General features: G+C 48.6%; 6 protein-coding genes across 13 annotated transcripts; 2 read left to right on the plus strand and 4 right to left on the minus strand.

Annotated features, from left to right (window-relative positions):
- Positions 1-27950: 27950 nt before the first annotated feature.
- Positions 27951-62510, minus strand: brf1a (BRF1 general transcription factor IIIB subunit a). The gene is made up of 19 exons (XM_084438234.1): positions 62469-62510; positions 61189-61402; positions 60720-60800; positions 58421-58594; positions 57255-57286; positions 55996-56068; positions 51524-51673; positions 49984-50077; positions 49764-49890; positions 49613-49652; positions 49395-49487; positions 47980-48255; positions 42240-42301; positions 42022-42103; positions 41851-41906; positions 41154-41410; positions 30651-30702; positions 29074-29227; positions 27951-28946 (listed from the first exon to the last, which is right to left on the minus strand). The coding sequence occupies exons 2-19, from the start codon at positions 61370-61372 to the stop codon at positions 28915-28917; spliced, it is 2019 nt and encodes a 672-aa protein (XP_084294360.1). The 5' UTR covers positions 61373-61402; positions 62469-62510; the 3' UTR covers positions 27951-28914.
- LOC311309080 (BTB/POZ domain-containing protein 6-B-like) lies at positions 52454-55746 on the plus strand. 2 transcript variants are annotated; one of them, XM_084438236.1, is made up of 5 exons: positions 52454-52824; positions 53037-53334; positions 53593-53683; positions 53784-53902; positions 54354-55746. In XM_084438236.1, exons 1-5 carry the CDS (start codon positions 52800-52802, stop codon positions 55384-55386), a joined length of 1566 nt encoding a protein of 521 aa, XP_084294362.1. In that variant the 5' UTR covers positions 52454-52799; the 3' UTR covers positions 55387-55746. The 2 variants fall into 2 exon arrangements, with proteins under 2 accessions (XP_084294362.1, XP_084294361.1); XM_084438235.1 differs by having other exon boundaries at positions 52454-53334.
- Positions 62511-62919: 409 nt separating the features above from the next.
- On the minus strand, positions 62920-70179 carry zfyve21 (zinc finger, FYVE domain containing 21). Of its 2 annotated transcripts, XM_084438241.1 has the most exons (8): positions 70013-70179; positions 68328-68378; positions 68013-68181; positions 65640-65715; positions 65329-65420; positions 64874-64927; positions 64151-64281; positions 62920-64026 (listed from the first exon to the last, which is right to left on the minus strand). In XM_084438241.1, the coding sequence occupies exons 1-8, from the start codon at positions 70136-70138 to the stop codon at positions 63991-63993; spliced, it is 735 nt and encodes a 244-aa protein (XP_084294367.1). In that variant the 5' UTR covers positions 70139-70179; the 3' UTR covers positions 62920-63990. The 2 variants fall into 2 exon arrangements, with proteins under 2 accessions (XP_084294367.1, XP_084294368.1); XM_084438242.1 differs by lacking the exon at positions 64874-64927.
- Positions 70180-74176: 3997 nt separating this feature from the next.
- On the minus strand, positions 74177-94508 carry klc1a (kinesin light chain 1a). Of its 3 annotated transcripts, none has more exons than XM_084438168.1 (16): positions 94126-94508; positions 89983-90250; positions 89664-89894; positions 89167-89245; positions 86689-86917; positions 85755-85842; positions 85177-85278; positions 83534-83707; positions 83321-83420; positions 82950-83002; positions 82519-82586; positions 82265-82373; positions 80774-80911; positions 76607-76737; positions 75224-75290; positions 74177-74514 (listed from the first exon to the last, which is right to left on the minus strand). In XM_084438168.1, exons 2-16 carry the CDS (start codon positions 90247-90249, stop codon positions 74449-74451), a joined length of 1902 nt encoding a protein of 633 aa, XP_084294294.1. In that variant the 5' UTR covers position 90250; positions 94126-94508; the 3' UTR covers positions 74177-74448. The 3 variants fall into 3 exon arrangements, with proteins under 3 accessions (XP_084294294.1, XP_084294295.1, XP_084294293.1); XM_084438169.1 differs by having other exon boundaries at positions 80801-80935; XM_084438167.1 differs by having other exon boundaries at positions 80774-80935.
- Positions 94509-94959: 451 nt separating this feature from the next.
- Positions 94960-96974, minus strand: coa8 (cytochrome c oxidase assembly factor 8). The gene is made up of 5 exons (XM_084437762.1): positions 96810-96974; positions 96192-96389; positions 95919-95982; positions 95705-95795; positions 94960-95448 (listed from the first exon to the last, which is right to left on the minus strand). Exons 1-5 carry the CDS (start codon positions 96951-96953, stop codon positions 95322-95324), a joined length of 624 nt encoding a protein of 207 aa, XP_084293888.1. The 5' UTR covers positions 96954-96974; the 3' UTR covers positions 94960-95321.
- Positions 96975-97478: 504 nt separating this feature from the next.
- bag5 (BCL2 associated athanogene 5) lies at positions 97479-108677 on the plus strand. Of its 4 annotated transcripts, none has more exons than XM_084438238.1 (3): positions 97479-97572; positions 103783-104685; positions 105347-108677. In XM_084438238.1, exons 1-3 carry the CDS (start codon positions 97550-97552, stop codon positions 105885-105887), a joined length of 1467 nt encoding a protein of 488 aa, XP_084294364.1. In that variant the 5' UTR covers positions 97479-97549; the 3' UTR covers positions 105888-108677. The 4 variants fall into 4 exon arrangements, with proteins under 4 accessions (XP_084294364.1, XP_084294363.1, XP_084294366.1 ...); XM_084438237.1 differs by lacking the exon at positions 97479-97572 and adding an exon at positions 98371-98505; XM_084438240.1 differs by lacking the exon at positions 97479-97572 and adding an exon at positions 99799-99896.
- Positions 108678-117608: the final 8931 nt, after the last annotated feature.

Consider the following 117608-nt stretch of genomic DNA (forward strand, 5'->3'; position numbering starts at 1 on the left):
CACATTAATCACCCAGGGAACACTGACAGGCTCCCAATGATCAATTCATCCAGAAAAACTGTCCTGGTGGTTCCTTCCCCCACTCCCCAGGGCTGTCGTTCTGTATTGGCTACGTACAGTAACTCACACAAGCTTCCTTGTGTGAGGAAATGCTTGAATTCATTCCACTGTTCTACACAGGATCCTGGACATACAAGGCTGTCAGAAAGCACAAGCGAAGGCAGCTCTGGTGACATTTCTGTGTGTTGTCTTACTACCTATGTTAAAACAGCTTATGGACAGGTGGGGGAAGATATCCACACTGCTCCCCCGCTCATAAAAAACACACATTGGATGCCAGACCTTCAATCAATCAATCAATCCAAGACCTTGAGGTCTCATGTGGTACAGAACTGTATGTGATTTATCATAGGAGCACACACACACGCGCACAAACACACGTGGAGTCCGTTGGATTTTGGCATACAATAGGGGCCTGTTGAGACTCTGTTTTTCTACATGGGAGAGTTGATTGAATTATGGTGAAATGGGGCCCTGCATAGACAGCCACGGAGGGCGCCAGTAAACAAAAGAATTCCATGTGCCATTCCACTGATGGCGATGTGGTCATACCGATGGAGGGGGGTGGGGGGGGTGTACCCTAGAGGCATCTGGGTGCTGGGTGTGGACAAAAGGGCAGACTGTCCGCCCACTGGGGGTGGAATGGGGGGTTCATTGGGACCCCGGGCACGCTTGTTACCACTGGAGCCTCGGAGGGGCCAGCAGCAGCAGAGGGGGGGGGGGGGGGGTTTGGATGGAGGGTAGATGAGGGATGGAGGATAGGAGGGGGAGGATAGGAGGGGGGGGGGGGGGGGGTAGTTAACGGCGCTGTTGGATATGGGGGGATCATCCTTTCAGAGTCTGTGTAAAAACACACACCCTCGACAAAACACTCTAAAATGCATTATGCACATTGTAAAACACCCCAGCAAATATAGGTAGACGCACAGAAACACCGTCTAACAGGGACGGGGGGAGGGGGGTGAGACGCAACAGCTGTCTTCTTTGAGAGAGAGGAGACACAATGGGAGAGCTCCACAGGGGAGGATCCAGCACCTGCCTCTCCCTGACTTCCCCCCGCCCCCCCCCCCCCCCCCCCCCCCCCCCTCATTCAGCAACCACAGGATGAGCTGCAGTGAGGAAAGGATGGGGATTAAGTGCGGAGCGGGGGTAAAGGGCGAGGGGGGGCGAGGGCGTGCCGTCACAGCACCGGCTGGAGACGTCTATTCACTCATTCCAATCCCATCTGCATTTGTATGGCGTTCTGGCTTTCCGCTGACTAATTTCGGGGCCGTGCCTCTTTGAAGGCAGATGTATGTAAACAATGTCTTTTGTCGTCTTGAGAAGGATTAAAAGATGATGGATTCTGGTTCATTAACCCGCCCCCCCCCCCCCCCCCCCCCCCAGAACTTTAACAAAGACGACCCCGTCGACTCCGATCCCCGACTGCATCACGGCCACAAGCGTGCGGTTTCTCTGCGTACAACACTGGCAGAGAAACCCCGCACCCCCTCCACAACCACCACCCCCCCCCCAACCCCAAACGCTAACTGCTATTCTGTCCTCTCACCTCGGCCGATCTCCATCTCAACAAGGTGAGCCCATCTGCCTCCCACATCACACTCCAACACTCACAGCTGGAGACCATGCGCCCCCCCCCACCCCACCCCCGCAGCCTGTGTGCATATTTATGGGAAACACATGTATACGTGGGCATTTCTGATGGACTATTTATGAGTGTGTGTGTGTGTGTGTGTGTGTGTGTGTGTGTGTGCACATACAGTACCGAGGCTAGACAGGGGCACGCAGGTGAGATATCTGCCTGTCATGAAGATTACGGCCCCGGCAGCCGACAGCCGGCCGCGCGTTCATGGGAGCTGACAGCGGAGTATAAACAGGAGGTTCACAGACACGATCCCTTCCAGAGAGGAGCCTCGGATACAGGATGCGACAGGACAGCGGCTCCGTCTCTGCCTCCTAACAGAACGGCGGGTGAAACTGAACAGATTCCATCGAGAGTTCGGCTGGCGTAAAAAAAAAAGAAAAAAAAAGAGCAGCCCGACTCCATGATGATCCCCCGTCAAATTCTAAAAGAGAACGTAGAAAAAGCTTTCCTTGCTTTATGGGGTGGCAGGGTTTTGTGCGTGTGTCAGAGGGGTTAGCTGGGGTTACGGGTGCCCGAGTGTGTGTTTGTGGGGGGTGTGTGTGGGGGTCGTGAGGTTGGAAGGGGGGGGGGGGGGCTGGGTGGTCCAGTGTGTGTGTGTGGGAGGGGGGGGCCTCAGCCCAGATTGCTCCTTCAAAGGCAAGAACCTCCTCCTCCAGACATCTGCAGCCTGGTCCCTGCTTCTGTCATCTGGGGTGTGTGTGTGTGTGTGTGCTGTGTGTGCAGAGCGTGTCAACGGAGGCAAAGAGGGGAGGGTTCTGGTCTTGCATTTATGGCCCATTGTGCGAGCAAAAAAGAGTGCTCTACCCCCTCCCCCCCCCCCCCCCCCCCCCACACACACACAGGCTATAACAGGTCCCCTGGATATGCCTAATGTGATTCAGTCAGATGCTGCTGACGGAGGACCCAAGTCCCTCAGTGTCAACTTAGACCCCCCCCCCCCACACACACACACACACACTCCAACCCCCCTCCTCACCGAGCACGCTCAGAAGACTGACTGGACAGACTCGGGCTGTCGGGTGATTTGGCCCAGAGGCGTCTGCCACACCACACCCCGCGGAGACGCACAGGCCTGATGGCCTCACACCGGGCCTGCTGTGTCAAGCCCCTACGGAGCCCTGAACGGCCTGGTGTCCTTTCTCTTTCCTCCCACGCGGGTCGACCGCGCAGACCGCCTTCCGGGCGGGGAGTCTTTTCTGAGCCGCTGGAGCCGGAGCAGGGGTGATGAGAGAGGTGCGGCGGTTTTTGTCTGCTGTGTGGGTCAACACAATTCTGCCCCATTGGAATATTAAATACGCTCTGATAAGGAAGAAAGTGGGACAGGACAGGAAACTAAACAGCTCTAAAGCCTCCGTTCTCTCCCTCACTCTATCCTCCCCCATAGATTTTTGGAGGCGGGTCAATATTGCCCCCATACATCCTCTGGCCCAATCCGTAATGATGTTATTCAGCGCTCTGTGTCAGAGAACAGCCAATATGGTGGTAGGATGGATGGTGGACAGAAGTTGGTCAGGCGTGATTATGACTCAGCAGAATCCCTCCTGAAACGCAGAGCCACAGCCGCGAGCTTTCGCGCCGCACGCTAACTTTTAACGGCTCCTGCTGATTTTGATGCTCAGCACGTAGCGAAGCCCCCCCCCGCCGGCTACTAATGTACTCCACGTCTAGAAAAGAATGGCTGCGCCATGACATTTGCACATACATACACTACCGCCTCAAACTCACCCAGACGCGCACACACACACACACACACACTTTCAAATATACCACAAAAAAAATTCTGTGCTTATGCGTGCGTGTGTGTGTTTGCTTTTACTGGTGTGAGAGTGAGCATATATCGTGTTTGTGCTTACGTTCGGCCAAGCGTGCCGGAATGCGGAGGAAAGTGTGTGTGTGTGTGGACACAATGGTTGGAAGTGTCTTTGGGGCCCAGCTGAGCGTGGTGTCTAATAATGCCCGTGTGTGGAGGGGGGCGGGGCCACGATAGAGGAGGGAGACATTTTGGGGACTGGGGGGGGGGGGGGGGGGCTTTGAATAGCTTAAATTGCTTTAACTTGGCCAGGGTGGGAGGGGCTGATTGACTTACAGAGGTATGAAAGGGGCCGATCAGGGGTGTGTGTGTGTGTGTGTGGTGGGGGCGGTGGGGCTCGGTAGGAGCATCTGTCGAGGCACGGGCCAGATGGAGGGTGTGTGAGGGGCAGTGTGGAGGCACGAGCTCCATTCTCTCTCTCTCTCTCTCTCTCTATCCACCCTCCTGGGTCCCCAACTGAGAGGGCCGTCCAGCGCCCTGACAGATGTGTCACCACAACACCAGGGCCCCCGTGGGGACAACAAAGCAGGAGAGAGAGACACCATTCAGAGGAAGCGACTGACCCGAGCACGGTCGCGCCTCTGACCATCCCCCCAAACACACGAGCCGGACCTTCACACACTTGGAGGGGCGACACGCATCGACTCCCACGCGCATACACGCACCGGTCCCACACACATACTGTACAAACCCACGCAGACACACACACTTATGACACACACACACAGACACACACACAAACCACATACAGCCACAGTGTGTGCTCGCATAGCAATGTCCTTCATCACGGCTGGTAGATAGCGGCTGTTCTCCTGCTGTAGGTCTCTCGCTACGTACAGTATGATTACTCTCGTTGCTCATCTGTCTCTGTGACTCACCCTGTAAAGTGCATGTGTGTGTGTGCATGTGAGAGAGAGAGAGAAAGAGAGAGAGGGAGAGAGTGCATGTGTGTGTGTGTGTGTGTGTGTGTGTGTGTGTGTGAAAGAGAGAGAGAGAGAGAGAGAGCATACAAATGTGTGCGAGTGAGATAGAGAGAGAGTGCATGTGTGTTTGTGTGCATGTGTGTGTGTGGGAGCGCATACGTGCGTGTGTGTGTATGTATGTGTGCGTGTGTATGTGTGCATGCGCGTGTGCGTGCGTGTGTGTGTGCGTGTGTAGGTCTCATATTGTGTGCAGTGTAACCCTTATTTACCATAAACAGGGGAGACAGATGCTCTCATCTCTGTGTTGTGGGCTGCTCTGGTTTACCCTCCAGGACCAGGCGCACGCAGGGGAACAGCACAGCTAGAGTTACACAACAGCACTCTCCCCCACCCAACTGTGTGGTGTGTGTGTGTGTGTGTGTGTGCGTGCGTGCATGTGTGAGAGAGAGAGGGTGCATGCAAATAAGTGTGTGTGTATGTGTAAGAGAGAAAGAGAGAGAGAGGGTGAGAGAGTGCATGCAAATAAATGTGTGGGTGTGTGTGGGTGTGTGTATGTGTGTTGGCTCTCGAGGGCATTTAGAGTATCGTTGCAGCCTTTAGAGCTGCTGCTTTAGTCCCAGTCAAAGCGTGTCATTTTGAGCCATCTTTAAGCTCTGCACACTGCTATGTGTACAGTATAATAATAGAGCTAGTAATTACCATGTAGAGGAGGAGGGACAGCAGGGCTGGTACATACAGAGAGAACTGAGACAGACAAAGTTAGAGGAGCAACACTACTGAAGGAAGGGAATACTAAATAGGGTAAAGGGCAGCCTCTCTCTCTTTGTCTCTCTCTCTGCCTCTCTCTCTGCGTCTCTGTCTGTCTCTCCTGGAGTGCCAGCTGCCGACGGTGTCATGTCTGGAGTTAGAGATTAGGCGACTGGTACTCACCCAAGGTGGCGTGTTCTGGCCCCAGCGGGGGAACACCTTCCTGTCTGGACGCGCGTGAGTCAGAGGCTGGAACAGGGAGAGGCGGAGCCTCTGGGAGAGTCCTCGTCAGAGACGCATCATCAGCGCAAACCAAGAAAACAATCAGCAGGAAGAATCTGCTCCCTTCTACCCTCCACTAGGCCATCTGGAGTTCTCAGTGAATGCAGACACACAAACCCACTCATGCTCATACATACACATACACACACACTCACATACACACTCAGTCACATACGCACACTCTCTCTCACACACACACACGCACACACCATACTCTGAACCCCAGTCATGGTGAGTCATACCAGGGCAGGAAGGGGGAGGTCACATGGCCTGAATATATACACACTGACCAGGGCTTTGTATCGGTTGCTCTCCTCTATCAAATCTATCTACTTTATCAGTCAGTGGGGATTTTAATGTTTCACATCCTCCTCCACAACCAGCACATCCCGCCCCATCAGTCATCTCCTGTGATACAGTAGGTCCATACTGTAGATGCCCTTAAGCACGTCTCCTCTCTCATTACACTGTAAGCATCCTGGGTGTAATCTAATCAGTGAGATCGATAACAAAGTTCATAAACCCTGTTTGACCTCTGAACCCACAAGGATCGGTTATGATCAATCTGCCATGGTCAGCTGACCTCCAGTCGGACTGACTTCTTTGACTAATTGCTATAATACATTAGGGGAGTGATTTTTCTATCGTTCCCTAACCACGTTCTGTACACTGCGTGGCTTTGTATCCCCATTCGGAGCCCACAGAAATCTAATTTCCTGTAGCTTTCCTTAATTCACTAACATGCCCATCATTTCCCATGGCAGTGAGGGGAATACCGCTGCTCCATGTAAACAATGTCTTCAGATAGTGTGCAGACAAGGGTCGTCCTGGACAGTGCCTGGCCTAATACCTGGGGGTCCTGTGCGGTCCCAATGGGATTTCAATGACTCTTTATTATTATTATTATTATTATTATTAAGTACAAGATATGGGTACTACAGTATGTGCAATGAAACTCCTGAGCTGTGAGCAGTCATATACTGTATTATATACCATCTGCCAGTGGTACATAAATGCACCATATGTCCACAATGTGTCGTCATGTACCTGGGCTGTATGTAAAGTGCTGTATATACTGTATGTCATCTGTTCATATATAGTGTATTAATATACATGTCTATTGTGTCTATATTACATACACTATATGGACAAAAGTATTGGGGCACCTACATATTACACCTGCAGGAGCCTTTATGACATCCCCTTCTAAATTCATATGTAGGCATTAATATGGAGTTGGTCCTCCCTTTGCAGCTATAACAGCTTCCACTCTTCTGGGAAGGCTTTCTACAAGATTTTGGTGTGTGTCTGTGGGAATTTTTTCCCATTCATCCAGAAGAGCATTTGTGAGGTCAGACACTGATGTTGGATGAGAGGGCCTAGCTCTCGGACAAGCACTGGGCATATACACTATATGGCCAAAAGTATTGGGACACCTACACATTACACCTACAAGAGCTTTTATGACATCACATTCTAAATTCATAGCCATTAATATGAACGGAGATTGCAAACTAGGCTCTTTCGTCCAACATCAGTGTCTGACCTCACAAATGCTCTTCTGGATGAATGGGCAAAAATTCCCAGACACACTCCAGAAGCTTGTAGAGTTGTTATAGAGTGGAAGCTGTTATAGCTGCAAAGGGGGGACCAACTCCATATTAATGCCTATGAATTTAGAATGGGAAATAATAAAAGCTCCTGTAGGTGTAATGTGTAGGTGTCTCAATACTTTTGTCCATATAGTGTACATGCCCATTGTGTACAGTTATGGGAATTGTCCAAAGTACCATAACGTCGATACTGTGTGAGTGTAAAGTAAGTAGCCTTGAGAATCATTGGTTCTCGAGCCTAGTGGCCCATAGGGCAGGATCCTATCTCCTGATTCCTTAGCTTGAGGCCATTTGATGTACAAGTACATCCCTTGGACATGACGCTAGTACTGTATGTCACAGAGACTTACTCCCAATCCAACCCTTGATGCTGAGTGCCAAGCAGGGAGGCACTGGGTACAATTTTTTATAATCTTTGGTATGACTCGGCTGGGGATCAAACCCCCGACCTCCCAATCTCAGGGCAGACAGTCTAAAGGCCACTGAGCTGTACTACTGTATATGTCTGAGTGTACTACTATGTCTGTGTATACAGTATGTACAGTACATATATTACCTGTTGAAATGTTTGATATGCTTTTTTATTATTATTTCTCACTTCAACTCAATGTACTGTATACTGTAACTACACATTGAAGGATAACTTGCACCTAAGAATTTCCCCCACTCCACACTCATGCACAGTGATGTGACAATAAAGTGACTTGACTTGGCTTGAAATGCTTTCTTGAGACCTTCTCTTCAAGTAGACAAATTGTATTAGTGTCACTGGCTCCAGTACAATCATGTGGACTGGGCCGCTATAGACCTCCTATATGATATAGAGTCTTCTTTGTGGTACCCCAGACTGTCAGAAGGTTATTTCTGGATGTACCAGGGAGGGGTATGGAGTTTAACCTCACCACCACCCCTCAGCCCATCCAAGCCTACGCCCCCCCCCCCTTCCCACCAACCTACCCTGTACAGGTCTGGGGCTGTAACGCTGAGCAGATGGCCGGAGGTGCTGGCTGGCCAGGCTTCAGTTCAGGGGGTTCGTGTGGGTGGGGTAACAGAGCCCTAGCTTCACTTATAGAGCCACGTGTGTGTGTGGGTGTGTGTGTGCACGCTTTATGAGGCATGGCCTAGTCATTATAAGGAAGGTTTCCATTGCCTGTGCTCGGGGTTCAGTCCAGAGGAGCGCTTTCATCATGGTAGAGACGCAGCCCCACCCTCCCTCTGGGGCTCACGGTACACGCCGTGGCCTGCTCCCCCCCACCCTCCCAACGCTCAACCCCCAGACCAAATTACAGACGACGGTTTTCAGTGTTTTTATAAGGTGAACGATTGGTTTTCATCAATGGATTACATATGTCACTGTGCTGACAGCACATGTCTTTAGAAGCTATTGGACTTCAAACCACATCTTAGCCCTTACAATAGCAATAGTAGCCAGGGGGCAAATATTTCCCTCATCAACTTTGTTCATGATTCCCACCAGCCCGTCTCTTTGTCTGCCGGGCAGAGTTAACATAAGCTCCGTGACTATGAATCTTTTTGAAGTTCGTCTTTTGGAAAGTCAAAAAAAAAAAAGTATGAAAAGTTTTCACGAGACAATCCTCTCCCTCGGTTGAACCGGTTCTTTCGAGGTATGATGTCATGGTGAGGACAGAACGGGCTCGTCCACGTTGTCCCATGTCCCCCCCGCTCTGCCTGCCCTGACCCACAGAATAGGGGCACCCGCCCCCCGCACCCCTCCTCCTCGCCCCCCACCTCCGTCCCTGGCGTGTGCGCGGCCGAGGTGCATGTCCGAGGGCGGTGTGGGGCAGCACCGGAGATATATCGATGAAGGAGAGGCACCGTCTCTTTGGGCGCTGTTGTCAGTCGGCGTCCGCATCGGCACGCTGCCCTCGCACCCCCAGCAGCTCTGCCTTTCACTGTGACCTCAGACGGGAGAATGAATAAACACTTTACCGAACAGATTCGGCATCCGTCCTCCTTACCCTCTTGAAAGGCTAATCAACCAGAGCACTAACCGGGCATGATGAAGACAGAGGAGAACCCCGCCATGTCCGGCGGCGGGCGAGCGGACACTTATGGATGATGGATTACTCGGCGGTGTGACACCGGTGTTGAATATTCATGCGCCTTCTGAAGCGGGACTCCTCCAGCCACATCAGACGCATGCTGAAGGTCAGAGGAATGCTGACTCATGTTTAAAACGACTCTCTCCTCTCCCTCCCTGTCTCTCTCTCTCTCCCGGCTCCCCCGGCAAGCGCATGACGGATCCCGTCTGTGCCGCCAAGTCCGAACGATGACCAATAGCGGCGTATATCCCTCCGATCGACTCCGCAGCGGCAAGCTGTGATTGGTGGGTACAGAGCACAAAGACTCGCCTGTCAAATATTTGACAGGCAGACGCATCTGACATTCAAAGAAAAAGAGTATTTGAGAAGCTGGGTGGGGGGTCCCATTCATAAGGTAGGTTCCGCTTGGATGAGTTGTCTTTCGATCCACAGGAAACGGCCTGGGGAGATGAATCTGAATAAAACTCAGAGGCAGACGTGCTCTACTTTCAGGGCCAGGGACACCATAGCAAAGATAATAAGTTTTGTTAATTTGATCAAGTTTTTGTCGGGTTAACCGAAGTCTGTGTGTGTTTGATAGTGACAGATTGAAGCCAAAGTTTCACTCAGAGCACCTGTTTGCTCTTTCCCTCAGCAAATTCAATTTGACGCTTCCTCAGTGGAGCATGATGTTCTCAGACATGCTCCGAGCGGCGTTCGTGACCGAGCCTCTCTCTCGTGCGCGCGGGCTCAGGGCTGTCGTGCAGGCTCAGCGTAACATCAGGACGACGGGATGAGGGAGCAGGAAGAGAGATGGTGGATCCAATTAGACTTAGAGACAGCTTTTCCTCCCACAGAGAAGACTGAATCAGCCTGTCAGGGCTGCCGGCTTCCCCAGAGCTCAGACACCAAAGATGTGTTTGTTGGGGGGGGGGATTATATGGTTATAAACTGTTATGGCCTGAATTCTTCACATCACACGTCGTCAAGTAGAACCGTGATACGAAAGTCTGCATGTGCAGCTTCTACAGTAGGCACCGAGGACAGAGTTTACCGTCAGGACCCCTAGACTGGGGGCATCAAATCAAATCAAATTTATTTCTAAAGCACATTTAAAAACTTACACTGACCAAAGTTCTGTACAAATACAAAAAGAATACAACAAGGCTATAAAAAGGCTATTACTGTACCAAAAACCGACATAAGCATCAACACAAGTACAAAATGGGAGCACATAGACATAGTCACATATACAAATAATAAAACACAATCATATAAAACCACATCAGGCGGATCCAAACGCTAGAGAATAGAAGTAAGTTTTGAGCCTAGACTTAAAGGAATCAATGGAGGGGGCAGATCTGATGGAGAGGGGGGTGCTATTCCACAGTCTAAGGGCAGCAACAGCAAAGGCGCGGCCACCCCTGAGCTTCTGTTTAAACTACAGGACAGCCAGATGCCCCAAGTTAGCTGACCTGAGGGACCTGGAGGTGGGATAGGGGGTTAAGAGATCTGAGATGTAATGGGGGGGGCTGTCCATTCTGGGCTTTAAAAACAAACATGAGAACCTTAAAATCAATTCTGAACCGCACTGGAAGCCAATGGAGAGAGGCTTGAACAGGGCTAATATGTCCTGTCAAACTTTTACCAAGGGGAAGCAAGTAAATGGAGAACAGAATGGGACCCAGTTAGAACCCTGTGTGCAGGAGAGACTAACTGGAGGAGAGGAGAAACTGCCTATGTTAACAGAGAAACTTCTATTTCTGAGGTAGGATGTGAGCCAAGTCCAAGGTTATAATCGTTTTGCTTTTGCTCATTTGTTTTTCTTGTTTTTCTGTTTTCAATTTCAATTTCCATCCATCCATCCATCTTCATCCGCTTATCCGGGGTCAGGTCGCGGAGGCAGCAGTTCCAGCAGGGGGCCCCAGACATCTCTTTCCCTGGCAGCATCAACCAGCTCTGCCTGGGGAGTCTTTAGCCGCTCCCAGGCCAGTGCGGAGATGTAGTCCCGCCACCTAGTCCTGGGTCTACCCCGCGGCCTCCTCCCAGCCGGAGGCGCCCAGGAGGCATCCTCACTAGATGCCCAAACCACCTCAACTGGCTCCTTGTGTTCCATGTTGTTATCATGTTCGAACATGGTGTTTGTTATGGACAAACTGTGACTAGCTCAGTCCAACAACAAAACACCACTCGGGTTCAGATCGTGGTAGCCATGCCTCCCAATCACACCCCTCCAAGTTTCTCCATCATTGTCCACATGTGCATTGAATCCCCCAATAGGACAGTGGAGTCCCCTGCAGGAGCCCCAAATAGGACTCCACTTAGGGTCTGCAGGAAGGCCGAGTACTCCGAACTGCTGTTCGGTGCATAAGCACAAACCACAGTCAGAGTCTCCCCACCCCACCCCCCACAGTCCTAAGGCGCAGGGAGGCGACCCTCTCGTCCACTGGGGTGAACTCCAGCACAGAGGCGCTCAGCTGGGGGCTAGCTAGTATAGCCACACCTGCCTTACGCTTCATACCGTGAGCAACTCCGGAAGAAGAACAGGGTCCAACCCCTATCCAGGAGTTTGGTTCCGGCGCCGGTGCTGTGCATGGAGGTTAGCCCCACCAGATGTAATTGGTATCGCTCCACCCCCCTCACAAGCTCCGGCTCCTTCCCCCCCAGCGAGGACACGTTCCATGTCCCCAGAGCTAGCCTTTGCTGCCTGGGTCCGGTCCGTCGGTGCCCACCGCTTTCACTGCCACCTAGTTGGCAGTGCACCTGACCCCGACAGTTCCTCCCGTGGGTGGTGGGTCCACGGAATGGAGAATGAGATGGTGTCTCCACGTCGCTTTTTCGGGCTGAGCCCAGCCGGGCTCCGTGGTAATCGCGGCCACCAGGCGCTCGCAGGCGGGCCCTCCCGTTCAATTTCAATTTAGTTTTAATTAGTTTAAAGCAGGTTTGCTAGTTTAGTTTATTTTTTGAAAATGCTTAGTTTTAGTTTAGTTTTTATTAGTTTCAGTACTAGTTTTAGTTTTTTTTTCTTCTGCGCTAGCCTCGTGAGACTATCTTGATCTCGCGAGCTGACGTTGTTACTCTGAGCAAAACAAATCATCTGGCGTACGTCAGGTTACTTCTGCGCAGGGGCACAGCTGAAGAAAAAATGGAGGATGGATTTCATATCCACCCAAAATACTACGTAATACTATTGGCTGGTATGATATCAACAGAGTGTCATTTTCGGGCCGTCAAAATTTCAGACAAAATATAATTTAAGACAAATTATAATTTTTTATGGAAAAGCGATACTTTTACTCTGCAGCCTTCACAAAGCCCTATGGATGTATTATTTTTGAAAAACTGTTTATTTTAATCCACATATTACATATTATTCCTTTAACTAAAATGTTTTTTCACACCTGGTTTTCGTTTTTTAGTTAGTTTTCGTTAACTATAATAACCTTGGTCAGGTCAAGGCAGAGCCACCAATACCAGCCCCGTGCTGGAGACGGTCTATTAAAATGTCATGATCTACTGTGTCAAATGCTGCACTGACGTCAAGAAGAATCAGGACGACACAGTCGCCGGAGTCAATAGAGAGGAGCAGGTCATTGGACACTTTCAACAAGGCGGACTGTACTATGGTGGGGCCTAAAAACCTAGCATGGTTTCTGCTTCAGGTGGCCCTATCCTCTCTCAAAACAGAGAAATAATGTGCAACACGTGCAGGATGATTGATGCAGTTAAATGTGTTATTGTTTGTTTACTATGATACCGAGACACCACAAACAACAAATCTCCCCAAAAAGAAAGATTTTGGTACTGTGATTAAAAATAGTTTGACATAGACAGATGAATGACTGGCTAATCTCTGCTATTCAATTACCCTTTTACTTCTAAATAGGAGCTTTTATATGGTACACTCCAACTGCCTCTGCCATTATACCTACTTAGTATTAATGTTTCAGAGAGGAACAGAGAGGCAGAGAAAACAGAGTGGGAGGGAGAGAGGTTTGTTTTAATGTGTGCCATTAAGCCAAATGACTCCCCTGAAAATGGATCAGAAAACAAACAAGACTGCCAGTTCTAGCGCCGGGAATTAGTGTTGTTATTACGATCATACGAGGGTATCGTTTTATCATTCAGCCCAATGTTAATCATATTTTCTTTCTAGAATGAGGGGAAATAAAAATTGAATGCAGCAAATTACCTTTATAGACACCGTTAGTGTACAGACAGGGCTATTGCGTTATATGGGTTGAATTGAAATGAGATACATGTAGGGACTACTACAGGGCACTGAGAATAAATCGGACGAACGCACTGTTTGGCAATATGTACAGTAGACAGACTTTGTGGCGCTTCATGACAATAAAACAATAATGGCAGTGTGTGTGTGTGTGTGTGTGTGTGTCCACCCACCTAGTTAGCCTTGACCTCACTGAAGGGGAAACATTTTCACAAGACATAATTCATCATAATTACTGATAATCACCTTGTTAACGTGAATAACCACCTCAAAATCTGCCCGTTTCACTCGGAGAGTGGCCGCGCGCACAGTTGCTATGGCAACCTTATTGTTATTATGGACGCCCATTCTCCGATCCCGGCTGTTGCAGAGTGCCCACCCCTCCCATCTCCAAGTGTGTATGATGGATCTCTGTTCTGGTTCCACTCTGATGTTGACAAATGAGGTTCTTTACCAGCGGATCCTAGCTGAGTGCCTGCATTGTCCGCCTATAACTGCACACATTCAGCGTATTTGATTTGTATGATGTATGGGCAGTCTGAAATACAACACGTTTTTTGGGGGGTCTTAATTACTTAATTAACCTCTTTGGCCAGACCAATTATAACACGGCTGGGACTCCCCCCTCCCCCCTCTCTGCGCTGTCATAGGGGCCTGCACAGTTTAGTCAATCTGTTTGTACATGACTAATAGGGCCATTACTGGTGGAGAGTAGGCGTATGGTAGCGGGGGAGGATGCAGTCGTGGTTTCCACCCCTACAGGCGTGTCCGTCTGGTGACTGGTGGGGTGAGGCCCCGTTCTACCCTCCCTGGTGGGGTGAGGCTGGCGAGCACCTCTTTACACATCTAGCATCCATCCCGCCATTCCGATAATAGAGTTCTGTTAGCCACCTATGTGCATGTGTGTGTGTGTGTGCGTGTGTGCGTGTGCACTGGTATAATGGGGAGTGCATGTGTGTGCATTAAGTGTGTATAGGTGTGTGTCTTTCTACGGTCTCCAAAAGGTCCAGTCTGAGCAGCTTGGCGTCAATGGCGTGTAAACTCTTCCCCATGCATCACATCAGCGCACAAACGGGTTACATAACATCTACTCCAGGGAATAACCCCGCCCCCCGCCCCCGCCCCAGCCCGAGGCTCAGCCCCAGCCTCATCCCCAGCCCTAGCCCTGGACCCAACCCAGCCCCGCTAGCCCCTGCCCCATCGGCCCCAGCCCTCACTCCCACCCCAGTCCCGGCCACAGCCTTCCCCCTGACCTTCATACATGGCAGCAGGCTGGACGAGGGCACCGGAGTCTGCTACCGGGGTTATGCTCCACACCCAGGGAGGGGACCTTCGCCTGGGGCTCAGCCATCACTGTCAACCCTGATCACTGCACAGGGCAGGGGGGGGCGGGGTTAGGGTACGGCTCTAACACTGGGGAAGAGGGAGGGAGGGAGGGAGGGAGGGAGGGAGGGAGGGAGGGAGGGAGGGAGGGAGAGAGAGAGGGAGGGAGGGGGAGACTGACAGGAGAGAGAATCCAAAACCAGCGCTTTCGGCTGCGGCGCCCGGACAGACTGAGGAGGAGGACGGAGGAGAGAAGCCGTGGGTCGCCGAGGAGCAGCGGTCTGTCGGCCTCGCGGCAGCGCCCACGGCAGTGGGCAGCAGCCTGGGGCGGAGGGGGGCAGCCTGGGGCGGAGGGGGGCAGCCTGGGGCGGAGGGGGGCAGCCTGGGGCGGAGGGGAGCAGCCTGGGGCGGAGGGGGGCAGCCTGGAGCGGAAGGGGAGCAGACGCCGGTGTGGATGCTGGCCCAGCATATTTCCTGGCATCACATCCCTAATAAACGGCAAGTCTGAAGCTCTTCATTACCGACTCATTTTATTCCCGTCTTCAAAAAGGCCGACAGTTATCAACAGGGGCCCCGATAATGAGGACGGGCTGGGAGGACCAGACTGAAGCAGAGCAGATGGGAGGACTCTCGCATGAAGAACCGCGCCTGATGCAAGCTCGGTAATGATCTGGGGAACATGCAAGGCGTCACCTACGGCAGCGCGAGTGTGTGTGTGTACTGTACGCGTGTGTGTGTGTACTGTATGCGTGTGTGTGTTCGGACCAGGGCGGGAACAAGGAGAGCCCCTCGAAACTTTCTCACCGACCTCGCTAGCTGTGCTACGCCCCTCCGCCCCCCCGACGCACCGGAGAAGCTGGCCGTCTCCGCCTCTGGGAGGTGAATGGTAATTTCCAGATAAAAGCCCACAGAATCCTCTTTAATGTAGAATTCAAAGGATATTTGGGTCTTATTAATGAGCCGTTCTTAATAGAGACCCAACCCAAGGCAAAGAGGGAGGGAGAGGGGGAAAGGAGGGAAGAAGATTGGGGGTGGGGTGGGGAGAGGAGAGGAGGAGGGGGGGGGGGCATGTCCTCCAGGCAGAGATAGATAACCCACTGTGGGCTGGGGGGCTGAGCGTGTCTTTGTAGATAACAAAAAAGATGTTCATTACCAAGGTGAGGGAGGAAGGAGGAGGGAGGGAGAAAAAGAGAGAGGGAGGGAGGGAGGGAAGGAGGGAGGAACACGGTCTGTCAAACAGATTTCGCTCAGCAAACCTGCTCGTTATTCTGGAGGTGACCTTCATAGAAGAAGTCAGTCTGGAGCTGGGCAGGGGAGAGGAGGAGGGAGAGAGGGGGAGAGAAGAGGAGTAGAGAGGGGGAGAGAGGAGAAGGAGAGAGGAGGAGAGGAGAAGGAGAGATGGGGAGTGGGGAGGAGAAGGAGAGAGGGAGAGAGAGGATAAGGAAAGGGAAAGAGAGGATCGTAGAGAGCCAGGGGAAGAGGAAGATGTGAAATCGGAGGACGTAGAGGATGTAGGAGAAAGAGGAACATGGAGAGAGCCAGGGGAGAGGAAGGAGGGAGAGGAGGAGGTGCAACCGGAGGATGTGCTGATGAGCGCGTTTGTGGACAGGTTTGAAGGATGAGGTGATTCTGTGGGGAAGAAATCCACCCCACCCCTGACAACGGTGACGGGAGACAAGACACGTCACAACGCCTCTGCCGTGTAGACTGCAGGAGAGAGGGGCTGATGGAGCTAGAAAACATGGCACAATAAATCTCCCTCTGCTGTGGGCAGCCAGGGGTTGATGGCCGAAGACTCTGAAGAGCTTTAGAGAACTCAAACTCTATAATGGAGCCTCACCAGGCACTCTCAGCGGCCGTTAGGTCCTTAACCTTCAATATTCATAGCCGTCTCCCGGGCCAAACAGCGTCGTACTGTATAACGAATGAATGAGCCATAAGAGAATAGAGAGACTAAGTGTTTTGGCTGCTCGGCATGATCCTGTTCCGTGACAATTTTACGACCAGATTGAGACGCTATAACACCTACGTTTCCAGGCAAAGCAAAACACTGTTATTCAGCGGTTCATCTCAACTAACAGGACTTTTGGAAGGCGTCACGGGGCGGGGGAGGGGGCTGGAAATTAGTTTGAGGGGGGATGTTGTGAATTGGGCATGTGCAATCAAGAACAGTGGGGGCAAACTCCCCCTAATCTGAGGTTTTAAACAGAGCGGGACACCGATCGTCGCATCGAAAAAGAGATAGCGCCATGTGAAAACCCCAAAACCGCCACCGCGGCACAGACACAGGACTCGCTGTGGTGTTAGTCATCCGCTTAGTGGTAACACGGCACCTTGTCTGAACCAGCACTGCATCCTGGGACAATAACACCGTACACTGCATTGCTCAACATCCCACTCTGCATTTCGACGTGTCTACTCCAGCTCCTGGCCCCCGAGGGAAGCTGTGTGTTGAAACGCAGGGGAGGTTGAGCGGGCGGCAGCTCCTTGTTCCGTGTAGTCAAACAGAGGTACGAGTACACTAGAGTGGGGCTACAGTGAGAGCGCTGTGCTACAGTCTGCCTGCGCTGCGCTCAACACTGCCCTCCCTGCTCACCACTCTCTCCGCACCCTCTCCGTCAACGGCTGAATTATTCATCCGCGCCGGTGAAGTAACACACATCTATTATTAATCTCTCGTCTCTCTCTCTCTTGCATGATGTCACTCGGCCGGCGTGGCTACCGCTGGACTGAAGGGGGGCGTCGGCTTGGCAGCTGTGTCTGCTGCACCGTCACCCTGTTCTTGGGATTTTACAGTAGGAAGTGCTACGGTAGTTACTGTGTGGGTTGGGACTCTACTGCTTTGGAAACACTTTAAGGGTATGCGTAACACAGCTGCTGAGTGAGCACGTATTAAGCAGAGATAGGGGCAACTGGACACCCATATGGTATAAAACAGCCCTCTCCCCTCATATGAGGGGGCAATAGCGCTGGAACCATACAGGGACTCGATATGAGATCTCGGTGGGCATCTCGGTTTCATGCGGATCAGGACACAGCCTGTGTTGATGAGGCTCCAACAGCTCCAATCGTTCCACAGCATAGTTATTCGGAAGCATGTGCTATTCCTCACTAGTGTTGCCGTGTGAATGTGCTTTGTTGGGCGTGTGCTATTCTGACGCAGGTCAACAGCATCAAACCGTAGGCGAAGGCCTCAGGAGAGGGCCCCCGGGCTCAGCCTGCATTTACATGACAATAGTTGATATGACAGCAGAGGGAACACAGACAGTCTGCCTTCATAAAGAAACATCAATCAAACACAATGGCTGTCTTGTCTCCCAAGCGGTGTTGACCTCAGCTTCCTGTCATCACCGGCCACACTCCCCGAGACTTCCTGTCACTTCCTGCCGCTGAGGGGCTGAAGGGGAGGAAGTGGACGTCAGGCCGGGTCTGACAAAGCAGCAGATACGTGTACGTTCTCTCTGTGTGCCGCGAACCCCGGGGGGCGGGGGGGATCTGTGTGGGGGGCTTCACCTGGTTGGTGCTGTGAGGCGAAACATCAGGGTGTAGTTAATGATCGCTCCCTCCGACCAGGGCGCCACAGGAAGTCCAGCCCGTCTGTTATTTTAGTCCAGATGTTGTTGCGTGCGACAGTCATGACATCCACAGGAAGTGTCGGGCCGCACGTGGCTCATGACTTCCTGGCTGAGCCAGCATGGAAGCATCTCCCCCGCTTAGGAGAGAGGGAACAATGGGGGGAGGAGAGAGGATAGAGGAGGAAGGAAGGAGAGAGCAGAGAGATAGAAAGGGAGGAGGGAACCGCAACGTTCATTCATCATCCTTAATTGTTCACACGTTCCATGTGTGAACTTTACGGATCATTGTGCAGACAGGCAGCGGAGGCCTCATACACAAACCTCACTCCCACCGGGTTAGTTAACTAACACACACACACACACGCGCGCGCGCGCACGCACGCACGCACGCACGCACACACACAGAGCGACAGACGGAGTCCACGGAGTTGGTGTGTGTGTGTGAGCAAGCCGAGCCGAGGCAAATGAACGTGTCAGAAATGTCATTGTGGAGCTCCGTCTGCATCATCAGGACGCTGGCTGCTCTGCTACAGTACGCCGCGGTGGCGCCGGCAGGAGATTGGTCGTGTGTCACCTGCAGCAGACGGGGAAACGACAGCCGAAACCGCGCGTGCCGGCGATGGGGGTATTTAATTCGATCAAGATAGTCATGGAGACTGTCCACGGGGAGATTTTTTCTCTCTTTTCAGGAAATTCATCAAGTCCCATCCCTGAATTATTCCTGTGCTGTCTGAAATGGCCGGGGATGTTGGGAGGGCTGTAGGAATCTGCAGTTTTGTTTTAATGGTGTTACATCTGGAGTGTGGTGCATGTGTGTATGTGGTATTATCTCTCTCTCTCTCTCTGTTTTATCGCAGGTGATTGCCCTGCCCCCTTGGTCATTATTGTTGAGTCTCGGTGAGGCTGTCTTCTGGATTTTTGTATGCTTAACCGTGTTTTTGATTAAATTATTCTTTGCATCCGGTTCTTCCTGCCTCCTTTGTCCCACCGGTTTAGATCATTCTGTGTTACTCTCCCCATCAGACCCCTAGACGCCTTTCATTTGGGGGGACGTAACAACGGGGGATGCTCAGAAGCTTTTTTGACCCAAACAAGCATGAGGTTTAGAGGTGTGCAGTCAGGCTCGGTTGGTTAAATTAGCTTTTTAACACGCATCAACACCGACAGGCTGCCCTCTCCACCCTGCGGAGGGACAGCTGATGCAGCCGTCATCAACACCAGCTACCAATCGTCACGGAACCCTCAACCGAGGTTCAAACTTCACTCGAATGTTCCAACGGTCATGAAGGCCATGAAAGGAGGGTGGTGGACTTCACATGCTAGGCTGGAGGAGTGACGGTCACCCCTTGTCCGTGGGAAAGTATCGCGCGTGCCCACGCTCTATCCCGCCGGGCACTGCCCGAAGGGCGACACAGATGCTTCTGAAAGTGCCATTTAACCGCGGGCAAAGGGGCGGCAGACCGCCCACACAGCGGCCCGCAAACAGCTACAGTAGCACCAAGGCCTTAATTTCCCACGCGTCACGGCCACACATGCCGAGAGTGACTCATTGATTTTTTTTTGGGGGGGTGGAAAGAACAGGCTTGATTCGGGGGAGTTGTAACTGGCAATTTGGCTTCTGTAGACCGCCTCCGCAAGCAATCACCCCGATAATAACTGCCTAGGCGGCCGGGTTTCACCACACGACAGCCCGCTCGCCTCAACCTGGCTGCTCTCACAGCATCTGCTCCGAAGGCAGCCCAGTGTGCTTGTAGGAACACTGTAGGGAATCATGGCTAATTACCACGGAGGCAAACACCCCACAGAAACTGCTCCAATCAATTAGCCCACACTCGGTACGGGCGAGCTTATATTCCTGCCGCCTTTCCCACGATCCCGGAGAGCTGTGCGAAGCCAGAGCGATCAGTGAGGAGCAAAGCCCTTCTCCCAGATGTTCCCCTGAGGCTCCTCCTTCCCCCTCACCCCACTCTTCAGACGGGTCCAGACATCTGTCCGTCACCGACACCATGATCCTCCCTGCCCGTCGGGAAAAACTCCTCCACTAACTGGACGAGGACTCTCTACCCTGACTACGGCGTACTTTAGGACCGCCGGGGAAACGCCTCGGCCCGGCCTAGCCTGACTGATGGCCCCACGTGGCCAGCGCTGCTAGTTCTCTGTGAAACTAGCGAACACTCAACCTGATGGATGTTTTTGGATGCGGCTTCCGAGTGGTATTTCGCCAAGTCTAGAAGAGGCGTTCACATTTCCAGCAGTGTACTCGTGTACACATCTGAGTGTTTGTCTTCACCGTTCCTTATATCAACCTGCCCCGTGGCAAGGGGAGTTGACTCCGCACCTAGATGGACGTGGGAGGGAGGTGGGCTGTCAGGTCAAAGCCTTGGGGTCAGCCTTGGGGTCTAGTCTGCAGGGAGATCCCGCATACCACCCCTGGCTAATGCTATCTATAGATACAAAACCAGGACTAGTCCATCCACCTCTCCTATCTCCTCTCATTGGAAGGCAGTTTGTGTGTGTGTGTGTGTGGGGGGGGGGGGGTCCGCTTCACAGAACAAAGAAGGTCTAGTGCCGCGTTCCAGATAGGATTTTGAGCCCGTAAGTTACGACTTCAAGTCACGACTCATGACTTCATAGCGTTCCAGGCAAACGGTCTGAGTGCGTGGAATTCTGGATAAATGTAAAGAAGCCAATATGGCAAAAGCTTGAGATCTGGTACACTGTCAGAGCTGGCAAGCTAAACGTTACATAATTTAATTTATTGACATCATCGACATTTCGCCGTTTGCATGGTCAAGTTCAGGTTTACGTTAACGTTAGCTAGCTAGCACTAGCTATCTCTTGTCGTCAACATATTTGGGCATCATTACATACACAACAGATTGTAGTGCATAATCGTTTGTATTATTTTGATTACAACCTACAAATGTACTTTACGTTGCCGTAAGTTATCTTTGTCGCGGTACCCATGTGGGCTGCCATCTTGTTTAGAGGGCTGTGTGACGTCAGAAAGCCAACTGGGAGTACATCGATCTGGTACGAGTTCACGGGTGGGAAGTTACGGGTTTGACTGCCATTCCAGTGCATTTTCACATGTAGAAGGTTGGAAAAACACGGGTTACGAGTTGCCTGGAACGCGGCATAAGGGTCGAAGGTCAGAGAAGACTATGGGGAGGAGTTGGAGTGAGTGATCTTCTCCTCTAAATAGAGACAACAAGCATCCACTATCCCTCCCTCAAGACAACAAAGATATCGTTTTCAGTGAGGAGAAATGTATGTATTTATGTGCTGTTACCATGTTCCTGAAGAGTGATCTAATCAGTGTGTGGGTCTACTCCAGTGGTTCTGAACATGTGCGTGTGAGGGAGACTGATTCAGAAATGAGAAATCCCAGCTTATGAGACAGAGTGGAACACCACCACCAACCCCGCCTCCTCCACCCCCTCCTAGCCCAAGCAGCTGTGCACACACGGAATAACGTTTACCCATCCAGATCCAGTCTCCCTTAATTGACCGCCTCTCGCAGTGAATCAGGGAGAGTACCTGAGTATTTTACAAGAGACAGCTGTGCCCCCCCCCCCCTCCTTCCCCGCCTGCACACCCCGCTGGTACAGCCTGGCCTGACTAAAGGTACACTGCAGCTGGCTCTCCCCCACAATCTGGGTTCCAGAAACACCGTTCAGACAAACCCATCTCTCCCCAGATCAGGCGGATTACGGCTACAGCGCAGCGTATAAACTAACAATTATACTGACAGACTGACAAACAAGACAGTCAGGCAGATGGAGAGACATGTACACAGACTAAAAACAGCTCAAGCAATGTGTGTTGGCGAGTTCTGGATAGATCTCCCGATGCCCATTTTCCACACTTGTCCCAAATTAAATTCTCAATCTCTCTCCTTACCCATCTCTCCCTCTCCGCTGAGCTCACCAGCCCCCATGCGGTTCTGAGCGTGGACAGATGGCCACGAGCGAAAATATGTTCACTTCCGCACTGTTCCCAACAAAGCAAGCAGATGCCCGCACGACAGTCTCCGCGTTAATGGTGCAAATACTGAAACAAGAAGTCAAGATGATGGGAAGACGTTCCGGCAGCCCTGGCGGGATGGGAGCGGAGGTCCGGTGCCGGGTCAGAGCTGGCTCCGAGGGTCGCTGCAGCTGCTGGGGCGGCCGTGGCTCAGGAGTGGGTCGTCCAATGATCATACGGTCGACAGTTCGAATCCCGGCTCCTCCCATCCACGTCGAAATGTTCTTGGGTAAGCGGAATGCTTAACGCCCAAATTGCTCCCAATGAGCAGGCTAGCACCTTGCATGGCAGCTGCGGCCTTTGGTGTGTGGGTGAATGGGCGAATGAGAGGCCGATATAAAGCGCTCTGGATAAAAGCGCTATATAAGTGTGGTCCATTTACCAATTTACCATTCGCTGGTACCGAGGGTCAGTGGTACCGAGGGTCGCTGGTACCGCCATCTCAGTCACTGGCAGCAAGGCACAGACACAGCACAGCGCGTCTAGCTGGGAGTCTCTCTCTCACTCCCATAGGGATACGCACATGCTTTCTACCAGCAGGAATACAGTACTCAGTACATCATCTCCACACGAGAGCCAAACAATATCTTCCTCTCATCATTTTTGATTGGCACCTACAGCAGCACTTGATTAATGGTATAAAAAATGCAATTAGTGGTCCACGGCCTGCAAATACAGAACGAAAACATTCAAATGCAATTGAGCGCGTGACACAACTGCCAATTAGTCTAATTTCAGTCTTACCATAATTCTGCGCGTGTGTGTTTGTGTGTGTGTGGATCCCGTGTGTGAGACCTGCTAATGAGCTGCTAAACATACAGTAGTGGTCTTGAGCCTTACGTGGGCTAAGATAATATGTCCTTGAGAAAGTGTCCTTCCCACTCCACCAGCAAATGAAAATGCCCCCTGTAATCCAACAACCAGTATCCATAGACTGCACCAGTAAGCAAACGGTCAATACTGACAATGTGGATCGCTGTCTTTAAATCCATCTCACAACTATTGACTGAAAAGCCTGCTTTGGGAGAACCAGTAGACAGATCAGAAGCCATTATACCCGTCTGCCAGAGGCACAGCTAGTTGATCTGGAAGGTTCTCCGATACACTTTGCGGCTACCCAATTCCCCATCCTGTTCTGCATTGCAAAGTAGATACACAGAAGAATATTCATTAGCAGCCGTAAATACCATGTTGGTGAATATTTATGACTTTGGGGAAAACATGGAGGACTTGTCTAATACAATTGTCCTCCAATACAGGCATGCTTCAGTGTTCTTCTGCCTCGGGTGTTTCTGGTTCTAGATGAGTACATTAGTACTGTGTTTTTTGTGTGTGTGTGTGTGTGTGTGTGTGTACGGGTTCACACTGGTGACTCACACTGAAGTATGATTTCAATGGGAGTTGAAACGTCTTCCAGCCGGCCTGGCGGTGGGAGATATGGGAAACGCCAGGGGTGAAGGTACACCGTTCTCCGCGGGGCTGACAGCAGCCAATCAACGCGTTCCCACTCTGAGCGGGCGGCATCCTCCCTGGTGCATGCTGGGAGTCAGTCTCCTGTTCTCATTGTTGCAGAGATGAGTCATCTTCCCTGATTGTCTCTGGTTGTTGTGTTTGGGGGAGGAAGGGTGTGTGTGTGTGTGGGGGGGGGGGGCTAATCACTACCCTCTCTTCATTCCTTCCCTCCACATCTCCCTGCTTGCGAGTAGGAGGAGCCCAGCTCCGCAGGCTTGCCCTCGATACACACACACACACACGCACACGCACACGCATACACTCTGAAGGCAATTAAAGAATGCGGCCCTCAAACACAAACACCCTCCCAGAACCTCCTGTCCTCTCTCCGCGGGGGTGACGGGTCTCGGATCTCTCCGCCCGGGTGACGGCCCGTCAAGCGAGGGAGCTGCGCTGCGCTAAACACGCTCCGCAAAACGCAACCGAGCCACGCCGGGGGGGGGGGGGGGGGGATCAGAGCCGGAGCAGATCTGAGAGGGGGAGCAGATGTTGTTAGCGCGTCGGTAGCCCCCCCCCCCCCTCTCCGCAGCACTCCCAACGACAACAGGGAGGCGGAGGCGCGGCAAAGGCGCGCCCGGGGGTTTCCTCGCGGCGGCGGTTCTGCTTAGCGCGCTTCGCCACCGCTCAGCCGCCATCTCCTCTCTCCGGCAGCGTGCCCCCGAACCCCCCTCCCTCCACACCCCCCTCCCCGGAGAACCAGCCCTCTGCCTCCGCTCCCTCCAGCAGCAGCCAGGAGCAGGTGGAGCTGTCACTGTCCCGCGGCAGGGGAGCAGGACAGGGGAGCGGGTCTGGAGGCGGGGCCGGTCGTGTTCAAGTAGACTGAGCTGGCTGCTGAAAAAGAACCACAGCTGGTTGGCCGCTGGCTACCCTCTCCCGCCGCACACCTGCAGACGCCATGACAGAGGATGCCTCCCGGTGTTTCGGAGAGCATAACAGGCAGCCCCCGACATGACAGGAAGTGATTCACAGTACTGCGATGATGACACGTATAGCCAGATGTCAAAAAAACAAGAACAACTGAGCATCTGGGTAAAGTACAATGACGAAATTCGCCCTCTTGCGAACAATCCACGCAGAATATGGGTTACGGGGAGACAATGGCCGGCCCCCTGCCGCAGGGCGTGAAAACAAGGTCAGGAGGATTGCACGCTCACACAAACACGGGATAGATGACAGCGTGCGGTGCTGCGGCCCGGCGCTGCCTGGCCTGAGATAAATGATTTATTAGCTTTGAGACATTGGCGGAGGGAGGGGGGGTTCTTAAGTGGAGGGGGTTGCAGCTGTGGAGGATGAGGAGAACCTGGGCTCTGGTAGGAAAGGCAGGAAGGAAGGGACAGGAAGGGAGGGAAGGAGCTCTGCTCTACCCGGTCTGAGGGACTGTGTCGGGTCGGTCTGTCTGTGTGGCGTGACGCCCAGACGTGATGGGGGGGTGGGGCAGGACGGGGGTCCTGGCAGCCCGGTGCAGGTCAGACTATATCGGGCCGCCACTCGCCGAGCCAAAAGTCTTTCGGATGATGAGCCGCCAGGAGCCCACCTGCCCATGTTTTTCCGTTTTTTCTTGGTCTCACGTCGCTTCCTGAATCTGGTACTGTAACGCCGCTCACTGCTGGCTCTCGTTGGGGCTGCTGTTCCAAGATCCCCTCTGGTATCTAGACCTGAGGAAAACCACTACCTCTGGGGGGGGACAGCAGTGGAGCTCCAACCCCCCCCCCCCCCCCCCCCCCCCCGAACGTCTCTGGGAGAGATAGATGAAGCAGCAGCAGAGAGCGGACAGGGCCCACATGGTGCGTTTAATCTGCACCCCCCTCCTCCCCTCCCCTCCGTGCCCTCTCATCAGGAGCCAGGTGTTCAACCTGCTCTGCAGTCAGCTCCCTCGCTCTCTTTGTCTATCCCTCTGTCTCTTTCAATCCATCTCTTCTTCTCTCAGGCCCCCCCTCTCTCTCTCGGGCACACAGGTGGGTTTGCGCAGGGCTCTCACCCTGTAATTAAAGCCTGTGTCTCCCACCTGAGCTACAGAATCAGATCTGACTTGAGATAATTATAGGGCTGTTAAAAGTGCAAAACAACAAAGAACTCTGGGAGACTTCGAGAGGCACAGGAGGCACCGGCATCTGACCCCACATAGATAGAGAGAGAGAGAGAGGGAGAGAGAGAGAGAGCTAGATAGATTGTGTGTGTGTCATGGGGCTACCATGGGAGTTGTCTCCACAGATGGGGTTCAGTAATCCCTTAATGAATTCAATTACAGCGATGGGACCATATATCAAACTGGGGCCCAGAGCTGACGGCAAACTCATCTGTGGCTGCAGTGAAACAATTTAGCCCCTCTGCCTCCCCCACGCTGTTGTTTACAGAGTTCGACGCCAAGTCAAAAAAGTTGAGGATTTATGCTCGTGAATCAGAGAGCGACAGCAGTTCGCCCCGCATCGGCGGAACTGGCACTGCCGTGTCCCGGCGGTAAGTTACCAGGGCGCCGGCAAAGTCAAGCCGCATCACTCTGCGACCGCCGTCAAGTCCCTGTAACAACAGTGATTTACGATCTGTACTCCGCAGGGGTCCTCTGGCTCTGCCAACTTGGAACGACGAACCTGTCTCACGGAACTCCAAACGAGATATATAAAAACTTGGTAAAACATGACTGTACACGCTCCTCTACCCTTCACCAATCACTTGTTGTCCCTACAGGTCAACCTGAATGGGAAGTGTCCAGGAGCGCGTCCGATATCTATACCTGCCATGAAAATCTCCATTCACCGTGTTGACAATGCATAGAATGGGCATTCAGAATGCCACAATGCATTCATATACATAATATACAATGGACGCCACAGCCTAAAGCGGAGAGGTTGCTGGAGAATGAGATTACAAAGAGCGAGGGGTGAAAGAATCCCTTTAAGCCGAGGTCCCAGGAAATAATTGGGGTGAGAAAGCCAGAGGGGGCCTGAAGGGGGAGAATCAAAAGTGCTGATGCAGGTGAAATGCTGAGTGGACGGAGAGTTGAGTTCAAGCCTGGTGGGATTATTAGGGAAATGACTCTAGCAGAGCGGCAGCCCGCGTCCGAGCTGGCCTCGCCCAGCAAGGTGCCTTTGAGCCGGCCTCCCCGAGGGGCGGAGCTAGCGCATTGGCTAAACTGCAGCTGCCAGGAAGCGAAGGGAGGAGGGGGGTCAAGCTGCTGCTAGCGCCGCTGCCTCTAACAGGAGCGTTCGTCCGCCCGGGGTAGGGCAGGAGTGGAGAAAGGGCAGAAACGAGAGGAAAGAGGTGAGGAAAGGAGGGATGGGTGCCTCTCCTCCCTCTCTGAAGATCTACTTTACCTTATAGAACGCAGGGCCTCTGCCTGTGGCACTGATATGAGGTCACAAACACAGCCTACTGATAAAAACCTTTTACCCCGAGCATGCAATAGAGGTGCCAAAAACATGAAAAATCTGTCAAAGCCGTGTGATTTTGGGCAGCCTCAACATAAAAGGAGTAGGGTCGATGCCGGATATAAACCTTATAACTGATTTGCTGAGAGGACCTGACAGGGCTATTTTATCGAGTCATAAATCCATGAAGTACCGGATCCAAGTCCTCAAACTCAACCACAACATTTTTTTGGGGGGGAAGAATACACTATTACACTATTACTTTCTTGGCTTTGGAGGCCAATATGGTGCAATGCAATCTCTCCTCACACAATGGAGCCTTACAGTAACCCCCCCCCCCGCCCCACCTCAAGGTTAGCATCATCCAGTGATTAAAGGGGTAGGAGGATGGTGGGGGTGTGATGATAGGTGCGGTAACACCCCTCTGTGACTGGCCAGGCAGGGATGCTGTGTCAGATTACACCCGTTTTAGTGTGTGTGTGTGTGGGCGAGCACACACAGGCCCTTCTCCTCCGAGTGCCAGCTCTTCACACAGCGAGAGATATGAGATAGCCCTGAAAACCCAACACTCTTCGGCTATAAAAGCCTCTGGTAGGAAATAAGATATAAATGGGTCATTCCAGCCTGATGTATCTCCACACTGTACCACTGGTTCAGCCCCTGACACACAGTTCATCCTCCTGGTTGCGGTTTTACATCAAAGTTCCAAGTGGGGAAAAAAAGAGTAAAACAAAGATTGTCCATTAGTGGGAACTTTACTGTGGCAGCAAATGCTAACGACATTTCTGAACACTAACATACATTATGTACAACAGCAGCAGCAGGGTGGAGGGAGGAGGCTATGGTTAGCCACTCCATCTCCTCCTTAAATACAGTGGGATCAGTGAATACTGACAACTCCACCAGTTCATCTACCAAAAATAAAAACAGGCTAAATTACAAAACAAATCCAGGTGGCAATTAATTCATTTGGAATGGCTAACATTGCATAGTATGCCATCAATTATTCATAGTCAATACAACCCCGCTTTATAGATATCATTTATCACTGACAGAATACTGATCTATGCCATTATGAAATAATCTGTAACAGTAGCCAAGCCGAAAAAAAATGCCAACAACTCTGTTCAATCAAATCTTGACAGAAACGACTAAATATCATTATCTGATGCTACACCTCGTCCACTTATCCTGGGGATACATTCATGATGGTTTGGTATTCCAAGGCAATACTTTGGCGTCATCCAGCAGCTTACCTCCTTTTCGCTGCCACATAAATGAGATATATTTAATACTGATTCAACTGATACCTGTCATCTAACACATGCTGTGAGGGCTATTTTCAACAGACCTCGTCCTTAGGTGACTGACTGGGACTCTTGAGTGATAACTGAGACAGGTTTGTAGTGAGATTACCAGGCTATAACAGAGTACTGATACTCCAGGCTTTGCCATTTGAAGTGCAGCAGTAGAGTACATATGGTTAGTGTTACGCAAAGATTTTCTGACAACCTTATTCTGGCAACCTTATTAATGCTACAGCACCCCCAACACCCCCACTACAACTCCCAGCAGGCAGCGCGAGGAGAGCAGAGGTACGTATCATCATCTCCATCCTCCTCTTCCCATGTTCCAGTCTGTGAGACCCCCCCCCCACTCCGCCCCAAGTCACAAACCAGTCTCTCTCTCCAAATGGGATGTGGGGGTTCGGCGAGTTAGTGGTCGAGAGTTGAGAAGACTGCAGAGACACTGAGGTGCGATCAGTCGTCATAGTCCCCGTCACATCCATACTCTGCAAAGACAGAGAAAGGCAAAAGCATCACGTAAACGCTCCGAGCAGCAATTCCTCCACATCTTCCAGTTCTTTATAGTAATAACTTCCTCTGAGGTTGTTTTGGACTAGGGAGTCTACTACTGACCGTTGCCACCCAGCATCTCCATGGCGCTGACGCAGGCCTCCTCCTCGTCCTCCTCTTCCTCGTCGGCGGCGTCGTCGTACACCACGGGCCCGCTCTCCACCAGCAAGGCGCGGGGCGTCTCGCAGGGCACCGGCAGGGGGTTGCCGTCGGTGAGCTGGGGGAGGGGGGACAAGGGACAGGAACAGAGGGAGTCACGCTCCGAGTCCTGACACGTGTAGGTGTGACGCCGGCGGCGGTGGCCGGTGCTTATGGGAGAGGGGGTGAGCCACGCTGTTCATCGGGGAGAGCTGTATCTGTGCGCGCGGAGGGATCTGCGGGGAGGAATCCCTGCCCCGACGCCCGCCAGGGACGACTGTGCAGCTGCATGACAGACGCCGCTGGGCTCTCTCTCTCTCTCTCTCCCTCTCTCTCGCTCTCTCTCTCGCTCTCTCTCTCTCTCTCGCTCTCTCTCTCTCTCGCTCGCTCTCTCTCTCGCTCTCTCTCTCGCTCTCTCTCTCTCAATGGCCACCCTGCTGAGCCCAGCATCACTGGGCTGGAAATGGCTCCTCATTACTGGAGCCGGAGCTCACGCCGATTATAAATCATGAAAGCAGGACAGAAAATAATGCAATTAACTGTTCTCTGAACTAATTAGAGGGTGACCACTGTTTAACCGGCGAGGTCAGAGGATCCATGCATGCCGATAAGGAGTTCTAGGGAGGGAAAGCCAGCCTGAAGGGTGTAGTATATAAGAGTGTGAGATGAGGCCTCTGGTCATATCAAGACAGGTTTGACATCTCTGAGCCTTGATATCATGCGGGCGTTAATTGCTGAGACGGTAGTCTGTTCGCCACGGGCGTTTTAGAATAAGAGTTCACATTTAGGAGACCAACGTTGTAAATACAAAAGAGAGAGAGGGACCTAGAGACTGCCGAGCAGTGGCAGAGCACACACCACCTTTCTCCCCTGCTTCTCGCAGAACTGAAAGACAACATTACGTAACACTAATTCCATGCAAACTCAACTCCCAGCCAATCGGAGCAGCCATTTTGCTCCGGTTCCCAAGGGGGAGGTGGGGTTGCTTAGCAACAGGCCTTGTTGACCTGGCCCCTCGTGGCAATGTTTTCTTCCTGGTTGCTGGAGCCTGTGCTGTGAGATTCCATTCATGGCTGCCAACACCACATGAGAGAGAGAGGGGACAGAGAGAGAGAGGGGTGAGAAAGAGAGAGGGGGGAGAGAGAGAGGGGGGAGAGAGAGAGAGGTTCCCAGCCCCAATCGCCTGAGTGCATCAGAAAAACCCAGTGGGATACGGCAACATTCTGCTCCCATTAGTGAGCTTGCTGGGAAAGCAGTTTCTGCAGTCTGCCGTGTGGGAGCGGCTAGTGTTGGAGAAAGTCAACACTAGTGGACAGAATGCCATGGCTAGTACATAGAAATGTGGGGCTTGTCTCAATGTATTGTCATTGTACTGGCACTGCGAAGTGGCTAAATAGGGTCTCTGTTTGGTGTGTGTCTATGGTGGGTGTGTGTGTGTGTGTGTGTGTGTGCAGCGCGCGTGAGTGTGGGTGTGAGGGATAGAGAGGGTTCTGACAGCTTACCTGGTCCAGAGCCAGCTTCTTCGGAGCTTGTCCTGAGATGAAGGGCTGTAACCTGCAAGACAGAGAGGCCGTTGATGCGTCATGAACGGGGCCACTGACTCACAGAACACTGAACAGCAGTAAGACGCGTCTGTATACACGTCTCCTGGTTTTTAACAGCATCATTCCCAGAGTGACAGACGGGGGGGGGGATCCACTAGCACCAGCAGTAATTCCCGAGGCAGGTCTCCGGAGGTTTAGATTAGCATGTCTCCTGTCTCCCCTGCCCACCCTGATGAGGGAGAACCCCCCCCCCCTCCCTTCTGGAGGCTTACTGTATAGTCAGTGCTTTACTCACTCTGATAAGAGTGGGGAGCGAGACCGCTTTTAATTAGTCTGCTTCACCAGGGCTCAGAGGAGGCGGAGGAGGAGGAGGAGGTTGGGAGGTGCCCCGCGAGCATGGCGCCCCGGCTCCCTTTTGCCAGAGCTCGTTAAAGAGGAGCGTCAAGCTTGGCCGCTACGCCCGGCCTCCGCGGACAGCTCAAGGCCGGCCAGGCCCGGTCACCGCCAGGCTCCCTGACCAGGCACATCCACGTCTGCCTGCCTGTCTTCAGTCTCCACTCCCCGACTCAAACACGGAGCCGGACAACAGTTCCAGTGCAGCCATTTTCTCATAGGCACCGTTCTATTCAATGTTGTGAGAGGGAGGGTTGAACATGACGGTAATAATAACATGCAAATTGCATCTGAATGAAATTAGTTATATGAGGAAAACTGACATAAATAAATAATGATAGTAATCAGGACCTCAAACTCAATTTTCCAGACCAGACATGAATATCCGAGGCAAAGCCCCCCACCCCCTCCATCAAATCACACATAATCATAAAGCCACACACACACACAATATGTGGTGCCCACGCTAGCTTTCCCAGAACACAAACACAAACACACACACACACACACACACACCTCCCAGCCTCCTCGTTTGGCAGGGTTCTGCCTGTGTGCGGTCCATTCGCCCTGCAGTGCATTCTGGGACAGGGCAGCTCTTGGCAGCGGGAGGAGCTCGTGGGGCCAGGCAGGAGGAGGAGGCGTGATTGTTCCCTCTCCTCCAGCGCCACATGGCACCGCTGACACCGCTCACATCCAACCGGAGCGTTCCGCTCGCAAACACAAACAAACAAACAACCGCTGAACATGCTCCTGGGTCATGTACGTCGACGAGGGGCCCGTATTTTGGACTGTTCAGGACTGAGGGGCTGAGTCCGGCTGTGAGACTAGATAGGCGGACGCAGCGCTTGACCACAGGGAGGCTTTTTAGACGGAGCCCAGCTAATGCCGACGCTCCAGGGGAGTTTTGACCTGGCTTTTAAGCAGATCTGACTGGGACATGTCGCTGATCACTGGTCTTGCATTCCTGTTCCCAGGGTCTTCCCAGCAACAGTAGCAGTCTGAGGGACCAGTCAGACGAGTCAGTCAAACAGTCCCAGACAGAAAGACAGACAGAGAGACAGACAGTCCAAGACAGAAAGACAGACAGAGACAGAAAAACAGCCAGTCAGTCAGTCAGTCAGTCAGTCAGTCAGTCAAACAGTCCCAGACAGAAAGACAGTCAGTCGAACAGTCCCAGACATCAGAGCTGCTGCAAGCTGATGACACCTCTCTGTCAGCACCCCCAGGCTGGCAGGGGGGGGTTGGCTGGTGTTGCTGCGTCTCGTCTGGCACCATGCTGCTGACGGCGGGGGGAGGATCACACTGCAGCCCCCCCCGCAGGCTGGGAGGATCAGACGCTGGGAGAGGCCGTGTCACTGCTACTGTACCGCCGCCACCGCCAACAACACTCTTCAGCCAGCCCCTCTGACCAGGGGACCGCAGCATCAGACGCCACGCCGCGAGGCGCCCCCACTTTCATCTACGACAAACAGCCCCCTAATTGGCTGTCGCGAACGCGGATTTAGGAGCCGACTTGTGCTACAAAAGCCTGCTTGTCAGTGAAAATGAGGCGTGCCAGCTTGCTCTGACAGTGGCGTGGGTGGATGCTGTGTGCAGAGGCGTGAGAGAGCGGGTAGAGAGAGACCGGCCTTCGTCTCAGAGTTAGCTCTCCTCTTACAACTTGGACCCCATGGGAGTGAGGCAGGCGAAGACACAGCTCTCACACACACACTCGCACGCCCTCACACACGCACAAACACACACACGCACACACCATCAAGAATAATGGAACAGCACACCATCAGGAACTAAAGCCTCGACACAGTCGGGTTGTCAGAGGAACTAGTCTCACTTTCCAGAACTCTGCCTCCCCAATGTCTGGAGACATCTCCATTGAAAATCGTCTCTAGAACAGCGCCGAAAACCAATGCTACCAATCAGACCCACTCCCTACATCTCTAACAGGGTGAAAGACCCACCTTACCAGAAATGATGTCCTCCAAACAAACTGGAGTGCAGAATCAAAACAAAACAAAACATTCACCGCCCCATTATGAAGGACCGCCCTAAAGACGTTGGATTGATTCTGCAATGCAGTTTTTTTTTTTATCTCTCTTTTTTGTTTCCACCCACTTTTATTGAAGAAATCTGGACTCTAGTCGAGCATAGTGTTTAGAGACTGACCCGTGGGTCTACAGAGCAACACACTATCCGCGGTCTTCGGGGAGGGCTCTGAGGAAGCAGGAATAGAGCTGCTGTCGGAGGCTTCTGTTCACGGACACAGATGTTCAAGTAAAGATAAAGAGCGTCTATCCTCCTGTGTCGTATCTGTAACACTGTGGCTCCACCTAACAAATAAAGCTGCTTCATCCTGATTAAACACGGATCACTTTTAATCCTCCCTAACGGAAAAATGCTCCATTGATACTTATAGTCCGTCCAATGTCTACTCCCTCCTCCCAGCTCCTCACATCTGCAGGCGGCCAGAGAGAACAAGCCTGCGGTTCAAAGGTCAAAGGGTTGTCCGGGGGTTGTTGTCCTGACGGCAGGTCTCCTGCGGAGCGCTCTTCCCCCAGACGATTGTTTACGTCAGTGGGGAGTGGCTCCTTTAGCGCACCATGTGACAATGTATAAATCAGCCCCCCCCCCAAAAACAATGGGGCCATATGTGGTGTTCTCCACACAGGTGCCCCCCCCACCCCTCAGCATGCCGCCGCCCGCTCCGCCTCCTGGGGAGGTCAGGCAGGAGACACCGCCGCAGTTGGGACTACCGCACTCTCCTCTCTACTACAACCCCCCCGCCCCCCTTCTCTCTCAAACACTCCGGCTCTCCCTCTACGCCAGTGCTCTCCCGCTCTGTTTGACTACCCGTCTCTGCCGGGCTTAGCGGCACGTTTCTAATCAGCTTACTGCCAATGAGACTAAGCCTGAGCCGAAAAGGCGATTGAGGGAGAGGCAGTTTAGCCAGTGGCTGACAACTGGCCGTGGCTGGGGGGATGGGAGTGAAGGAATCACAGAGAGCAGAGAGAGAACAGACTGACTTGAGAGGAGCAGGATCCAGAAAGTCAGTCCACAAGAGAGAGCCAGAAGGGGAAACGGCGAGGCTGGTGTGTAGAAGCGTGTCTGATCTGCATCTGGACGACCAGGCCTACGTGAGGGTTATCGGAGCACGCAACTTGAGTTAACGGCTTGTTCCTCCACACGCTGGATCCCGTCGCACATCAGAATTTTGAGATGTCAGCATGTGACAAGCAATGCCAAAGCATGATGTGCCGCCGCCGACAGTGAAAGGCTGTCACTCAAGGAGTCATTTCCCTTTGGGATCGGGAACGGGGGAAAAAAGACTCGGCAAATAACCGCGCGCCGCGTGAGACGCACTGTCTGAACGTTGACGAGAAGATGGCAGGCTGCTTTGTCGAGGTGCACAGTCGCGGCGAGGACACCGCAGGGCAGCTCTCTACAATCGTGATGAGAAAGGCTCTGCTACCAAAGTGCCTCTGCCAAACGCAAATCTCTGACGGCCTCAGATTGCAGAACCGCGGACCTCAAAACTGATATCAAACCTATTCAGCCTATATGAACAGGCCCTGGCACCATTTCCTGGGCTTCAGGACAGAGAGAGGCTGGGATGTATTCCAAGCAGCCCACTTCAGAACCCTTGTCTAAATTCCGCTCTTCATTGAGCCATTAGTTACAGTGGAAGGGGTTAGACAAAGGTTTGGCCGTAGACGGCCGTTTGATGAAGCCAAGCAGAGAGAGAAAGCCGCCCGCTAGCGACACAGGATGTACTGGAGAGAAAGGGATGTCCTCGCTCCCCAGCCTACGGCCTCCTCGGTCTCTGACTGAACGCCTGCCACCTCGCGTGGGCAGGCTGCTGGTGTGTGGTGCTGAGGGGGTGGGAGGGGGGTAGGGTCGGTGCATCATTTGGATTTTAACGATTCTGATTTCGATTCTGCTTTTCATTTCCGGTTCTTTGAGAGGCGGGGTCAAAACAGGTCACATGCTTATATTACAGAATAACAAAATTAAAATGGCATATTAATTTTTCACAATTGACCTCGACATGGAGAAATTAATGATAAGCTTGTTTCACCAATAACAAAGGAGGAAATAGATAGAGCTATCTCAGGCCTGAACGCTAACAAGTCACCTGGTACCGATGGGTTCCCCCTTGAGTGGTACAAATCCATGAGAGAGCACCTGCTTCCTTTGCTGGAGACCTGTTTTAATTACATTTTAAAGGAGGGCTCCCTCCCCCTTCATGGAGAGAGGCTTTTATATCAGTTATCCCCAATGAAGGAAAATATAGGATGGACTGTAAAGGATATAGGCCCATCAGTGTTTTAAACGTGGACTATAAACTTTATACCACCATTTTGACAAGGAGGATGGAAGCCGCAATGCCTCTCCTCATAGATGAGGACCAAACGGGGTTCATAAAAAATAGACAAACTCAAGACAATATAAGGACAGCCCTACATGTTATTGAGCAGATTAATAAGGAAAAGGTTAGCTCTATTGTTCTCAGTTTAGATGCTGAAAAGGCTTTTGATTTGGTGAGGTGGGACTTTCTATATTTAGTAATGGACAGATTTGGTTTTAGTGAAGCTTTTATACATTGCATTCGGGCACTCTACTCCTCTCCTACTGCGAGAATAAAGGTTAATGGTAGCCTTTCTAATCCCATAGCTCTGCAGCGTGGCAGCAGACAGGGCTGCCCTGCCAGTCCTAGTCTCTTCAATTTATTCATTGAACCCCTGGCCCAAGCAATACGGCAGGAGACGGCATTAAAGGGTATATCTATAGGAGGGATAGAGTATAAGGTAAATCTGTACGCGGACGATGTTCTGGTCACGATTAGGGATCCGGAATCTGGCCTGGCCCTATTAATGAAAATGTTGGAGGCGTATGGAGTATATTCAGGGTATGTCCTTAATGTACATAAGACTCAGGTTATGACATTTAATTACACCCCTACGCCAGAACTTACTGCAAAGTACGATTTTAACTGGTACTCATCCCACATCAAGTACCTGGGAGTAGGTCTACCTAAGGATCTGTCATGATTATTTGATATCAACTACCTCTGTATTAGCAAAAAAAAAAAAGATGACCTCAGGGGGTGGAGCTTGCTCCCTCTCGACTTTGGCGGCAGAATCAGAACAGTTAAGATGAATATTCTCCCTAGATTATTATATCTTTTCTTATCGCTTCCAGGAGAAATCCCTCCAAAACAATTTAGAGAATGGAATAAGCATATTTCACGATTCATTTGGGATAGAAAGAGACCAAGGGTGAGGTTTTCTACTCTTCAGTTGCCGGGGGAGAGAGGGGGCAAGGCCCTCCCATCTTTAAAGGATTATTATTTATCAGTCCAGTTGAGACCTCTTTTATGCTGGTGTAACCCATTTTATGAAGCCAAATGGTAATGCAAATGGACTATGGAGTTATCCTTAAAGGATAATGTTCGTTTTTGACAACCTGGACCTTATTTACGGCATATTATAAGACGTTTGACTCACCGAGATAACTTTGGTGTAATTCGGAGGCCTGTAGAAGAAATTTAAAATCCAGCGCGAGCCAAGTATATCCATGTAATGGCGGCGGATGGGGCACTGAGGATGCAGCTTCCAAAAAATCTATTTTCTGCCGCGAAACGGTTTTCATCAATCTGTAGTTATGAATCGCTAGTTGTGCTTACATAGAGCGAGAGCTTGTTGTGGTTTTCACATGCCTCTGTAATATGATCTTTAGAAACGTCTTTAGAAACGAAATACAGCTTCCCCACTTGCTCCAGCACGCATGCGCTCAGCGCGCAAACAAAACAGCTACCAACTGTCATTGAAGTATTTGTTGATGCTTATAATTCAGGAAACACTAAAGGACTTATAAGTAAGTTATATCGTGGCATCACATCATTGAACAAGGACACTACAGATTATGTGAAACAAAGATGGGAAAAAGAACTGGACATGGAAATAACTGAGGATATGTGGCTGGAGGCCTGGAAGACGCTGACGACCTCCACCAACTCCCTGACTTGGAGAGACTTCGACCTGATTCGCTTTTTCATCACTCCTAAACAGAAGTCTAAACAGACTGGTACTCAACTGGTTTGCTGGAGGGAGTGTGGGGAAACCATGGTTGGCCATGCCCATATTTTCTGGTCTTGTCCTTCTATTCGGGCCTTTTGGAATGAAATGGCAACAATTATTTCAAAAGTCTTGGGTTTTAGTATTTGCATAGTCTGACTCAACGGATGTAGGTTTTTGGCAATAAACCTTGTCATTCGTTGTCACACTGCCCAATCAGTGGCGAGTCTGGCGATGCAAATTAATCTGATTCGGCCGAGAGAATGCGTCTGGGGCTGGCTCTGCCAGACGACTGTGATTGGTTTAAAGAAATACTGTGTTTTTCCCCCCCTATTGCAGAAAGGTCTGGCTATGCGAGACTAGTATTTGCATAACGTTTACATGTCTTTATCTTGGACACATCCCTGATGGACTAAGTAAAAATGATACTTACCTCTTGAAGATATTGTTGGTAGCAAGTAAAAAGGCTGTTACAAAGAACTGGCTGCAGAGAAACGGTCCTACTGCTGGCCTTTTTATCAGTATTGTTAAACACCTACACCTTCTAGAGCAGATGACCCACTCCATACGGCTCCAGAAAGAGCTGGGAGAAAGACGGTGGGGAAAATGGTGTGTTTATTTAGCTGAGACAGATATTTCAGTGGCTAAATAAGTGGTGTGTGAACAACCTGTTACGGTATAGTTTAAATTTGACAATTTTGTTTTAATTTTTTTGATGAATCCCATGACCTCATGTTTGTTTTTTGTTCTTTCTTTGTTTTTGTCTTTTTTTGCTCCATGCATGTTCCTGGAAATGTGAAAACAATTTCATAAATAAAAAAAATAAAATAAAAATAAAATTGACCTCGACTAACCAATTAGTACTAACTGAAACTAGCGCAAGTGAAGTTATCTTAGGAACCGATAAGCAGAATCTAAATTAATAATTCTTAACGATTCCTTAACGTTAACGATTCCTTTGCAATTGAAATTTTAGGTGGTACTGCCCAGGCTTTCCGAGACGCCTTGTAGAGCAGGTGTTAGATGCCCAGCTGTAGACGGGGGCCCCGGGCTCCCAGCTAGTTCCTGTGAGAACTGAGCACTTGCAGGCCGAGGAAACGCTTAGTGGTCTGGTACAGTCACACACGGATTGCACTCTGGAGGGAGGACAGGGCGGGGCTGCACACCGCAGGGGAAGTCTACACTCTTAATGCAGCTGGCAAGATTACTGGGAGGAATAATCTCTTCACCGGGGTACAGAAACTACAGTATAACACCGCTCACGATGTGAGGTAGCACACAGTTGATCTCTGTTCTGACACCTGCTCTACAGGGCATAGCCGTCCTACAGGGCATAGCTGTCCTACAGGGCATAGCCGTCTAGGAACGCCTTGGCAGTCGCGCCCGCCGCCAGAAACTCCATGAACCCAAGAGCGCTAAAGCAGAGGTTTCCACAGCAACTTTCGGGGTCAGGTTCACATTCGCGAAACTCACACGCAGACCGAAACCATTTCCACCACACTCCGCTGGTGAAATATGCAGTCAAGAATTTCCCCTAAAAAAATCTGGAATGAGAAAAGCTCTTTAAAAGAGAGAAGAAAGAAAAACAGCTTTGAATGAGAGAAGAGGGGAACAGATGAAGGAGGAGAGGAGGGGAGGGAGGAAGAGGAAAAAAAACACTGGAGGGCAATTATCTGGGCTATTTCTGGAAGAGTGCTTTTCCATCCTCCAGTAAGGAAGGGGGGAACAGGGAGGCCCTGTTTGGCAGCTGGCTGGGGAGGCATGGAGAAGGTTGGAGGAAGGTGGGAGGGAGGGAGGACCAGGGGGCTCCTGTAAAAGTAAAAGGCCAGGCCTCTCTGACCGGGTGAGGGCCGGGGGGTATGAGGGGGGCAGCAGAGAGCCCTTCCCTGGAGGACAACATAACCGTGACTACGGAGGGGTGTGTGGGGGGGGGGGGGTTCTTGTGTACAAAGCAGGCCTGAGACCGCGCACGGGCCCGTGTCTACGGTGGAGTGGGGGGGTGGCTGGCAGGCCGGGGCTGGGGGAGAGGGGAGCACAATGCCGCAGTGTGGCCGTCGGCGGGGCCTGTAACAAGGCACACTGGATTTACTGTCAAACAGCCTTCTCCTCCGCTTTCATACATCTCCCTGACACCATGTCCCCACTTTTAAATAACCAAACAGCAAACCTTTTCAGGCCTGGAGTAACGGTCTCGCCTGCTCCTCCGCCAGTGAATGAATCCTTTCTGCGGCCAACGGTTGAGGCTGCGTGTCTTTATTCAAATGCCACAATTTGCTTGGCACTGCCGGGGAGGAGATGCCGCAGCATTACCATATTGTTACAGAGAGGTGCTCCTAGAAATAGTTGATGGCGCGCTGCGCTATGGGGGAAATACTTTTTTGTTGAGCGGGCAAAACTGAGCTGCAAAGTTCAGCTCTCTCTCACTCTACACAAGCTTTAAAAGCTGCCTCCTCGCCAGCACTGTTGCATTCAGGAACAAAACAAGTGTTTAAAGTGTACAATGAATGATTCAATAACTGATGTACATGAATGATTCATTGACGCAATGTGAATGTATTTTAAATATTGAAGAGACAAGAGAGTTCAGGAGAGAATGTCCATTCTTAAAAATCAGGGCTATCCATAGCTTGCTGATGTCTATGAAGCCCTCCTTGTGAACAATGACAGAAAATTCCAGAATAACACGGTGGGACCTGTAGTGACTGTCTTTGTCTGCTTCCCAAGGAAGCATTTTTTCACACTGACTATACCCAAGAGTAGCCAAAGGTTAACAATAGCTGTTAGTCCATTCTATTAAGGTGTCTGCAACCGGCCCCAAGGAATGCCAACCAGCTCCCAACTCCCAGCATTCTAAAGTTGGCTGTATTAGATTGTTGGAAGTTTAAAATACAGCTGCAAAATCCATCCAACCAACTCCAACAGTCATCGACAAACATGGCACACCAATTCAACGTTCATGTTGGTTGGCATTGGTTGGGGCAGTGTGCAGACATCTTTAATATTTACACTGGGCTCACCCATACGCTTGAGATCAAGGTTTTCACAGATTTAAGAGTTGGGTTCCGAGGAGGGATCAGCAAAATGACACGCGATGCCTTCAGTTCTACTGACCCAAAGCAGACATGATGTGCCCTCACTCACTATATGGTGGGTTTTGGAATTTGTACACCTGCAAGATAGTTACCAAAATAAACACAACGTGCTGAAAGAGGTTTCAAATAAATCCATGGAAAACCAATTCCTCCAATACTCGGCAAATAGACAAATTACTTTTCATCCAGCTGAAGAAACTCATCAAATTCTGCGGGAAGCTCACAGCGGATCATGGTGCAATCAATACGTGGTGCGGGTGAGCCAGAGAGGAAGAGATCGAGTAAATCCTCCCGTCAAAGAGGGTAAATCTGAGGGGGGAAAGAATCCCGCTTAAAGAGCGAGACGTGCTGAGACCCAGTCCACACACACACGCACGCACGCACGCGCACACACACACACACACACACACACACACACACACACACACACACACACACACACACACACACACACACACACACACACACACACACACACACACACACACACACACACACACACACACACACACACACACACACACACACACACACACACACACACACACACACACAGAGCCCCTTCCACGGAAAACGGAAGCATCTGCCTGTCGCGGCCGATTATTCTGGGCGAGGGGAAAAGTGCAATCTCATCATTACTGAGTAGAGCCGCAACATTGCTTTAACGTGCCAGGAAGTGGGCTTGGTCCCCCTAGTGACAGGAGACTCGGAGGGAGGGGGGGGACTGACTGCGATTGCATCAGAATAATGTAATCATCATCTTAAGTCCATAGTGTTCATCTACCCTCTACCTGACCCCGATTCAGTCTGCCTGACTAGACGCTTATTCAGCAAAGTGCTCAATAGTAAAATATGACAGTGAGTAATGGCCTGAGCAACAGTGAGGTATTGAGAGATCCACTAACCTCTTGCCCAGGGTGCTCAGCGGCTTTCCCAGACTCAGGGGGATGCCGGGGTTCCGATTTCGCCTAATCGGCGGCGGCGTCCCCCTCTGTGGCTCGGCCTCCTGCTGGGCGGGGCTGGCGTCGGGCTTGACGTTGAGGTCCCGCAGGACGTCATAGTTGATCTTGGTGGAGATCTTCTTGCGCTCCAGCATCTTTTCGATGGCCTCGTCGGCGCTGTTGGCCTGGATCGGAGCCTGCTTCTTGTATGGTTTCTTGGGCTACGAGGGGCAAACCGGGGGTTAAAGTCGTTAAAGTTTTTTTCTTCTAACAAATCTATCCAAAATCATCATGACTTGTGCCTAGTTTGAACAACGCTTCTAATAATCCACAACCAAAGGTAGTTCTCATTATGCCGAACCAGACGGAGACTCGGCTGAAAAGACTTCTTTTTCTTTAAGGCGACAGCATTGGGCTGTGGGCACCGCCTGCACACCTCATTAGCTATCTGTTGCGGTGCAGTTAATTCATCTAGTTAAAAACACTGAGCAGATGTTAGACCTAACAAAGGGCCCCGGCTCTGCCAAGATCCTGACGCCAAACCAGAGGAAAACCCATTTAGGTGGAAGATACGCACGCAGGTCACACACCAGAGATTAGTGTCTGTGTCTGCTGCCAGGGAGCTCACAGGGCCTGGGCCATCTAGACTGGCGGGATTTACCTTCCTCTCCTTGTAGATCCCCAGTTCCTTCTCTTTGGCTATCCTCTCCTGCTTTTCTGAAAAGAGAAAATGGGACATTATAAGAACAATTACAATCAATACTCGGCCGGTTAGGACAAGAATACACTGGTGGTGCTGTAGGTCTTTTCTGTATATTGGAGGTGATTGTACCTTTCTGCTCTTTCAAGTAGTCACTGTTTTGTATCATCCAAAGCTCGGTCTTGACTTGAACTTCTTGGTCGTTAAGCAGATACTGTGAAGATTGGAGAAGGATGTTGAAATAAATTTGATTAGATTTGGTCAAGTTGTTTTCCACTGGCGGTCCAGTGAGGCTGTCACCAGTGGGTATTGTGATGGTGGTGTTGCGTTGTCCGGTTGATGTCAAATACCAGCTCAATCTCCTCGTCATCGATACCGCTCAGGTCCAGCTCCCCACTCTCAGTGTCCCCATCTAACAGGAGAAAGTGACATCATGCAATGCAGATTTTCAGTCAAATCGAAGCAGCCAAGTACCAACCTACAGTACATAACATTCCACCCTCCCCTGTGCTCCTGCGGAAGAAATTCAGTGGAGGTTTTTAATCAGTCAATAATAAAAGCCACAGTCTGATAAGAATAACTAGCAGGCTTTCGCTCTGATTTAAGCCCATCTACCTCTTACAGGGTCCCTTTTCAATTACGATATTCTTTAAAGATTGCAGGGCACTTTAGCTTCAGATGCCGGAGACAACCGTTTTAATTTTCCTGAAACAATAAAAGCGACAAATTTCCATTTCCCCACAGCGTCTCTCTTGGCTTGATGGCTCCAGATTAGAAGAGGAAAAAAACAACAGACAACTTTACCCTGAGACAAAAGGAGAGGCTTCTGAAATCCCAAGGCACACTGTCAAATAACGGTGGGGAAAAAAGGGTTCCTCACAAAGTAAGAATGATTACCTTTGATAAGGGAGACAAAGGGATTGAGTGGGTTGGCTTCAGCAAACAATTAAACAGCTTTTTCGCTCAGATTCCTCCATTTGATTAGACATTTGGGGATGAAGTGTGACTTTCCTGTCTGCCTGAAGACATTAGACAAAGCCAGCGAAAGGGAAAAGGGAAAGTCCCGCTCGGCGAGGAAATACGTGACAGGTTCGCTGCTCGCCATTTCACTTCTGTCGGGTTTCGGTCTTTGACACGATCAGAGGGACCCGCCTCCTCGGAGTTCTTTAACTCACCACAGGCGCACGCTTCAAAGATCTGACTCACGCATCCACGGGCAGGTTTCTTAGTTAATTAAGGACAGACAGGTGCACAGGACAGACACACACACACACACACCTACACACACACAGCACCCCTTGGGCAAATGTTGAGAGATGGGAGTTTTACTGCGGCAGCAATCTAGTGAGCCAGTTCGGCCCTGTAGAAGATTGTCTCTTAAAAAGAAGCCTCGCTTAAGAAGCTCCATTGATGGGTAACGTTCTGTCTGGGCCATGCCTCTTAGAACTTCCCCGTAGTAACTGTGGGAGGAGAGATAAGAGGGAGAGGCAGCCTGGGAGACCTCAGCAGCACCGGGACACAGACAGACAGCGAGAGAGAGAGGGGGTAGAGATAAACGCTGCCGTTATCTACAGAGGAGCAAGGAGGAGCACGACACACTATTAGGATGGCGCAAACATCTACTGTTCCTTGGAAGCACAAACGAAAGAGAAAAACCTTGTGCGATAAAACGGGCGAGACGGGCCAACTATGACGTTGCCCCCGTCAAAGAGAGATAAAAGGGAAACGGCCTCACCCTGTTAAGACTTTCACTAGACTTAAAATGCATCTCGATACACATTAGAGGCCAGATTTGTGCTCATTAAAGCTCACCTAACATCACTTCAGTGCCCCCCCCCACCCTTTGAGGAGCACCGAGGCCTAGGCTGAGGATTTCTGGCAGCATCTCAACTGTGCAGATAATATCCTTGTCCCAGGCTGCATATAGAAACCGTGAGCTGAACCAAGATTCCTCAGGCCTTTTCCTCCCCCCCCCCTCCCCTGCAGCTCTCCCACTCCGGTACACAGGGAAGGAACGAGGGAGGAGGAGGAGGAGAGGAGGAGGGTAGAACATTGTGTGCGTGTGTGTCCACAAGCTAAACATCCTATTCTTCCATAGTCCTCAGAGGAAACTCGACCCTGGCTGTGCACCCCCCCCCCCCCCACCAGCCCTACTCCCACACACTGCTCTCTCTGTCCCGGGCGGCCCGTCTGACTGATGTGGTCGAGGCAGAGCTGGAGGACTGCAGAGGTTCAGCGATACGGGAGCTGTGCCCCCAGCAGCTTACTGGAACAGGTGGAGAGAGCCTTTTGAAGACCGAGAGAGAGAGAGAGTGAGAGAATTAAGAGAGAGAGAGAGAGAGAGAGAGAGAGAGAGAATTAAGAGTTCACTGATCTCCCTGAGCCGCTATTTTATTTCAGCGTTTTTTTTTTTTTTTTTTCAGGAGACAAAAAAGACTGGGTAGAGAAAAAAAACCTGTCAGGTTGAGCTAATGAAGAACGTCAGGGCTTGTGTCTGCTGTTACTTACCCCCCCTACAATGAAATGAAACAAGAGTGTGTGTGTGTGATCTCAAGGATGAATCAACCGGTGACATGGCGCTGCTCGTGCTCAGCGGCATCCATACTTCAGTCCCCCCTTTGACGTCATCAACGGCACAGAGCCGAATATCAAAAGCCGCCTCCCGCTCGAACCCCGCGACGTGCCGCGCCGTTCTTAAAAGGGTTTCCACGTTCGAAACGAGCCGGTCGCCGTAAAAAAAAACAGGCCCGGATGCCGGCAAGACCGATCTGAGCAGACAAGGAATTACAGTGTGATGTTCTCACCGACACAGGAGGCCCTGGGAAGGCCCATTAAATAGTGACCTCCCCGACCTTGACAGCACCGAGACAGACCCTCCTCCCACTCAAGCACCTGCTCCTCCTCATGCCTCTCCCACTGCCCTGAGCCAGCGAGGGAGGGAGGGGGAGAGAGGGGGAGAGAGAGATCTAACGAGAGACATCGTGATGCTGGAGGGCTGTGTGCTCGTTCACCATATTGAGCACATGTCCGTCTCCAGAGCCTAACCTTGAATGCTGCTGAAGGGAAGCCCAACATTCCAGGCTGCTTCCTTACCCATTCCCAAGCTTTTCCCTTAAACCTGAACGCCCTCACACCACCCCAGCGTGTTTAAAGCACATTCACAACACAGCAGAACCTCAGGGATCCGAACCTCAGAGATCCCAAAAGTCTGGTCAACCAAACAGGTGTATGGGTTTCATTTCATTCAAGTAGATGTTTCATTTGACATTTGACTACTGTATTTTTTTTATTAAGTTCATCTTATATAGCTGGTTATTTGATTGCAATTTGAATGCCTTTCTCATTTTTCAAATGCCCTAGAAGGTATTTATTTCTTGATGTATTATGAGTTTAACTGAAATGACTATTTCATGTACCTGTAGTAATCTTAGTGTATTTTGACATCACTTTCAGAGTTCCAAACATTTCACAGTTCCGAACCCCAGCGATTCCCGATGTGTTTGGATCTCCGAGGTTCCACAGTATTCAGGTGTGCCCCCAAACATCGACAGCCCATTAAATTAATCATGCATCTTATAAGGCAACCTCAAATAACCAAAACACAGTACCGCTATGTATTTCTGTTCCATCTCTAGCCCTGACACACAGGAGGGTAAACTCAGACTCAGACTCACACCCCGGGAAGGCACATGACTTCCTGCTCCTGCCTGTCATCTCCAGTCAGGCTGAGAGCCCCCAGACATTCCAGCTCATCTCGCGTCCTCGGGCCAGGGAGACGGATCATGGCTAATCATGACGCGCTCACGTGACGTGTCACACAGATGGATGACGCGGCACACCTCTCCGGGGACATACTGCTGCTGTCGCTTTACGGAAACACACATGCCGCACACACGGGGGAAAGGGGGTAAGAAAGGAATGCGTGTTCTCTGACATTTCTGCATCACTCTATATCAGAGCCGGGGGGGTCTTAGTGAGGCCTCCTGAAGGGACGTGATATGCCCAGTACAGTGTGTGTGGGGCCTCCAGGGAGGGACTGACCATGCGGCCATCTGTCCTCCCCAGTCCTACTGTACCGCCACTGTACAGAGCAGCCCGCATCTCCTACTTCTCCTCCTCCTCCCCTCCACCTCCTCCTCCCCTCCTCCTCACTGTGTGGAGCTGAGGCATCTCCAGCTGCCGGCGGAGTCAGTGTAAATGAACAAAATGATCTAGGGATGGGCGTGTGAGGGGGAGTGAGTGACGAGGTTAGCTGTGATCTGACCTCTGCTGAGATTGCCTGCGGCCATCGGCGCGTCTGTAATTCTACCCTCGGGGGCTTGTCGGGGTGGCAGTGCCGAGTAGCTCAGCGCTAACTGATCCCGTGGAAACGTCTTTTTTCTTTTCAACCTTGAACGAATTCTCGGCAGAGACAGCGGTTGCAGCATCCTTTAAGACCACAATTGAGCCATCAGTAGCCGAAAGGCAGTCACACACAACCACACGGGCGGGCGGCTGCTTAGCTCTATGATTTGATAGGGTAATAGATGTTTGGGTCTTCAGAGTGGTACTGTAGCTGTACTCTGCTTGAATAGGCTGCGGTCCTGAAGAGCAGAATGACACAGCCAATTACAGAACATTGCTTTTCAATCAATTCCGCACCTGTCAAATGGCCCAGAGAATCTGGTGTCAGACAGCTGTGTTGACACAATCAACACTTCCCCCCCCCCCCCCCCAAAAAAAAGTGCTGAAGTGTATCAAAACCCAAGTGCTTCACACTTCAAAAACGGTCCTCGCTGACATTCTCAGCCTATAACAAGCTAAACTGTGCAAGAGGGCTGTGCTTATTAAGACAGTTAAGGTCACAGCAAATGTCATTGATTGAACTAAGTGCCTCGTGAAAACACCAGGCCTGCGATCGATGCTGGCCTTAATGGTACAGGAACGGTGCTCCCTTAAGTCGTCGTTTGACTCCAGAGCCCCAGTCCTTGCTTAAAAATACCACAGCTGCTTTTCGCCAGGCTTTCTCCTCAGCAAACTTTAAGTAAATGAAAATGCCATTACACACTTTACCGTCCGAGTGAAAGGACTACATTATTTAAATAGACTGATGCTGCGGATGCTTCTGCAGCTGCAGAAAGAGAAGTTATGGACACGCATGCACGCGCACGCACACACACACGCACACACACACAGATGAAAGACGCTGCTCTAATGACAAGGTACTTCTGTCCACTTAATACTTCAAACATTGAAGCTGGGGGAGGCCTAGGATCTCTGCCCCTCCCGAATCCACCGCAATTAACTGAGCCTGAAGCCCGCTGCCCGCCCGCTCCCACCAGACCTCCATCTGCAGACACACGGGGACGCAAGCGCAGCCCCTCAAACAAAAACAAAGATGTAGATACACTAACACGGAGAGAGGCGAGGTTTCCTCTAATCAGGGGCCTTCTGTAAGGCATCAGCCATGTGTCTCTGGCGAGCAAATTAAACGGCCTCTTCCGAAGAATACAGAACGGCCAATTCACGAGCGCGGAGGATGAGATCTGCAAGACAAATGGACATAAGAGATGAGATGACTCAGAATAACGTCATGTCGTAAAAACCTTTTCTCCCATTAATTTGAAAGCGTATGATTCCGGCCTGTGATTCATCTTTAATCTCATAATGGTTGGTCTCATTCTAACCTCAACTATTCCCCCTGACAATAGTAGGTCAGTGACCAGAAGGATATTTCTGTTCCTTATGGATTAGTTTGACCGCAAAGCCTGACGGAGAAATATTGAAAATATCTTACAACGGGAGATTTTAAACCTTCAAGTCCCTCCTCCATGACAAACACTTCACCTTTCATCTTATCCTTTCATCACTCCCCAGGTACCAATTCACATGAACACCATCCCCCACTGTCAGGACAGACGCAGCACAAGGCCCTGCCGCCATCTATCACATCTCCAAACCCTGTCAAGAGGACTAGAGCGTTCACACATGGGGGGGGGGGGGCGCGATAGAATGTGTGAAGGATATATCAAAATGAAGGAAAAAATGAAGAATCTGTCCTGTGTGTTTAGCTTGATAAAAGAGCATCTGTCAGCTCAGATGCCAGCTCACCGTTCTCCTTCCCCTCCCCCATGCTGTCGGTGAGGGACTCGCTGAGGCCCAGGGTGGCCGCGGTGGGCAGGGGGCCCAGGATGGACGCCAGAGAGGGGGCTTTTCGCAGCGAGAGCTCCTGGTCCTCCTCCTTGTCCTCCTTCCCCTTCCCAGCGAAGCCCTGGTCACACAGGTCCAGGCTGAGGTGCTGGGCCACGGCCTTCAGCTCCTCGTCCAACAGGTCGTCCACGTGCGAGATGTCGGACACCACGGATATCTGGTCTTCACACGGGGGATCTGGGGAGACGAGGAGGAGGGAATACCGCTTTCTTTGTTAGCCTGTCATTCAATCGCGGGAATAATAGCAGTGTACCATACTGCTGGTACAGACAGACATGACATCTATGAGCATTGTGAGGCAGATTGAGAAGGTCAGCTAATCAAAACTGACATTCAGGATCTTTTGATTGAATCAGTCGTTGTTAATTGGCAATGAGGGAATCTATTTGCCTCGCAACTGAAATTGCATCTCAAAAATGGAGCCATGTATTAATCATGATTCTTTTTTTTTTTCTGTCTCGTCTGTATAATTACATCCATTATGGTATTGATAAAAATCTCAAAGCAACGGTAGTTATGGTGGTGGATGACGTAGGCAACATAGCAACAGGCCTCCATCAAACTTGACAGCCAGCAGCAAGCCCAACACTGAGCAAGGGCAGAGTGGCCTAGCGAAGATAAATTTCTCTTTTTATCACAACCAGATCTGGCTTGAGGATAGAGTGCGTCAGACTCAGTTAGATAGCACATACAAAGTTTCATAAAATGTTCAAGTGCTCATTCGCCTTATTCACCTGGCAGCCATATTGGTCAGTCTGGGGAGCGGATGCGGAAGTGCCCGTTGATTCGAGTCCGATTGTTTTTCACTGCCGTTGTCTTCGCGTTTGGAAATACATGGGGGTGAATGAGCAATAGTAAGCCGTCAGCTGCATTCACTCCGATGTATTTCCAAACACGAAAACAACGGCAGTGAAAAACACTCGGAGTCTGGTAATGATGAGTTTGTAACCCCGATAGTGTATTCAGCCTGTTATTTTGACTATTTTGGTTCTTGAAGTGGTGTTTTTACAGCAAACTTTTAACATTGAAGGCAACGGGCACTTCCGCATCCGCACCCCTCATTACGTCAGAGTGACCAATATGGCAGCTGAGGTGAATAAGGCGAATTGGCAAGCAACTTCTGCCTCGAATATGTATTTTTTCTAAATATATGTACAATCAATCAAGTTTCAAAGCTAAAGGTTTCAGGCACGTGCAGTAGTCAGCTGGCTTCTCCTTGAACCAGTCTTGGGCGTCGGACGCCCCCTCCCCCAGGGGGTCCTAAAGTGGAGAAGCGGCACAGCTGCCAAGTACAGCCGGGCGTGCCGCCATCGTACCGCTTTTGGCGTAGGAGGCGAACATTCCTCTCAACTTGGGCCTGCAGCTCTCGAGTTCCATCTCAATCTCATCCTGGTAGCAATGGATTTCACCTGTTGAGATAAAACCAAGAAAACTCCACTGGCTTTATTCAAACTTGAGAGCCTGACAAACTTTGTTGATGAGCTGCTCTCTGCGTTTCATAAGTAGAAATGTGACTAGAGGATGACGTTCATACCTTGAACATCCTCCATCTTTTCTGCCAATTCGATCTCAAGCTGAACGGGCAAAAGGAGTGAGCGCAGGGTTGGAGAGGAGGGACACACTACAGTGACAAACGCGGAAGGTTTTCCAGAGGTTTTAAATGTATTCTATCATTAATAAAACACCTGCTTCATCTTCTTCTTCCGCTGGCCAGCAGTGAAGGAGGGCGGATCGCATTCCTGGTCCAGGTCCACCTTCATGAACTCCTCGATGGTCAGCTGGCTGGCGGGCGTCGCTTCAAACTCGTTCAGCCTGACGCCGCGGACACAAAACAGAACGCAATCAAATGTAATTCGCCCGTAAGCTGTCTGCCAGGGAGAACGCAGAACGTGGGGCGGCTCTCACCTCTTTCTTAGCGTGCTCTCGCACACCTTCACCACGTTGATGATCTCCTTTACGGTGCGGCGGAACTCGTGCACGCGAGCAGCTACCAGGAGGGCTGGGAGCACAGAACACACGAAAGAAGGTGAGCAGAACCGTAAACCCTGCCGGAGTGGCTGAGCGTTGCGCGACAGTCGAGGAATCTAAAACGAAGCAAGCGACATTACGTCGCTGTGTAGCGCGTGCACGCAGATTGGGGCCAAGTGTGAAAACGTTCAAGTCGGTCGTCATTGAAGAGAAAGGGATCGCTATCTCCTTGCTTAGGACTTGTCATTTTAACAGGTTATAACCCTGGATGGCACAATGAATCATCTGTCATTTGTTGTATTGTTAACTAGTTAACGTTTGATATACTGGTTTACCCAAAAACATTTAGCTAAACGTTATATCAACACAATGCCCATTGGGGTTGCCAGCTAGGTCACCAAGTAATGTCCAGCCCATTATATCAACAGCTAATTGACATCCACTACACAAGCTATCTGCAAAAATATAGATCAACCAATATATCAAACGTACTGTAAGCTGGTTAACAATGCAACAAATTACTGATGATTCTACCATCCTGGGAAAGTTGTAAAAGAGGAGATGGCGATGCCATTAACCTCAATGACGACCGACCTGAACGTTTCACACTTTCTAAAATGGTCTTTTAAAAGACTGATGGTGCTGCCTTTAATATGCACAGTGCGATGAGTCCCAGGCTTTAACATCTAGCCCAGGGACTGCAGCTGAAAATTAGCAACCCTGTTAATGCTGGCATATTTACAGTTTTTATTCATGTTTCATGTCTATTCACTGTGGATTGGTATGCACTGTCCCTGCTCAAATAAACCCAATAAAGTAAAGTAAAGTCTTTAGCCTTCGGGCAGTTACGTCATAATCTCCATCAAATATATTCACTTCATATTGGGAAACTTTTGCTTCCTCCTGTGTAATTGAATCCTTCGAAATGCAATTAATTATTCAGATATTGCAGTGGTCTAACAGAGAAAGACAGACAATTGAAAACATGAGCACAAACGTCCACATGTCAGAGGAAGCTGGTGATTCAGTTTCAGGATGGAACGAGGCAGTAATGCATCTACATTAAGCAGGGCACAGTCTGGTCTGGTCCATTAAGGGAATCAGAATCAGAGTGCAGTGATAAGTCTCTGATAGAACAGTGATTGATTGCTGATGGTGATGACAATGACGGTTATTTCTTATTTTATTTCCATGCACATTCAAAAAGTGGCTCGCTAATATGATTTTACAGGACAGTCAAAACATTACTACTGTAGGAGCTACATGTAAGCATGGCTCATCTATGACTAACATACTGGTCCCTTTGGTGAAGAAGATCAGACTACATCAGAGAATATGGCAAACCTATACTGCGAGTTTGTTTTTATTTTTGGTTAGGGTTACCTGTGGTTGTGGTAAACCTGTGCTTTACCTGTGCTCGTGGTTACCTCTGGTTGTGGTAAACCTGTGTCAGTGCTTTACCTGTGATCATGGTTACCTGCGCCACACAGTCCTGACGGCCTGCGTCCTGTGTGCATCCAGTCTCTCTTCATCCTCTGCAGCAGTCTGAGCGCGGTCATGGAGACCTCATGGTTCTTCTCTCCAAACTCCAGCATCTGGGTGAAACGGGGGATGTACAGGCAGGGGTCTGGGGGGGTGATGGGAGGGGAGAACTATTGAAATAATCCCAAAATATGTGACAAATCCTGTTTGAAAATGTTTTCTGTCTGTGTACGATAAGGTAACATTCATAACATTGAGTGTGTGACTTCTCAAATGTCAATAAGTTATTCTAATTCTGATATTGTTTGGTTATGATTGTGAAATAATACAATTTTCCAAAGGCAGAGCCCCGTTATGATAATAGGATATAGCTAGACAAATCTGATTCTGGTCACATTCTTTGTGACTTTGGGGCAAAAAGCAAAAATGTTATTCTGATTGTTTTGTTATGACAGCAGATTATGCATAGAATTCCCTGTTATGATAATAGGATACAGCTAGAGCCCCTTCACCAAGCTGCACTGAATCCATCTGATTTTTCAGCTCTGGTGTCGTCCTCCACAATGCAAACTTTAGGATGTCCATTTCATTAAATGCACTCAGCCAAACACAACCTCAAAGTTGTTACGGTTGCTGAATACAGAGATGATAGAGGATATAATGCTCATAAAACTCAATATCCCAACCCGAAAAAACATGTAATATTGACACTGTTCAATTTAAAGAGTAGAAAGCACAGCTTCTGCTGTACTTTGTCATGGTAGGGTCTAACATCCGTTGGGAACATTCTGTATTTTGGTGACTTGGCTGCTGAGCGCTGATTCTGCAGACAGACGCTCCGTTCGGGGAGGCGCTTCTCGGACTGCTGACGTTGACGGCTTCCGTAGAGCTGATTTGTTAACGGCGAGCTGGGCGTCCGGGGGGGATCACACCACGAATAAAAAATAAGACGGGACCGAAAAACTCAGGAGGACACGACAAATGACCGTCCACATTGTATCCGCACGTTCGCTGCGAAGGAACCCCCGCATTGTCCTGCTCGATAAGTAGCTTTCGGGGAGAGAAAAAAACATCTGCCCGGATTTGCAGCGGGGGGAAAAACGGGACTATAACAACCGAGCGCAGCCACTGTTATTTGGATTTACCGTCCGCTTGAAACGGGGAAATAAACACCGGTCCGTGGACAGTCGGGAGCACAGAAAATGAGATGAGAAAGAAGAAAGTACATTTTGCATGAAGTTGGAATATAACTCCGCAGGACGGATAGTTTGATGTTGCTCTTAAAATTGATACGGGGTTAGTAAACAAGCGATACATTGAAACAGTAGGCTAATAGACAATCATTGTAAAACAGAGACTGCGTAACAATATTCATATCTTTAACAGTAGGTGCCTATCATTTGTTTACTGGAGTGACCAACACTTTGTGCCGATGCCAACGGCAGATTGCAGGTTGCTCCATCATGGTCGGATCATGAAGTGTTTGACTTTCTTACTCTTACTTCCAGAAACACTGAAAAAGTCTAAAAAGACTGGCAAACACTCGGGCAGACTACCAGTATGCTATGAGATTCTAACCCTGTCCTTGACGAAGAAGAAGATGGCTGCAGAATTGTACCCTGCGACCGCAAACACCAACCTATCCAACAACGGCACCACGGTAACGTCCGCCGAGAAGACCAACGACGAGCAGGTCACACAGTCAACAAGCAGCGCCGCAACGACCCCAACCACCCAGCAAAACATCAACAACAACAACATCGATCCTCCGAGCTGGCAGTCCAGTCATCCCACGCTGCGGGAGAGGTAGCCTTTAGACTTACTCTCACCACAAACGATTATTATTCAATAATGACGCCGAAACAATTGATTCAATGGAACTGACACCTACAGGTGGCTGACACATACATGACATAGGAAACGTGTGGTAATAATAACGGATGCTTTCAACGTCAGACACATTTCCCCCACGGCTATAGGGGCTTTACAGCAAGCCATTGCAATGCATGAAATGGGAATAGCATTGGCCATGTACTTTATATTCATACATCTTTTCCGTTTTAGGAATGCCTTGATGTTTAACAATGAGCTCATGGCTGATGTCCATTTCATTGTTGGTCCCCTGGGTGAATCTCAAAGACTGCCGGCACACAAGGTAAGCCCCCCTGGCTCCGTCTGGAAGCACGCTTAAGATCCACATTGGACACATTACGACTCGATCACTCATTTGTTGGTTCCTCCCTCCCTCCCTACAGTATGTGCTCGCTGTGGGCAGCTCAGTCTTCTGTGCCATGTTCTACGGAGATCTTGCTGGGGGGGAATCTGAGATCCACATCCCAGATGTGGAACCTGCTGCTTTCCTAATCCTGCTGAAGTAAGCCAACTCGCCACTCACAGCCAGCCTGCTGCATGACAAAAACACTCTCACTTCGACGGATATTATTACTCATCCAAAGCCAGCAGAGTTGAGCGCCAAAACACCAGAGCGCCAGGGGGCAGGAGGAGCAGCACGGAGCTCTGTAATTGCTGGTTTCTTGGCCCTTTGTTCCAACATGAGACATTTCTCTAATCCAAGGATAACACTTTTCCTAGCGGGAACAAGCAGTCTGGGGGATATAAATAGTTTCTCTCTCTTTTGTAGATTCTATAACAATTCATCACCCGAAGCCAATGCAATAGAAAAAAATGTGAGATGGTATATTGTGCCAAGTAAGCCTTCCACCTTAGGGTGGGCAGAAATAGCTATGATTTCTCCTCTCGTATAGGTTTGCCTTCCTTGCTATGCAACATAATCTTCATAATCTCCTCCTGCTTGCCTCTCCCAGGTACATGTACAGCGATGAGATCGACCTGGAGGCGGACACCGTGCTGGCCACCCTGTACGCCGCCAAGAAGTACATTGTGCCCGCCCTGGCCAAGGCCTGCGTCACGTTCCTGGAGACCAGCCTGGAGGCCAAGAACGCCTGTGTGCTGCTGTCCCAGAGCCGCCTGTTCGAGGAGCCCGAGCTGACGCAGCGCTGCTGGGAGGTGATCGACGCCCAGGCGGAGCTGGCGCTGGGCTCGGAGGGCTTCTGCGAAATCGACCTGCCCACCCTGGAGATCATCCTGCAGAGGGAGACCCTCAACACCAAGGAGGTGGTGGTCTTCGAGGCCGTCACGAACTGGGCGGCGGCGGAGTGCAAGAGGCAGGGCCTGGGTGCCGACACGTGCAACAAGAGGGCCGTCCTGGGCAAGGCGCTCTACCTGGTGCGCGTTCCCACCATGACCCTGGAGGAGTTTGCGGACGGCGCTGCCCAGTCCGACATCCTGACACTGGAGGAGACGCACGACGTCTTCCTGTGGTACACGGCGGCCAACAAGCCCAAGCTGGACTTCCCGCTGGCGCACAGGGCGGGCCTGGCGCCCCAGAGGTGCCACCGCTTCCAGTCGTCGGCCTACCGCAGCAACCAGTGGCGCTACCGGGGGCGCTGCGACAGCATCCAGTTCGCGGTGGACAAGCGGATCTTCATCGCCGGGCTGGGCCTGTACGGATCCAGCGGAGGGAAGGCTGACTACAGCGTCAAGATCGAACTGAAGCGGCAGGGCGTGACGCTGGCGCAGAACCTGACCAAGTTCGTGTCCGACGGCTCGAGCAGCACGTTCCCCGTGTGGTTCGAGCACCCCGTCCAGGTGGAGCAGGACGCATTCTACACGGTCAGCGCCGTCCTGGACGGGAACGAACTGAGCTATTTTGGCCAGGAGGGCATGACGGAAGTGCAGTGTGGGAAAGTGACGTTCCAGTTCCAGTGCTCCTCGGACAGTACCAACGGCACCGGGGTGCAGGGGGGACAGATACCAGAGCTGGTGTTCTATGCATGAGCTGGACTGGTCCGGACTCTTTTGACGGAGGACAGATGGAGAATAATATGGAATCCATGCCTCTTAGCCTTCAAAATTATGTAGCATTAAGACAGTAGAGTAATGTCACAGTAAAACAACATAGTTCTTCAAAAGACTATTTTCAAGTGAAGGAACCTTGTTTTATCTTATTTAATTTAAAAAAGGTGTTTTATTTTAATTATTAACGCTGCGAAAAATAGTCCCTTGTCTAAAAAAAGAAAAAAAAAGTTGCTTTGCACTTCAAAGTGGACCGCCTCTGCAATGTTGTTTCTTTTGTAAAGTAATGTTTACTTGTTTACAGCGGGATGCTGCTGAACCCCAGAAGTTCTGTATGACAGCCTATGAACCTGAAGAAAATCATAAACGTTATGTGACCAAGCCATAGATGTCACTGCTCATTATTCTGAAACCAATCTGTTATGGGAAAACCATTATTATGCATTGTTTTCAGGCTACTATTAGAGGAATTATTCTAGTGTAAGAGCACCCCCTAGGTACTGTATGCGGAGGAGAGCTACAAACTGGATAGGGAGAGTGAGATGGTAACAGTGATTACTACAGCTACATCTACCATGGGGTGGTGGTTACCTATGGCTGGAGCATTGATGCAGAGCTCTCTAGCCAGGACAAGGAATGTCCTTCCCAGGACATACACATTCACCTGAGAGGGAGGGAGAGAACAGAGGGAGAGTGGGTACAGGAACAATTGTGCATGTGTGTGCGTCTGTCTGTGTGTGCGTGCACGCTGGCATGTGTGTAAATACACAAGATTGAAATTGGGCTGGTGTGTGTCACCGTCAGGTACACATGTTTAGGAGTTATATAACATTTGAGAGGGTCATGAGAAAATCTGGTCAAGCAAGAGAGATTTAAATGTTACGGAGCTGCGGTGATGTCTGGAAAAGCACAGCATGTCTGGAGGACAGAGAGGAAAGCTCCGGGTCATGAACCGAGGTCGTCTCTCTCTCTCTCTCTCTCTTTCCTCCAAGCTATGGCTGTGAACCTCAGGGGTCCCGGGTCCTGACTCAGACCAGCTCAGCTCTCACTCTCAGGCCCCTCCGGAGAGACCCTGGCCAGGCGGCCCCTCCCTGCTCTATTCTGGGAGGCATGTGCCTTTTAGGAATTTGTACACAAAACAAAGAGCTGGCGGTAAAAGGAATGTGTTGTTAACTCTGACACAATAGTGCCCCACAGTCAAGGTGCCTGGCTTTAAATCCTAGGAGTCTGTAGAGCCCAGTACTAGGATCCAGGCCATTATTAGCATGCCACACAGAGGAGATGGAGAACACTGGTGTAGTGTGGTGGGCATCGTGAGCGGGTCACCCTGCCTTCTCGAGGATGTGTGGGGCAACACTGACCACAGGACCTGGGTGGGGCCATTCCACCGGCTGGGATCGGCAGAATATCTAGCCATGGCACCCCTAATCCAGTGCTGGACAGACACACACACACCCTAAACTCCCACTCCCATCCACCAAATACCAGAAGGGGATGACGGGGGAGGGGCATTCAGCTTCTCTCAAGGACAGCTGGGAGCATAAAAATAAAACGCCTGACCAGCTGTGTCTCTAAGAAATGACCCCCCCCACCCACCCACCCACCACCACACACTTGATCTACAGTCATTAAAAATGCAGACAAATGTGAGCCTACATTTATACAGTCTTGGGCTTTAGGCAGAGCACAACTCGGTTCATTTACTCTAGAACCCAGCCTCCATGTGGTAAGATGTGATCACAGTGTGGATTCTTTGTGTTAAGCATAATTAAGAAGAATTCTAAAGATGCGTGTCAAGTGTTTTTATAGAGAGGTAGTTGAGGGTGGCGCTGAACTCGATAGAAACGTACCTGAAGGAGGTCACTGAGGTCAAGCAGCATGTCTGAAGGGGTGGATTAAGTTGATACATCCACACAGGAGCAGTTCAGACAATCTCAAGTGCTCTCAAAAGAAAAATGTCACAGTCGAGCATTCTAAATATACAGAGAGACGGTGTGGCAGATCTGTCCTCTTCCCCTATGACCTCTGGAGTAGACCCCCCCCCCCACCTCTTCTGGTGGTAGGCCCCCATAGCCTCTGGATACGCTGGTCTCCCGCCCCCCTAGATTGGAAGACCCTTTTAACAGCACAATGGTATTATACCAATGAAATGGTATAAATAATCCCACAGTCTAGAGATTAAAGATAACTCATTCAGTCAGAGTTAGGACAGTAACAACAGCAGACCCTCAACACATGTTTTCACTTAAACTTGGACTTCACTTGGTGAGCGGCGACCATACAAGGTAACCTGCTGTCCCTCTTTCATCCTACTCTCTCTCTCTGTCCAGCACCAGTAGTAGCATCTCCTACTAACCCAGCTATTTCAGTCAACTCTTCTCTCCCTTACACATCAGAGATGTACTTGGAAACACTTTGCTCCTTCCTCCTATTGCAGATAGAACTGTCCCTTCCTCTGCATGTGAATCTCGCTGGGCTGTTAACATAATCAGATCATATTCTGCGAGGTAATGAGAAGGAGCATTAACGCAACAAAAGCACAGCTACCGCTCTGGAACCGCACGTGGAATCTGGAGCTGATCCGCTTACGAGAAGACCTGCACTGGGAAGAGTAGGATGATAATATCCACTGTTTTTTTCAAGTAAATGGTAAATGGACTGCACTTATATAGCACTTTTCCACCTTAGCGGCACCCAAAGCGCTTTACAATGGCCTCTCATTCACCCATTCACACACACATTCATACACCAATGGCGGCAGCTGCCATGCAAGGTGCTAACCTGCTCATTGGGAGCAATTTGGGGTAAGGTGTCTTGCTCAAGGACACTTCGACATGTGGACAGTCGGAGCTGGGATTCGAACCACTGACCCTTCGATCATTGAACGACCCGCTCTAGCAACTGAGCTACAGTCGCCCCAAGTGCAGCACTAACATCGTACGTTTGGTCACAGTAACGTCGTCCATTCCTCCTTCTTTCCCTCTGCCCCCCCCCCACCACCCCCGGGTAAGGATACGTGGGGTCCCCTCCGTCCGGCAGACCAGGTAGAGGCAGGCAGCGATCACGTGGGCCGACTTACGTCCTCGCGTCAGGTGCTTGGCCAGGGCCATCTTGTAGAAGTTGAAGGCCGTGTCCAGGCAGTGCTGGTTCATCTGCAGCTGGTGGCCCAGTGTAACGATCTGACGTTTCCCTGGAGATAAACACAAGCATGTAATTATATATATACACACACCCACCCACACACACACATACACACAAAAAGCCCACACATACACATAAACACACACCTCATGTAACCCCACCCCCACACACACACTCGCCCACCCACCTTCATACAAATACGTAGATCAATTCTAACAAACAGACAATGCCAGACACAAGGATACAGACACAAGGATACACACACACACACACACACACACACAAGGTCTGTAATTATAAAACAGAGATGCAGGTGTGCACAGGTCCCTGGGTCCTTTGTTGGCCTGGTGCACTGTGCATGCAAACACACAAACAGAATGAAAACAGATGGCCTTCTCTGGCTCCCAACCCGCAAGAAAACAAGGTAGCGCTGTTGAGGTCCTTCTCTGGCTCCCAACACGCAAGAAAACAAGGTAGCACTGTTGAGGTAATGTTACATCTTCCTGTGGGCAGATATCGGGCTACCTGTTGTTGTTTTTTTTGGTGTGAAAAAGAGATCTTCAGATTACCCACCTCGGGGCATCTATTCACACACACTCATACCACTCCCTCCACCCACCCACCCACACACCCACCCACACACCCACACACCACTCCCTCGGCGTTCACTCCACACACACACACACTCATACCACTCCCTCCACGTTCACTCCACACACACTCATACCACTTCCTCCACGTTCACTCCACACACACACACACACACACACACACACGTACACTCATACCACTCCCTCGGCGTTCACTCCACACACACACACACACTCATACCACTCCCTCCACGTTCACTCCACACACACTCATACCACTCCCTCCACGTTCACTCCACACACACACACACACACACACGCACACTCATACCACTCCCTCCGCGTTCACTCCACACACACACACTCATACCACTCCCTCCACGTTCACTCCACACACACACACTCATACCACTCCCTCCACGTTCAATCCACACACACACACACACACACACACACACACACACACACACACACACACACACACACACACACACACACACACACACACACACACACACACACACACACACACACACCACTCCCTCCACGTTCACTCCACGCACGCACGCACGCACGCACGCAAAACCAAGCCCCCGACCAACACAGAACCACTATTGAAACAGCTGTACGTGTAAGATAGCAACAACCTTTCAACAGAGAAATTGGAAAGCCCCCACGTTTGAGAGACGTCTGGGTGTGTGGGTCAACCTCAGCTGAACATATGGTATCTGATATGCTGTCCAGTAATGGGGAAAGCCACCTGGGGGGTTAGGAAGAGGGGCGGGGTCAGAGACCAGAGCTGGGGGGGGGGTCTCTCAGGGGAAGGGAGGGATGATTCCAGGCATCAATCAGAGTGCGGTGGGTGGGTGGGTGGGAGGCAGAGACAGAGGGTGTCCAGACGCTGGGGATGTTTATGGAGGACGGCGCTCCATCTCACAGCACCGCCCTTGTTCTCACAGCAACGCAGACACTATAAATCTCCCCCCGTTGACACTCCGGGGCTCTGAGTCCACATGCGTCTCCCCGTCTCCAACAGTACCCCATGCATTACTCAGTACTGTCCACATAGTGACAAGATGTCTAACCCTCCTCACACAGACGTATACATACATCCGCGCACGCACACACAGAACGAGTTTTTCAAGCATTGCTCCGATCATCTACATTAACATTGGTAGTTACAACGTGTGTGTTATAAAACTACCAAACATATTTCGCGTGCTGTGCCTGAGATCAGCCTGCTTTGGGTATACACACACATGCGTGCACACACACAGATCTGTGCCTACGAGATGCTAGTTAATCAATTCTCCTCCAGCACTCTTTCAATAGGCCTGGTAAGTGGATGGGTAACGTTAATATCACACCGGGCAAAGGAAAATGACTTCTGCCTTTTCTTATGTAGCTACGTGCATTATCAATCATGGACCACTGTGAACACAATGTGAAACTCTTGTTGGACACGGCGACAAGAAAATTAAGTTGCTGCTTGCTGTTGTCGCTGCTGTAAGAGATGCAAATGAAAATGGTGACACCTAGAACTTCTGCAAATGAACATGGTGGCCCTTATAGCTGCTGTCTCACCGTTTGCCAGTGTCTGGGCCCGGGACTCCTTCCCAACACTTGTGTAGTATCCTTCTCCAAAGGTGGGGTTCTTTCCAGAGGCTAGAGAGACAGGGGGCAGACAGGGATATATCAGTATGAGGGCTCATCTCAAAACTACCATAGCATGGCCTGCACCGCACTCTAGTGGGGAAGAAGGGGAACTACACGCACATTCTCAAAAAATACATCACCGCAATGCCAATGCCTGTCCCTCTACCGCTGAGATAACTCACTGACTTTGCAGCCTCAGCTCACACAGAAATACCTAAAGCCGAAGGGCAAGTAACGCTGTTGGGGATATGAAAGAAGTGAATAGTCTGGGGCCTGTGGGTGAAGTTCAGTTCCACAACTGATCAGCCTTGTCTTGTTGGATTATAGTTTATTTAGACCACTTCTCTCAGTGATAAAATGTTTCATAAAAGACAAAAGTAAAACAAAAATAACTCACCATCTCCAGACACAAACTGTCCCACAGCCGAGGAGCCGCCCCCTCCCGTCTCCACAAACTCCACCTCAGAGACGATAATGTTGTCCTCCAGGACAGAACCACAGCTCATGCAAACCGCATTGCCCCTGGACTGGTCCACGTCAATGTCGGTGCCCCCGCAGTTCTTACACACTTTGGAGCTCATGGTGAGATCGGCTCAGTCAGACCTGTCTGCCTAGGGAGAGGAGGAGGATAAACCAGTCACCTTGGGATAAACAGAGAGAGAGAGAGAGAGAGAGAGAGAGAGAGAGAGAGAGAGAGAGAGGGAGGGGTGTAGTTGGTGAAGACAGATGTTCACATAAGGATGGAGGTGCACAGTGGGAGAATTATGTAAAAAGGTCGATAAAAGGGATTAGTAGACCAATGCTGGTTAACTTTAGCTACAGGTTATTAAATTCATTAGTGTGTATGTCAATATCACCACAAACATGTTGAGGCAAATAATTGTCATTACTGTCAAATAATGTAATATAGTCAATTGAAATACACACTGCATGGGATCAGTGAATGCACAGCTCATCATTTGGGGTTTAAATCAGAATGTGTCATCCCCAGATGGCTAGTAGCTATCGTTAGCTACGTGGCAATGGTGGTCTGTCTGGAAGCTAGCATACCGACCGGTGTCATTAGCTAGCTAGCTAGCAAGCAAGCCATTAGGTTCTCCCAGTAAATGCAAGCTATGTTTTAAGCCAAGTTAATGTTCGTGACAGCACCCCTACAGTGACTTCATCTAATGCTATGCGACTGATAGATGTTGCTAACTGGTGTGGCTGGCTGGGTATCATTATAATCCTGTAATCAGGGGGGATTCACGTAGACCAGCTGACGACACCGGTTGAAGGAACATGCTAACCCCTAAATAAGTCTCTCTACGTGCCCATATGACACACGTGTAAAGTTAGCCTGGCATACGTAGCATATACATATCCCTTAAGTTTGTACGCCTAGGGAATTAATTAATAAACTATCAAAACGTCAACACCTGCGTTAGCTTAGCTCGCTAAAGGAAAGATACGCACCGACAGAACTAGGCTGTCTCTCTCTCCGGAGCAGAGTTCGAAGCGCGTGTCAGATTCGCACGACTCGTGCTCTCAGCACTGATTGCACTCTTTCCCACCACCACAGAATTTACGTATATTGATAATGTAACTGTGTTATGATTAGATTTCTATGCCGCATATTGATACATGACAACCTATATTCGGCTGTAGTACCACTATTTAGCTATCTAGCCTTTCTACCTAACGTTACAGTCTTGTACACACGCCCAACTTCAACATGTGCTTTTTCGTGCTTTAGCGGTGGATCAGTCCAATGTGCATCTCAGGGGTTTTCTCCGCCCTGAAATCGATGGTTCTTAACCAGTTCCCGTAGAAACTTAAATGTCTCGAGAAGTCCATGTCGGTGAAGTTATATTTGATCATATTTATAGAGAGAATTTACTAGTTGTACGCGAAATTCGACAATGATATGACGTTTTAACCAGAAAAATCCCCATTAATGCACCCGCCCATAACTCCTGCCTCAATCTACTGTTTCCCACAAACGTATGGATCATTTATTTACTATGTAAGGAACACACATCTTTCAAAACATAATACATGGTTACAAACACTTGCTTTTATTCTGTTAATAGAATCAAAGAGTTAATCTTCAAACAGATACAAAAAATAGGTACAATATGACTGGTAACTGTAAAACGGGAGACCATAAAGTGCAGAGGTAATACTTGCCGATTATGCGAAAATGTCATTGCTGTCAACATACACGGGTGAACATTGATACATGTGGTGGGGAACTACGTGTATTCATCACACATGAACACATTGAAACAGACTTGTCCATCTCTTCACAATTGTGGAGCAGTAATTAACACAAAATTTAGACATCACTTTATGAATTGGAGACGTATATGGACATTGGACATATGATAGCGTTGAAAATAATCACCGTATAGAGTGAAATAACCTTTATTTGGCATGTAATGACACGAGTGGGGTATGTGACGAATAAACGTTGACTAAAAGCTGGCAAGCCAATCAAATGTTACATTAGCCTTCATTTAGTACCCTTAAATTCAGGGGTAGTTTGAGAGTTGTGGTTGTGCAATTCATTTATAAAAAGTACTGAAGACCACCCGACATGAAAACAAAATCATCTCGTGTAGGAAAAAAAACAATATACTGTATACAAATGCTACAAAAAAAACTATAGTAATACTCCAGCATTAAAAAGTACATACGCAGCGTTTTGTGTTAAAATAGGAATATTTAACAAAATAGTTTATACAAAAATTCAATACATGGGGCTACACTTAAAGCATTTATTAAAGTGAGTATGTGTGTGTACATATTTCACTAGAATCAGTGAATAACCTGTGGATCCCCTTAGACTTCGTGGTCTAAGGGCTTGTCTGTCTTGTCTGTGTAGCAGAAAGCTAAGTATAACAGTATGTAAAGACACTTCACTTGAACCATGTGTCTCAGATCAAGCTTGGAGGGTCATTTGTCACTTGAATGGTCGGTCATGAAGGAATACTGGCCATTATAGTTCAAGTGCAGCGTGACCAACCATAACGGCAATGTATTTTAGGCAGTAGGGGGGGATCACGTGAGACTGAAGGAGAGAAAGGACTTGGATAGGAAGGACTTGGGTAGGAGGGACTTGGGTAGGAGGGACTTGGGTAGGAGGGACTTGGGTCGGTGCCGTCCCTCCTGATAGGTGGGATCTTTCTCTCTTGCTGACTTTCGGTTCTTCACCATGTCACTGGTCCCGAGCCTCATACAACAGCTTGGCAGCCTGACAGGAGACCGTGAGGACAGAAACATCATTAAGATTGTGTATAGTCTGAGTGCATGTCATTATCAACAATGTGACCTAACAATATTATGGACATTACGCCCACACCAGTGATATGTTGTACCTTGTGCATAGCAGCCAGCCACAGGGAGGCAGTCTTCTTGTCGTCGGCTGCTTCCATGCGTAGCTGCTGGGGGTCCTGGGAGCCCATGGGTTTGTAGTGGAGCAGCATGCCACTGGCCCTGGACGTCCCCCCTGGGAAAACACACGCAGTTAGAATTGGGACAGGCAAACTAACAGGACCAAAACTTGTTAAACTTACTGTACTGTGCCATAGCTTGCTATTAACTTTAACCTTATTTTCATCAGGGTCCAAAATGGAAGTAACTTGACAGCGAAAAATAAATGCTTATAGAATTACATCATGATTAACACTGCACAACCACAAAAAATCATTACATGCAAGGGTCACAATGTCATGTACTACAAATGCAAGAAATGTCCTGAACAAACCGAAATACAACAAGAATAATGAAATGATTGGTGCCATTGGGATGAGTCACAGGCAAAATAAGGCTCCATTTGGGAAAAGTCTAACTTTAGTTGCACAATCGTACACACTCGCAAGAAAGATTGGGACAACGCATGTGAGTGCTTTTAAGGAGATGGCCTTTGATCCACTGAACAGCTCTAGTACTATCTAGTGCATGTACTGTACAAAGGCACCCTCATTAAAACAGCAACACAAGACAGACAACAACACTGGAAATAAATTAACTGAATGTGGGAAGGAATGAGGGAGGGAAAGAGAGAGAGAAAGAGAGAGACTCAGATTAACACCGCTAACCTTCAGAGATATACTGACTGTCCAGCAGACTGGTGTAAGTGTGAATGTCATTCTCTATGCCCACAGTGGAAGAGAGAGAGAGAGAGTGTTAATATTGAAAACAGAGGAAATAGCCAAATCTACATTTATAATTTTGTTAGCTTCATTAGGGGGTTTAAAATCAGTACAACCACACACACTAGGGGGCAGTATCTTTCCAAGATGAGATCATATACTTTTAGTCATTCGCAGAAGCAATACACTAGTCCCTCCACCCAAAGAGAGCGCAAAGTAGTGTGAAATGTGTTTTACATGCCACATCGGTAGACTTCACCTTTTTTAGATATTATGTCGAAATTGCACTCAAAATAGGGCTGTGAGTCTCTACAGTCTGCGCTGCAGTGGTGTCATATTTCCCCTTTATGAAGAGAGATCAAGCCACATCGACTTGGTGCACATCTCCTCCAGAGCCTCACCTCCTGGGGTAGTTCCCTCTGTCAGCACCCGCATACTGGAGATCCGAGACAGTTCCACCTCAAAATTGCCTTCCCCATCCAGGAAGAGATACCTGAGTAGAGTGAGAGACAAAGAAAGATTTATAGTAAAAAGAAGGACAAAGGGAGTTTGAGGGACACAACAAAATTCTGAGAGAACATCCTCAAGTTGGAGAAACGACATCTGCTAAGGTCATTTTCTTTCAGCAGTAACCAAAGGAATGTCCGCTCAATGCATTTTCCCCTCTGTGCTTTTGGAGAAGTTCAGATGAACGTTCAGATTCTTACAGTACCTGTGGTTGTTGGACAGACGACACACCATGGTCTCAGACTTCTCTGACGCACCCATGGTGACCATAAAAGTACCACCTGGGCATGACAGAACACAGGTAGAACCCTCTTAACACATTTCCATTGCCGCCGATTTACTGGACCCTGGCTATGCTGACAGATATTGGTAATGTTGCCACAATCCCTTTAGTCCAGGGGCCAATACTGATATTTTCACAAATTGGTACCATCGAAGGTGACTAAACAATTTTGGTATTTTTGTCTTCCTACATGTCTCTACTTTATATTTTGGTATGATAACAACCATGCCCATCTAGTAGCTTAATGATAGTAATCAATAAACAAACACACCACCACATAAAATGACAACAAAGATACTGTGTATCTTTTTTTTTAAATTTTACTTCTGGACAATATTTTTGGAAACCAATGGTCTTACAAACGTTGTGTTTTTATCTTTCATTTACATACACATACATTGGTATATGGTTACACAGTTAACCCTTTGGTGCACAAGCTATGCAAACCACCTAATGTACATGTAGTCCAGGGGCCAATCCAGATTTTGGTCCAAACATTAAACCTAATACCCACCGACCCAAAAACTCACCTACACCCACTAACATCTAGGTTTTGTCTTTACTGAGAAAGGATACACTGGGCACTCAATCCTGTGTCTGCCGACTCTGCAATAGGCACAGGTATTTATCAGCTCCAGCTCCGATCGGCATCAATGTAAAATAAACACACTGGGCTGGAACCGCGGAGTCCACCCAAATTAGCAACTTTTGCCTCCTGCTACCTGCTACTAGATTGTAGTTGAGTATTTGCTCGATTTAATCATGGGTGGATTTGTGGAGCTGTCGACAAGTTATATGTTTCACTTTCGTGTTCTGACAAGTTTAGGTTTCAATTTTGTGTTCTAACGTACAGTAGACTACATCCATAACTCTTGAAAATCACATCCAATTCAGTTAAAAAAAAAAAAAAATCTATTTTGTACCATGATAAACTAGAGGCTGAATCAATCAAAAACTCAAAATGGCTTAAAAAAGTTTTTGGCCAACGCAAAGTCCAGAATAACAAGCCACTGCTCGCTCCAACTCTCGCCTTACCAACGCGCTTGTGATGTCAAACGTGACGCACCAGAAAATCACTTTCAAACAAACACTTCTGAAACCAGATAGATACCAGCCTCTTTATGTTCTTTTTGATCTGATAATCACCTGTTGTGACCTTAATCGCTTCATTCCTTTGGGTTTAAGAATGTCTCATGACATTTTTTATGTATGAGCAAATATTAGGTATGAGAAACTGCAGTTGTTTTGTTCTCTACATTATAACTTATCTAATGATCATAAGTAACCAAAAACTCAACTTTTTAGTTCTAGGAATCGTTCCATGAACTAAACGTACTACTTTAGTATAGCAGTTAGAAACGTTTTGTGGACCAGCCCCATGATTCAGAGCTGCTCCAAAATTGAATGGGTTCTAAGTTGGATGATGCTACACCCCTACATTGAGTGTCATTAAAACCGGTCTGGTATTTTTTTTTACAAAATCCTGCTAGCGGACGAACGTACGGACTGATGTACAAACACACGCCCCTAAAAACATGACCTCTCTCTCTGCACCGCTGTTGCTGGGGCAGAGGTAATAAAAGTAACCTGAAGACACAATGACAGTGTGTGAGAGAGTGAAAAATCCCCCATGTTCTGTATGTAGCAAACAGTTTGAATGTGAAGATATGTTGTTGGTGAAATTGTAAACTTCTTAAAATTGTGTTCTGGCAAGTTAAGTTTTTGTGTGGTGTGTATGATAAGCGTGATGTGGCCGCCATGTTGTTAATTGATGGATTGCCATATCTACATGTTCATGCATAGAGAGATATTCACTGTTTTTAAGACCATTGGTTCCCAGAAATATTGTCCAGAAATCAAAATAAATGATATATACAGGAATCAGGATTTTGTCTTTTTATATGGGGGCAGGTTTGTTTAGAGTGATTACTATCATTAAGCTACTAGATCGGCAGGGTTATCAGACCAAAATATAAACTAGAGACATGTAGGAAGACAAAAATGCTAATATTCTTTGGTCACCTTAGGTGGTACCAAAATCTGGATTGGCCCCTGGACTACTTTGGTCCAACATGCTCCAAGCATTTAACTGCCTGCCATCACATGCCCTGGAGCCCACCATGCTGCTAATGGATTTGTCATTAAGAGCTCCGGTTGAGTGATTCTGGGAATCAACAGGACCTAGTAGCGCCACAGGCCTTGCCCCGCGAACAGCCAGTCTGCGCACACACACCTGCAAACATCAGCAGGTCTGTGCTTGAATTAAATTATTCGTTCCTCTCAGGTCAAACCCACCTCCCACGAGCACTTTCAGCTGTTTGTCATAGAACTCTGTCTCCTTCTGGGAGACCAGGCCGCATTCCCCGCACTGCCGCACCGGGTCCACAAAGCACATACGCGGCAGCGCCACCTTCTTACTGCAGCACTTGTCGCAGAAGCAGCGGCCACACCGCCTACAGTGGTGCTGCCCGTCCGCGGCACAGGGGGAGGAAACACAGGGAATGAACAGCGATTTAAGAACAACACAAAAATCACATTCACCTGAGGTTTCATTCTACTCCCATAATGTTTGCTGCCTTCTGCATGAAATGGGAACACAGTGAAGCCTACCTTCCGTGTAATGAAGTCGAATTTTGCATCACACTGCATACATCTTGGGCACTGCAAGAGGAACAGATCATTACACAAGAGTTGGCTCACTCAAGCTCAAAAAAGTGCTCGGATAGGACAACAGGCTCACGAGTCACGTGAAACAAAATCAGACCACGGGAAGACCTGCGCATACACCCTCAGATCTAGTTTTCCTCAGACCTAGCTTTCATGTATCGAGAAAGCTGACATTGTTTTTGAACATAATTACATGCCAGGCAGAAACAGAGCTATTTATGTAGATAACTCAGAACACACAGGGGTGGTGATGAGACAGTTGGGTGTGTGACAAATAAGACGGTATACCATAAAACCGTGAAGCGCGGTATAAAATGTCCACGGTATTAGAACCGTGACATTCCCTGTGTTTACGGTATTATGTTTACGGTATTACACAATAATGCGCTGCTGAAACTTCACATTTCAAGTTGCTTGCAACAGTTAATTTTGTAATTTAATATAAGCTTGCTATTAATAAACTGAGCTTAATTACAATAGTGTGTATTTTCCATCATGTGTTGCACTGTTGTTCCTTCAAAGTAAAATACTTGTTTTTGTATGTGTGTTGGGGAGGTGAAATGCCGTATACCGTGAAATACCGTAAACCGTACCGTGTAACTAGATACCGTACCGTAATGCAAAAATCCATACCGTCTCATCCTTAGTTGCAAGATCATTATTATAAGCCCATTCCAATTCACCACTCTTACAATAATATCCATCCTAATTGACCACACCCATAGAACAGAATAGAATAGAAAGTTGATTTGCCATGTGTAACAAGTACGGGTACAGGTACATTGGAATTCTTGTCGCTTGTCCTACAGTATACTGTTGGATCAGTGCTAACCAGTCCCTCGTTCCAGTCCTAGGTACTCAGCTAGACATTTAAAAGTTCCCAAACTGGCAATTTCTTTATTAATATGAATTAATATTATCCGTCATCTATCAGTATCCTTATCTATCCCATCCAATCATGGATTACATGAGAGAGTTTCGCTCATAGAAATAGTTAGGTAGCTAACGTTAGCAAAACAAAAACCCTGGATATGAGCTGTTTTTCCCGTCCTTAGGTTTAGGATAACTTTAGGACAGGAAATGCGCACATCCTCGTTGACACTATCATAACAAAGGATGCCCCTACTGTGTCGCGGGCTTCCATGCAGTGGTTAAAACAGTCGTCTAACTTATATTAGGCAGTAGTAGCTAGCTGCAGTGCTGGCTCACTTGACTGGCTAGCTTAGGCTAGCTAGCTAAACGTTAGTTTGCGGGATGGATGACAGGCTTATCAGCTTGGCAGCTAGCTAACACGACTAGCTCACGCATGCTACTTGTAACGTAAACGTTAGCTAGCGAAAATACTAACAAACAGTGAATGTACCTACAGCTGCATACAACTGCTGTAGTCCCCGATCCCGTACAACATATTAAGCTAGCTAGGATAGCTAGCTAGTCTTTAGCTATAAAGCTACGTTCCATCAACAATGCCATATGTCTGCAGCAAGCTAAGCTAGCTAGTTTGACAGCAAGTGTAGTCATCTGCAAGACAACAGAGACGATGTATGCAACGCCTCGCCCAGTCCGCTGTCCGAGCGGCTCTTTCTCTCTCCGTGTGATTTCGCTGACCTCTTGATCTGAACACTCACCTCTTTATCGGGAACCCATTGCGGTTCGTCTAACGAAAATGGACTGGTGAATGCTCCATTCTCCGGGACCATTCGAAGTCCGCTGGGGCTTCGAACTAATTTCTTGCCATCCGGCACTGAAGACATTTTTCCAGCACACACACCAACAACACACGAGTCCTTCTTCCTTCTCCTCGTCCATAAAACTACACAGCACGGCCAACAGATTGACTGACAAAGCTTTGGACCAATGGAATTGCGATGACTAAGTCATGTGACGGACGGTTGGTTGGTTTCCTGACCCCACCTATCATTGGAACCATTAGCAAAGCAACGAAGTCACATTATGCATTCATGACATTTTGGAAAAATAGCCTATACACAAACTCTAGACGCTTAAAGTCGCACTGAAACCGGACGTTTGAGATCATCTAACTTCCATAGTTTGACGTATTTCCGACGCAAACAAGCTATGAGGGTGGGACATATGTTTAGAGGAATTTGATTGGAACATTGACAAGTGGACGGGTTTTAAGAACTTTAGACAGATTCGATTAGCCTCGCGTCACTAGTCTTTCCTCGGGGAGGAGAGCCTGGCATCTATTTACTTCACTGCCTTAAGCCCGCCCCATCATCCGGCTCGAGCCTGTAGAGCCCGCCTCCAACATCCGCTTGCTTTATTTTTCCTTAACCGGTAGTTCTCCTCCATGGATGTATTAGTTCTCCTCGCATCTTCTTTTACAATTTTCGTCGGTGTTATGCCTGGTGATGCCATCGCGAATGTTATCTACTCGAAACTTCACCATGTGCAGCCTACAGTAAAAACATTACAACTGTTCCGTCTTCCGGTCCAGACTGGATGATTATGCGATGCGTCATCGCACTTCCGCTCTAGACCGGCGAAACAACACCGAACGAGAAAGGCCCCAGAATAGATTCGATTTGTCTGGGGCCTTTCTCGTGACCTACCGTTTTCTAGGAAGTAAGAAATTATATACCTTGATATAAGATTACCACAAAAGTAGAATTTTGTATTTTTTTTGGCATACATCGTTGAATAGGTGAACACTATGACCAATTATGTGAACCAAAATGGGACAGAATGCCTTTTTCATTTCAGTGCGACCGGTTTTGCATGGTAATACATAATGTGTTGATGCTCTTTGAGACGAGTATTCTATAAAAATAAACAATGTCGGTCCAAAGGTAGGTGAAAAAATAGTTTGTGCTAAATAAAGTAGGCTCTGTAGTCTAAAGAAGGGCATGTAGCCCGAAACGTCCCCTTGGTGTCATTAAAAATCCTGGGAGCATATTTTTGGTGAAGACTCTACTTTTCCAAATAAAGAGGGTTCCACATAACATCCAGAGGAGGGCGCTGAAAGACTGAGCCACGGTCATATTGTTCACAGTTGCGTCTTGGATGTCCTTCCTTGTACATCTTCGCATGGTTTCTTAATACATCCATGGTACCTGCTCTTCATCATTATCCTCATTAACACACGCACGCACACACACACACAGCAAAAAGACAGGAGCCAAGACATTAATTACATTTTATCCTTGCAATTTATTCATTTATTCTATACATTTCATTGGACACTTAATCACCATAGTTCAGGCAAATGGGATTCTGCCATACTGTAGCAAACAGACTATGGAAGGGACAGTGACCCAAAACCGTACTCTTGATGCCCGAACAAACCCACATGACCAGACCACCCCGAGAAGAAGGGAGAAAGTGCACTTTCAGAATAATAGTCTTGGACGTACAGTAGAAAAACCGAGTACAGACTACACTTTATACTATATACACCAACAGTGATGTCATATAGATGTTTCAGCAGCCCTGTGGGATCAGAGGGCAGCGCATCACAACCTCTGATCTCTACTGTGTGCACTAGCTATCACTGCTAACAGAATGACTGCATGTAAGCATATTCAGATTTATTTCATTGTGATCCATCATGTACTATAGTCAATCAAAACACATTGAAACAAATATAATATTCAATAAACCAAACTTCACTGACCAAGCAGGTAGTTGAGATGGTTATCACAATCAATGAGGGATGTTTAAAATAATAATAATAATAGGGCATCTTCTCTAATTATGACATAGTGGATCATCCACACATTTAAAACAAAACATAGCTAATGACATTGGCCGGGTTTCCCGATAAAGAACCTTCTTAAGCAACCCTTTGTATGGGAGTTAAGAAGTACTTTGGAGTTAAGTGCTTCTTAACTCGTTCGGGAACCCGGCCAATAAGAGATAGTTCATTAACGGCAGACAAAAGTCAAAGGTTTACAGTGACCATCTTAATTCAGGCTGTGTTGGACACAGGGGTACCTGATCAAAAAAGAGAAAAACACACGAAACAGGTTGTTGATGATTGACAGACTGATCAACAGTCAAAGCCTTTTCATGGCGTTTTTTCATGGAGCATACACCTACAGTATTAGGTTTACATAATGTATCTCTCCTGACATCCACTTTATTCACTATTAACAATGTTTCAGTTGCATAATCTATTAGGGAAAAGTAATCAAATTCTTCAATAAAAATATACATAGAACGACATACAAGTAAAAAAAACATTTAAAAAAAAACTACAAAAAACAACCTTTTCCGACTACATACAATATCCTACAGAACATATTGCACACAGCACATACCCATACCACAATTTCAAAGCAATCATATTCCGTAAATGTAACGGTTTCTTTTAACTGTTGCCAAAGATGCATTCTGCATAGAAAAAGTTGAATTATTGCAATAGCCACTATACTTTTCTCAAGTAAGCAAATATAAACTGCAAGATTTAGTCCACAGACTTATTTCAAATGTTCTGTAACGATTTCCAGTGCAAATCCCTCACTTCTCCATGCTTAAAACGGCCTTAACGTTCACGACAGCTTGGATTCTTTCATCAATCCTCCCAGAAAGGGAAAGTGACTGGTGTTGTCCTGGTCCTAGCTTTCTCATTTCAAAAGTAACAAACACCCTTCTAACACAAGTGTACACCATCACACTAAGTCCACATAATATCAATAGCCATCTAAACCAATGTCCCAAGGCCTAGGTTAGTGTGGTCAGGACCATCACCAGCTAACATGTTGATACACACTGGGTTGAGCGGTACAGTTTATCTCAGGTCATTTGTTCCGAGCATGTCTCCAAGTTTGTAAATGTATGTAATGCACCTTCCAGAGGATGCTGCTGTACAAACACCACAAGCATGGTCTTAATCTGATAATCTCATATCAAGTCTTACATTAGATCAATTTAAGAATGGGGCATACAAACAAAACTACCCGGAAATATGTACTATATTAAATTACAGTATTTCAATTTATATTAATATGTCAATGTAATGTTGCAAGATGCACATTTTGGCAAGTGGTGTCAAAGAAATAAATGAAGGTAAAATTGATAAACTCGAGGTTTGAACAATATTTCACTTCTCATTACTGGACAAAGCATTTGATTGTAACAGGCTTATGTTACGTAGGTCTAGTGCAGTCAGTGTACTACCAAAACTAGCCTCTCTGGCTAAACTCTGACAATCCTGAGAGAATGAAACTTCATGTGCCAATACAACGATCCTGCTTCATCTGAGCGCTCTGTCAGCTTGCAGTAACAAAATGTAACCACAAAGAGAGCAAACTAGGCCTTTCAAGGCCTCTAATGCCAAGCCAAGATAAAACATACAAAAAAATCTTCCCCTAGAGCAGCGCAAGAAGAAAGAATCATAATCTACAACCCCAAAATGTAAACATACACCTTCATACAACAACAAATAGCTTTTCAATAAACAGGTTATCATTTGGACGCAAAGGGAGTAACGGGAGATTGTAGTCTTATTAGACATCCTCCTAACCCTACTGTACTGCGGTGCCCACATATTTCATTCAAGTGATAGCTGAACTATTTCCTTAGATCTATGGACATGGGAAGCCTAAAAGAGCAACCACACACACACAATGTATGAAGGCTCTCTCTATGCGCACTAAACCAGGATATGTAAGCACAGTGACATACAGTACATACTGTACAAAGACACATTTACACTCAAACCGAACATATACTGCATGTTCATTATATCTCCTGTTCCACAATACGTTTGATTAAAAAAACATACTGTAGAGCTTTTTAAAAAAAAAAAAAAAAAAAAAAAAAAAAACACCCTCTAAGAAAACTAGCAAGAAGTGCAATGCGTTGTACATTGAGCCGATGGTAGTGTATGGTTTAGAAGGGTTTTGTTGGGTTGAGGGTAGGTTGGTGGAATAGGGATTGCAAGAAGCTATGTACATGGTGGTAATGGAGAGAAATAAGGCTAATCTCTTCAAACGAGGCAGCAGCTGGGGCTGTTTTCAGGACGCTGACCCCATGACTTAGTTCACACCTCTCTTCCTGCCCTCTCTCCACTGGTCACCGGTCACTCTGGGTCGGACCTTCAATGCGCCAGGTCAGTGTGGCTGGCACTCAGGTCACGGCTTCTCCTCAGACGATTATTTCGTTCCTGGAAAAGAGATGGGTGAATTTGATTTTTTTTAAATAATGGAGAGGAACTCAGTTAACCCATTGACTCTAACCCAGACTAAATGAGTTGATTGTTCAGTATCTATGGAATGAGATCAACGTGGTACAACATCCACACAGAACATCAACGGCACCGACGATCCCAATCCATTTAGTCCCTTTATGTTTAGCTATGGAACAGGAACTGAAGTCATTTGTGAGTGAATAGTGTGTTGATAGTCCTCACTGTAAGTGAATAGTCTGTGTTGATAAGCTTCATTGTGAGTGAATAGTCTGTGTTTATAGTTCACTTGCAGTAAATCAGTTATCTGTCCAGAGTAGTCTTCCCTGTGGTCCACTCCCACAGATACTAGAACATCTTCATAACACCGTGACTACCGTGACTTTAGGTTACTGCTCGGATTAGTTAACAGGACGGGGAATGAGAGGTTAGTCTGTGAAAGCTGACTGTTGATGCCATCGCATGTGTAAGTAGTGCCCCAGAGTTTTAGATGGGAGCTGGCTGGACCACAACCGTTAACCAAGGGGATCAAATCAGTGACCAGTTTCTTAAACGAAAAAATGGTAGAATAAGAGAGGGAGGAAAGAAGAGAGCAGAAGAGGGGAGAGGAAAGGGGTGTAGATGTTCAGAGGCAGAGAGGGAAGACTTATGAGGGCAGGGAGGATGGAGAGACAGATGGACTCCTTACTTGGTAGTGGTCTCCAGCAGCTTTGTCCACCACGTTAAGAACACCCAGTGAGCTGGCTCGCTTCATGCTGCCCCCAGTACAGAGACATGCAGGGAGATCAGAGGGCCGGGGTGAGGGGTGAGGAGAGGTGCCCAGTGGAGATGGTATGTGGGTTAATTACATTATTGAAAGGTTAGTTTCACAAAACAATACACAAGTTAGATTAACCACATAATATATCCCATTTATACATAGTTAGTCAAACCCTTATTGTAGGCCCAAGAGCAAAACCCACCATTGCCTCTCACAACTGGACGTGGAATCTGTTGAGTTCAATGAACGGACATGTATTTCCGAGCACAGCGAAGAGCTCTTTTATAGCTGTGCCTGTTATAGCCGAGCTATTTTGACCATTTGCAGAGGACACAGCAGAATGCACCCGTCAAAGTGAGAGTATCAATGAGCAATGAGTACACGGTCTGTAGAACCCCTGTTAATGTTACCATAACACCTCCCTGACCACTATGGGGTTAACTGATCACTGATAATGATGATGACGACGAGGACAAGGACAGCTGCAGTACAGCAAGAGGAAGATAAATCAGTACACAGGTGTGGCATGCAGTAGCCATTCACTTGGAGAAGTTTATTCATAAATAGAAGCACGACAGCATAGATAGATGTTGTAGAATTACATTATAAACCAGGATGCCATGCAAACAAATAATTTAGGACTTCACAAAGAAACTGATGATAAAATATGTACAAAAGTGTTACAAAACTGTTACAAAAGTTAAAACTGGGTCTCAAAAGGTGACGTAGAAAATAATAAATAAAATGTTAAAACAAGGTCAGAAAATAAATACAGTTATGAAAAAAAACAAGCAAAAAAAGGAAGGCAGTCATAGGCTGAAAAGCAGATAGGCATTTCCAAAGCAGACAATTAGTAGTATTGTTCTACTTGTTCTGTGGTTATCAGTGATCCCTTCCCTATACCACCATCTTCCTCTCAGGCCAGATTGTCAATCACAGCAGAGCACCTGACGGTGTCACAGTGTCAACACTGTGGAGCACGAGTCTGACTCCTGTCTAGAACATGTTATAGTAAAGACACTGGCTTCACGAGGCTCGAATGCCTGGAATCCATCTAGAATCCTTGCAGATGGGGGTCAGGTGCTAGTAGCGCCAGAGCGTTTGTTTTGTGTCTGTGTGGTGCAAGTGTGTGCAAGTAGAAGCCCCTTTATAGTATAGTGCAAAATAAGAGCTCTAGTTACACCAGGCCGCCACCAGCAGAGCAGAAGGATCCCAGAGGGTCTGTACACCAACCGTGGAGCAGGGGGGAGGGGATGGAGGGCTCCCCAGGTTTAGAAATTCACGGGTGGGGGTGGGGGGAGGGATAGTTACCCAGGGTTTTTAGGCTCGCTTTCCTTCGAGCCCCCTCCCTTCAGTTTGCGGACCAGCTTTTCGCTGCTGCGGCGAATAGAGGCGCGGAGTTTACTGAAGGAGCCACTTCGCTTGAGGGCGCCAGAGCCGTCCTGATGAGAGACACCACAGGGTTACACTCACGCTCTCTCACACACGCACGCACACACAAATACAGCATATGCACCCGTATGCAAAAGGGGCAGGGTTACACGCCCGCGTGACCCACAAATCCAGTTCAGCAAATTATTTTCACAGACCTCCATTTTGCATAGAATCTTTTGTGAGTGCGTGTTTGTTTTTGCGTGTGATTACACTCCAGCCTCAACGGTGCGCTATTCAGAAATGTTCATATCCAGGAGGGCGAACCCATCCATCCCTTCGAGGGGTTCACGCCAGGTGGAGTTCTGGCGGAGTCCGCACAGACACATTAATGAAATTGGCTGTCCAGGTTCAGAGCCAGCAGGGTGTCTGGTCTCCTCTGTTCCATGGTGACCAGAGCCATGTCATCTGCCTTGTCTACCCAGGAAGTCAACACAGCAGAGAGAGGGGACAGAGAGGGGTAGGAGGAGGGCCAGGAGTGCACAGTACCGCAGTCCTGGAGTAAAATCTTTACACACACACACACCGTTAGGCACGCACACACACGTGCGCACACACACCACATGTAGAAAGAGGGAGCACGCAAAGAGGCGACAAAGAGGCAAAGATACGGGTGAGCAAAGAGTTACGTTTTATTAGAAGTTAAGAAAGACATAAGATGCACAGACAGACAAGACACACAGTAGATTAGTAGGACACACACTGCGCAGAGCGAGGCGTGTCCCTCCCTCCTTCCCTCCTATCCCACCCTCCACCCACTCATGTCTAACGCAGGAGCTGACGGGGGCTGCTCCGTCTTAGACGTGCCTTCTTGATCATGATATCAGGCAACACCTTTCCAAGTTTGACATCACAGAAAAGAGCCACACAGAGCACGACAAGATCACACACTACTGGAACTCTAGAGCAGCCTAGCGCCGCAAATGGTGCCCCCCGAGGGAGCGTAGGACGACCATGCCACCAAGTCATAGAATTTACAGTATGTAAGTTCACTACGAGCAAAAGCTATCCAGTGTGAGTCACGGACAGTAGTCGAATAGTAAAATGCTTGGAAAACTCGGCAGGCACCGTACAGAGTTGGACAGGCAGAGGCTGCCGTCGGGGAGGGAGGGAGAGAGGGAGGGAGGGAGAGAGAGAAAGGGGGGCTGAAGCAGAGTACAGGGGGGGTTAGGACAGCAGAGAGTGGTAGTAAGGTAAGGAGCCAGGGCCCGGGGCTGGCTCGGTTTCAGCCAGAGAAACGCGGCCCTCCTCCACCCCGTCCCCCCCGGTCCCAGAGACGAGAGCGGCCTGGAAGACAAGAGCTCTGGTTCTGGCTCGGCCCAGACGAGGAGTCCCACGCCCAGAGGACCAGAGAGGGGACCAGGGCTGGAGAGAGGCAACGCTGGGGAGGGGGGAAGGGGGGCCGGGCCGGGCGTCCGTCATGCAGAAGACTAGTTTTAGAACCACCACAACAAGGCATCTGGAGTTATGCCTGTCAGTCAGAGCGGAGTGGAGAGAGAGAGACAGATGAGGAAGGGAGGGGAAGATGGATAGGTACAGTGGAAGGGGGGTCGAGGCAGATAAGAGGTGGATGGAGAGAGGAGGAGAGAGAGAGCAAAGGAGATCAGACAGTTGCAGTAAGCCAGGCCGTTTCCCTGACCAGAGACAGTATTTCTCCAGGTTAGGCTGCGACTCACTCAAGTCGTTAACAGTAGCTACAGCTGGGATTCATGGAGCTCAGGCAAATATGATTTCAGCAAGAAATGATAACTCCCAACCCCATACGCCAAAACCATCGCTTCAGATTCCATCAGACTAGCTCTCAAATCAAATTTAGGGCATACTAAACAAGGAAGAGACTGGAGCTAGTCTGACATTAGAACTGCTGCTGTCGTATTCTCATGATCTCATATTCAAAATGGCCATTTTATGTGTCAGCTTCCCCTGAGACTGGGGCTGGCCAGTATGGTGGTCAGACAAGTAAACTGGCTCATACAAATAAAGTGCCCTTGATGAATCTTACAGACATTTATTGTATTCATCCAAAAAAACGTGAAACTAATTCACACAACAGAAAGCAATACGGCCATAACAGAATGAAGCCCCGTCTCCTCACTGTGCCCTTGTCTACCTGTTCTTTAGAATAGATTCTAGTCAAGTCCCAGTACAAAGACAGCGGCCATTTTCCACAGTTGAATCCAGCCTTATTATCCTACAGGATAATAACCCACAGGCACATCAATAGAAAGCTCCGGAAAAACCGCAGCGAGGGAACAAAGAGGGCTGTAGATGACGACTAGAGAAGCGCAAACAGAAACGAAAGCAGGAGTGAGGAGGAGGCGTAGTGAGTACAGCAGGGATTATATATCCTTGGAGAGATACTGTGTCTGGGGAGGACTATTAGCTCAGTATGATTATAGTAGTTCACACACAGACACACACACACACACACACACACACACACACAGACACACACACAGACACACACACAGTACATGTTCTTAATGTACACACAGACAGGAGAAAACAACAAGTTAGTCCACATACACATGCACAGGGTGGGGGGTTTCAGACGGTGCCCCCCCTGAGAACAGCCAGGGCAGTGGGGATAGCGTCCGTGGAAGCTCTCCCGCTCCGCCTGGCTGCTGCTGCAGCTACCACCGAATGCACAGGAAAGACAGTACGGGAAACTGAATCTTTATACGAGTCTGTCCATGCTGGTGAAGTACGCTTCAGGAGGCGGCTGAACACACATACACACACTCCATGCGTCTGATCTATATGGATTATAAGGGAACGAACACAAAACAAACACAAGCACAGTAAACACAACCCAAACACACAGGAGAGAGTACAGTACAAAGCCCACGTCAGTGACAGAGATGAAAAAAGTGATGAGTCATGGTGACACTCCCACTACCAAGCAGGGCGGCAGGTAAACGGGTAACTGTGAGCCTGCTACTGGTTCTGACTGTATCTGAGCCAAGCCTCTCACACAGCCAGGACCCAGGACGACAGGGTTTCACAGGAACACATGCTGATTGGCTGTCCCGGGCGCTACGGCTACTGTTGCTACGGGAGCAGGACAGTTCTGAATAGCGGACTACAGCAGAGAGGGCGGGTTTGTGATTTATTCGCGAACATTACGCGCCGCTGTGACCAACTAGCTTTTAATGCACAGTGACTGCAAAGAGGTAGCGTACCAGGTTAAGGCACTTCACACTAATAGATGTGTTAGTTGAATGGGGAATTAAGAGTTTACTGCAAGTAAAATGATAGAGTATAAGAAGGCACAGCAAGTCACAGGCACAGTAATCTAATAGTAAAGGACATCTCTATGGCGAACAGTAGCTTTGGTCTTCATTCTGTTAACTGGGTATCAGTAGGCAGCAGCAGTGTCGACTAGAGGTATTAGAACAGGGCTTCTACAGAAAGTAGTCTGACAGTCAATCAGCATTAGAAGTGGATCACAGCACAAACCATCTGGAGTCATTTAACAGGACAACTACCGTCATGATTACCACTGGCAGGTCTGTCCGGGTGCGATCACTTAATGAGATGATTTAATGAACTGTAACAAACAGGCCTGGCATCTGCGTGATATCCTCCTTGACAGAAGCCACAGTTGTTCATCGTCATCATCGCTTGGTGTTCTTCCTTTACAATTTGATCAATTAGGTTACTTAATTTTTAAGTAAGATCAATTAGGTTACTTAATTTTGGAGCTAGTGTTGGGGGTAAGTGTCTTTCCTCAAGGGCACAACAGTAGCCAATGATAGTCAAGTGGCCTGGCCAGGTCTTAAACCAGCAAGCTCTTGGTCACTTGTCAGATGGTCTTAACACTGGGCTACGTGCCCCTACCAGCCACTGGTTACAGTTGATGAACAATGAGCAGTAATGAATTCACCATCTGAAGATGACCACCGAGCAATGCATTGTATTTGAATAACATTAGTAGTAAAAAAAAACAAACAACCGAAACATACTAACACCTGCTCATGTGGCTTCTGTCTAGGAGGACCAGAGTGTGTGTGTGTGTGTGTGGTCTGGGCTGTGTACTGTACTCACCCCGTTCCACTCCACGCTCATACTCACTTCCTCGCCCCCGTCCGGGCCGCTCTCGTACTTCACCGTGTCGGAGACCAGGCTCTCACGGCTGCGCTGCTTCTCACGCACCTCCGGCTCACTCAGGACCTCTGCCACACGCTGCTTGTGCGCCGTGTCCAGGCCCTGACACACACACACACACACACACACACACACACGCGCACACACGCGCGCACACACACGCGCGCACACACACGCGCACACACACGCGCGCACACACACGCGCACACACGCACGCGCACACACGCACACGCGCACACACACACGCGCACACGCACACGCGCACACGCACACGCACACACGCACGCACACACACACACACACACACACACACACACACACACACACACACACACACACACACACACGCACGCACACACACACACACACACAAAAGCATGGAAGACCCAGATGAATAATCAATAAGAGCAGATTAAGTCGGCAAATAATAAACATCCACATACTGTAAGCCTAATATAGAACATACTGTCTACTACAGAGGAAGAGCTGGCCTTCCAGTGAGACGGCTGGTCCAGACATCTGGGTCAGTGTTCCCAGTGACACCAGGAGGAGGATGCAGACACACACTCATGTTTCAGAGCAGCCTGACTGGCACATCAATGATTCATGCTGGAGACGGTGGTGAGCTGCAGTGCCTCTGCGTCGCTCGCTGTCAGAGACAACACCCAGGGATTCTGAGAAACTGATTTGCTGCGGTTTGATTTTGTCGCATTAAAACGTTCATACAGGTGCAACGGATAGGGGAAACGCTAAACTCTGGAACTCTCTGAAGCTCCCTTATTCCCCTGCAAACAAACAATTATTAACTGTTACCTATGGGACAGTAGTTTGTAAATGCCATTGATGTTAGTCTTTCCTTACTGTACTCTAATTATTATTCTACTCTGTACCCTTGTACGTTGTCACTACTTTTGTATTTTTCGTACTCTGCTACTGTATTACTGTATATGTTGTTTGTAAGTTTATACATTGTTATGGTTGTCTGGACCCTGTCACTGTTCTTGTATTTTTCTGCACGCTGTCACTTTTCTTGTGTTTTTCTGTGCTCTACTACTGTATATGTTGTTCTTAAGCAGGGTGGGTCTGTCCGTCCGTTGATCAATCCGTCTATCTATCTATCTATCTATCTATCTATCTATCTATCTATCCATCTATCTATCCATCCATCTATCCATCTATCCATCTATCCATCTATCCATCTATCCATCTATCTATCCATCTATCTATCTAACTATCTATCTTTCGATCAATCGTTCAAACTCTGCTATGAAGCACAATGAACCACCTGGTAACACACAGGTCCGAAACCATTTGAGACGCTGCTGTCACGGAGGCGTGACGGGAAGGCAGAGGCGAACCGCGGAGCCGTGAGAGGAACCGGCAGCACCGGACGCGCGTGACCAGTAATACCAGTATCCCCAGCGGTCGCACCTGTTTTCTGGAACGCATGGCAGCTTCCTCCAGCGTGTCTGCCGCCTCAAACTTGCCCTGCCGCTTGTAGAGGGCGCCGAGGTTCTTCAGAGTGGTGGTCACCGTGGGGCTGGGGGAAAGGGGGGGGGGCGGGTGGCAGAGGAGAATCTTAATAGACTACATGACTGTCTAACTGACTAGACAAATGCATTAAGTAAATATAGAGCAGTCCCGATGCTTAACGCCCAGGCAACTGAAACACGCCCAATACTGACCTGTCTACTTTACAGGCTTTGTACCAGCCTCCGTACTCTCCGAACGGGGAGCCGTCCTTCTGCTTCCCCTGGAGATGAGAACAACATTAGTCACAAGGAACTCTTCTCAATACTCTAATCGGGTCCTGACCGCTGACACCAACCCATGAAACCAGATCTAGGAATCAAACGTGTAATTAGGAAAGTTTCTGGCGTATTTACTTAAGACGACTTGGAAGAGATTAAATGGTGGCTATCATCATTTATTCCTGAGTCTGTCTAAATCGATAGACCTCTTACAGTGTCAGAGTACAGCCAAAGCATTAGCAGGGGCTAAACTGCAGTGCTTATTTTGACACGGAGTGAAAGTGGACCCTTTGTTAATTATCACACTCACACATGGCGCGCACACACACACGCGCGCGCGCGCACGCACGCACACACAGCCTCACCTTGCTCTGTTCCTCTCGCTCCTCTGCATGCATCCATATGGGTTTGTTCTCATCTGCAGAGAATAGACAGACACGCAGTTGTCAGAGACACACACACACACACGCGCGCACACGCAGGGCCGGGCAGATATTGACTGATACCGTCTGACATCCAGCCAGCCAGACAGGCTAGGCAATGGGGGCGCATTAAGTGCTTAATCTGGTCTGGACCGGTGCACTGCAGCGTTCACAAATGAAAGTTCTCCGTCGTTCCCAGGAGCGTTTTTCCCCCTCAGGTGGCGCGACTGCAGCCTTGAAACAGTGACCTTTTACATTGACAGCCCAACAGCACGCGAGTGCCACTGAGGAGAGAGAGAGTGTGTACGTCTTACCGTCCACAGACCCGAACTCCCTCTCGTGCGCTCGGGTGAGGATCTCTTTGTACAGGGTTTCCGCCTGCTTGAACTTCCCCTGTTTCAGGTAACAGGACGCCTGAGGGAGGAGGAGAGCAGAGCGGGTGATTGCAAAACATGGCACCAAAAACCACAGGGGAGGACGGAACGATGACGCGTGCGCCAGCCGCCGGCTGTCGTCGTCGCTCTCACCAGGTTGTTTTTGGTCTTGGCCACGTTGGGGTCGTCGGGGCCCAGTTTGGTCTGGTAGATCTCCAGGGCGCGGCGGTAGTAGTACTCCACCTCCTCGTACTTGCCCTGGTTCTGGCACAGCAGCGCCAGGTTGTTCAGCTGCTTGGCCACGTCCGGGTGGTCCTTACCCAGAACCTGCAGGGGACGGGGAGAGGGAGGGAGAGAGAGAGAGAGAGAGAAAGAGAGGGAGAGAGAGAGGGAGAGAGAGATAACAGTGACGGGTCACACTTGACAAGTCATATCAAAGCTATGACGCGAAAGAGCCATGATGAATTATCCCAACAGAAGAGCTACATCCCCCAGTCACGGGGTTGAAGAACTGGGTTCGAGTCCTCTTGTGCGCTGCAGAGGCCTAGCGCCGGAGCGTCCCGGCCGCAGGGGCAGGCTCGTTAGAGACCGAGCAGATAGGCTTGCTGAGGAGAGGGAGAGCTCTGTCCCGGTCTGACTGACTGACTGACTGACTGACGGGAACAGAGACATGGAGCCGGGAGGTTTACTGCTCATTAGCGGAGAGAGAGAGAGACACTCCTCCGCCTCAATGCAGTCGATGACCGTGGGGGGATGAGATGATAGTATGGAGGGACATTCTTTTCTTGTCTCTCTCTCACTGCCTCTCTCTCTCCATCTCTCTCTGCCTCCGTGTCTCTCTGCCTCCGTCTCTGTCTCTTTCTCTCTCTCTCTGACATGTTTACTGTAAGCTGCATTTGCTTTATATGAGTACTACTATTTAAAAGGAGAACTGCAACATCTGGATGAGATATTGATTGAGACTGACTGTGGAAAATCTAACTCCTCCTCCTCCCTTTAATCTTCATCCCTGGGGAAAAGCCCAAGACTGAGGCGGCTCACACACGCTGGGGGTTTTTCGCTATAAAAAGAGAACTGAGGACCTGATTCAGCAACTCTGGAGCTCTTTGCTGGAAATCCATTGTCCTTGTAAGTCCTTGGGTAAGTAGTGAGTTGTTGGTTAAACTCACTGAGCTAGCCTTTCATCGGCATAGCTGGTTAAAACAGTGTCTGCCCCACGGGAGACCCGGGTTCAAATCCCGGGCATGTCGAAACGTGTGGGTTATATATATATATATACACAAACACACACATACCGTATATCCCTCTTGTGTTGGGAACAAGGTGTCTACTCACTCTGAGCGAGACGGAAGAGAGCGGAGGCGTTTCGTTAAGATCTCTTCTGCCTGGCTCAGAGCGAGTAGACACCTTGTTCCCAGAAACACACACACAAAGTGGAGAGAGAGGGGAAGAGGCACAAAAGAGCAGCAACTGACACAGGAAGAGAGACGCAGTAATAGAGACCACTGAGCTTCTTCCTCTATTAGCAGCCTGTTGCACGCAGCCAAAAATAACCAAACCACCCAGGACTCAACACTCCCCAACGTCAACGTGTCTCTTTGAACAGCAGAGCGCTACGGGGGAGTTGATCCATTGGGGAAACATGGAACACAAGTGGAACGAGTGGCTAGGTTTGACTGTGAAGGAAACTTGAGAGAGTGAAGCGAGATCTGGACAGTTTTTCATGAGCCTTTCCAAGCCACACGCGCCTGTGGGCGCCTTGATGGCGAGGAGGCTATAACAGGAGCTGGACCCACCTTCTCCCTGATCTCCAGCGCTCTCTTACACAGCGGCTCCGCCTCCTTGTACTTCCCCCGTTTCCCGTAGAGCACAGCCAGGTTGTTGAGGGTGGCTGCCACCTGAGACACACACACACACACACAATAAATACAGTGCAGGCAAACTTGGGGGCGGTATCAATCATCTCCGTGCCCATGAGTGCAGGGCGTGAACACAGCGAGTGCGACTGATCCGGCGTGTGAACTGATTACAGCGACCGAGGACCGGCAGGACAGAGGACGTGATCACTGGCGGCTAGGCTGTGATTCGATCACAATCAGCAGGAGGAATCTCCACCGCGTGCAGCACAGGAAGAGGCCCCGGGGAAGTCCTGTGATTGGTGGGTTTTCATGTGATCCCCGGGGAAGGTCTGTGATTGGGGGAGTAGTGGGGGAGGGGGGGGGGGGGGGGGGCTAACCTCTGGTCTGCACTGTGGGGGACGGAGGTCCGCTGAGAGTAGCCACAAGCCTGTTGGGGGTCAAGACAGTTAGCAGACATGCGGCCTCGTCAGTCATGCTGAGACGAGGGGGGCGGGGTCGATAAGAATCACACTTACAGCTGGGTGGTCCCGGCCCAGGGTCTTCTCCCGGATGGCCAGCGCGTCGTTCAGGAGGTTGGCCGCCTCTTTGTATTTGTTCTGGTCCCTGAAACACGAGGGGAAGGTGGGGGGGGGGGGGGGCGTGTTACAGTGGTTTCCCTCTACTGCAAAAGGTCTCTGCAGAGCAAGGCTGCTGTGGGACCACCTCTGAGCAACACCAGAGACCAGTAATAATCACCGTGTCTCAACTGTTCTCTGAGTACCCAGAAGCTGTCGCTGCAGCAAGAACTTCTTGGAACAAGCAAAACACAAGTCCAGCGCGCTTCAGCCAAGTTCTGGGTAGACATGTAGTATCAAAAGCTGTTCACCTGGACATTTCCACTGGTCTACGCAAAATAAAGAACCTGGAGCACTCTTCTCATTCATATAGTCTGCACGTTTATTCCAGGGATGGCGACTTACGTTTCGACAATATGTCTTCCTCTTTGCTCCAGCTTTCTTTAGTAGTCCAGTGGAAATGCCCAGGTTTGTGCACACCAATAAGTATCCGATCGGATTTTTAACTGGATGCTGATTGGCCCGCGCAGACAGTGGGCTGTGCGGAGAGGCTGATTTGGCCTCTGATTGGTCAATGACCGCAGATTTCCACTTTTCAACCAGTCCTTTCTAGTGAGCTGTCGGTAGCATATCTGGCAAGGTGCGATTTACTTGGACTTTCTTCCACGTTAACTCTCACTTCACAGAGGTTTTTATAACACAAACAGCAAAGTGCATTACCTAAATGAGTTTTTCCCATTCAGTCCCGACTATACGCTCCCGGTGAAATAAAGTTCAAATGCAGCTGGATTTGAAAGTTAATGCGCTGGCTCTGCCTCTCTGCCCATTTTTTGTAGCGCTCGACTCCAGATCACCTCAACTGTAAATCTGAGCCCATGGTGGGCTGATGTCTCACCTGTAGACCAGGGCCAGGATGTTGAGCATGGTGGCCACGTCAGGGTGGTCGTGACCGGAGGTCTTCTCCAGGTCCTCCAGTGCCTGCTTGCAGAGGGGCACGGCCACCTCGTAGCGGCCCTGTGAGGCGTACTGGATCACCAGGTTGTGGAGGGTCCTCAGGCGCGCCGGGATCTCGTAGCCGCCCTGCTGGGCCGCCGCCGCCGCCGCGCTGCCGTGGGGCTGCTGGGCTGGGGACACGGAGACGAGGAGGGACAGGGGTGGACATAGCGTTAAGAACGCATTCACAAAGGCTAAGCACTCACACGTAGTACAGAGTGTTGCACTAGTACTAGTACAGGGTATTGCAATAGTACTAGAACAGAGTATTGCAGTAGTACTAGTAGAGCCTATTGCAGTAGTAGTAGTACAGAGTATTGCAGTGGTACTAGAACAGAGTATTTGAGTAGGACTAGTACAGAGTACCAGCTCAGTGGCCTTGTGGTTAGAGTGTCCGCCCTGAGATTGGTGGTTGAGGGCTCGATCCCCGGCCAAGTCATACAGTAACAAAGACTATAAAAAATGTAAAAAATGTCTCTCTGCTTGGCCCTCAGCATCAAGGGTTGGATTGGGGGCAAGTCCTTGCGATATACTAGCGGAATGAAAGATAGGCTCCTGCCCTATGGGCCACTAGGCTCGAGAACCATTGATTCTCAAAGGCAACTTACTTACTTACTTACTAGTACAGAGTATTGCAGTAGTACCAGTACAGATTATTCCAGTAGTACTAGTCTAGTACAGAGAATTGCAGTAGTACTAGTACAGAGTATTGCAGTAGTACTAGCACCGCGTTGTGCAGTAATACTAGTCTAGTAGAGTATTTCAGTAGTACTAGTACAGCGTATTACAGTCGTACTAGTCTAGTACAGAGTATTACAGTAGTACTAATACATGTATTGTATGTCAGCTAGATGGGGTCAGGGAAGATCCCCGTCTCAGAACAGTGCTGTGAGCGTGCATGCGTAGGCATGTGTGGTGTGTGTGTGGGGGAGAGGGTGTGTGTCTGCGAGTGTGCATGTGTGTGAGAGAGCAAGGTCAGGAAACCACCTGATTGGGTTTCTCATTAAAGGCCCAGCGTTCTGTATTTACCCTGAAGGAGGGCCTGGCCAGGGGCCGGTGGGCCGGTGAAGGAGTGGTCCTCCGCAGTAATAACACTCCCTACCACACAGGAAGTGCCTGAGAGAACACCACGCAAAGAAGCGATGCCAGGTGTTCAAAACTGCTCGCATCGGACGAAGTGAGTCCCACATACAGTACATGCAAAAAGCTATATTTCTTGGACAGTCCAAACGTGCAATGGAAAGTCAATTTCCCCCTAACAAGGACATTCCCAGGTTTAACTTTGTCGTCGCTCAGCCAAGAGCCATCAGTTGAGACTGCCGACAAGTGCTCCGAAACACAGCGGTATTTCAGGAGGCTGGGCTGAGTGAGTGGTGAGAAGTCTTAATCCTCTTCGCTCGGTCCGGCAGCATTCAAACTCTCCACACCACACACACACACAGCTCCGTCCCAGCCTAATCCAGACTCTCCACACCACCCACACACCCACCCACACACACAGCTCTGTCTCGGCCTACGGGGACGGGGGATTCATCCGATCTCGCCCAGTCAGGGGGCGGAGGCGTCGAGGAGGCGTTCCTCCCCCGGCGCTGCGGAGAGACCCTTCCTGCCAGTAACCACACTTCTCCCTTTGATCCCCTCCTCCTCTCTCTCTCTCCCCATCCTTCAGCTCACTAAAGTGCAACGGAAAAATACAAAACAAAAGAAAATGATACACTTGAGCGTCTCTCCCCTCCTCCCTCATATCAGAGCCTCATTAGCCCGCTGTGGTAGGGCCGTTCCTGGAAACAAAGCAGGCACTTTAAACCACTGCAATATTTTAATTATGTAGATAACTAAAGGGCGGCTCATATTTCATTGCTTGGAGCGGTTTTATATTGGATCATTAGTTACTCTTGTATGTAGGACCCTCAGCATGGCTCATGTTTGGAACTGGCCTATAAATCTTCTGTCTCTCCTCTACTGTACATGGGTGCTGAAGTGTGTAGGGCTGCTGCCTCGCTGGGTCCATCTCCATTTGGCCGGGCTCCAGCCTAATAGCACTTTAAAGATCGCTGTGTTTGAAGCCGCTTCAGCTTGTCGAGCTGTTGAGGAACTACTGGTGTGGAATATAAGCAGGGAGGAGATACGGAAGGTAGCAGAGGCAGGGAGAAGGATGGGGAAGAGAGAGAGAAAGAGGGGTGGGCGGGGGGGTGGTGTGTGTGTGTGTGTGTGTGTGTAGATATGTGTGTGTGTGTGTGTGTGTTTGTGGGGGGGGGGGGGGTAGTGTGTGTGTGTGCGTGTGTGTGTGTGTGTGTGTGGTATGTGTGTTGAGGATTGAGAAACCACAGAGAGGATAGAGAGAGACAAAGGGGTTCTAAGGCAGAGAAAGGACACTCACTGCCTGGGGCTTGGTCATCCTGGTCTTCTGGGAAGAGGTCATCCAGAGTTTCTTTACTGGAGTCAGAGTCTCTGTCCTCCTGAGAAAGAGAGAGAGAGAGAGAGGGTGGGAGTGAGGGAGGTAGACAGAGGGAGAGAGACAGAGGGAGGGAGGTAGTAGAGAGAGGTAGAGAGAGAGAGACAGAGAGAGATTATAAGAAAAAGAGGGATGTAGAGAGAGAGAGAGAGAGAGAGAGAGAGGAGGACAGAGACATAGGGTTACTCCCAGCCGACCACGGCAGGCGGAGCGCAGAGCTGCCTGTCTGATTGATGATGATGATGAGCAGCGCACGTCATCGCTGTGTGTGTGTTCAGGTACCGGGGTTGACTTACCGAGAGGGACAGGTCGTCATGTGTGTGTGTGTGTTCAGGTACCGGGGTTGACTTACGGAGAGGGACAGGTCGTCGTGTGTGTGTGTGTGTGTGTGTGTGTGTGTGTGTGTGTTCAGGTCGACTCACCGAGGGGGACAGGTCGTCGTCATACTTCTTCAGCTGGTTCATGAACTCCAGGTGCTTCTTCTCCTCCTCCAGCTGGGCCACGCTCTGCTCGCTGCGCTGCAGCTTCTGCTGGGTGCCCGCCAGCTCGTCACGCAGCCACTGGTTCTCCTGGCACAGACGGCGCACCTGCGCCCGCAGCTTCTGCTTCTCCGACTCCACCGAGCTCAGGTGCCCAGACAGTGCCATCATCACCTGGGGGGGTGGGGCGGGGGACGGACGGATGTGAGAAAGAGACTTGAGAATAGGAGTGACTTGTGATAACTAGAGGGCTCTCTCTGACCTGCGCCTCGCTCAGGCCCAGCTCCAGCATCTCCAGGGACTTGCGGATCATGTGGGACTTCTCCTCCACCAGGACGCCCTCCTCGTCCTGCTTCAGGCAGCGCAGCGTGTCCAGCAGGCCGTCCAGGATGGAGCTGTGCTCCTGCTTCAGGGCCTCCAGGCCCTGGACCACCTGCTTGGTCCGGCAGATGATCTCGTCCTGGGAGAGCTTCTCGCCAGGGTCCTCCTCCTCCTTCACGCACACCATGGTGGACATGCTCTCACGCATCCTGGGGTGGGGACAGTCAAGAAGAGAGAATATATCCACTAAGATCGCTGAGAGATGTTGGCATTAGCAAACTCCCCATCACGATTCACCCAGTTAGGCTAGACTGCGTACATCATTGTGGCCATCGTGTGGTTACACCTGTATCACGTCTTAATGTTCTGTCTCACAACTCAGATTCTGAGTCAGATTCCTTTATCCATTGTACGGGCACAGGAGAGTAAATTCTGAGGTTCTGGTTCCTCAACCTCACAGCAGGAACAGAGTAACAACACAACTGAATGGGTAGAATGGTAATAAAACTACAATAGTCATAAATCTGTGCAATGAAAGCAATACAATAGTAATAAAACTGCATAAAAAATGTAATAGAAAAACAATGTTATAGACTTTAGTGTGCGTAAAGTGAAGTGTGTGAAGCTGCAAATGTGCATTGTTGCATGTGTGTGTGTGTGTGTGGTTGTGTGTGTGTGGTTGTGTGTGTGTGTGTGTGTGTGTGTGTGTGTGTATGTGTGTGCGTACAGTCTGAGTCTGAGGGAGCCTGTGTGTGAGTGACACAGGTAGGCAGGCAGCGGGCCATTAGTGTCCATTGTGTGGCTGCCTGGTGTAAAAAGCTGTCCCTGAGCCTGCAGGTCCGTGCCTTGAGGCTGTGATACCGTTGGCCAGACTAGGCTGCCTTCCTCCTGTGAATGTTGCATATCGGGACCATGTACATGCGGATCACTAGACTGTAAGACAAAACCTTGTAGTACAGCCTAGAGCCGCCCTCCAGTCAGTCAACACTTGACTGGACGGCTAGTAAATGTCTTCTCTAGCTGCAATCGTCCTGTCTTCTGCTGTCTTTCCCTCCCTGGCTCTTGTTATTCATTTCACTCCAGGTGAGCTCTCAGCTCACATAAGAGGATTATGTGAACAAGGCTGGGGCTTCAGCAGCACAGCCCAGTACCTGTAGGTCAGCGTCAACTGCTGCATGCACACTTAGGCTCTCTCTCTGCTATCTGAATAACAATGACGAAAATGAACACACAGACACAGTGGATTTATCTTTTTTTGAATAGAGAACATAGACTTGGTAGAGTAGAGTTGGTAGACTTGTATGGAAATGGTAGACTGTTTATGTCCATGCACGGCAAAAACATGTGTTCTTGATGTTGCTGTAGTGTTAGGCAAGCCTGTCTGCCCAGTGCCTACTGTCCCTGGAGTTGCTAAGATACCAGGTGAAAATATCTGGACTAGAATAGAATCTAGATTCTTGTATTATTCACCAAACCCTGTTAATAATACAAGAGTGGGAGGAGGAGAGAGACAGACAGACGACAGACAGACAGGCAGAGACACACACACACACACACGACAGCACATGTGACTCAGCAACCATCCTCTAGTCTGGCATGTGACAGTATAGGGGTCGTAGGAAGGAGCAGGAAACAGAATACAACTGTGCTTGTGGAAAAGAATCTGAATAGACAAGACAATTCTCTTTTCACTGACCCTGCTTCCACTGTTTCAACACAGAGCACCCGTGGTTAGTTAGTACATGCGAAACTAGCAAACACAATTCCTACAAACGTCCACCCTCTAATTTCATGTCCCTGTTTGGATGAAGAAGAACAAAAAGCGCCATTAGGGAGGGGGGGGCGTTTTGATCTTATCCTTTGAAATGTAAATATCTGTGTTTTTAAGCAAAGCTCGTGGGAGACATCCGCCCTCAAAGGGATACAGCTCATGCAAAGGCCTAGATGGAGGTGAATGTTGTTGTGTACCCTAGATGTGAACGGAGCAGTGGGTTCCTCAATTCCCCACACAGAAGCAGCCCTGGGAGGAGGAAGTGCAGTGAGCTACAGTAGGCTAAGTCTAGAAGCAATAAACACAAAATCTGAGTGGGGGTCGGGGGACAGGCTGACGCAGACAAACCTTTTCACAGAACAAACCTGACATCGAATAAAACACCACAGATTTGTGACACCGAGGGGAATCTCCTTTTAAGCCAAATCTACTTTACAGAGAGGTGAGAGACTATTTCCTTCGGCAACTCTACAAGGCCAATTTGAATACAATCCCTGGACCATAACAAACCGGCCAACCTCAGAAAATGTTGTTCACTTTCAGTTCCCACAAAGAGAGAAAAAACTTGCGAGGAACAAGTGAGTACTTGAACTGACCGGCTTTCCTACATGAAAATGTGGTCTGGGATTAGTGCGAGGCAGCTCCTCTGGGAGGGCTGGTCGGTGATGTGTAAGCCGATAGTTATGAACTATGACTCAGGAATGAGACTCAATCGGATATGAATTCCGAATATGAAAATCACTGGTGACCCCATGCTGAGCGTAGCAGGCTTCAGGCTTCCAGTGTGTGTCTATTAAGCTTTAGAGAACAATTGGTTTTCAGACCAAGGGCTCTGGGCTCTGTGTATCGGAAATGAAAAGTCTGATTGGTATTGATGACTAAAATATTAAATCGTATTCTCATCGCATTCGCATGTTCCACTTCAGAGAGAGGGAGACCACAGAGTTTCTGACAAATAAAAAATTGAGCTCAGGGCAAACACATCATCAAAAACACAACATTAAACTATATGCCTAAACTGACTCAATGGCTATTGTCATTTTCACAGCATAAACATGGTACTGATGATAGCTTCTCCTGGAAGCACTGAGGAAGCTTTCCCTGGATTACAGTATGACCTGGCTGGTCTTTTGCATACTACTTTGCACCAGGTCTATTGCCATCTTTGTAGTGTGAAACCACTCTGAGGACAGGCTCAAACTAACAAGACATGCTGACTGCACCGGCTCCTCTCCTCAACTTTATCTGAATTGTCGTTACTTTAAACCTGGCCCTTTTGTGTTCTCTAGACATTTTGCCTAGATTTAGAATAAACCAAAAATACTTGTGGCTGAGAGTGACAAATACTGTTTCAGCAGTACCTCACTAAAACACACAACTGCAAAGATAGGAAATAGATGCATGTTCTGATCTGCAGTGTGTAGCACAGCAACGAGATACTGCCAAGCACACTTAACAACAGGACCCCACAGGAAAGTCAACAGCAAGCTGACTTATAAATCCCACTGGGTAAAGAAGGATGACAACTGCATGGGAATACGATATAGAACTCGCAGGTGATTGTGTGTGTGTCATAAAAACCTACTACGGTAATTTTCAGCCCCATTCATACATGCAGTCTAACCCTGTTAATTGTCGGGAACATGCCTGCATCAGTCACATTCACCTCAGCAGACAGTGTCAGCATATCTAGCCCCCAGCAGCTGTAGGCTCAACACACTGGGCCCCCAGTGTCCCTGGACACCATGACAGAGCATGGATCTTTTCCTTCGACAGAGACAGCTTTCAGAGAAGGCTCAGACTTGTCACAGACCTCACCCTGTCCTGAATTCTAATTACAAGAACATCGGAAAAAACCCTAATGTTATCAATGTAAAATAATTTAATTATCACTAGACAACCAATCTAGCCTGTTAACTAGAATGAATGACATCGGTCTGCACTGATTAGGCTAACTTTAGCAAAGTTAGCTATTAATGGATTTATCAGAAGAACCAGTTATGTCATCCCACTTGTTCAGACGCATTTCGCCAGCCAGCAGCATGACAACAGTAGTAGTAGTAGCCTAGCTAATTTACTAGCTAGCTATCTAATTAGGCTAGCTAATGCAGGCTACTATCTAGCCTAACTAGCGTAGTAGTGCAAATAGCTCGCTAGTACACTGAATCAGTTCGTCGTACTACAGGGTGATATTAAACTTGGCTAGCATATAGCATACTAAACACACACACAAAAAACACAGCTAACATTACACCTAAACACATCATTACAGAGACAGACACAGCAAGTTGCTAATGTTACGTACTGACTTACCGTTCTGTAGGACATCCGTTTCCAACCGAGACTGTTGCCAGCTTGTGTTTATATCGACTTTACTCCCGTTTCTGTCACACTAAAATATACAATTCGCACAATATATTGTTTCATATAAAATGTCAAATACTAACTTAACTCTGAGCTTGCTCAAAAAACAGCTATCTTTATTAGCTAGCGAGAAACTTCCACTTCCTATGTTCCGCAGCGGGACAGCCCGGCCAGGCTAGCTGCTGTCAGAGCTGGAGGAAGGCGGCTCTGATTGCTTATTATCGCTGACTGCCTCAACAACGTTGTATCCCGTCTGCATACCTTCCTATCGAGTTACAACCGGGAAGTGATAAACGAAAACGCTATTATATTCGCCTCATTTACATGGTCGGACACAGTCTACGACCGAGGCTCAATTCGTTTAGCTAGGCTCACTACGAAGATGCCACTTCTTCTTAGACACATTAGTTGGCCCAGCAGTGTGCGGTGTGAAAATGGCGTTTCCACCCCACGCCTCGACCTCAGCAGCTCTGCTCCTAGGATGATGTCATCCAATTCACGTTAAAGGAGCAGTGACAATAATATTGGGACATGGGTAGCAGATACTGAGTCAATGCTACTTCGAATGAGGTCATTTACATGCCGTAAATACAATCAATGCAAGAATCACTTTTGGTAAATGTAGTGAGGCGTGTTTAGTACAGGCCATTTGTAATACAAGTTAGTCATTAATTAACACTGACATCAATTCCATTCTCATTTAACATGCACAACAAGTGTCTGAATGAACAAGACCTTTTGTATTTCAGTACACATATACTTTGTAGAGTGCAGGTGTGTGACTTGAAGAGATAAGAGGATTATAAACGTTGCATGTCAGAGGATGCTGCGTTACTAGTGTCATTGGTTACAACACATGACCTTGGCCTAGACATGACCCTTTGTTGTAAGATCTCACAAACCCAAGATAGCGAGACACCAGTTTAAGAACTTGAAAGTATTTAGCTGATTACCAAACTCAGCATTTTCATTTCCTAGCATTTATCAAAGTAAGTTCCTATACAGTGTCGCTTGTTCATAACATCATCAATTACCTTTGACAAGCAATATTAGGGAGTGTGAAGACCGTCCATGTTCCCTAATCAATAATACATAAATGTCCAGGGGCTGAGGTGACAGACTAGAGAGAGCATTTTTATCCCGCATCATGTGGTGGGGGTGTTCTTTTCCTTCTTGTGGCCGTTCCCTCTCTCTCTCAGCTTTTTCCAGATGTTGGCGAGGGCCACTCTGCCCATGAGCCTGGTGATAGTGAAGTTACGTCTGTACCACTCTCTGTCAGTAACACGGGAGGAGGAAAGAGAGAGAACTCATTCAGACTTTTATCATGACCAGCCTACGGACATACTGTGATTCTGAGAATGTGTGTCATGCACACCACATAACACATACTGACAGTGAACATGGATAAAATGCTTTTGACCCACAAAAACAACAGCCTGTATTCACAAGCCCAGGATGAGCTGAATCATAGACTCAGCCATTGTGATTTGTCTCTTACCAATAACATATGCATTCCAAACAAACTTACTTATTGTAATTAGCATGTTTTATTCGATTCATGTCCAGGAAGTGTTTGTAAAACACTGCCATTTCTTCACTGTTCAGAGTTCTCTTCCTCCCTAAGAAAAAAATCATCATCATAATAGATCTTAATTTCACTCATCCGCTGTCATTTCAAGAATCAGACTAATCATCTGCTCTCATAATCCTTCACCCTGTCAGGGAGACGTCCATCAGCTCACCTTTCTCATCTCGTTCAGACAAGCCTTTTGCCTTCAGCTGTGAGATAATGAAGGCATCCTTCTCCTAAATGGACAAAAAAGTGGTTGGTCTAAGTGGTTATATTCCTACTATAGGGCATAGACTAGCATAATAATGATTTCCTAAACCAGATATTCAAGGACAGCGGGAGGCATGTCCATACAGTAGGTATGGGCGGAATACTTGGCCTCAATACAATGCTGCCCTCTGGTGGTACAAATGTGTGAATAACACTAAATACATTCAATACAAACCTTGCTGAAAGTGACATTCTGCTTAGCCCAGAACGCGTGGTTCCAATCCCCCGTCTCTTGTCTCAAATTTCTTAACTGCTTCTCCAACTCTGTCTCCTTCTCAGGTATGTGATATATGATGGGACGCAAGCTGGACAGCCTGTCTGGTGGACCCATCCAGTCATGCTTAGAGCCAGCTGCTGGGATGAACTTAGATCTCTGAAAAACAAACGGATGGGGTGAATTGAATTATTCATTTTCTACAGCAAACATAGTATTTAGGCATCCTTCTCCTAAATGGACAAAAAAAAGTGGTTGGTCTAAGTGGTTAGATTCCTAGTATTGGGCACAAATTAGCATAATAATAATCTGTGTGGAAAATGTCATAATAGTTTGTGTCTCACTGCAGAAAAGGTTCCCAGCCTGGTGCAGTATGGATGTTACATTTACTGTGATCGAAAGCATATTCGAGAGAGCCTCGCTGCTGCCGATGCTCTGTAAGTTATGGCTAGTTAACTACAGCGAGGTGCATTATTTTGACCCACATTCAGTAGTCCACACTAACTATATAAAGTACAAACATGCATGTAGGTTGTTGGCTATAGGTGATGATGAGTGTCAGCGAGCGGACTCACGCACCTTTGCCGATTTCCTATGTTGGCTTTCTTGGCTAGAACTGCATTGACGACTGGCAACTGCTGATAAGCTCCGTAGACTCAAAGGACGTACAAGATAAGGGCAGAGTGGCCTCCATAATAAACATCCTGCCGTATTCGCAGTCATTTTAAATTCAACCTACAAACTACTAGCAAGAGAGTTACCAGGGGTTGCTTGGATGTCTAGCTAACCCTACCACAGTATGCTGGTCAGTTTTTAAGCTTAAAATGTAAACCTGGGCCGTCCGGCGGATTACCTGTTCTCCTCTAACCTTGTTAAATCCATTGATAAACTCTTGTGTCGAGTGCGCGCCTCTCGTTGGTTAAGCCCGGACACGTGAATGGCTGCCACCGGATGACCCTAAACGAGTAGACCTACCGTACTTCCTATAAGGTATTAGGTTGGACGACCAACATCAAACACGTATATATGCTTGACACGTTTTGATAACATTTTTTTTCATAATTTCCATGCAGTATGTGTTAAATAACTACTCAATAATCAAATTAACTTATCCCATTAAGTATACAGTAACTATTTCTCTTGTTTGGCTAACTCATGTATATACGCAGCACGGTGATTGGTAGGAATAGTGATTCCCTAGTGTGTGGAAAGAATACAACTGATTCTGTGGATTGTCAGTGTTTAGCTAGCTAGCTATCTGGTTGTTAATGACAGCCTAATGTTATTTGCGTTGTTCATAGCTCTTCTTAGATACTCCGATGGCTGTACGTTGGTTATGCAGGTAAGACTACATTCTCCTTTTATTTAGTAACGTTGTGGCAGTTTTCTAATTGTAGTAGAGTGAGTATTTGTAAAAACAAGCCAAGTCAGGGTAGTAGTCGATGCTCTAACGTTAGCTTCTTCCGCGCTAGCTAGCTCGACATAGAATGTGAGTGCATTTGCTCACAATTATGATGGACTCAAGACTTGTAAATTAACCTCGTCTGTCAAGCCTACATTTGCTATTTGAATCAGAAATGACAATTGTGGGAGCTGGAGGCTCATTGCTGGTTGATTTAGTCTGACTGACTCACCAACCAACAACGTCTGTCAACTCCAAACTCGCTCCAGCTGTTTTCATGCGTTCAACTCCAGCTGTGTCGCGCTGCTTATTACATTGCTTATTATATTTAATTCCCAGATCTTGACCTAATGACCTAATTCTATTTAGCTCTGTATTAGATCTCCGTACATTGACATTTATTGAAACCCCATGATGCATACTCCGTCTTTCGGACATTCAGCGCACTATATGCTACAAAACAATATGCCTCCCGTCATCATGGGACATTTACTGAAACCCAATGATGCATAAGGTGCATACGTTCTGCACGAGGTAGTCTTGGACGCAGCCCAGCATTTCTGTTGGGGTTCTACTGATAGAATGTCAAATCAGTACAGTATTAGACCCCCAGCTGAAGGCATTTGACGCACGCGAACAAACCCCCTTGTGCGTGGGAGGGGCAAAGCCAAGTGGACCGCAGTGTTTGCTAGTACCTTCTGGTACCACGGTGACGGCAAGCGAGACATCCATTTAACACATCAAGACCTGTGGTCTAATCGACAAAAGACATACATTTGGATACGACTACATCATCAATGTACGCAGTTGCCCTAGCTGATGGAAACAGCCAGCTATAGAAATGTGCGCGAACGTCTTTGGAGTTTTGAAAAGGTGAGACATTTCCTGCGCATCTGGGAAGGTGGCGAGACATTGCTGGCGTTTGTTACACTGGAACAGCAGCCTAGCAACTGACACATTGAAATGCGTTTATGTTTGTAAGATATATTGCAAGACAGGCTAGGCTGCACGCGCTGCAAGCCTGTGATGGTATGCGATGGTGCAAGCTTTTCAGCCGCGATGCTGTGTTGTGCGTTCACTGCCATTTCTATCCGCATTTTGACAAGTACAGTAGCTAAGTATGTGATGGGATTTGCCACGATGACATAATGCTTAAAGCTGTCTGGTCGCCTGTTCATTCTTATTTGTAGAGTGGTCGTTTCTAGAACGTTTTGGGGGATGATCGCGTCACCTAGATGAGCTCAGTGGTGGTGCGTCACCTTACCCACGGGCTGTTGGAAGCCCCCGAGATGGTGGGAAGCATAGGTGGGTGGTGGTTTTGTAGCATAGGCTACTAGTTGAATGTCCGAAAGATTGAGAGGGGAAGAACCATACGGGTGGAAATAATTTACTATACGAGTAGAATACTTGCTCGTTAACCATCTAGCATGCTTGCACCCCATCCGTTGATTCACAGACATCATGCATTTGAGACGCAGCCTTCTGTGAAGCAAGTTCAAAGCACTAATCCACCGATCTCTTCATCAATCTCATCTTATCATAGCTATCAAAAAATAGGTTTTTGGGTTGTTGTTTTTTAGAACGAGTAGGCCTAGGAATTTTGCTACGTTGGTGACTTGTCTTTTTACATGTTTGGGGCCAGGCGTCAGAGTGATTTAGTAAAGCTACATGCTTTCAGATCAGAGAGCATGGCAGTGGAGATATTCTTATTGTGCAGCCTGGTTAAATGAAGAGTCAAGTAGTAGTTTGTTCCTTGCCCCGAGGCCTGGAAATATTATTAAATTCCTCTCTCTTGTTGTATGCAATGATTGTACTTTATAAGGTATGGCACGTGTGATTTTAACCCAGAGGCAGATATGGTAATTTTATTATCTCTGAGCTATAATATTGACATAATTTTTGGCTCTTGTGTTAGTAACGTTATTTCTGAATAGCATTGCAATGTTATCAAGTAGGTGTAAAGATTAAGATACTGCAGAATGCTGAAATAGGCTACATTGAATCTAAAAACCTACTATGCATGGTAATCCTATAAAGACTGCCAAATCACCACTCACACACTCACCATAATCCCCTTTGAAAAAACCCTCTCACATCCTCAGCAATGACCGGCTGTCTCTTTAAAAGTCCAGAGACTGACCTGTCCATTGTGACATCACAGACACAGCACTGTGGACAAGCAGCAGCAGAGCTGCCAGTAAAATATTTTGAGAGGTTCTCAATCTGCTGCGTCTGGATGCTGATGGCTGGCGCATAATTTAATGGTGTGTAGGCTGCTCTATTTCGATCCAGGAGTTAAATCTTTTAATCTCACTCAATCCCTCAGGAGTTTTTGTAAGTATGCTGTTGTGTGGAACTTAACAGAATAGAGGTGTTATGAATTGTATAAAACTCAAGAGAATTGAGACTTTTATCAATGTAAATAATATGAATATAAATACAATGTATTAATGTAACATTTAGTTGACTACTAAGATGTTCTTTGAAGAATATAACTAGCTAACTAAATAGTTTTTGTACTTTGTTGGGGCTTCGACAGTATTGGACCTGAAAGCACAACTCGGGAGGTGGGAAGCAGTTGTAGAGCCCAGCAGGCAGGTTTAATAAGTTGGTGAGGGAGGGGGAGTGCAGGGAGGCAAGGCGCAGGGCAGAAAGGTAGCGGCAGCAGGATACGACGGGGAGGAGGTACCGTAGGGGATCCGGGAGAAGGACATTGGCCCTCATTTACCAAGTGATCGTATGACAGAAAACTGGGCCTACGGTCATTTCCACGCCAAGTTTGGTTTATCAATTTGGACGAGAGTGGAGACTGCGACCAAATCTCACGCCAAGTCTCAGCTCGTGTACACAAGTTTGAGAATTGTAACGCATGAGACTTATTCTGACTGGCATCTAAGCTCAGCCACATACAGTAGGCCTATTCAGGGGTTAAATGGGGATTTGTTATGTGGGGGGGGGGGTCTGTTTTAGCACGGTTGGCAAGGGTGCGCAGTGGTAGCAGTGATGGTGGTGCTTAATACTGCTTCATAAAAAGCAAATATCAAGCCTTTAATGATCTGTCTTTGAGATGCAATGGCCTGCTTGACCGTCTTCCATTGGACAGGCCCATTAGAGGAATTCTGCTCTAAATGAAAGGACACTGATGAGTCAACTCCAAGAAAAACGACAGACAGACTCTTCCGAGACAGAAAGAAGAGAACTTGCCCGCTGTTTCACTCTGACTGTGACTCTAGACAGGCAGTTTCTTTTTAGAAGAAAGCTACATCCATGCATACCAGACAAAACCTTTCCTCCAAATGCAGGATACCTAATTTCTCCCTTTACTCCATTTCCTCCCCTTCCTACACACGCTGGTCTTACCTGAAACCATTAGCTTTGAATCATGACGTTTGGATCAGCAATTTCCTAGTATTTCCTAGTTACTTAAATACTGAGAAAGTCAATTTGATATTTGACATTGAAATCAAATGAAACAAAGCAATTGACGCTAAATATACGATTATGACAATTACAATATGATATACTGCCCTGCCAGGAACCATTCATTACGCCATTGACTTTTGTAATTCAGTCTGCACTACCATATCTACAGACAATATTATTTTACTACTTCTGAAGTGAAGACAGTTTTCGATAGATGAAAGCCTTTTCTCCGAGGTGGCTACACTTCCAGCCACCCACCTTTTATATAAAAAACAATTTTTTGCACTTAAATAGCAGATATCCACCACTATCCACTAGCCTGACTTCGCGCCCATGATCACGTAATCTCTCTCCACGATATAGAAACAGCATGTGAGATCACAATGGTGAACATGAAATGGCTGCATTCTTTAAACAATATGGCCGTAGCTGTACCCCTTCTACTATTCATGACCATGGAGAGTGAAGAGTTGTTATTGGATGCGAGTCTGAGAAATTTCTTGTTGCACCGCCCGATCGTTCATATGATGGGATTGGCAGCGTACGAATGTTTGATAGATCACACGTGGACGCTGTTGTACCATCAGGAGTGTGCCCGCGGGGGCATGGCAGTGGAAGGGGTCTAGACGAGGGACCAGAGGGGGAAACCAGGGACCAGAACAGGAAGGGGACCAGCAGGGAGACCGGGGACCAGAACAGGAAGGGGACCAGCAGGGAAACCAGGGACCAGAACAGGAAGGGGACCAGCAGGGAAACCAGGGACCAGAACAGGAAGGGGACCAGCAGGGAGGCCGGGGACCAGAACAGGAACGGGACCAGCAGGGAGACCGGGGACCAGAACAGGAAGGGGACCAGCAGGGAGACCGGGGACCAGAACAGGAAGGGGACCAGCAGGGAGGCCGGGGACCAGAACAGGAAGGGGACCAGCAGGGAGGCCGGGGACCAGAACAGGAAGGGGACCAGCAGGGAGGCCGGGGACCAGAACAGGAAGGGGACCAGCAGGGAGGCCGGGGACCAGAACAGGAAGGGGACCAGCAGGGAGGCCGGGGACCAGAACAGGAAGGGGACCAGCAGGGAGACCGGGGACCAGAACAGGAAGGGGACCAGCAGGGAGACCGGGGACCAGAACAGGAAGGGGACCAGCAGGGAGGCCGGGGACCAGAACAGGAAGGGGACCAGCAGGGAGGCCGGGGACCAGAACAGGAAGGGGACCAGCAGGGAGGCCGGGGACCAGAACAGGAAGGGGACCAGCAGGGAGACCGGGGACCAGAACAGGAAGGGGACCAGCAGGGAGACCGGGGACCAGAACAGGAAGGGGACCAGCAGGGAGACCAGGGACCAGTCAGGAGGATGCGGGGTCAAGGTGTAAGGCGTTTTATCACTGCAGTAAAGAGTTGGTTCCATGGTGCTGATTAGATATTGGCACCTCTGAAATGCTCTAGTCTAATCAGACTTTCAGGTGTGAGCTGAGTGATTGTCATCAACTGGGCTACAAGATAAAGTAGACTAATGCTTTTTTCAATGTCAGGTGAACCTTTCACTGCTATCAGCCTTTCATTTTGGGTGTAACAGAGCTAGGTGAGGTCAGCATTACACAATGGAAACGTTATGAGTAGGCCTACATGTCATGTAGGATTTTGAGGCAAATCAGGCAGACAATGGATTTGCTGTTACGAGACTTGGTGTTTTATTGACAATCTGTCAAACATGTTCATCCTGGGTCAACTGCAGTCAACTGACACTATGATGGATATCACACTTGCATATAATATTTAGATACTTAGATACTGACATATTAACACTATGATTGGATCAAAGGAGGAGTATACAACTGTTTGAGTTACTGGACATTGTACCTGTCATGACAAGTCACAACGAGCCTAAATCAACAGAGACGTTTGCTTAAGCGTCCAGCTAAGTGTACCAAAGTACAGCCAAACTTACAGCCTCAGCAGAAATAAGAATGGAACAGGCCTCAGCCTGAGAAACTTCATCATGTAAGCCAGCGTGCAATTTAATACATTAAGACTTGTCATTAATAATCAAAAACGTCAACAATAAAGCATCCTACTTTATCTTGTAGTCCAGTTTTGATCTGTCACAATGAATCATTTCATTCATTCAACCACTGTAGACTTCATCTATGAGAAGCTAAACCTGAGGCTGCATTCAGAATCGCATACTTCTGCTTTTTATTACCAGTACGTACAGTACTACAGCTGCCCCTGAAAGTACAGTAGGGTTTGACCATGGTCAGGACGTAGGAGGGAGCTGTTCCTTTCATTGCCCTGTAGGCTAGTACCAAAGTTTTAAACTGGATGTGAGAAAATACCACCAGATGTAGTAGGACATCCTGGTATTTTTGGTGTACTGCATGTGGCATACTATGTATTGGGACACTACATCCTTTTTTGGCATAGTATAGTGGAAGTATGCGATTTGGAACGCAGCCTGAGAGCTACCCACCTGGAGGCTTTCTCTCCAACCCTAACCAGCTGTGTTCCCGAGGCGCTGGACGGAAAGTCTGCCTTGCACACACAAGTAGCTTGTTCAGAATCAGTATCCGTTTATTGTCAGGTCGTCGACAACATACTAGGACTATGCTTCAGTCAGCGGTGCGTAACACTGATTGTTTTGGACCCGGACTGGCGGAGACCCCATGTCCTCTTAAACCATTGGGGGCGTTGTCCCGATAGCTAACCCCCGGCGCTGTGTCTGTTTTTCCAGCCTGTTTGGGAAGCCCTTTGATGGTGGGAAGAGGATGGACCATGGCGGCCAGCAGCAGCAGCACCCGCAGCAGCAGCACTACCACCCCCACCAGCAGCAGCAGCAGCACCAGCAGCAGCACCCGGCCATGGTGCGCCTGTACGAGGTCCAGCGGGAGGTGGCCGCCCTGGGCCCGCAGGTCTGCACATACAGCGGGCTGCAGAGCGACCGCGAGTATCGGCGGCTGGAGCGCGAGTTGACCCGCCTGCTCCTGGAGGTGGACCAGGTGGACACGGAGGGCAAGGCGGAGCTGCAGGGCGCGCGCAAGCGCGCTGCCCAGGAGGTGGAGGGCCTGCTACGCTACCTGGAGGAGAACGCCACGCACCCGTCGCGCCTGGCCATCGAGGAGCTGAGCCACGAGGCCCGGCGGCTGGTGGACCAGGGTGTGGTGGCGCCGCAGCGCGCCGGCGGCGCGGCGGAGATCGGCGACGAGCTGGTGGACGCCGTGCAGGAGCTGATGCTGCGGCTCGCCCAGGTGAAGACCGGCGGGCGGGTGCCCCTGCGCAAGGCTCGCTACCGCGCCCTGACGCGCCTGTGCGCCGTGCAGGACGTGATCGAGGGCCGCACGCGGCAGCAGACCCTGCCGCTGTCCGAGGACACCCACCAGGCGGTGCAGAGTATCAACCAGGTGATGGTGCAGGTGGGCGGGGCGCGCAGCCAGCTGGTGGCGCTGCTGATGGGGCTGAGCGGCAGGGACAGCTGTGCCCACCTGTCACGCGTGCTGACGGAGCTGCTGGTGGAGCTGGACGCCCTGGACGTGTCGGGGAACGAGGCGGTCAGGAACTACCGCAAGCAGGTAGTGGAGGAGATCAACGGCCTGCTGAAGCACCTGGACCTGGAGGGCGAGGGAGACGACACGCGCAGGTAAGGCCGGCGCAGGTCCCGGGTTCGAATCCCGGCCGTCCCAGGTCCGTTCTGTGTGTAGAGTCTACGTGTTCTCCACTGTTTGTGTGGGTTTCCGCCAGGTGCTCTGGTTTCCTCCCACCAGCGAAGACATGCATGTCAGGGTTCATACTCCTGTTTAGGGGTGGGAATCACAGGGTCACTCACGATACGATAACCTAACAATATTTTACTCCCGAGACTGATGGTATCACGATACAGCGATTCTGCGATAATCGATACAATGTAAGACAATTCATCAACGATACATCACAATATCGGTGTTAACTGAAGAAAAAATACCACTATATCGGCAAAAAGCAGGAATTTTGTGTTTTATTCATATACTGAAGCGTTGTCAATACATATTCCAATATAAAATAAAGTGCCAAAAGGCCAAACTGCCCAGAAAGGTAAAAGTTAAAATGTTAAAATGTTTTTTAATCAATATTTCATCCCACCCCTACTCCTGTCAGTGCCCCTGACCAAGAAGTTCCTCCAAAGGGATTAATACAGTAGAGTTCTCCTTCGTATGCAGATGCTGATAATGGCGGCCGTACGCACAGATATATATAGTGTCTTTTCTCTCAGGGCAAAGCTGGCTGAAACGTGACAGCGTGGTGTCGTGTGTTAATCTCCTCAGGTATGACCTCGCGCAGAACGACTCCATCCGTGAGATCGAGGCGGTGCGCGGCCACGTCCACCACCTGCTGGGCCAGGTGTTGAGGCAGAGCGGGATGGGCGAGCTCAGCTTCAGGCCCAAGGCTGAGCTGCAGAGCCTCCTCACGCACCTGGACCAAGTGGACACCGCCCGCAACCCCTGCATCCGCGAGGCCCGCCGCCGCGCCGTGGTGGAGGTCCAGGCCGTCATCACCTTCCTGGACCTCCGCGAGGCGCTGGCCCGCCGGCAGTCGGGCCCCGGTGAACACCCGTCCCACAGGTCCGTGTGGCTGGTCCTGGCCATCCTGTCGGACCTCCAGGCCCAAGCGCTGAACTTCGGCGGCAAGCGGGCCGACAAGAGCTACATGATGCTGGAGGAGCTCCTGACCAAACAGCTGCTCACGCTGGACGCAGTGGATCCCCAGGGCGACGAAATGACCAAGGTGGCCCGCAAGCAGGCGGTCAAGTTTGCCCAGAACATCCTCAGCTACCTGGACATGAAGACGGATGAGTGGGAATACTGAAACACTAGTCTGGAAGCACCCAATCTGGATGTGACTGCTATCCCCAAAACACAAGGCTGGTCTGACTGGCTAGGAGCGGGATGAGCTGATTGTACTGTATATAAACTGGTGCATTATCACTCGTGGGTTTTGGGTCCTGTAAATATTGACTAAATCCCAGAATGCACTTCAGCAGCGCTTTTTGTCTCTTATTTTCATTTTCGCTGGCCAGGAAAGTCAACAAAGAACCTTTTTGTGAAATACAGTACCCTTTGGAGAATAGCGATGTAACATTTTGTGTGCTTTTTGAAGGTTTACAGGACATGTTTTTGAAAATCTACTGTGTGTGTTCTCATATTGCTGTGTGATTCAAAAGCCTGCTGCCAAAGCACTGATGATGCCTGTGTGATAGTGATGGTCTCTGAGTAATTCTGAAAATGCTGTCTATTTTTCAAAAGCAGGGTTGGGACAAGAGTAATTAGTTTGCAACGGCATCCATGTCTAGCTTAATTACTTTGAGCATCAGTCGTTAATGAACTTGGCCAAACAATGTCACTGGCCTATCTACAGAGACAGTAAGAGTTAACATAGGCACTATCAGGTCATCCTCTGCTCCTGTGTGAACCCGTTGATCCCTCTATTAGCTATGTGTCTGCTGATGCTTAAATCAACACTTTAGTGGCAAACTTGCAAACCCTGGCTGTACACAGCTGTTGCTGCTGGCAATTGTTCAAACGGCAAATGAGAACATGCGCTTCATTACAGCTTTACCCAGTGCCCTTCTACAGTAATACCGTGGGAGGTGTTCCACAAAACAGGGCTCCTACGGTCATCAGCTGACCTTGAAAACTCATTTGGATTATAAACTTAAATATAAGTTATGGGTAATGGTTCAGTTCCAAACACTTACATTTCTAAATATGTGTATCACAAAATATATTACAGAATATTTTGTCAAGTTAGTAGGGTAACTCATTGATCCTGCTTTGTGGAACACCCCTGGTGTATTAACTAGTTCCGTAACTCACATCTTTGCCCCATTATCTCCTGTGTAAACCATAGTTACAGTAAGTAAGTAACTAGTCTGTAAGTACTGTAAGTAAGTAACTAGTCTATTTAACAGGATTAGTATGCCGGAGACCAGATCCAGTCACGTTTGTCACTGTACAGAATGAACCTTCAATACAAGAGAATTAACTACCCATTAAGCTGCTTGTTTAGGCCTAGTTATTTGTCTGTAATATGTTGTTTATATTGATTGTGTGACTTGTGCGTTTGCTAGGCTATATTCTGTCCAGGTTGAATTTAGAGATGTGCTACAGTACATGTAATAAGAGGCTGTTGCTGGTTTGGGTTTAGTTTTTTGTCTGTGGCTTTCTGTTGTCGAAGGAGTGCGTCTGAGAGCCCCAGGCGGCCGCTGGTCTGACAAGGCATTGGTACTTTCATGGCTAGTGATGTTGATCACAAAAGACAGGGCATTCTGGAACCTCTGCGGGAGCTGTAGCAGAGAACGCTGTCGACCAGTGAAAAATGCCCAATTCTCTGTGCCTTTATTTTCATCCTCTCCTTAAAGCATGTTTATTGTCAAGCAATTCATCATTCTCCCTACACTAGAAAGAGAATATCTGCACCCTTCACACATATATATGCACAAAAATAAGGAAAAGCACTGAACCGGTGAACGACAAGCACCTCGGCTAATATATCCTATTGTAAATTTGCACTCATGAAGCCCTAAGCACTAGCAAAGCCAGAACAGCCTCCAGTCCACCCCCAATGAGCTCTTCTGAACTCAGCCCATCCTCATGGGACAACATATGGGACAGCATCTTAACCCAGCTTCCCAGTCATGGCTCCCTGGCCCATTCGGCACAGTACTAATACACACTATTATTTGATTAGACAAACATGTCCAATCTAATGTGTTCAAACATGATTATGTGGCTCTCATGCAATGGCTGTTTACACAGCGGTCTCTCAAACCAGGCCGGCAGACTCTACAAATTCTGTTCTGTCGATTACTGACCATTTTAATGTAACATTCCTGGCTGATGATGCATTAATAACTCTTAAACATATCCATTGTGTTGATTCTTGTTTGTTCTTGTCTGTTCCTCTGACAGCGCAGTCGTAGGGGGCCAGCACCTGCCACCTGTATAGAGGGGCTTATCTGGTCACCCAGACACCAGTTAGGTTTGCAGGCCTCCTCTCACTGCTCATGCCAGCCATCAAGCCATGCTCACATAACCAGGATCACTAGTGTGGTTGGAACATTTGAGGAATACAGAGCAGATGTCTATTTGTCTGAAACAGTGCAAGGTCTAATTGACAGGTCTAGCTTTGAAACCGTTGCATTTGAATCCAGTGCATTTTGATGGCTGTGCGTTAGCCTACATCAATCAGTTTAGCCCTGGACATACAAATGACAAACGCTGTAGGGGTTGAATGTAATAATTTTAAGAATGTTTTAAGTTTTAAAGAATATGTTTTGTAAGTACCAAAACTGATTTATTTTAAGCACACTTAGATTCCTCTCTCTCAGTGGTCGACATTATTGGTTTGCCTTTTTTCTAAATGGCAGGAATGTTTCCGTGAATTTTACGGCAAAGATATTGCATTTTTTCATCAGAGGATGTGTTTTCTTCAGTCGCCTTTGGCTAGGTTGATTGTGACCGGCTATGTGTCTCATACAAGATGCGCTTGTAAAAAAAAAAAAAAGAAGAAAGAAAAGAAAAATGATGTGTGAATGCTTCAACAATCGGTTTGTTCGACTTTATACTCCCACTATGAAATAAAGAGGGTGTGTCTCAATCTTGTATGTGTAAAAGACCTTTTATTCCTGGATCTCGTTCCCATGAGAACCCCTAAGAATAGACCTCTTCATAAAAACCTTCATAAAACTCCAATCTACAAACCCTCCAGATACAAAGACCATTTCTAGAGACGTTACATGGGAAGGGAGTGCAGCAAAGCAACTATGCACTGCAGCAACAGCATACTTGTGACATGTCCTCAATACACTCCAGTCACATTCCCTGGCTGACAGCTTTCATCAAGAACACAAGCATAGCTTTCAGCAGGTACTATGTGCTCTGATGTAGTGGAGAGACGGTTATTTCTGTGAGGAAAGTAGTGGTTGTTTCTAGACTTGTGTGTGCGCATGCGTGACCTGAGCTGTAAAGCTCTGGGGAGCCTTTTGCCCCTGTAGACAGCCATCGCCTCCATATACAGTACACAGCAGGGATAATTTATAAGCACAAACACAGGCTCACTGGAAGACCCCAGCAAGTAACATATTACACTGAGAGGCTATTTAGAGCAATGACTCAAAAGTAAAAATCTCAGATGACCAGGGACAAGAACATGGGCACATATTTCTGTCTGTCGCTCCATGTGTGGGGTTATGACCTTACACACACCAGGGTCACTGAGCACAAACAGATCCAAACCACCTACCTACAGTACAGTGTACCTGGGCTGGTCAGATTAGAGCCTTACATAAGCCCATGGAGAGATGAGTTCCCATGCCATATTGTTTTTTTAGTTGTTTTTTTGAAAACTCTGGATCATTTGATAGGCACCATGCCAGAATGTTGACCAGTAGAACTACAGCTTAATCTACCCATGGAGCACCACTGTGCCTTACTTCTGGCCACCAGGGGGCACCAGATATCAGACTTGGAAGGCAACCTGCCTCTGGAACCTATTCGATGTCCAGAGAGACAGTGTAGGCGTGTGTTCTGTTGTGCAGGGGGAGGCTTACTCACACATATCGACTGCGCCCTGTAGCGTGATGAAGCTTTGTGTGTCACTATTGACCATTGCATAAGCAGTCACACTGAGGTGAAAACACTCCAAGCGTTTCGCTGCCTCACAGCATGGGTCATCGACATAGCCCCCCCCCCCAGGGGAGCGCCGAGGACAGCCTATCAGCGATGAGCCTGGTGGGGGGTGGCTGACCATTTTAACCCCCTCTCCCATCGCTCTCAGCTCCCAGCTAGTTGCTAAGTGGGATCAATCCTTCCTCCTCTCAACCTCTGTGATGTAGGTTATGTAACCCTCTTACCTTCTGCACCATTACTCCCGCTTACACACAGAAAAGCCCAGCTGCGTGACACAACCATCCACACACACATAACATTGTCCTCCTCCTCCCTCTCTTTCTCTCAGAAGTCCCTACAGAGAGGGTCAGTATCATTCCAGATACATTACATCATGTTCATTGGCCTGGATTCTTGGTAAATCTGGAACATGTTGATAGAGCTCATCTCTGCTGCTTCGTGGGCTGTGCTACTTGCAGATGAATTATATTAAAAGCCAATGTGTATAGCATGTTCTCCATTTTCTAGTCATCCAAATTCACTCATCTCAGTATCCCTCAAGTCAACATGGATGGACGGAGCGATGTGTAGGCTCTTTGTTTGTTTGCTTGTGTATTTATAAAAAGACTGCAGCCCACACAACTCAGGCTCCAGACAAACTCTTGAGTCTGACGAGGACAAGAGTCATCATCATCATTATCATCATCATAGTTCATCATGCAGACAGGGGGTATTTGGGGTAAAGTGAAGTCCCATCAATGTTCCAGAGGACTGTAAAGTTGGACGCAGGCCCAGCCCCATCTTTCAGAAAATGGGCTATGGTCAAATTGCTAGAAACCTCGCCAAATAAATGCGTAACTCAAGGACGGCAGCTGTGAGATAAATTTTTGCCCCGCGTGGCCCCTGTGAGAAATTTTGTGGGTTTCCAGAAAGATTACACAGCCAATGGTGTGTGAGGAAGTCCAAGAAGTTAGACAGGGTAGGACTGCCAGAGTCACGGCCCTCCTGAAGAAACGGTCACTTGACAAAAACTACAGACCAGTTTCCCTTCTATCCTCTCTATCTAAAACCCTTGAACATGCTGTCTTTAACCAACTGTCTTCGTATCTCCACCAGAACAATCTCCTGGACCCCCACCAGAGTTCAAGGTGGGTCACTTGACAGAGACAGCCTTCCTTGCAGTGAGTCGCTTCATGGTTGAGAGAGTGAACTCTCTCTACTTCTTGACCTGTCAGCAGCGTTTGACATGGTGGACCACCAGATCTTCCTCTCCACCCTCGAGGAAAGGCCTCTCAGTCTCTGCACCGTCCTACCTGTTGGGGCGCTCCTACCACGTGACATACAGTAGAGAGGGCCCGTGTCGGAGCCACACAGGCTGACTGCGGGGGTTCCACAAGGCTCAGTTCTGGGTCCTCTTCTTTTTTTCCTCTACACAACGTCTCTGGGTTCTGTCATTCGCTTGCATGGCTTCTCCTACCATTGTTATGCCGATGACACCCAACTGGTCCTGTCATTTCCCCCCTCTGATCCAGAAGTGGAGGCATGCATTACTGCATGCTTGGCTGACATCTCGGAGTGGATGGCGACACACCACCTCAAGCTCAACCAGGGCAAGACTGAGCTGCTGTTCTTCCCGGGGAAGGGTTGCCGGCACCGTCCGTAACCTGGCCATCATCATTGACAATGCAATGGTGATGCAAACTCGCCTTGTCACACTGCGAGGTGTGACCCTGGTCAAGCCCTACACCCCTTCCTGACCACTTCGCTCTACTGCCTCAAGGCGATTAGTTGCCCCGCCGCTCTGAGGCCCCTGGGGCCGATCGACCCGGTCACGGCTCTTTTCTGTCCTGGCCCTGCAGTGGTGAAACAAACTGCCCACTGACATCAGCACAGCTGAGTCGCAGCCCATCTTTTGTCGCTAAAAACGGCTAAAAACTCACCTCTTCAAGAAGTACTGCAGTACCTTGACCCTTCCCCTTAGCACCTATTATATTTGTAATTAGCTGTTCTTGCACTTTGATTTAAGCACTAGATTAAGCTCTTATTCGCTTGCTTAAAAAGGAGACGCACTTGTGAGTTCTGTCAAGTAGTAGTACACTTAACTAACTTCGCTAAGTGCAATTTTTGTACGTTGCTTTGGATGAAAGCGTCTGTTAAATGACTGGAATGGAATGGAGAGGGGAGCTGGAGGGAATCTGATGGTCAAAGAAATCAGTCATTAGTCAGAGAATGGAATTTACATAACCCTTCCAACAGAATAACTAGAGAACTACAGAAGAAAAAGAGCAAATTGGAAACATTAGCATGTATGGCTTTGTTCATTGATGGGACTAACCCCCAGGGCATGTGGAGCTGTAAGGCCTCTAAATTATGAGCAGTTGGCTGGTTGCCACAGCAACAAGGGGAATTGTTGGCAGGCCCTTGTTTGCTCTGTGGAAGTTGTTGCCTTACTCCCACTTCCAGAATGTAGGCCTGCTATCCATCCTATTCACCAACACTGGGACCCAAAAACACACAGAACGTACAAACAAACACAGATACTTTAAACAGGACAGATTATGGAGGACGTCATTGCAACATCTGCTGTCATTAAAAAAAAGATCACAAAGAGCAAGAACATCTCAGCCAAGAGGATGGTATTAACAGCATACAGTAGCTGTACAGTATTTTTGGACATTGGAAGTTGACTGAAATCCTTCCTTACCCCCGTCTCTAGACAACTTGTCTAGTGTATTCGTACAGAGCCGTATAGATGTACTCTACGAAATACTGTTGGTTGTTCTGTGTTTACACTCTCCCACTCAGCAGTGTTTGAAACATTTGTAAACAGACATTCCTTTCTGCCATAGGCTTCAGTCGGCGCTGTACAGGACTGTCAGTGACCACACAAATCTAAGACTTCTCTGAAAGAGCACTTCCATTAAAATACAAGACTTAGTTTGTAGATCTTTATATTTTGTTGTCAGGGCACAATGTCTTGGCAGTTGGCAGAGCTTCATTCAAGCTCTAGAGGGCAGTCGATCATCGTGGCATCTCTTACAGAGTTCCCGTTATTGTACAGGCAAACCTTTCACTTTGGACATTGTGTGCTTTTCAACAGAGAAAACTGTACACAGAACCTTGATGTGTTTGGCACTTCAGGACTGGTGCATCATGCAGGGGATACAGTTCCACAGGCTGAGGTATCTCTCAGGGGTCTGGCCTGTGTCCAGTGTCACCCCCCTCTGTTCACCTGCCTCCCTGCACGTTCAGGAGTCTGTGAAACAATGTTATCTGTGAATTCCCAGAAGAATGACACACCTCTCTCCCTCTTCAAACAGAAAATAAAATCCCACACCTCTCACCACTAGCCCATGCTAAGTCAATAGGAGTGCTATTCTTAGTTGGATGTCAGCTGTCTCTGTATGGAATTCATCAGTCGGAGTTTGTGTCTGTTTCCTTTTTAAACAGCATAATGGTTGGATGGTCTGTTTATTCCACAACGCAGTGACTCATGTCTGCATACAGTACCTATTCTTAGCTGCTATGTCTGATACTCCCTGATCCAGCACCACTTTGATGACCACATTAAGAACAAAGGGAGTGTAATGCATTGAGATAGAGTGGCTTGACAGGCACCCTTGGAAGACCAAGTGGTAAATTTCCTTGCACACCCAGTAGTGCTGGGGTAGTGCTCCCTGGGCAATTCACCATGTAATAATGATGGTGGCAGGTCAAAGTCTACAGTCAGCCACTGCACTTATCTATATCGTCACACCATGTAACAGAAGGTCGGCAAGGCAATGCTGCATGCAAATTGACAAGGAGAGGCTTTCTCTGGAGTCTGGACAAAAATTAAACTTTGTAATCCAGTCACATGCAAAGCGTCTCACGGGTGCTAGCAGTATTTTGTTTAACTGCTGGGGCGATGTTGACTATGCACAGTGATACGAGTTCTTCAATGCCACACAACTAAACCCAGTTAAACCACTGCATGTGCTGAGAGGACACTCAAAAAGTATAAAACGCCCTCTTAAGGGACAGTAGGGCATGGTAGTGTTGTCACAAGGCTAGGTGCATTCAGACAAGTCCTCCCCATGCAGTGTATGCCCAGGGTAGAGTCCAGGCTGATAGCCGGCCCAGCGGACGTGCGTGTCTCAAGGTGTGATGTTTTATATTGGCTGGCATCCTTAAACGTTCAACCGTAGCACCCATGACATCACTGGCAGCCAATCAACATGCGAGTCATGGTGTTTTTATGGTCACTTAACTTTAAGACAGTGAGCCTTTCGTGTAAAATGACGACCTAACAACCCAAGGAAAAGTACAGTACACTGATAATATCTTATCTGTATAAACAAAACGTATGAAAGAGAGGCTTGTGCGTCCAGACAGAGTACATATAACAACAGATATGCCTGTCTGAAATGGACCAAACACTTTTTTTTTGTCTTTCTAATGTCATTTGTTTGAATTTATAATAAGATTACACCATACTCAAGTCCTCTGTAGAGGACCTTTTTAAAAGTAATCTCTTCAAAGGTCATCCACATTACATAATGATGCATTGTCAAGAACCATAGCAGGGGACAACAAAGTGAAGTCAAGAGACTGGCCATGAAATATTCTGCTTTTAAGAAATATTAGTTTTCAAAATGTGAGAAGATATTCTGCTCTTGCTATTGCTTTTAGAAATAATTGTTTCTTAATTGCCTCTCCATTGGCTTCCCTCAATTTCCAGACCACACATTTGACATTTTCAGAGCAGTGGTCAAAGTTCAGCCTCGACAAAACATTGCAAAGCGTTTATTGAAACAGAAACAGCGGTGCGTTGAATACCCTGTGTGTTAAGCAAGTGTTGCGCCTATGGCAGTTGAGCAGACAGGGCGGGGTTCATACAGTACATCAGTCTGCTGATTGGGTAACATATCTGACACACCCACCAAACGAGAGACAACCTACCTCAAAGCCTGTTTCACATCGTTTCACACCGCTCCGAGGAAATGTAATTCAACCCGGAAACCGTAGCAAAATGGTGCACACTGTTTTCAGATTGAACTCACCCCAGATAACCGAGACTGTAGCCACCCTGCACAACTGACAGGCCTACTGTGACGTTTGTGTGAGAGAGAACAAAGCGACGACTGACCCTGAGAAAACCTGACCACTGATCACACACACACACACACACACACACACACACACACACACACACACACACACGAACACACAGACCTGGCCACTTCCTACCTTTGACAGATGTGTTATGGATCATATCTTCAATCTGAGTGCAAATATGAACACGCAAATGTAGAGCCCTGTCCATCAGTTCCATGAAAAGGATACGATGAAGAATATGTTCGCTGAAAACCTGGTTGTGTATGTATGTCCATGTCTATTCAAGTGAAAAGAACATGTGCCTGTGTATTTCTACATGAACAGTGACTGGTCAACATCTATGCCCATTACCATGATGGAGTGATGGGACTTTTGTGATTGTGCATGCAGAGCATGTCGGCGTCTCTCTCGCTATCACAACGGGCCACCATGTTCTCATCTCCTGCAGTGTGTGTCTCGTGACACTGTTTTACAGTGGGGTGTGTCATGTAACAGCAGGTTGAAAGGACGGCTTTTTGCGCCAGCACTTTCAGTAGTCGCTGCAGTAATCAACTTGATATGACTATTTTTATTGGAGTAATAAAAAATACATCCTATCTTTGTTAATGGTTCCCCAACCTGTGTGAGTCTATTGCAGAGAATCATTGGTTTTTCCAGTCACAAAACCGATCCATTGTAATTTAGCTAGGACTTGGAATAGTTTTATCATTCTCACCTTGATGTCTTACTCAACAGAAAGGCCCACAGCCTCACAGCAAAATGCAGAGCAGATGTCCACCATAGAACCTCTAGTAGAGACCCTGTCAGCTGTGGAAGGCTCATCTAACCAAGTTGCTGGGAGTAAACCTGTTTGACCTTAACCCTGAAAGACCACAGAGTAATCACATCAGATTGGTTCTTAAACATAAATAGGCAATTTAGAGGGGGCACCAGCAAGAGATCAAACTATCAAAATGCCATAGAAAGGCCTATTGATACTTTGGCTTATTGTGAATAGTGAATATCAATAGTGAATGACATCCTTCCAGTTGAATGAGGACTATCATGCCCCTATACCTCCTCATAAGACACCTGCTAATGACTGCCTCACACAATGAGTGAGTGACCAATCTCAAACATGGGTTCCCTTTTTCATTCAGTTTGGAAAGTCCCCTAAGACCGATACGTGACCAAATAGTGCTGAGGTTTACAGTAGTCTCTACACTACATCTCTTTCACCCTATTTATATCACTGTCTATGGGAACAGGCTTCTGTATAGCCATGTTCCATTTCCTCTCTGACACTGCCCTCCAAAATAGATGGTATAGGAAGTCCCTTGTCCTACTGCTCCAGAACCAAAGCACAGTGGACCTCTGGATCTAGTATTGTGTTTGTGTCAACATTTCTGTTGGGAAAGTGGATGACATGGATAAGTCAACAGAACTGTTCAAGGCCTTGACTGAACAGTTAAGCTTACCAGATGTTATGATTTCAGATAGCCTCTAAATTCACAGGAGAATTGCACTCATTTACCCACATAATTACACATGCATGCGCGTACAAACACACACACACATTTTAACTATGTATGTCCATGTAGAGAAAATTACATACAGACACAAATAGGCTACTAAAGGTGCAATCAGTATACAATCACAATTCATGGACCAGTGGCATAACTTTTTCACACATCTCCGTCCCCCCCCCACACACACAGTCAGCATCATTGCTGGTGAGAAAATGAGGACCTTGGTATTTAATGTCAGTAATATGAGATGGCTGCTCCAACCCAGCAGCTTGCTGAAGAGGTTTAATAGCTAAGTACTATGAATAAGATATAGCTTTGCTCGGCTTTTACACTGTAATCCCTGTTTAAGCACCAAGACTGAGATTAAAGGGGTTAAAAACTCCCAGTACCAAGAGGTGAAAGAGGAGAAATCACATTGTGGTGTGTACAGATGTAGAGATTATCCCTCAATATTGACCTGCTCCCTGTGGCTAGCTCTTAATTTAGCCCTTTGGGCGACTGATTAAAAACACTAGAGGTGTAGGTAAACTAGACATTCAAGGAAACAGACAGTACACATCATCTCCCCACTTTGAATGTCTTCACCCTGCCCCCATACAGATGACTTCACAATCTCTAACCATAAACCATCATTATCACCCCGGTTGTTCCCTCTACTGGCTGAGCGTGACCCCTCCCACTCCTTGGTGACTTTGGTCGTGTGTTTGCCCCACCCAGTTCTCCCCTCCAATGCTGCTGCTCTGGAAGTGTACGTCTGCACCGCAGCTCAAGACAGCAGATGACAAGCTGATTAGACGCAGGATTCCCGGGGCTCAGAGCTGCTATTCCCAGGCTGGGTCCGCCAGATTTAGGACCCAGCGTAGCCGAGGACAGGCTTCTGACTCTGGGAGGCTGCACACATCCCTACAGGGATCAGCCTCAACACAACAAGTCTGGCCCACACTGGCCTTTTTATAGCCCATTCTAATCCCCGAATTACATCACTAACTAACCATCCCCCCACCACCCTGCCACAAACATAAACACACATAAATCAAACATTCACACATTATAAATACGGTACGGATGCTTTATTCAATGGACCACCAAGCATCAAAATCAGCATCATGTCTTACATAATCTCTCAATTTGTGTAAAAAAATATACAAATAACATAAGAAAAAGACCTGGACGCCACAGGTAGCTGTAGATAGGTACCATGTATGTGTGTGGCTCCTACCTACGGTGAGGGGATCGCAATCTCTGACCAACATTTCTGTGAGCGGGGGAGAGACAGAGCAGCGGAGCACGTCGGCGCCTCCTCCTCCTCTTCCACT

Source organism: Borostomias antarcticus (genome assembly GCF_949987555.1).
Source record: "Borostomias antarcticus genome assembly, chromosome: 5".
Lineage (NCBI taxonomy): Eukaryota > Metazoa > Chordata > Actinopteri > Stomiiformes > Stomiidae > Borostomias > Borostomias antarcticus.

Bases quoted from the DNA above. Each gene is read 5' to 3' on its own strand.
- LOC311309080 (XM_084438235.1), top strand. From the start codon at position 52,961: ATGCCAACGGCAGATTGCAGGTTGCTCCATCATGGTCGGATCATGAAG. The intron at 53,335-53,592 runs GTAGCCTTTAGA...TTTCCGTTTTAG, and splicing joins CATCCCACGCTGCGGGAGAG to GAATGCCTTGATGTTTAACA. The intron at 53,684-53,783 runs GTAAGCCCCCCT...CCCTCCCTACAG, and splicing joins AAAGACTGCCGGCACACAAG to TATGTGCTCGCTGTGGGCAG.
- brf1a (XM_084438234.1), bottom strand. From the start codon at position 61,372: ATGAGCTCCAAAGTGTGTAAGAACTGCGGGGGCACCGACATTGACGTG. The intron at 49,653-49,763 runs GTGTTTTATTAA...TTGCCCGTTCAG, and splicing joins GGAAGAAGAAGATGAAGCAG to CTTGAGATCGAATTGGCAGA. The intron at 48,256-49,394 runs GTACGATGGCGG...TCGTCTCCCCAG, and splicing joins CGCCTCCTACGCCAAAAGCG to ATCCCCCGTGTGAAGACCAG.
- zfyve21 (XM_084438241.1), bottom strand. From the start codon at position 70,138: ATGTCTTCAGTGCCGGATGGCAAGAAATTAGTTCGAAGCCCCAGCGGA. The intron at 65,421-65,639 runs GTACTGTAAGAA...CACTCTACTCAG, and splicing joins CGTCTGTCCAACAACCACAG to GTATCTCTTCCTGGATGGGG. The intron at 64,928-65,328 runs GTGAGGCTCTGG...CTGTGGGCATAG, and splicing joins AGAGGGAACTACCCCAGGAG to AGAATGACATTCACACTTAC.
- klc1a (XM_084438167.1), bottom strand. From the start codon at position 90,249: ATGCGTGAGAGCATGTCCACCATGGTGTGCGTGAAGGAGGAGGAGGAC. The intron at 89,895-89,982 runs GTCAGAGAGAGC...CCACCCCCCCAG, and splicing joins TGGGCCTGAGCGAGGCGCAG to GTGATGATGGCACTGTCTGG. The intron at 89,246-89,663 runs GTGAGTCGACCT...TCTCTTTCTCAG, and splicing joins ACGACGACCTGTCCCCCTCG to GAGGACAGAGACTCTGACTC.
- coa8 (XM_084437762.1), bottom strand. From the start codon at position 96,953: ATGACTGCGAATACGGCAGGATGTTTATTATGGAGGCCACTCTGCCCT. The intron at 96,390-96,809 runs GTGCGTGAGTCC...TTTGTTTTTCAG, and splicing joins AACATAGGAAATCGGCAAAG to AGATCTAAGTTCATCCCAGC. The intron at 95,449-95,704 runs GTAAGTTTGTTT...TGTTACTGACAG, and splicing joins AAACATGCTAATTACAATAA to AGAGTGGTACAGACGTAACT.
- bag5 (XM_084438237.1), top strand. From the start codon at position 98,474: ATGTGCGCGAACGTCTTTGGAGTTTTGAAAAG. The intron at 98,506-103,782 runs GTGAGACATTTC...CTGTTTTTCCAG, and splicing joins GTCTTTGGAGTTTTGAAAAG to CCTGTTTGGGAAGCCCTTTG. The intron at 104,686-105,346 runs GTAAGGCCGGCG...TAATCTCCTCAG, and splicing joins GAGGGAGACGACACGCGCAG to GTATGACCTCGCGCAGAACG.